This window comes from Mesoplodon bidens, assembly GCF_964165515.1.
Source record: "Mesoplodon bidens genome assembly, chromosome: 14".
Classification (NCBI taxonomy): Eukaryota; Metazoa; Chordata; class Mammalia; order Artiodactyla; family Ziphiidae; genus Mesoplodon; species Mesoplodon bidens.
In genome coordinates, this window is record NC_138170.1 from 81,554,273 (window position 1) to 81,698,451 (window position 144,179).

Genomic DNA, 144,179 nt, shown 5'->3' on the forward strand with positions numbered 1-144,179 from the left:
AACCATTGTGCCACCAGGGAAGCCCTGGCAATTTCTTAAATGTTAAACAGAGTTCCCAGGTGACCCAGCAATTCCACTCCCAGGTATATACTGAAGAAATTAAAACTATATACACACAAAAACTTGGACACAAATGTGAATAACAGCATTATTCATAACAGCCAAAATGTGGAAACAACCCAAATGCCCTTCAGCTGATGAGTAGATAAATAAAATGAGGCACATCCACACAATGGAATATTATTTGGCCATGAAAAGGAGTGGGGGAGTTCCCTGGTGGCCTAGTGGTTAGGATTCTGGGCTTTCACTGCCATGGCCCGGGTTCAATCGCAGGTCAGGGAACTGAGATCCCGCAAGCCACCCAGCACAGCCAAAAAAAAAAAAAACTAAACAAACAAACAAAAAGAAGTGGAGCAGTGATGCATGCTTCAATATGGATGAACCTTGAAAACATTGAAGCCAGTCACTGAAGACCATATATTATATGATTCACTTTATGTGAAATATCCAAAACAGGGCAATCCATGGAGGCAGAAAGCAGATTAGTAGTTTCCTAGGGTTTGGGAGAGAGCAGGGAATGGGGAAGAATTGGAGGAAAATAGAAAGTGGTTACTAGTGGGTATGGAGTTGCCTTGAGGGATGATGAAAGTGTAAGATTGACTGTGGTGATGATCGTACAACCCTGTGAATATACTACAAAACAAGGAATTGTAATTTAATGAGTGAATTGTATGGTATGTGAATTATTTCTCAATAAAGTTGTTAAAAAATAGAAATCAGGGCTTCCCTGGTGGCACAGTGGTTGAGAGTCCGCCTGCCGATGCAGGGGACACGGGTTTGTGCCCCGGTCCGGGAAGATCCCACATGCCGTGGAGCGGCTGGGCCCCTAAGCCATGGCCGCTGAGTCTGTGCGTCTGGAGCCTGTGCTCCACAATGGGAGAGGCCACAACAGTGAGAGGCCCGCGTACCGAAAAAAAAAAAAATAGAAATCAGCCACAAATACCATTTACCAAAAAGGTAACCGAAAACAAACAAGGCTGCTCAAGCATGACCTGCTGGTGAAACCTTTCCAGATCCTTGTTTGGATTCCCACACGGCCTGACAACTCCCATCCCTCTCTTACGGCTTTCAGTGTGGGAGCCTGCAGTCCATCAGTCCTCATTGCTGGGCTGGGGCTACTAGAGGCCAAGGGTCATACTTCACTCTTCTCTGTATCACCACGTGCCCGGCACAGGGAAGGTTGCCGGTAAATGTTTGTTTAACGAGTGAATTCTCATAATCGTCTTGATAAACATTGTGACATTTAATAAATATGTCAATTAGATATTTAATTGTTTGATAAATATTCATAGCCATGAACCTTTGATTCATCAACATCTGATAAACATTGTTGAATCTGTGGTTCTGAGAACCGTGCTGCACTTAATAACTTCAGAGGTCAAGTATGTCAGATTCTCCGAATACTTGACCTCTATTATGACCTCAGCACTGGGCAGCCAGCATTTTCGGGAGCAAGCCACTGGGTAGGTGGCTGGAGTGGCCGGGCACTTCCCTGAACCCACCAGCCCAGCTGCCCATCCCCTCTCTCATCCTCAGCCTGCAGCCAGGCCCTCTAGACCCTGCCTCTGAATCATCTCTGGGCCCCTGTTGCAAACATAGTGTCCCACACGGACGGGGTCCTCAGGAAGGCTTGCTCTGTGGGCTATCCTACCTGAACGGGTCCTAGAGATCTGCGCTTAGCCAGCAGGCCAGCAGGAAGAAGTTTGCAGGCAGAGACAGGAGAGCACAGGTGACAGTGGTGGAGGAAGTGGCCGATCCTGTCCTCCTTGTCCTTTCATTCCACTGAGAGCCTGAGGCCAGCCGAGGGGAAAGTCCACGCCCCTTGGAGGACAGCGTAGGTGGTTCCCTGGCTGCAAATGAGGCTCCTGCCCAGCATTTTCTTAAAGAGCCTTTAAAATTCCCATTTAGAACTGCTGGTAGCCCCTGTGAAAATGTATACTGATCTGTACTACATCCTTCTCTCTCTGTGGATATATTTGGCGAGAGTGACGCCATGATGGTACCCCTTTGAAAAATGAGTGCTGCAATCCTAGGGAATTTTGACTAAGGATGTTTAAAGGAACAATGGTTCTCAACACACATAACGGCCACGAGGAGCAGCATGAATTTTGAGCAAGTCTCTGATTTCTGGAAGCTGCTGACATACTAAGCAGGGCTTTCCAGGTGTTAGTGAACTCGGGGATGAAATCTCTCGGGAGAGTGCTGTGGGTCCAGGTTGGGTGTAACCCTGAGCCGTGTGTCTGTGAGTTTGGGAGCCCCTTGGGGACCCTCATTTCTTTGACCAGCTCATCCATCACACCTGAGCACTTCCTGCTTTTTTGTGCCCTGCTTTCCTCACTCCTGTTCTTCCCAGGGTGCTCTGAGTCCTCGCCCGATCTCAGAGCCTCAGGGCTCCCTGGAGACACCATCCAGGGCAAACACACTTGCTGTATGTCAACCTGCCTCCTTCCTGCTGAGCCCTCCCCTGAGGACATCCATGGGGAAACCGATGCTGCAAGACTAGATGCCTCCGTGTCCACGAAGAAGCCCCTCCTGCCAAGGGTCCAGCAGACCACCGCACTCTCCCCCTCCTAGGAAGGGACCTGCGTGCATGGTGGTAGGTCCTTGGAGATGACAAGTTCTGTCAGAGAAAGACTCCTGTCTGCCTGGTTCCCTGTGAGGGAACTCAACAATGAGTATTTCCTGAATGAATGAATGAATGGATGCATGAAGATGAATGAGGGAAATGTCATCATCTGGTCCCTCCCCCCTGCTCTGTGAGGCCAGGCACCTGACTTTGGTGCAGTATTTCTCTCCAGCTCGAATGGAATGGTTTGAGTGTCCCTATGGACAACGTCCATCCCGGCCTCTAAGCTCTTCCACTCCAAGGCCCTTCCCTTTGGTCCTCTCAGCTGCCCACTCCCGTGGACGCACCCTGCATCTTGTCACCACATGAAACTGCCCCACCTCTGAAAGCTTAGATAGCAACATCCCACTCTCATGCCCAACTCCCACTGCACTGCCCTCAGCGCGCCCACACACGTACACACACACACACGTACACACACACGTACACACACACACACACACACAGGCACACACGCACGCCTCTGCCTTCCCATGCTCTGTCACCCCCTCCCAGTCTGGCTTCGTTTCCTGCCAGGCCTGACTGTCTGAACTTCCCTCTCATCAGCACCTTGGATTCTCCCGTGCCCTACTCCTCCCGTGAATCATCCTCAGCTCATTTCAGCAAAACCCTTGATGCTGAGTCTTCCCCACCTACATCTGGGCAGCTCAGCAGCGCCACAGAGGCCCCACAGTGCTGCCCAGCACCGCTCTTGTCCTCCTTTCCCAGCTGGCCCTTCCCTTTGGTCACTCACCCGTGCATGCTTTCAGCGAATACGCTTTGATCTCCAACCACGGACCAGGGCTCTTCAAGTTTCCTGGGGCTGAGTGGTCAAAGCCAGGTCAGGTGCCTGCTCTCAGAGACCTGCCCTGCTGCTGGGGGGACACGGTAAATAGATAAATGACCGTCACGGTGATTCAGCGGGGTCAGCCTCACTGTTCTGCTGCAGTTACTACCTGGGGCTTTGCAGCCTTCATTCTGAAGATGACCTTGCCCCCTACTTCAAGAAAAGTGATACCCTTGGATGTCATAACATTTCTAATTCTGCCAAGCTATGAATTTACCACCCTACGTACCTCTCACCCCACAGCTGCTTTGTTCTTCTTGTTTAGAGAACACGACAGGTCCTCCTCTTCGAGGCCAGTCCCCCACCCCTGTGCTCATCACTGAAGCCCCCCTCTACTTCCCCTATGGGTTATCTCCTGGCTATCCTTCATCGTCACACCGTCATTCCACGATCCTTCCCCTCAGCATGTAAACAAGCTGAATCGCCTTCTTTGTTTTTTTTTTTTTTTAAATTTTGTCCCCGCCATGCGGCTTGCAGGATCTTAGTTCCCTGACTAGGAATTAAACGGGCCACCACAGTGAAAGCGCTGAGTCCTAACCACTGGACCGCCAAGGAACTCCCTCAACAGTCTTCTGTCTTTTTTTTTTTTTTTTTTTGCGGTACGCGGGCCTCTCACTGCTGTGGCCTCTCCCGTTGCGGAGCACAGGCTCCGGACGCGCAGGCTCAGAGGCCATGGCCCACGGGCCCAGCCGCTCCGCGGCATGTGGGATCTTCCCGCACCGGGGCACGAAACCCTGTTCCCTGCATCGGCAGGCGGACTCTCAACCACTGCGCCACCAGGGAAGCCCCCGTCTTCTGTCTTTAAACTGCCCTCCTTGGGCCCTGAGCCTCACTCCACACACACCCCCTCCCCAATCTCTCTCCTTCCTTCTAAACTTCCAGCACTGTGTTCGCATCCTGACCACTAGGCACACCGGAGTTCCCCTGCTGTTGAAGGACCTACTGTGTGCTTGAACCTATGCTCATTGCTGGGGTAACCACGGGAGCCATGACAGGCAAGGACCTGGCCTCAGGCAGCTTACATTCTGGTGTGGAAGGCAGGTCACATGCAAGTAAACAGGTAAATAAGAATGAGAAATGTACATTTTTTTAAAAGTTCTATGAAGAAGATAAAAAGAGGTAGTGAGATTGAGAGTAACAGGGAAAACCCACTTCAAATAGGGTTCTCCCTGGAGAAACGACAGGGCCTGAAACTTTAGAATCGCCCAGATTCGTGAGGGGTGGGGACGGACAGGAAGAGCCATGCCTGGTGGGAGGAGACTCCCGGCTCTGCTGGGGACAGTGTGTGCAGGTGGGAGCCGTTCCCACTTTGAGCCGCTACCACCTGTCCTCACTGCTTCCCCGAAAACAATCCTCCCTCCATTTTTTTTTTTTTTTTTTTTTTTTTTTTTTTTGCAGTACGCGGACCTCTCACTGTTGTGGCCTCTCCCGTTGCAGAGCACAGGCACCGGACGCGCAGGCTCAGCGGCCATGGCTCACAGGCCCAGCCGCTCCACGGCATGTGGGATCTTCCCGGGCCGGGGCACGAACCCGTGTCCCCTGCATCGGCAAGCGGACTCTCAACCACTGCACCACCAGGGAAGCCCAAAAGTAAATCTTTTTAACAGTAAAACTGTTAACTGTCTATTCCTTTCTCTTTTTTGCTCAAGTCACATAAAATGGACAAAAGGCGTAACACAAGGCTGTGTAAAAATACAGGGCAACACTGTATTTCAGGTATGCAAACTGCATTTGCATACCTGAAAATGTTAACATTATCTCATATACATTCTGAAATCTGTGTGCCAATTCAGCCCACAGAGAAAGACTTACATGGTGTTGTCTTACTTTTATATAATAATGTCATCTACAAAGCATTTTCATGTGTGTAATTTCACTTGAAATCTGCCTTCTAAAAATTTACAGCCTAAGGCAGACATATTGACAAATGTCTGAACACATAGTAGTAACTCAATAGATATTCGCTGAATGAGTGTATGAATGAATATGGTTACAGAACACATGATTAAGAGTTAAGTATTAAAATAACACAAAAACTTTATAGTAAATCCTAAAGGCATTCCAATTCAATTCAAACATGGCATTTACACATGGTAGTAGCTGAATACATGTGTGCTTAACTAAATTTAATTTCTCACATCTTTGCTGTACTCCAGGAGTCTGTCGCATGGAGGGAGGAGTGATTCTCTTTCTCCCTCTGCAGGAAAGACAACCTGTACATGATGATGGTGATGATGATGCTGATGCTGATGATGGTGATGATGATGATGATGATGATGATGATGGTGATGGTGACGACCATGCAAGTCATATGTAGTTAGGCAGAATTCTAAGATGACCCAATGTCCTTCACCTTTGCATAGTTCCCTCCTCTGTAACTATGATAGGCTATTATGTTACATCACATGGCAAAAAAGATTTTGCAGATATAATTAAGGTTACTAATCAGTTGATCTTAAGATAGGGTCACCTACTCACATGAGCCCTTTAGAAGAGTCTTCTCTGCTGGATGCAGAGGGGGAGTCACTGAGACCCACTGTGGCCAGCTTGAAAGACCACAAGCATCCATACTGTGAGCTGCCCATGGGGGTCACAGAGGAAGGACCTGAGAACAGCTTCTGGGAGCTGGGAGTGGCCCCCGGCTGACAGCCAGCAAGGAAACAAGGGATCTCAGCCCAACAACTGAAGAAAACTGAATTCTGCCAACAACAAGGATGATCTGGGGAGCTGATTTCCCCCCAGAGCCTCCAGACCAGCCAGCCTGGCCAGCACCTTAGTTTCTGCCAGAGAACCAGCCATGCCATTGCCATAATTCTGACCTACAGAACTGTGGGTCAATATTTACGCTGTTTTAAGCCACCAAGTTTGTGGTAACTTGCTATTAGCAATAGAAAACAAATCCAGTTGTTAATGGTATTTTTAAGGTGTGGAAAATTCCTCTGCAGGTTATGCGGCACCCGAAGCAATGATTCAGAGAAACAGGGAAATGGGTGAGCTAGGCATCCTGGGCTGGGAAGGGCGTGGCTAGCTATCAGGCATTTCAATATTCTGAAGTGGGGTCTGACAGGCGAGAAGAAGACCACGCGATAAGCAAGAGTCTGGAAGACAGAAACGTTATCTTTGGGGATCACTTAGAGTAACATCTTCCTCTTTCATTCATTCAACAAATATTTGTATTTGTTCTCTTCTCAGTGTTGCATATAATTACATACATGTATAGCAGTCAGATGGATAAGGTCCCTGTTCTCACGGGGCTTACATGCTAGTGAGCACGGAGGAACCAGAGTATAAAACACTTCGAGTGTTAAAGAGTAAAGTCATTTCAGGTAATAAATGCAAGAAAGACAATAAAGCACATGGATGTAATGGACGCAGCTGGGCGGGGGCAGGGCTGCTATGGGTCAGAGAAGGCATGTGGGGGTGGGGGGTGACATTTGAAATGAGATCCGGATGCTGCAAAGTAGCAGCCGTGGAAATGCTGAGGACAGAGCATTCTGGACAGAGAGAACAGCAAGTGCAAAGACCCTGAGGCCAGAAAAGCAAGAAAACAGTGTGGCCAAGTCACTGAGGAGAGAGAGGTAGGCTGAACACAGGTGGTGGAGGATCTTGTTAGGCATCAGGAAGGAGTTTGGATTTAAATGTGAGTGCACTGGATTCTAAGCAGGGGAGCGAAACCATCTGATGCACTATTTTAAAAAGGTTGCTCTGAGGGCTGAGGGTCAGGAGACGGGGGAAAGCAGGGAGACCAGCTGGCAGCTTGGGGAGCCAGGCAGTGGGTGGCAGTGGCAGTGCAGAAATCCAGAAAATCTTCTTTGGAGATAAAGCAGATAGACTTCCCGGTGGATTTGACTTGGAGAGTGAACCACCTGGTGAATATAATCCTGTTTATTGGGAGGGGGAAGGCCAGGGGTGAGGGGCATCAAGAGTTCTGGTTCTGGGGCTTCCCTGGTGGCGCAGTGGTTGAGAGTCCGCCTGCCGATGCAGGGGACACGGGTTCGTGCCCCTATCCCGGAAGATCCCACGTGCCGCGGAGCGGCTGGGCCCGCGAGCCATGGCCGCGGAGCCTGTGTGTCCGGAGCCTGTGCTCCGCAACGGGAGAGGCCACAGCAGTGAGAGGCCCGCGTACAGCAAAAAAAAAAAAAAAAAAAAAAAGAGTTCTGGTTCTGGTGGATAGTTAGGATATCTATCCACAGCCTACTGTAGTGCCTCATGGAGAGAAAACGAGGAAGCAGTTTCCAGAAGAAACAGAGACGCTCCATGGGCTTAGCACGAGGACTCTCAACACTGGCTTAATCTTAACAAAACAAACAAAAACAAAGAACAAAAAAACTTTTATTTTGAAATAATTTTAGCTGTACAGAAAAGTTGTAAATATACTACAGAGAGTTCCCATATACACTTCACTCAGCTCCCCCTAGTCTACCCATCTTAGATAACTACGGCATATTGATCAATACTAAGAAATTAACATTGGTGCAACACTGTTAACTACAGATTTTATTCAGATTTTACCAATGTTTTCACTAATAGCATCTTTCTGTTCCAGGATCCAATCCAGGACACCACCATGTTGCATTTAGGACTTAATTCTTTTTAGTGTTTTATTTAAAGATGCACAAATGTAAACCTCGTATAAGTTTATTGTGCTTTTAGCTCTTGTATTACTATACACCAAAACAAATTGATACATTATTTTCATGTAAAACTTTAAAACTTCAAACCAATAGAATTCAAATTAATTTACTATGATAATTGATATATAGATATTTTTGATGAAAACCAGTTGCTGCTTTGCTAGACGAATATAAAGCACTGCTAAGACATGAGATCTGTTGCATTCTCTATCCCCACCTGATTTAATTCTTCCCACCACCATCCTCTACGTGATCAATTGCAAAACCTTCTTTCACATAATAGGCCATGACATCACTGGGCTTCCACTTGGCTGAGACGTGTCCCTATTGTATTATTTCATGCCATCCTCTCTCCTCTAATCACTGAACCGAGACAATAAAAGTAGTGGCACGTCGAGCCAGTGAACTGTAAACTTAAATACAAACTTGGCGCTGATATGAGCAGTAGTACTTTTCAGAAGATGCCAACCAGATAATCAGATATGCTTGTATCAGTTGGTTAAAAAATTATTGTTGAAATAGAAAAAAAACCTGAAATGTTATTTTGCAAATACAACTGTAAGTAAGCCCCAGTTTAAGAAACGCTGCAGTGGGATTATATACAATGTATGATGAGAATCTAGGTATTTCAGGCCCTCTGGAGATGAAGAAGGATGAACAGGAGATACTGAGGTACAGAGGGTGCAGAAAGAGCAGGTGCAAAGGCTCGAAGGAGGTGTGAGAGAGGGTTTCATATTTTTCACGCTGTGAGTAATTCAGCTTGGAGAGTCTAGGGAGTGAGCGGGGGTGAGAGAGGAGCTGGGGAGGGGGCAGCACCAGGTACGGTGGCTGGGAAAGTCGGAAAGGGCCAGCAAAGGTGTTCTTCTAGGCTTGGGGAGAACTAAAGAATTTCGAGTTAGACTGTTGATGTGATCAGGTTTGCCCATTAGAGACATGACTTCGTCTCCTGTGAGAGACAGATTCGGGGCAGGAAGACCAGAATAAAAGGATTGTGATGGCCAGGTGGGAGAGGATGAACTTTGAGTTCCTCTGGCAGTGGGAACAGAGAAGAATGAGTCTGACATCCGAAAGGGAGAATCAAAAGGATTTGGAGTTGGATTGGCTGTGGACGTAAAGAATTGGGAGAGGAATCTTGAATGTTTACTTGAAGGTCTCTGGAATGGCAACTAGTAACACAGCAGTTAAGGTTATTTGGAGTCTACAACTTTATTTTTTTAACAGTTTTTAATGTTTTTGTTCCCAGGAGTAAATAATAATAGCTAATAAATAGTGCTTACTATGTTAGGAACAGTTCTAAGCATTTCATATGTACTGTATTTTATTGAATCTAAAAGCCCATTAACTATAAGATGCACCATTATCCCATGTACCATTAGAAGAAAAATACTGTCAATTAAATATGCATGACACACAAGACACACCTGATTTCAGGGATGATAAAAATAGGTATCCTGGACTCAGTGAATTATAACACACACTCATTTTATCTTTATAACAGCCTTCTGAGGTAGGTTCTATTATTATCCTCATGTTCAAATGAGGAAACAGAAGCAGAGAGATTATATGAACTTGTTCTATCCAGCCTCTATCCAGGTAGCTAGTGGTAGGGCCAGGATTTGGACCCATGCAGTCTGGCTTTGAAGACTGTACTCTTAGCTCCAAGCACAGGCATTGGATAAAGCACCACATTCAAGTTCCTCACAGTCTAGGCACTGAATATTTGTGTTAGAGATGAAACTAGAAACACCCGAGAAGCAGCACCTGCTTTGTAGTTCCACCCTCAGTGGAAAACAACCCTAGAATACACAGGATTGAACCCTCAGGCCAGTGACTGCGGGAAGGGCACCATCCTGGCACCGAGGGCCAAGAACACCTTGTTCTACCCGGCAGAAAACACCACGTTCCTTGCAGTGTGGTTCCTGACTCACTGACATTTCTTGTTGGAGAAGGAAGATGTATAAATGGGCATGTTTGAAACAATCATTTGGCAGAGAGCTGTGCTGTTTTCAATATTCCAAAGGCCAAAATGTATGGGACAAAGAATTAGGACTTTGGGTCAGGATGCAGAGTGATTAACTGACTTTTTTTTTTCCAGTATGTGGGCCTCTCACTGCTGTGGCCTCTCCCATTGCAGAGCACAGGCTCCGGACGCGCAGGCTCAGCGGCCACGGCTCACGGGTCCAGCCGCTCCGCGGCATGCGGGATCCTCCCGGACCAGGGCACGAACCCGTGTCCCCTGCATCGGCAGGCGGACTCTCAACCACTGTGCCACCAGGGAAGCACAACTGACTCATTTTTATCAAGAAATATTTACTGAGAGTGTGCTACTTACCAGGCAGTGGGTTAGGCCCAGGGAACCCAGAGATGAAGTAAGGCCCAGACTTTCATCAAGTCTAGGTGGAAAGGGTGGTCAGACAAGTACATTATAAACCACAAAGGTAATTGCCATGGATTTACTTCAAATCCTTCAGAATAATCCAAGGATGAGGAAGTGGTGAGGGTATAGCTGAAACATAATGGTTCATGTGTGAATTGTTGAAGCTGGGTTTTATGTACATGAGTTCAATACACTATTATACTTCTAAATATGTTTAAAAAATTTCCTAGAGTAATGAAAATGAGGGAGAAAGAAAATAACAGGGTGAAGAACAGGTTCAAAAGGAGTCCATCCCCCATGGAAGCAACCTAAGTGTCCATTAACAGATGAATGGATAAAGAAACTGTGCTATATGTATATGATGGACTACTACTCAGCCATAAAAAAGAATGAAATTTTGCCATTTGAAGCAACATAGATGGATTTGGAGGGCATAATGCTAAGTGAAATAAGTCAGACAGAGAAAGATACTGTATGATATCACTTATATGTATTATTTGTGTTCTAAAAAAGACAACAAACTTGTGAATATAACAAAAGAAGCAGGTTCACTGATACAGAGAACAAACTAGTGGTTATCAGTTGTGGGGGCAATACAGGGGTGCGGGAGTGGGAGGTACAAACTGTTGGGTGTAAGACAGGCACAAGGATGTACTGTACAACCCGGGGAATACAGCCAATATTTTGTAATAACTGTAAATGGAAAGTAACTTTTAAAAATTGTATAGAAATCAAAAATTTTTTAAATGTTAAAAAAGGAGCCCATCCCAAATTTAACAAAAAAGGAAGCTTTATGGGCTCTATTTTTAAAAATGATATTTTAATTACCCTTGAGAGGTTGTGACTTAAGGAAACCAGAGTGCCTGAAGGAAACTGCCAAGAACAGGCATCAAGTATAGCATGGCATCCATGTTCATTATTATTGTCTGTAGCATGTGTTAAATTACTGTGCATTTTAATAATAAAAATCTGCAAAAATAATAAAGGTATTTATTCAGTACAGTGAAAGCATGGGAGAATGAGAAAAATATTCAAAAGGTGAGCTTTGAGGAGATGGTGGCCTCTGGATATAAGGACAAGGGGAGGGCTTCAAGTGAGCATCAGACAAGATTCAAAAGCAGAGTAATGAAATTGATATTCATGAGGTAGATGGCAAATCTGGGGGTCAGTGGGAAATCGGATTGAATAAGGTAAAGTGAAATGGTCTAGGACTCTTTATTATCAAAGTTAGGAGGAGGCTATATCTATATATATTATACCTAACACATGTCACTTAATAAGTGACAGACATGCTTGTGGTTTACACTCAATGGGTCTTTACAATACATTCTTGAAAATAATAAAGGTAGGGACTTCCCTGGTGGCGCAGTGGTTAAGAATCCACCTGCCAGTGCAGGGGACACGGGTTTGAGCCCTGGTCCGGGAAGATCCCACATGTTGCAGAGCAACTAAGCCCGTGCGCCACAGATAATGAGCCTGTGCTCTAGAGCCTGCGAGCCACAACTACTAAGCCCGAGTGCCACAACTACTGAAGTCCGCGCGCCTAGAGCCCGTGCTCTGCAACAAGAGAAGCCAGCCAATGAGAAGCCCGGGAACCGCAACGAAGAGTAGCCCCCGCTCACCGCAACTAGAGAAAAGCCTGCGCGCAGCAACAAAGACCCAAGGCAGCCAAACATAAAAATAAATAAAAATTTATTTTAAAAAATAACAAAGGTAGTATTTTTTTGCGTGTGAAAGTATTCGAAGTGTCTTGGAAATCATCCTGCATATTTTGGAAAATAAGCATTTTCCATTTTTTAAAAAATTGAGGTATAGCTGAGTACAGTATTAGTTTCAGGTGTACAACATAGTGATTCAGTATTTTTATAATTATACTCCATTTAAAGTTATCATAAAATATTGGCTATATTCACTGTGCTGTACAATATATCCTTGTAGCTTGTTTATTTTATACACAGTAGTTTGTACCTCTGAATCCCCTACCCCTATCGTGTCCCTTCCCCCTTCCCTCTCCCCACCGGTAACCACTAGTTTGTTCTCTAGATCTGTCAGTCTGTTTCTGTTAACATTTTCTATTTTTACAATTTGCTTAAGAGGCCTATTTTATTACCACTCTGAAGCCCATGATCTTTCTCTCCCTTGGGACACCGCCTCCCCAAGGAGGATGGCAGTCCTGCATATTTTCTCAAAAAAAGCCTCAGGTGGAAAGTAGAATTTGGACTGGAACTTTAAGGTAGAATAAGGACAGTTACAATAGGAACAAAATTGTTAAGCTCAGAAGTCCTTACTCTGCCGTGAACAATATAGCTTGTACTCAAAGTGACCCACCTCAAGTTATATGAAAGTGAAGTGAGTACTACTCTCCAGTTTCAAAAGGACCCTTTGGCACAGTTAACCGACACTTTCTGCTGAAGTTTCATCTAACCACTCCAAGAATTCTCAAGTCCTCAGATCTAGGCAACAGTCTTTAAGTAACTGGATGATCAACAGAGAAAGTTTGTGAACTTTCTGAAAACCATACTTAAGTGAGGGTCTGTCTGTCAATACTGTCACACGCCCATCTCAAAAAACATCAGGTTCAAACCCATTTCTTCCCTGATCACCTCTTCTTTTACCTTTTTCCCCCTCTTCTTACTACGCTTTTTCTTTTCTTTCCTTATTTAGTGAGGTTGCCAGGAAGGAAGAAAATTTTCTCTACCTTTCTAGGTTCTTTTGGCTGGTCTAAGAATTAAATTGACATCAGATTAATATGTGAAAATCAAACAAAAGTGTAATAACATGTATACATGGGAGAGACCCAGGAAAACTGAGTAATGCACCAAAATACTGGAAACCCTCATCTTAAATACCATCTTCAGCTAAAGACAAAAAAGATTATTTGGGGCACTGGTTTGAGACTTCAAAGGCGAGGAAGGCAACTGACATGGAGATTAAAAAGCAAATATTTGGTAAACAAATGCTTGCTGGGTATCACAGAGACAATGGGACACAGAGAGGAATTTTAACAGACTTTGCTAGGTTCCTCCCTGTCTACCACACCCAGTTCACACTCTAGTTATCCATGGCGACAGCGCCCTTCCTGGAACAGGTCCTCTATCTACATTCTTCTAGACAGTGAAGGGGAAGGTCAAAGTTTCTTCCTGTGTCTTTTGGGCCTTGATTGGTTTCAGCTGGAAATAATCCGCACGCCAAAGAGACATTTTGGGATGGCAAATTTTGCTCCCCTGCAGGATGAATGTCAATTCCGGATGAAAATATTTTTTGTATCATTTTAAAAAAGCTTTTATTTCTAATGGAATATTGCAGGAACACTGGTGAGAAAAGAACTCACTTCCACTCTGAATTCGCTCCCAGGTCGCATTCTCTCCCTGGATTCCCTGACCGGGCCCCCCAAAGCCTCAGTCAGCCCAGACAGCCTCGCCCTCCCGGGTACCTCGACCCTTCGGCCTGAGCAGCGACCCTGAAAGCTTCCTGCTCCTCCCTCCTGAGAAAGAGGAAAGCAGTTCTTCGCCCTCCCCATATTAAGATCGCTCCCAGCCCCGCCGCCTCCGGGACCTCACTAGTCAGCCTTCCCTAACTCCGCCATTTTCTCACTTCCGGAACCGGCGCTTTTTTCCGGCTCCCGGAAGTGCGTCATCACCCAGCGCCAGCCCCCGGGCCCCACGCCGCCCAGGCGCCCCGGAGGCCCTGAGATTCGGGTGCTTGCGTGCACCATAGCGTCCTGGACGGGAACGGGGGTCGCTGCTGCTCGGCGCCGCGATGCAGGTCTCCAGCCTCAACGAAGTGAAGATTTACAGTCTCAGCTGCGGCAAGTCCCTTCCCGAGGTGAGTCACGTCGGGTCCTCCTCTTCGCGGGGCAGCCGCTCCTCTCCTCCTCCCTGTCCCTGGTAGTTTCAGCTGGGCCCGGGCCGGCTCCAGACTAGGGGAGGCCCAGAGTCCAGGGACGGTGCCTGGGGGAGCTGGTCGGTGCTGGGAGACGAGGACAGTGCTGTTAAGGCGCCAGAGCCTGGGCCGAGGGGTGATCGGGATTGATGAGTTGGCTTGAACTTTTGGGGGGTAAAGTTCTCTAGAACAGAGGAGCTGTCCTTTTGGGCTTGTATAATGTTCACAGCCGCTGCCACACCGAGGAGGAAAACGTGGACAGATTGGTTGACAGGTATTTCTCCCCCATTTTAATGCCCGCTCATCAGCTCTTCGTTGAATTCCTGTTATATGCCAAGTTCTAGAAATACAAGCAGTGAAGAGAAATGCAGGCTTTGCGTCAGCAGCATTTATGATGTGGACGGCAGTGTTTTTGAACCTTGCTGAACTTAACTTCGTTGAGCCTTAGGACATCAGAATTGGAAGGCGTTTGGAAAGTCAGCCATTCTCTTCCAATCTTTCCATGTTGAAAATATGCAAAAGATCTAGCGAGGGGAAGGGTGACCTGTCCAGAGTCATCCGCCTAGGCTCTGTAGCTTGGATGTTATTTCTCATAAGTGCTGGTCACGCTGCTGTCGAAGCACTGCCAGTGAGGAGAAACTTTTGGCAGAAGCTCTTCCATTTTGAGACTGCTTGTTAGACAGTTGTTTTAAAACACGCCCCCTTTCTACATGCCGCTGTTGCTCTGAGTCCTGCCCTTGGAAATCAGAATAAGTGTAACTCTTCCTTGTGTCCGACCCTAAAAGATTTGGAGCCAATGATTAGATTCTTCTCAGAATTCAGGTTAAATAACTCCTCGTTCTCCAGCTGTTTGTCACACAGCATGATCCTTGTCATTTTGTTCTTTGGTTCTGCACATTTGCTGAGACGTGAGTACCTGCAGGCAGCCTTGTTCTAAATGTTGGGATACGTGATGAACCGGTCAGATAAGGTTCCCTGTTGGGGAAAAGGATAATAAGTAAGCAAACACGACAACTTCAGATACTGAAAAGTGCTTTGAGTGCTGAGTGTCTATAAGAGAGCACTTGTGGATGAATTGTTTAGAGAAAGTGGTTTGGACTCAAGCCCTCAGGGAAGACCCCTCTACAAGGGGGTAACATTTGAACAGAAACTTGGTTGATGAAAAGGATCGAGTCTTGTGAAGATGGGGGAAAGGAAGAGTTTTCCGTACTGAGGGAACAGAAAGCGCCAGTGACCCACAATGGAAGGCACTTGGCACGTTGGAGAAACAGGAGAAGCACGGTTGTGTCTGTGGAGTGCTCAGTGGGGCAGGAGGGTGGGGACAGCTGAGGCTGGAGAGGTGGGCCTTGTAGGCCAAGGCTGGAAGTTAGGGTTTTATTCTTAGTGCTGTTGGAAGCTGTTGCTGGGAGCAGAAACCAGAGTGCCTGAAGGAAACTGCCAAGAACAGGCATCTGGTATAGCATGGCATCCATGTTCATTATTGTTGTCTGTAGGATGTGTTAAATTACTGTGCATTTTAATAATAAAATGCACAGTAGATTTTTAATAATAAAAATTATATTTAAAATTAAAAATCTAGATTTTTAATAATAAAAATCTGCAAAAAAATAAAGGTATTTATTCAGTACAGTGAAAGCATGGGAGAATGAGAAAAATATTCAAAAGGTGACAGACTGGCTGCTCTCTGGTAAATTACTGCAGCTGGGGAGGGTGTGAGTGGGGATGAGTTAGGTGGTCCAGCTGAGGGACGGGTGGCTCGGGCTAGGATGGTAGCAGAGGAGATGCTAAGACTGGGTGGGGTAAAGGAGGTGTTTTGGAGGTAAGCTAATGGGACTTGCTAATGGGTTGGGTAGTCGTAGGGAGTTGAGGTGAAGGAAAGAATCAGGGGGGAACTCTTAGGGTTTGGATCTGAGTAACTGGGCACACGGTGTTGCTGGTAACTGAAATGGAGAGCTGAGCGCATTGGGGGTCGGGGGAAGGTAGTGAGCAAAAGGCATGAAAAGTTTTATTTTTGATACGGAAGGTTTGATGTTCTAATAAACATCAGGTGGAAATGTTGAGTAAACAGGTATGTGTATCCTGTTAGGGAATCTCTCTAAATCTTCTTTTAAAGTAATTCTGACTTATCAACAAATTGCCTATTTTGCTTTACCTACTTCAAATGTAAGATCAAGCAGGGTTTTTCTTTTCTTTTGTTTTTTTTTCAACAATGGTGGGGTGCCTGTCCAGTGAGAGAATTAGGTCATCAGCATTCCCAGAGCTCTTTTGCTGGGTTTCTGGTTAAATTATTTGGCATTGGTAAAGTGACATTGCCTATCAGCTGTGATTTTCTGGAACACAAAGAGGATGCCTGGTATCAGTGACAACTTTCAGTTCTTTGGGGAACTTTTAAAACTTAGACTGACTCATTCCTGCCCCGTGCTGACTCTGTCTTGTGTGCTCTCCTGTCGTGCTGTCCGTTTGTACAGAAACTCCAGAGTGAACTGTTTTTCATCATTTTTCAACTCTTTTCCATCATCACTGTTGTAAGGAATTTCTGGCTCTTTTAGGTCCCAGGCTCCCATTTAGAAGGCAATCTCAATCCCCTCCTCTTTGCCCCAAGCTCATGATGTGTGAGACCAGCAGTTGAATGAACTGCCCCCTTCTTTAGCATAACTCCCTGAGAAGAGGAAATCGAATCCCCTATTAAAGGAGAGGCCCTTTGTTTTGCTTCTATTAGGTTGATGTAGAAGAATGTATCGAGTGCCCAGAAATATAGCTTAACATCACCTTTAATTGAAACATTTCTGCCTAAAATGAAATCAGAGCAGTGTAATCACAAAGACTAGCACAGACCTGTAAATCAATGCCCTAAAGACAAAGGCAGGAGGAGAGCTCTGGCTCAGACTCAGGCCCTTGAAAGAGCGACACCTGTTCCAGTGTCGACACTGCCTCAGGCGTCACACTTAGGGTATTCAGGAGTGGGACCACATGATCACAGTCCTAAAGATTATAATGTCCTGTCTCTAACATGGGCTGTAGGTTGGGTTTGTGCTTTTAGAAATGACATCTGTTAATTTTTCTCTTGCTTTTCTTTGATTTCCTGAGGGTATGGTTTCTTAACCTCGTCATTATTGACATTTTGGGCTGGACAGTGCTTGTTGTACAGTCTGTCCTGTGCATTGTAGGAGGTTTGGCAGCATCCCTGACCTCTACCCACTAGTTGCCAGGAGTGCCCACCCCTTCCCACTGTGGCAACCAAGTATGCTTTAAGAATTGCCAGATGCCCTTTGGAGGCAAAATTGCCCCTGGTTGTGAACCACTGCTTTAAGGTAATCGTAACTGATTAGTGCTTCATCATTGGCGCTTGTTCATGCAATGGACTTATGCTGCAAGCTAAAATAAGGTATAGGAATTACAGAACAAAATCTGGTGTCAGCGAATGTGACTTTTAAAAGTATCATTTCTTTATTATCAGGTGTCAGCTATTTGGTCAGTTATTTATCTAGGTTTATGTTTTGTAAAAAATACATTTGTTTAAGAAACTTTCTCCATTTAATGTTTGCTTTTTAAAATTTCACTTAAAGTGCCATATATTAGTTATAACCCATAGTATTTGAGGCTTACTCCTTTCCCTTAGGTTGATTAGATGAACTAGTTTTTTCTTGTGTAAAATATGGTAGTTCTAAAAATTTATTGTCTAGTATATGTAAATATATACCAGAAAAAAAATCCGTGTAACAGGATGTTAACAGTAGGGTTAGGATTACAGAGTATTTTCATTTTCTATGTTATATATTCCTATAAAGTTTCAATTTTTTAATATGGGCATGTATTTTTGTAAGCAGAGAAACAATTCAAGTAAATATGTTTTAAAATAAAGTCTCTTTGTTTTCTTTAAGTGGCTTTCTGACAGAAAAAAGAGAGCACTTCAGAAGAAAGATGTCGGTGAGTATTATTTTTTTCATCTCAGCTACATTTGTGATCCAAGTTATAATGCTTTTTTCATTTATTGTTATCATATTTAACTGAAGGTTTACAAAGACACAGTGGAATTCATGTAGTGGAAAATAAACTTCCTGCCCTTTTCCTTTTTTTTAGACAAAAATTTTATTCATTCATTCATTCATTCATTCATTCATTTTAAACTTTTATTTATTTATTTATGGCTGTGTTGGGTCTTCGTTTCTGCACGAGGGCTTTCTCCAGTTGCGGCAAGTGGGGGCCACTCCTCATCGCGGTGCTTGGGCCTCCCACTATCGCGGCCTCTCCTGCTGCGGAGCACAGGCTCCAGACACGCAGGCTCAGCAATCGTGGCTCACGGGGCCAGCTGCTCCGCGGCATGTGGGATCCCCCCAGACCAGGGCTCGAACCCGTGTCCCCTGCACTGGCAGGCAGACTCTCAACCACTGCACCACCAAGGAAGCCCCTCATTTATTTATTTATGGCTCTGTTGGGTTTTTTTGTTGCTGTGCGTGGGCTTTCTCTAGTTGCGGCGAGCGGGGGCTACCCTTCCTTGCGGTGCGCGGGCTTCTCATTGCGGTGACTTCTCTTGTTGCGGAGCACGGGCTCTATGCGTGCGGGCTTCAGTAGTTGTGGCACGCAGGCTCAGCAGTTGTGGCGCACGGGCTTAGTTGCTCCGTGGCAGGTGGGATCTTCTTGGACCAGGGCTTGAACCCGTGTCCCCTGCATTGGCAGGTGGATTCTTAACCACTGCGTCTGATTCTTTCTTTCCACTCCAGTGTTCTAGTGTGTAAGAAAACAGATTCAGATTTCTTAGAGGAAAAAATTGTTCATTGACTCCTTTCCAGCCCATCTCAAAACTATCATGTGTCTTCCAGATTTAGTGGACTCCTCCTGCTCAGTTGGTTGGTTTAGTGAACAAGGCAATAATGTGCCAGAGAGTCATACACAGTCCTTACAGTGGGCACATTGTTACAATAGCAGCCAGCAAGAATCCACACTTTCTTGTTGCAGGGAACCAGTTTTTGTGAGAGTACGTTTAAGTGTTTTGACCCAGAGATTGCTCTAAGGCTTCCTCTAGCCTAGATCTTCTTGGCCGCAGATCAGTGCTGCCACAAGGAGGCAAAAGTCAGCTTGGTAGCAGCTTCTTATATAAACTTAAGGTTTTAAAGGTTTAGACTTGTTATTATTTAGGAGAAAAAATGGTAAAGGTTTTTGTCTTAGTCATGATCCATGATTGAATAACAATGGTGGTTTAATGTTTATTCTGTTCCCCCTTTATCCCAGGCTTGAAACTGGATGTTTGATGCACTATCATGGACATTTTTTTTTCCAGTTAACAATGACACTTTTTCCTTTTTGAAAAATAAAAATAAAATACTTAGTTTAGAAAAATAAGGTATGAGCTAAGAGAAAAGCTTGCTGTGTCATGGGCGGGGCTGTGTCCGTGCGCCTTCCCGAGGCTGGGAAGCACTGGGACGTTGCCGTTGGTAGTGACCTCTCTGAATCCTGTCTTCCTGGACACAGAGTAAGCACGTGGCGGTTAAACCAGTTATTTATCTTCTTTCTTTGTAGATGTCCGTAGGAGAATTGAACTTATTCAGGATTTTGAAATGCCTACTGTTTGTACCACTATTAAGGTATCAAAAGATGGACAGTATATTTTAGCAACCGGTAAGCATCTTTTTGGTTATGATTTACATATACTTCGTAGCAGGAAATGATGTAGTGGGAAAGGTCACTTTTTAAAAATTGCCCTGACATTTTATTATTTAAAAATTGCAAACATATAGAATTATTGAAAAAACTGTATAGTGAACAGCCTGTCACCTAGATTCTTAAGTAGTTTACTGTATTTGCTTTATCACATATCTGTCTATCCATCTTTCTGCCATCCATCAATCCACCCTGTTTTTTGATGCATTTCAGAGTAAGTTGCAGGTATTAGTATACTTCACCCCTAAATACCTCAGTGTGTACATCATTAACTAGAGTTCAGTATTCGTTTATGGCTTTTTTTTAAAAGATAAATTTGTATAAGTACATTGCTGAGTTTGTACAAATGCACATGCCTGTGTAGCCCAAACCCCTACCAAGATACAAAACATTCTTTCATCCAGAGCATTCCGTCATGCCCCCCACAGTCAATCCCTGCTCCCGCTCATGTGTAGCCAGCCACTGCCGTGATTTATTTTTTCACCACAGACAAGTGTAGCCCGTTTTAAATGGACTTCATGTAAGTGCAGTCATACACTATGTATGTTTTTTGTGTAAGACTTATTTCATCTAGGACTTCATATTTCAGATTCATTCATGTCATTATATGTGTCAGTAATGTGTTCTTTTTTTATTAGCAAATGGTATTTCCTTATAGGAATATGTCACACTTTGTTAATTTATTCTTCATTTGGTGGACACCTGGGCTATTTTCATTCTTCGACTGTTATTGGTAAAGCATTATGAACCGTCTTGTACAAGTCTGTTTTGAGGACATTGCTGGGTCATAGGGTAGGTATATACTTAGTTTGATAAGAAACTGCCAGATGGTTCTCCACAGTAGTTAGATCATTTTGTACTCCCATCAACAATGAATGATAGTTCCAGGAAAGGTCATTTTTATCATAATGATTTTCTCTATCATATGCTAGTATTTTTTATGTCACTAAGATTTTATGTTAGCAGTATTCATCAGTATCAAAAAGTCAACAAATATAGGGAACTTTTAATGTATTATAAGTTAGAACAGCATTACCCAACCTTTTTTTGGTTGTGATTTGGTACATATATCCTGGGTATTGTCCACTTACATTTTTTTGTTGGCTTAACATTATGCATCTATATCTCTTTTCCAACCACTTATTTGACAGCTTTTATACATCCACGTGCTAGTCTCTTTGGTTCTGTGTCAATGGTTGTCTAATTACTAACTCTATCCACATTTTTTTTTTTTTTTTTTTTTTTTTGGTACGCGGGCCTCTCACTGTTGTGGCCTCTCCCCTTGCGGAGCACAGGCTCCGGATGCGCAGGCTCAGCGGCCATGGCTCACGGGCCCAGCCGCTCCGCGGCATATGGGATCCTCCCGGACCGGGGCACGAACCCGTATCCCCTGCATCGGCAGGCGGACTCTCAACCACTGCGCCACCAGGGAGGCCCTCTATCCACATTTTTTAGTGTCCAGTTTTATGTTCAGAATCTAGATTATAATTATAGATTATATATAACATGTATATTGTATATAGAGTATGTGTGTGTATATATACTGTACTATATACTGGTTTTAAACGAGATCTTGGGCTTTGATCCATGCCAGAAAACATAGGACTACTTCATTCCTTTCTTTTAAAAATACCCTTCGTGGTTTTAAAAGTCAGTCTTTTTCTTTTCATGATAAACTTATAAAAAAATGCAAACATTATAGAAATACATAAGATAAAATGTGAAAGGCCCTAAGATTGCACTAAAATACACAAAATATCACTGTGTTTATTCCTCCATCTTCTTTCTGTACAGAGTACTGACACTGTCATTGTTGAGTTTTACAAAAGCCGGATCGCAGTATAAGTGCCCCTCTGCAGCCCTCACTGCACCCGCTGCACTCACTCTCCCTTTCACTTTGTAATATGTTTTGGCAGCTTTCCATGTCAGGAGTTACAGGTCTGCGTCACCCTCTTTATAACCTCTATAATGATTTACCATCATTTATTGAACCGTTTCCCTATCAGTGGACATTTAATTTGCTTTCAATTTTTGGCCATCAGTAAATAATGCTGTGGTGAACATTCTTCATGTCTTCGGTACACTTACGGGTGTGTTTCTGTAGAATAAATTTGTATAAGTTGAAATACAGATATAAGGTGTATGAGCATCACATATTTTACAGATATTGCCAGATTGTCCTCCAAAGAATTTGTAACAATTTAAACTTGTCACCAAAGTATGAGAGAACTTTTTTTGAATATCAACCTCAATGCAGATACTAACCATTTTTTCATCTTTGCCATCTGATGGACAAAAACTAATTCTTTTGAATTTTTTTTTGAATTTTATTTTATTTTTTATACAGCAGGTTCTTATTATTTATCTATTTTATAAATATTGACAAAAACTAATTTTTGAAAAATCTACTTTGTTAGATTATTTGTGAAGTTGATTACATATTTGTATTTCATACACAGGTGTATACATTTTCTGTGTCTTGCTTGTTTATATCCTTTGTTCATTTTTCCCTTGGGATGTTGGAGAGGGCTGCTTTTTTTTTTTAATATCTTTATTGGTGTACAATTGCTTTACAGTGTTGTGTTGGTTTCTGCTGTACAACAAAGTGAATCAGCCATATGCATACATATATCCCCATATCCCCTCCCTCTTGAGCCTCCCTCCCACCCTCTCTATCCCACGCCTCTAGATTGTCACAAAGCATCAAGCTGATCTCCCTGTGCTATGCAACAGCTTCCCACTAGCCATCCATTTTAGGAGAGGGCTGCTTTTAAATTCTTTTTGTTTGATATGCTTATAATGAATCTTACTTACCTCTAAACAAAAAGTATACTCAACATATCTGCAGGATATTGATAATGAAAAGTATGGCCTTTAGGTTTTACATCACATTAAATTTTTTTATAGGAACATATAAACCTCGAGTTCGATGTTATGACACCTATCAATTATCCTTGAAGTTTGAAAGGTGTTTAGATTCAGAAGGTAAGAGGTTATATTTGAAATCACAAAAATAGTTTTTATATTTGGCTGCTTTTCTGCTTTTTAAAATGGGCATGGGTTGTATATCAGTTTTCTGTGCTGTGTAACAAATTGCAATAAACGTGGCAGCTTAAAAAAGATTCATTAGCTCATAGCTCTGTACGTAAAGTCCGTCCAGGCTTTTCTGTGTTCTGTGCTCAGGGCTGACCTCAAGGTGTCAGCCAGGTGGGACTCTTCCAGAGGCCCTAGGCAAGACCCCTTTTCAAACTTACAGGATGTTGGCAGAATGCAGTTTGTTTTGGTTGTAGGGCTAGGGACGCCTTTGCTGCTGGCTGTCAGCCTGGGGCCATGCTCAGCTCCTAGAGACCCCTGCATTCCTCCTCACCTGGTCCCCTCCTCCTTCAAGCCAGCAGCAGCTCATTGGATCCTTCTTGTGCTCTGATTCTCTCTGACTACCCCCTTCTGCCGCCAGCTGGAGAAAGCTCTGCTTTGAAAGGGCTCGTGTGATTATAAATCTCTCCTTTGCCGTAGAAGGTGATGTAATCACAAGAGCGGTGTCTCCTCACGTTGACAGCGTCCACCCACACTCTCCAGAGGAGGGGACTGCCCTGGGGGGAAGGTCAGTGGGGTCATTCTTAGAATTCTGCCTGGCACAGGGTGCAGGTTGAAATGGGAGAGTTCAGGTATTTTTGTCAGGTGGCCCCGTGTTTGAGATTGAGGGAAAAGAAGTTAATGGGATATGAATTCTCTTAACTTGTTTCACTGTCTTCTTTTTAAAAAACAGTACAAACTCCATGTGCCGCTAATAATAACTGTTTTCATTCTTTATTTTCATTTAGCAGGTATACCATGAATGAGTAAAAAGTTACTGTTACCTTTTTAAAGCAAAAAGTTTCGAGTTTTTCATGTTTGTTGTTTTACTTTGACCATCTCAGAAAAACTGTGACAAAATTTAGAAGTCATTATGTTTTGTAAATTTATTATTTAATTTGCTTCAGTTCTGTAGAAAATCTAGCTGATCTGTATAAAACTATAAAGCTTTTAATTTTTCATTTGGTGTTTTGGGGGGCAATATAGCATGGAAACTTTGTTCTTGTGTTATGTAGGTGCAAAAAAGGAAGAAAAACCCAGCATTTGTATATAGTATTTGTGTTGAGTTAGAATCTTTGCATCAAATTTGTATTTTTATTAAAAAAGTGGACTGATAATTGTACTTTTCCTATTTCTTATTTTTCAGTTGTCACCTTTGAAACTTTGTCTGATGACTATTCAAAGGTATGCTTTATAGCATTGGTTTATACTGCCTGTCCTCAAGAAATGAATGAGTGGGATTTGTTTTTATGATAAGTGTTTTTATGATGTTTCCATTGTTAAATTTAAAATGGCTGTATAGTAAAATAAAACCTATTGTTTTCTATTAATATATATTTTGTTTGTCACGTGTCTGTGACAACCGGGATAGAGAGAGCCTTTGGCCAATCTAATATTGAAATAAGTTTTCCATAGCATGTATGAATGAAACCTTATCTATATTTTTAAGAATTGGTAGCAGTCATCTTTTTAGACCATCCTATGTTCTAGATGTGTGATTTTCATTATTGCATTTATTATTTTCGTTTTCTTATTCATATGTGAAAAGTACAGTAGCAGTGTTGTATGTTTAATTTTCTTAACCCTGCAAATTAGTGGTTGTGCATATACTGAAACAGTTCAAGACACAGCTAATATATTTATGTTTCCTTTTCTTTCTTTTTTGGTGCCATTAGTGCATCTTTCAACTCTTGTAGTAATTTTCAACAGTTATAAGATTGTCAATAAAAGTGCCTTATTCAATTTAAAATGAAAAACTTTTAGAGATGTCATCATGAAGGAAAATTGAATTTTCAGAGCTGACATGCTTTCTATGTTGTCTTCAGTTCTGGAAACTATGGGGTACAGTTTATCCTTTTGCCTGTGGTAGCCGTTTATCATATGTTTTGGGACTTGTAATTTTATAGTATATTTTCTCTAGATATTGATAAATTTGCTTTTAAATACCATCTGCAGATTTTTAAGATACCTTTGTAATACGTTAAAGTTAAATTTATACAAGGAGCCTATCAAACTCCGTGTGATAATAGTGAGATTATTAAAATGTGTTCTTAAGTAAAATAGGAACTGACTCACTGAGGCTACTGAGCAGTGCTCTACATGACAAAGTGCTGGCGCCAGATAAATGAAGGGCATTTGTATTAAGTCTTTCAGTTAGAAGGTAAAGTTTGCCAAAAAACCTATCTAAGATGCAGGAAGGCATTAAGTAGCTAATGGAGAGGTTTGATTCTTAAACACATTTCTTAACCATCATGGCGAGTTGTGTTTATACACATGCGTTTAGGAGGATGAGAGAGATCAGAGATTTTCTTCCTTTGCCGGTTTCAGTGATGATGATGAAATAAATACTTTCACCTAAGCAAACTAATTTTCTTGTTTCATTTTCAGATTGTCTTCCTGCATAATGATAGATACATCGAATTTCATTCACAATCAGGTTTCTACTACAAAACCAGAATACCAAAGTTCGGGAGAGATTTTTCTTACCATTATCCATCTTGTGACTTGTACTTTGTTGGCGCAAGGTATTGGGGTCTAATCACCCTTTGTTTTCTCCTTTCCACCTCCCCAAGCAACTTCTGTTCTTAAAATTGAGGAGAGGGATTAAAAGAAGGATAAGGCATTATCCCTGCCTTATGGTTGCTCAGAGAGTGTGACTGGCTCGTTTAGGAATTACATCCTTGACTTCTGTTAGCATGGTGCTCTAAATCTAGAGAGACGTGGGTGACCCAGTAGTGTAGCAGTGGTGTGAAGTCAGTATCTTAGCCCCATTGCATGCATTTTAAAACTTTTATTCTTAAATGCTACCTTCTTTATGATTATAAAAATAATACATATCCATTTTAGAAAATTGGGGAAATATAAAAAAGAATAAAGAAGAAAAAAAATCACCCATAATTATGCCACTCAGAGGAAACCCTATTAGTATTTTATTGTTATTTCATTGTAGTCTTGTATACATACACTTATAGATACATTTTGGATCTTGTATTCTCTGTGTTATTTGTAAATAATATCCTACTTAATGACCTCATAATATTTCCTTGGCACATGGGTCGTTTAAATCACTTTTATGCATGAACAGACTTACAAGTAAGGTGGTTATCTTTCAGGTTTAGAATGCATTTTTGTATCAGTTTTACAAAGGGAAGTGATGCTTTATGACAGATACATGTTTCTAAAAATTATATTTACTTGAAGAAACGTTCATTTTAGTTTACTGGATTTTTCACTTTATTCATTGTTTGGCAGCTCTGAAGTTTATAGATTGAACTTGGAACAGGGACGGTTCCTGAATCCTCTACAGACTGATGCTGCGTGAGTGTTTTGTTATAAGAATCCTGCTGTATTTATTTTGGCCAGGAGATGAAGCCAGACGCCCAATTTGTTGTCAAATGACATGTGTTGCATTTAAGCAGAGCTCTGGGCAACTTAGGTAAAAGAGTAACATTAAATTTTTTCTCACACAAAAAATTCACTAGAAGACCTGGTGATGTCGTAAAATTAAAAAAAAATTTTTTAATATATGTGAAGAGTTTTTAACTCACTCCAGAAATTCAGTTACTGTTTTTTGCTGTGTTCTTTAAATTTTCATTCATGATTTAGTTTTGTGATATTTTCTTTTATAGAGAAATTTTGAAAAAACTTGGAGTACTGTTTTTTAATTTTATTTTTTTATGCTTTTGCTGGCAGACATTTAAGATTTTTTCACGTTTTCTTTTCATCATATGTTATGGTCTGTACTTTTGTTTTATTCATAGAGAAATCCTTTAGGAATGAATCTGTCATAATAGTATTAATACTGAGTAATAGTAACAACAGCAGTACTGAAAGCACTTACTATGTGCCAAGCATTATTCAGGATTTTATATATACTCACTCATTTGAAACTTATAACAAATTTTTACAGTATAGGTACTATTGTTATCTCCATTTTACAGATAGGGCAGCTGAGACTCAGAGAGGGTAAGTAGCTTGTTTAAGTTCACACAGCTAGTACAGAGTGGAAGCTGGATTACTTCTCACCTATGTATATAATGAGCTTGTTGGATTTTCCTTATTGCTTTGAAAGGGATTTTTAAAGGTTGGAAGAACAGGTAGTGATAAAAACCAGGTAAACTCTGGGTTTGTTTTCCACATTGATTTGAAATACTCTTATTTTCTTTAAAAAGAAATTATAGTAATGTCACGATGCATCCTTGAATAATAAAAAGTTACATGCTCTTTAGTTGCAGAATTTCCTGTTTATAATAACAACTTTTATTTATTGTCTTGTAAACTCTAGTCGCTGTGCTGAACATGTAGTTTTTTCATTTAATCCTCACAGCAACCATATGAGATTGGTGAATACCATTTTTCAGAAAAAGAAAACGAGCCTAGATCAGTGTACTCAACAAGCTGGTCAAGTCTCAGGATTGGTGTAGTGATAGCCTGTGTTCTTTTTGCTTTGGGAGAAAATACATTGATTGGGAAATGTGTTCTCGCGATGGTGGAATAGTGTTTTTGAAGAAAGCCCTTCCTTGTCTCGTTCCCTGGCAGATAGAGTGTCACCCTGGGGTCTGAAACTGCGGGGACCGTCCCGTGTACAGTGCACTGGCCCCTTTGATGGGTGCTTCGCATATGCAGATGAGCGCGAGAATCTGCTGCCTCCTTAGGCACAGCATTGGGTTTACTGTTTGTTTAGAAAGTTTAGTGAGTGTCTGTCGTCTCCGCGCCCTGCAAAAGTAGATGCTAAAACTCTCTCCCTTATCACTTTACTATTTTAGGGAGAATAATGTTTGTGACGTAAATTCAGTGCATGGCTTATTTGCCACAGGAACAATAGAGGTAAGCATACATTGACTTTAGTTTTTTGAACATTTGCTCTATATTTGATAATGAATGGAGTTTTATTTAAAGACAGCATTGCTTGGTTCCTAAGAGCAGCGTGCTAATGAAGCCACAGGCCACTGATTTGCTTTTCGTATGGACTGTGGGTCACGTTCCACAGAGATACAGCTGTATCTCTGTATTGCTGCACACTGTGCCCCTTGTGCATTGATTTGGTCTGCGAGGGCCGTCATTGTCGGGGGTGAGACTTGAAGTTGCTGCTTGCTGCTGGATTGCCAGCTCCAGTATGATGGCCACTCTTGTTCTTAACAGGAGGCAGTCCCAGATCTCTGCTGCTTGTCAGTTTTATGACTGACTTTCCCTGAGGCTTGTTTTTGTCATCAGTGAAATGGAGATGATAATACTTACCTTGGCAACTGTATAGAGGTGCTGTGCTGGTGAGAATCACATGAAAGAACCTATTTGAAAACATTATAAACTGGAAAGATATATAGGGTTGTGATTTGGACATCCTCTGTAGTAGCATTCAATAAATGCACAACATTTTCATTTTAAACTACAGCACCTTTGAATCAGTGTCCTTCATGCTTACCAGAAGTTTTTCTAGATTTGCGTTTTTTAATTACAATATTGTTAAATACTCATAATAAAAAAAAGGTAAAAATGTCAAAAACATATTATTAAAAAAGTACCCTTCTGTGCCTTCCAGTTACCAAATCCTCATACACCCGAGGTAACTCTATAATGGCTTGCAGTATTCTCCTTTTCTTTTTTGTTTTTCTGTGTATGTGCAGGTATGCGTATGTGTTAGTAATATGGTTTTAAAAGTTTTTCACAAAATTGAAATTATACCATGTTTCTTCATTTGCTTTTTTTTTAATGTAATGGTATATAATGTACGTCTTTATACATTGGTACTTGTAATTACTTATAAAGCTAAAGTAATTTTTAAAAAATTAATTAATCAATTTATTTTTGGCTGCATTGGGTCTTTGTTGCTGCGCGCGGGCTTTCTCTAGTTGCGGCGAGCAGGGGCTACTCTTTGTCGCGGTGCGCAGGCTTCTCATTTCAGTGGCTTCTCTTATTGTGAAGCACGGGCTCTAGGCACATGGGCTTCAGTAGTTGTGGCTCACGGGCTCTAGAGCGCAGGCTCAGTAGTTGTGGCGTATGGGCTTGGTTGTTCCGCGGCATGTGGGATCTTCCCGGACCAGGGCTCGAACCCGTGTCTCCTGCATTGGCAGGCGGATTCTTAATCACTGCGCCACCAGGGAGGTCCTAATTTTTTATTATATGTTGGATTTTGATTTCTTCTGTGATAGTTATTGTAGTACATATATTAAACATTTATCATTGATACAGTGATATTTACAAATTTATATTTTCCCAGTTATACCAAAATGTCTTTCATAACTCCTCTCCCCTCTACCACACCAACCAAATCAAGGTCCATTCAAGGATCATGCATCACATTTTGCACTTGTTTTTCTTAACCATCCTTCTTTTCTTCTTTTAAATTATAAAAGAAATGCAGCTAATGATAAAACATTTAACAGTACTAAAAAGGGTGGGTATAGGTAAAAAGTTTGAAAAAGTTAAATTCTTATTCTCCACGAGATAATCAGTGTTAATGAGGCTTTTTTTTTTTTTTGTATTTGTATTTGTCTAAAAACTTTCTAGTATTTAAAATGACTGTGTTTTATTTGTTTAGGGCCGAGTGGAGTGCTGGGACCCGAGGACGCGTGGCAGAGTTGGCCTGTTAGATTGCGCCTTAAGTAGCGTCACGGCTGATTCAGAGTAAGTGGGAGTGAAGTCGCAGTTTAAATACTCATCAGCTTCTGATTTAAACAAACGTATCAACACTAAATTAAAATCAGTTGCTAAAGGATGACACTCTTAAAACATGTTTATCTGAGGTTGTGGTTTTGTGATTGTTTTATGTAGAAATCCTCTCCTGTGAAAGCTCACTAAGTGGGGAAGCCAGATGGAATTCCTTGTTTATATAGTTGCCGTGGAATTTTGTTAAAATAAATACACTGCAGGAATTTGTATTTCCCATTCTGTAGGATATGGCAGTGGAACCAGGAGTCCACCACTCCATTTAACAAACAAAAATATGTGCTTTGAATTCTAAGGTAGAGGGAAGCAATGTTTTTGATATTTTCTTGTTCCTATTTGGCCATTCCTACGCTTAAAATAATTGGAAAAGTAAATCATAGTTGGGGGATGAAAACCTCTAAAGCTTGAATTAAGTAATACCTATAAGCCCCCTGTCCTTTTCCCACTCACAAGAGTACTTACTGTTACACTGCTTGGTACACATGTTTTCAGACTTTTTTTTTTTTTTTTTGGCCTTGACGCATGGCTTGCGGGATCTTACTGCACCAACCAGGGATCGAACCCGGGCCCCCGGCAGTGAAAGTTCCGAGTCCTAACCACTGGACCGCCAGGGAATTCCCTTCAGACATTTTTCTGTGCTCATATTAACACATGCAGATTATCACTCTCTTTGTCAGATCCTTGACATGGGATTAGTTGCTGTAATCAGCTCGGGAATGCCCTTTCTCTGGGGTCTTGTTATTCATGGAAATGTCATTTTACTTTGTCTTTTCAGTTGATCAGACATTTATCTACAGTCATGTCACATAGGAGGTGGAGTGTTAGATGGGTGGGCTAAGAGAGACTAACTCTAAATTTATTGTAGAATTTTGTGTGATTTGCATTTTTCTGGGGGAGAGAAGAAATATAGTTCTTTCTTTTGAAAAAATCAGCTTTGTAAAAAAGCATTCTTGACCTAGAAAAAAAAGCTAAGAATCACTGAATGGAAAGATGTCTGTTTCTAATGTATATATTTTTCACTCTGTCATAAGTAAAGAAAAAATTTTTCTCATCTTTTAATTATGACATTGAAAGTGAGTATAGGAAATTTTTTTCCTGAGTATTGTTACTGAGTTTTATTAAAGTAATACTAATGAATAACTTCATTAGTCATGGTATGGAGTATAGTGTATTAAACAATCTAAAAATGGAAAACTCATGCTACATTTGATTTTTCGTTTTGTTTTGGAATTACTTAGACATTTTTATTGTGAAATGTACACATACAGAAAAACTCATTAAACATTAATGTGCAGATTACTGAATTATGAGTCTCTACATTTGTTAATAGAACAAAGCAATGGAAATGATTATTAGTATTCATCAAATAGGTATGAAAGAAAATGAATCAGAAACTTGTTTATTTTTAGAAAGTAGAAAATCAGGTTTAAGTGAAAGGTATTTACTCACTCTATAGGAAACAAAGAGGTTAATTTTCTCTTACCCTTAAGCATTAACTTGTGTTTGAATTAGAATAAAGAGACTTGTGTACAAACTCTGTCATTAATTGTTTCATCTTGAAAAGTCATTTAAGGAAACAGGCCAGCAGGAGTTAGTTGCAGTATGTCTTAAGGTTATTTCTACTTTAATGACTACAATAGAAGTACCATTATACAAAATTTAAGGAAGGGATGTTAAAAAATAATCTTAACAGTGGTCTCTAGAAACATGGGAATATTTTTTCTTTTTTTAATAGAATATTGATTCACAAACATTTTTGGTGGCCTCTTTTGTCCTTAGGGGTGAGGCATTTTTCAGCTGTCATGATGGAGGTTATTTTATTTATTAAAATTTTTTTTTATTTTGTAAAGATGATTTGTACTTAATGTAAGAAGATACTAAGCAGTTTCAAAGATGCACAGAAGAAAGTAAAAATGACTTCTGCATATATACAGGCAGGTTGAATTTAAGTAACAGACCACTCTTGGTTCGTGAAGGATGCTTGTAGTTTTTCACTAGTGCATGTCTATTTACACTTTTATGATTATTTCCTGAGGGAAAAATATCAAGAGCTTGAACAGTATACATGTTCTTAAGGCTTTTGGTGCCCATTGCTAAATTGCCTGACAGAAAAGGTAACATCAATTTAAAGGTCTACCTACATGTACAGAGTGCACATTCTCCCACCTCCATAGCCCAAGGTGTTAATCCCATTATGATAATACTAAGATGTCAGAAAGCGCCCAGGATATCAAATCAAAATACAGCTTGGTAGAAATAATAGCTAACAGTACTTTCTATTTGCCAAGTAGTGTTCTAAGTTCTCTACATATATTAACTTATTTAATAAAACAACAACAGTCTTTGATGCAGGTACTGTTTTGTATTTATTTTACAGATGAGGAAGTGTTGCCCAATAGCCTACGTAAGCCTTTAAGAATTATGTGGCAGAAGCATATTTATTTCTAGGGAAAGATGTTCCAAATACGCAGTTCCCTATAGAATTTTATCACATTTTCATAAGAAAAACAGTGAACTTATGTGTACAGTCATAGGGACGAAATCTGGATATGTTACAAAGTGTTAAAAGTAGCTCTGCCTGCTGATTCAGCTTCAGGTGATTTTATTTATTAATTTTTTTATGCTTAGCTTTATATTTTTCCTACACAAACATTATAAGCCGTCACCTCTGTTATTTGACATAGGTAGAGTTCTGGGAGCTGGAGCCGATACAGTCAGAGAAAGAAATACGTGTTAAGTTTTGGCTGGCGGAGGACAGGCTTTTGTTCTTTGCAGGTGATTGTGTGCCTAGGAAACCCAGTAGAACTAACTGGAAAACTATAAACACTAATATGAGAGTTAAGTAAATTGGTTACAAAACAAATGTACAAAATCAGTGGCGTTGATGCTTATCAGCCATATCCAGTTAGAAAGATACAGTGAAAAGCAGTTCTCATTTATAACAAAATAATTTATAACAAACAGTTGTAAAATACTGAGGGATAAGCTTAATAAGTGACTATCTGAAGAAAGGGACAAAATTTTATTAAGAAACAAAAAAGTTTGAATAGGGCTTCCCTGGTGGCACAGTGGTTAAGAATCCGCCTGCCAATGCAGGGGACACGGGTTCGAGCCCTGTTCCAGGAAGATCCCACATGCGGCAGAGCACCTCAGCCCGTGCACCACAACTACTGAGCCTGCGCTCTAGAGCCCGCGAGCCACAACTGCTGAGCCCGTGAGCCACAACTACTGAAGCCCACGCGCCTAGAACGCGTGCTCCACAAGAGAAGCCACTGCAGTGAGAAGCCTGCGCACTGCAATGAAGAGTAGCCCCCGCTAGCCGCAACTAGAGAAAGCCCGCGTGCAACAACGAAGACCCAATACGGCCAAAAATAAATAAATTAAATAAATTTTTTTAAAAAGAAATACAAAAAAAAAGAGTTTGAATAAATGAGGAAAAATAATGTCACCGCACTGAGAAATGATTCCAGCATTCATTTTGAAGAGTAAATGACTGAAAGTGTTGCAGACAAGAGACCTCCAGGTTCCCATGGATGCTTCAGTGTAGTTGCAGGCTGAGGCTTTAGGTGGCATAAGAGACCTGAGGATGCCAAGAGTCAGCAGCCTGGACTGAAGGTCCTGGTCCAAGGTCGTGGAGACAATAGGTATTGAAATCAGGACTGTGACCCGCTTCTGACTCATCATCTAGGACCCTTTCCCCCTCAGAGCGTTATTCTTGGTTACTGAGTGAGACGCATACTCCAGATTCAGAGCCATAAACATCCATCATTTTGTTACGTTTACAGGTTCTGGGTCCCCGTTTGGGGACTAGTCTTTATTTTAGCTTGACATCACTAACTTTAAAAATGAAAATGGGGGGCTTCCCTGGTGGCGCAGTGGTTGAGAGTCCGCCTGCTGATGCAAGGGACTTGGGTTCGTGCCCTGGTCCGGGAAGATCCCACATGCCGCGGAGCGGCTGGGCCCGTGAGCCATGGCCGCTGGGCCTGCGCGTCCAGAGCCTGTGCTCCGCGGCGGGAGAGGCCACAACAGTGAGAGGCCCGCGTACTGCAAAAAATGAATAAATTAAAAAAAAATGAAAATGGGTATACCCATGCCCGAATATAAAACTGTTTTCTCTTAAGCAAAAAAGGGCATGTTTCTGTAAATACCTTATCCTGGCTTAAACAAAATGAGAGATATTGTCATACTGATCTTTTTCCATTGGTTTTATATTTTCAGAAACTTTTTTTGCTTGTAGCTAGTTTGAAAATATTTCTTACATTTTTAAAGAGCATAATCTACAGACTTTTAAAGGTAGATTACATTTATATGTAAAGGTTATTTTTCATTTTGATTAAGAAAGTTTGGCTACAGTCACCTTTTAAACAGAAGACTAAGAAATGTGATTGTCCCCATTAGAATTGAAGTGAAGATTAATAATGAATTTGTTACTTGGAAGGAGATTTGGCCAAATATGCACGAAACACAAATGTTTTGCCTTTCAGGATAAACAGTTTACCAACGATCTCTGCTTTGAAATTTAATGGTGCCTTGACCATGGCAGTTGGAACATCCACAGGGCAGGTAAATATGTTTAAGTTGGAAACCTCACACTTCAGTTACTACTTCAGGGGCGTGTATGTCTCATGGGAAACATCCACATGTCTGTTCACTGTGGGAACAGAAAATGAAGCATTATTGTTTTGGCCAGAGTGGAGAGGGTACTCAGAATGCTGTGTCCCTTCGGTACCTTTAGAAATTCTGGTTCTGGCCTGATTGGTTGGTGTGAGAGGCTCTCGAGCTGAAGCTGCAGTGGGGTGTGCCTCAGGTGTCCTGACTGTGGTTTAGAAGAGCATTTTCTAGAGAGTGTGGAGTAGAGTTCCGTGGTCATACAAGTTTGGAATTCTCCAGATTTCTACTCTTTGAGGTTTATAGTGCATTTAAATATACACTGAAAGCTCGGAGAATTCCTATAGACAAAAAACGCGTTGAGTAAGTATTTCCAAAATGTATTTGCCCAAGGAACCTTTTTTTTCACCCAGCACTATCACCCACACATCCGGTGCAGTCAGTGGTCAGTGGGACATACCTCAGCAAACGCTAGTCTGAGGAGTACAAATGAAATAGCTTCAGGGATTTAATTTCATCTTTTCTCTCTTTCCTTCACGGCAGAGCCCACACACTTGTAAGTCTGTTCTGACCTCAGCACAGGTGTGAGCCCTGCTTCCAGTAGAGTTACTGCCTCTCATCTGTCACCTAGGACTAAGATCCAGCTTCACCAGGCCCCTTGCCTATCAAGACAGGGCTCAGGAGAGACCCCCCCTCCCCCCGAAAGTCATAACCCTGCCACCGCCATCTGTCTGGAATCCACCAGGACTGTCTTCATTATGCTTCTTTTTTTTTTTTTTTTTTTTTTTAATTCATTATGCTTCTTGTTCTTGTTTCTGTCAGCCACTGTGACAGTGCCTGGTACACAGTAGGCCCTCAGTGTATATATATTTGTTGAATTCATAAATGACACAAATTCTTGTGGACTTTCCTTTTGGTTCCTTCCTAAATATAGCTAAGTAGTTCTCAATCTTAGTGTGCCTAAAAACTACTCTCAGGGTTGAATTCATAAAACCATATACTGGAAGGGTAATTTAAGAGATTTTTCTGGAGTATTTTTGCCGGCTGACTTTAGAATCTTTGTACCCTGAGTGAGGGGTGTTCATTGTGGTGATAAAAAAGGTAATGAAGCAAATGGCAGCCATTATTCTAAGTTTTAAAAGTTTCAAGATAAAATATTTAGTTCGTTTAAACAGAAATAACTTTTGTTTTTTAGGTTTTGTTGTATGATCTTCGGTCTGATAAGCCACTGCTAGTTAAGGATCACCAGTATGGGCTGCCCATTAAATCAGTTCATTTCCAGGATTCATTAGATTTGATTTTGTCTGCTGACTCTCGAATTATCAAAATGTGGAATAAGAACTCAGTACGTATTTTTTGTTGTTAACATTACTTACTTATTTGCCTATTTTCCATGTAATGTTTCTTTTCTTTCTGTTGCCTTTTTTGAGCAATGTGCGTTCTTGAGAAAGAAATACCAATACTAAGCATCCGTTTGGGCACTTCATTGGAAGTCAGTTACTTCGGGATAGATAATATTCATATTCAGAGTAGTCAAGATTGTTTTCTTCTGTTGAGAAGTTTTCCTCATTTGCTAGAACGGGCATGCATTTTTACATGTTCAGTTAGGTAGAGAGTAAATCACTGTTTAAAAAAAAGATTGATCCATGAGAAACCCCCTAGATTTTGAGGCTGTCTTACAACCTTAGGAAGGTTTTTATGAGCTACTACTAATCTTTCCATATCAGTATTATACATCTCAATTTCATAGCCTTTCCCCATGTCAAACAATTGGATTTTAGATATGATACCTTTACAATAATTTCTTACAGTGTTTTTCTTAAAAACAGTATTTTCTTCAGAATATTTGATGTTCTCTGCCCTTCTGAGTGTCCTTTAAAAGGTAACAAAACCCTGTGTCGCTGGTTTTATTCTGCTTTCTGCTTTTGTTTTTTCATTTTAAAACCTAAGTATTTTGAGAGAGTAGTAAAAGATTAGTTCATCAACTGGGAAAAAATTCATTCAGTGTAGCAGTTGCTTTTAAGAGTCTTTGCGTTTATTCATTTCAAACTTAGCATCTTTAGTCAAAGAGTGTTACTTCAAAAAAAACTCTCATTCTTGAGATGAAGTGGGTGGAGGGCCCAGCAGCCTCAGCATCAGTTACCAGAGGGCAAACGTCAGTCTTTCCTGTGAGGGCTGCCCGAGTTCAGGGCAGAGATGCTACCAGCGGGTCTGTCATGGTTCAGCTACTGATCAGAATCCCTGCCTGCTTGGACCATTACTTTTGCTTTTCATTTTCATGTTGTCAACTCTCAAAGTATTGACCTTACTTAGCTCCCTTTCTTTTTCTCTCTGGCTCTGCTGTGGAGGTTCAGAGTTATCCTTGGGGTGTGTCCTGTCTCTCAAGCCCTGTTACCTTTGCAGCTCCTGAGACTCTGTTAGGGAGAAGAGGAAGGGCTTCCGACCTTTCTCAATTCCTGGAAGAATTACCCTGACGATGGCCCGGGAACCGACTGTGCCGCTTTGAGTTGGAGGGTTTTGAGGGCTTTCTTAGGAAGATACGTGGTGTCTTAGGCTGGAATTTTCTCTGCCCTTTTCTGATAATCCAAACTAGTTTACTTTGAAACAGTTACTTCTTTTTAATACTCCAAATGCAGACATTTTATTTTTGAAGGGTCATGTAGCATACTGGTAAAGTAGAAGTTTTCCTTGACCTGGCTTCCATCCTACCTAATGGTAAACGTACCAATTTGGATGCATCCTCCCAGGCCCTGTAACTGCTGCATAGTTTTCCCCAACATGGATTTCTGTGAACTGTGGCCCCTTTTCTTTTTTGTTCCATGCTATTATTATTCCCATTTCACCTTCCTTTTTCCTTCCCTCTTTCCATTTGTTGTTCCAGTGGGCACTTGAGACGAAAGGGAGGTAGCTGTGTGAGTTCCATTGTCTGTCTTGAATTAGAACCTGGCTGCTGTTTTTCACTGAGTGCAAAATTAGTTTTTTAACTACTGCCCCCACTTTGCCATGGAGCCTCTAATAATGGGTTAATAAATGCAAGAGCTGGCAGACATTTTCAGCAGCAGTTCTTGAAATCACGTTGTAGTTGCTACAGTAAGTTTTATTTTGGCGTTGTTGCAATGACTAAATACGTCTTCTTGACCAACACCCAAGTTACTTGGTTCTGCTTGACTTGCTTTCCTTGTTTATCTTTCTCATCACCTTTTTCCACTCCCACCTACTTAACTTTCTGTCTCTTTTCTTTTAACTTCTTTTAATTTTTAAAACTATAGTATATTTCCCCCCACATTAAAAAAACTTTTACGCTTTGCTGTGTCATAGCTAACACTTTATGTATTTATAGGATTTTGTTTTATAAGTTACTTTACATTCATCATCTTACTTGATCCCCCTCAAGCCCTCGTGACGCAGGTGTGGCAGATACCATCCTCATGCTGCCTTGTTGACCGTCTCTTCATCTTTGGTTTCTTTGAGGACAAGTTTACCTAGGGTGTGTTTCCCAGGTTATGAGAATTTTTTAAAGTTGATGTACAACTTTATTTTAGACTTTACCCTTTCCTGTTTAGACATTATCTTTAAAAGTTTGTACTTATTTTCCCAAGAAAGTCACCTCTCCCCCTGAGCCTCAGTTTCTTCCTCTCTAAAATGAGAGGGTTTGATAAATTGATAAAACAAATTGTCAGATTTTTTTGTACTTAAATTCTGTGACTTCAGTTAGGTGATTTTATTTTTTCACATCAGCAGAGTGTAGTGGAGTTACGTCTCCAGGTTATTCTCTATATATCACATTGCCAAAAGTTGTCTTCCTTTAACTATTTTAATAATTCCTTTTTGCTTACTCTTTTAGGGAAAAATATTTACTTCCTTGGAGCCAGAACATGACATTAATGATGTTTGCCTCTATCCCAACTCAGGTATGCAGTATGTAGCAACGGGCCATTCTGCGAGATGAATCTAGGTTATGCTCTATAGGGTTTTAAACTCATTTTATTTCTTAAGACAGGGTTTGGCTTGGTGGGGACAATTCTTGGATATTGTATTTACTAGAAAAATTAAGAGCAGGAAGTGGCGTGGATGATTGCGAAAATGACCCTCTCAGTGACTTAGTCCTCAGCCAGCCTAGCTATTAGTAGAAACTGGTAGCAGTCCGTAGGTCGGTGGCAGGTGAGGTGCTATTTAGTGTGCGCTTTAGCTGTTTTATGTGGTTGGTAATCGTGTGTAGGGATTTGGAGGAGGCTGGAGCTCCCTGATGATGATACACAGGCTCATAAAGCCACGGGTTTCGTATATTCTGTGTTGCAGGCTGTTCAGTAAATTACCTGGCAGATTTCAAGATTTAACAATCCCTTCAAGGCAAATCTGTGAAGAACTCTGGAAAATGAGAACACTTCCCACTCTCAAGCAGGGTTGTATTCTGAGGACGGATGTACACAGATAATTTTGACGGAGGGATACAAGGCAAAGCAGGAAGAGTTCTGTTATGTATGTACAGATGGCAGGAGAGGGAGAGAGATATCAGCAGAAGCAATGAGAGGAGAACGTAGAGGAGATCTTTGTCTGCATTGAGCCTGGGGGTGCTGGGTGGAGTTGGGAGGTGAGGTCATCCCCACGAGGGGACAGTGTAAGAGGGGCAGGAAGGATGGGCGGGGGCACAGCACAGTGCACGGAGGAGCTCTGGGAGGAATGGGGTGGGAAGCAGGTGGTGCCCGGGTGGTGCGGACCCAGGAGTGACCTGCTGAGTGGCTGGTGCTGTTTGTAGTCAGGACCTACTCAGACCCTGCTTCCAGAGGTGGTTCTGTCCACCAGGTAACAGGTAGATCAGTTTTGAACTAAGATGAGTAGGAAGTGATGCTCGGAGCCGAGATTGGGAGCACAGGAGAGAGAGCAAATTTGGAGAGAAAGATTGTTTCCTTCTTTGAGCCTTTGAATATGAGGAGGCAGGGGGCAGTGGCAGTGTCTGGCAGAGGGTCTCCAGCCTGGCCACCCCTAGGATCGCCTGGGAGCGTCTTAGAAATACGGCTTGCTTGGCCCTACACACATCAGGGGTACTGACTCGGCGTCTGGGGGAGAGCCCCGAAATGAGTTACTTTTCACATGCTTCCCAAGTGGCTGTGAAGCCCCACCCTGATCCACAGCCTCACCCTGGGAGCCACGTCCCGTGCACAGTGAATAGTGTGGTCTCGAGAAAAGCAGGTCTGCAGACGCTAAATTCTTTATGTTTTTAATTGATTAATTAATTAATTTATTTATTTTTGGCTGTGTTGGGTCTTCGTTGCTGCGCACGGGCTTTCTCTAGTTGCAGCGAGCGGAGGCTACTCTTCGTTGCGGTGTGCGGGTTTCTCATTGCGGTGGCTTCTCTTGTTGCAGAGCACGGGCTCTAGGCACAGGGGCTTCAGTAGTTGCAGCACGTGGGCTCAGTAGTTGGGGCACGGGGGCACTAGAGCGCGCAGGCTTCAGGAGTTGCGGCGCATGGGTTCAGTAGTTGCAATGCGCAAGCTCTAGGGTGCGTGGGCTTAGTTGCTCCGCAGCATGTGGGATCTTCCCGGACCAGGGCTCGAACCCGTGTCCCCTGCATTGGCAGGTGGATTCTTTTTTTTTTTTTTTTTTTGCTGTACGCGGGCCTCTCACTACTGTGGCCTCTCCCGTTGCGGAGCACAGGCTCCGGACACACAGGCTCCGTGGCCATGGCTCGCGGGCCCAGCCGCTGCGCGGCATGTGGGATCTTCCGGGATAGGGGCACGAACCCGTGTCCCCTGCATCGGCAGGCGGACTCTCAACCACTGCGCCACCAGGGAAGCCCGGCAGGTGGATTCTTAACCACTGCGCCACCAGGGAAGTCCTAGGCTGTTAGATTCTGTATGGGTCTTTTCTAGTGTAGCTACACATAGCATTCCCTGTAAGCCATTTTGTTTTCTATTAAGGTGTAAAGTTTAATTCAAACATTAGGAACTACTTTGCTGTGCCATTTGGTGGGAAATACTTTACCTTGGTTCTTTGGTTCCTGATTAACAGAGAGAAACCTTTCTTCTTGACTTCCTTATTATTATTATAATAAATAGTGCATCAGAACTACATTTTATCTATGTGTCTGAAGCTTAAAACTTTCCCCCTTAAAAATGATGGCGAACTTTGTATAGACCTGAGCACTTCATGGTGGGAACTGCTCAGTCACTTAGCTAGTACAGACAGCCTAAGTGTTTTGCAGATGGGGAAGCTGGTCTTTCTGATACTTAATGTGCCCCGTCTGGGAGGGTCAGGGACCACAGGCCACAAGCTGACTCCGAGGGTGCCTGGCTGCCGGTCTGGCTCTTCTGCTGTTCGCTGTGTTCTGAGCACCTCACCCATTTCAAAACGTAAAACAAGTAGAAAAGGGAGCTTTTCTTTTCCCCATGTGTTTACCTTTTTCATTGTGTTTATTTTTAGGAATGCTTCTTACTGCCAATGAAACCCCCAAGATGGGCATCTATTACATTCCGGTAAGTGATACAGAAAGGAGTTATGATAAAAATAGGACAAGAAAAGATACTGTATTTTTAAGCTGGCTGTGTCGAGGGACTTTGGGTCTGCATGTGGCTGTGTAAATTAGACACAGTGGCTCACTTGTCAATTCCCTGTGCTTCCTAGAACCGGTAGAATAATGCTTAACCATTGTTTATGGGAAACTACTTAATATCCCATTAAAATCGTAGAAATTCGTCTTTATTCTTCAGATCTACATTTGTTTTTTGTTTCAAAGTGTTCCAGAATCTTAAACTTTCACCTGTTATTGATGAGGAGATCTAATCCTCTAAAATAAAAGTCTGGTTCTCTTCCAGTCATCTCTTTGTAGTTTGTGTCTTTTAAAAATGAGTTTAATGAAGGACCTAGGGGCAAAACGGGAATAAAGACACAGACCTACTTGAGAATGGACTTGAGGATATGGGGAGGGGGAAGGGTAAGCTGTGACAAAGCGAAAGAGAGGCATGGACATATATACACTACCAAACGTAAGGTAGATAGATAGTGGGAAGCAGCCACAGAGCACAGGGAGATCAGCTCGGTGCTCTGTGACCGCCTGGAGGGGTGGGATGGGGAGGGTGGGAGGGAGGGAGATGCATGAGGGAAGGGATGTGGGAACAGATGTATATGTATGACTGATTCACTTTGTTGTAAAGCAGAAACTAATTAAAAAAATTAAAAAAAAATGAGTTTATATAAAAGAAACTATCTTAGATTACCATGATCAGTGATGACATGCAGTTTGCAATCTTGTGCCGTTTTTTCTTCCTTAAAGAATTCTTCTGGTACGTTTGCCAGAAGCTTCCCTACCTTTACCTAAACAGAAAAGCATATAGTACAAAGTTGGCATTAGATTACGGTTAGCAAACATCTCCTTCTCTGAGATTTGGGGAGGAGCATGAGGGGTGTTGAAGATCAGATCTTTAGGGCGGTGAACTCTCTGTAATCCCTGTTAGCCTCCAGTTATGAAAGTTCTTTATATTGATGATGGTTTTTTGAAATAGCTCAACCATGTGTGTATTTCAAAAAAAAAAAAGTACTCTGTTGATGTTGCCTTCCTGTGGTTTCAGGAACCTGATATGTTGTTGAAAGCACTTTGAGTTGTTTCTTTTGATTGATAGTGAAATGAAGACTATTCAAACAGCAGCTTTTCCGTTTTCCTAAATTGTCATTTGTTCCTTTTCTCCCCGGAGTCTCACAAGTACTGCTTCCATATTCCTGTTAGTTTATATATCTTTATCTTCATCTGATCAATAAGTGATTGTATCAGCTGTGTGGCAGGCACAGTGCTGTAGGTTGGCAGTGTAACAGTGTAGAGGGTACTGCCCCTCTCTTCAAGGAGTTCATTATCAGGGAATAAAACAAGAGAGTAGACAATTTCCAGTCAGTGTGAAGAATGCTATAACAGAAGTAAGGAACCCATCATGGGGCTGGAAACTGGTGGGAAATGTGGAGGATACTCGGAGAAACCTTCCCAGAGGAATTGATTTCCAGGGAGAGACCAGAAGGCTGGTTCTGTCTCCTGGATGAAGAGGGTGGGGTGCAGAATGGGAGAAGGATCTTGGAAGTAAAGGGAGCATTGTGTGCTAAGATCAGGGAGAAGATAACACACGTGGCCGAGCATTACGCTTAAGGACTGGCAGTAGCTCAGGCTGAAAAGGTGCTCCGCAGCCAGGCTCTGATGGTCTTGTAGGCCAGGTGTGCCAGTGCAGGGCAGGCAATCCTGGAAAAGTTGTAAGCGGGAGAGTGCTATGGTCAGATTTGCATCGTTGAAGGATTATTTTGGCTGCCATCAGGAGAATGGATTAGGTAGGATCCAGTCCGGAAGCAGCACGAACAGGCTGCAGCAGTCCACAGGAGAGATCATGGTCCCTGTGTTACCTTGGCCAGGCCTCCCTTTTTAGTAGTTGGAGCTTTGGGGGTCCTGGGGTAATTTGAAAGAAGTCTGATCCGGTGGGCAGTGATTTCAGGGTTTGTTACCCATGCATAGCCAGGTGGTGTGTCCGGAGGTGTCCACTGATGAAGACTGGTGTCGATCACGAGAAGAGCCTTCCCTTGGTCCAGTGTTAATAGTCTTCTCACAGCGTCAGCCCCTGTGGGAACGTCAGGAGAGGCAGAATAAATCAGCTTGCCCCTCCCTTTACTTCTCCTGGTGGAGGTCTCTTTCCGTCTTCCTCTCAGGAGTGCTTACTGTGTTTTGATCGTCAGCAGCTGCTTATAAGGCATCGATGTCCTGAATGGAAGAGCCCTTCCTCCCGTCAGAAGTGTGTAGAATCCACCAGAATCTGAGATAGAGCGTGGAGGCCGCATTGGGGGTCTGCTCAACTGGTGAGCAGCCATGGGCTGAGAGGCCCTTGGTGTGGAGCCGGGGAGGGCAGTTCCGAGTACTTCTGCGGGAAGGCTGTCTTACCGGCTTGTGCTAAGGTGATGGCAGTGGGGGCAGAATTGGAAAGATTGTCCAGGTTGTAAGACAGGCTTGGTCATTGGTTGGACGTGAGGAGGAAAGGAGAGGAAGGAACCAAAGGTGACGGCTGCTTTCTGCTTGGTGAACATGCAGACGAGGAGGTCCCTCCCTGAATCCAGGAGGAGAAAGGGGGTGATAGACTCTTAGAACTGGAGGAGACCCTTATTCCCTTCTGCTTCTCTGGGTCTGTTTCTCACAGTGGGCTTTTTTGTTCCAAGTTCTGGGAACTTTCATTTGCACGTGTGAGAGGGGCTAGATGCTGGCCAGGTCGTGAGAAACTGCCTTCTTGACAAACGTTAGCTTATCTTATAAGGTCTTTGTAGTTTCAACTCTGTAGCTCAGATTTAACTTGAGCGCTGTGAGAAAGCATCCAGAGGCTGCCCCCAGGTGACCGCACGTGCGGACAGTGAGAGCAGGGTTGTTCTTGCGCAGCTAAGCATTGTGCTGCAGCTGGTAGGTAAGTGTTCCTTCCTGACCTGCCTTTCTGCCCTGCTGCCGCGCACGGAGTGAGGTTTTCGAGAGCCGCTTGTCTTTACTTGGAACCTGTTCTTTGTGACACTCCTTCAAAGCAGAGAGAGCCCAGGAGTCTGAAAGCCTGCCATCTTTCATAAGATTTTATCAAACTCGCCAAGCTGATATTTGGCAGAAAGGTTTATTTGAGGCCTAAAGAAACAGAGAAGTGTGTGTTTAGTACATACTTCACGCCAAATATGGGAGGTTGGGACTGGGATTTGTATCAACATCTTATAAACCAGGTATGAAAACTCTTTTTCCCTGCTTTGGGGCTGTGCTAAAAATGAAGACAGCTTAATGTTCTTTTAGCTTATTAATTTTTGCCTTTCTACCTGATACCATCTTTCTTGAATACTTGAAGTCTTTTTAGATTAAATGCAAATACTGATTTATATACTCTCTGCTACTTACCTATCCCAATAGCTAACTAGTCTTTTATGACCAAATGGATTTTCTCCAGCCCTTTCCCCATTTTCTCAGTACTCTCTTTTTTTTCCCTCTCGGAGACCAGGATCTGTTATTTTGTTTGTTTGTTTTTTAAATTCCAGGGCCTAATTCAGCTGCAGCTTTCAGGACTAATGCCAGAAATAGTCTTTCAAGTTGGGTTTCCTCTGAAATGTAATGTAATCGTAGGTTAGTTCTTCATAATTAACACCTTTGGCAACTGTATAGACTCCAGAGGGAATCCAGGTCCTGTGGCACCCAGCCCCAAACCTGCCAGTGTGCTGCGTACTGTTTCTGTTGGAAATGCTCCTTGGGCTCCAAGCCCCCGTGGGTCAGTGAGCTCCAGAGACCACTCATGACGGGATAGTTGATGGCTTGCATGTTTGATAATGTGTATGGATGTGTAAACTTGGGAAAAAGAGGATTATTATTTGTTTAGGAAGCTATTTGAATTAGAAGAATAAAAGTCAGTTGATTAAGGATGTATGGGTTTTTTTTTTCCTGAACATGTAAATTTAAGCCACTATAATGATTATATGCAATGTCACTGAACCCATCTTTCAGTATTGGCAGTTAGGTGTTTTATTTTAAAACATTTAAAACAGGGGAAAAAAATACTTGTTTTTATTTATTTATTTATTTATTTATTTATTTTGGCTGTGTTGGGTCTTTGTTTCTGTGCAAGGGCTTTCTCTAGTTGCGGCGAGCGGGGGCCACTCTTCATCGCCGTGCGCGGGCCTCTCACTGTCGCGGCCTCTCTTGTTGTGGAACGCAGGCTCAGTAGTTGTGGCTCACGGGCCTAGTTGCTCCGCGGCATGTGGGATCTTCCCAGACTAGGGCTCGAACCCGTGTCCCCTGCATTGGCAGGCAGATTCTCAACCACTGCGCCACCAGGGAAGCCCGAAATACTTGTTTTTATTGAGATGTTTTTATTCTTTATAAAGCATCAAAAAACTGTATTAAATATTTTAACATTTACTATTTAATTTAAAATTATATTTTAAATTTGGAAAGTACTTTTGGAGCCAGAGTACCTGCAAATAGGGCAGAGTTAAAAACATAAAGGGTTATATTTAACTTGCACCAGTGCTTCTGTTTCTTTTAAGAAAATAGCACTTGAACTTATCCAGCATAATGCATGAAACCTCCGGAACTCTGTCTTTGCAAAGAGAGATGACTACACATTAAGAAGCATAAAATCTCAAGAACGCTTGCTTCACTTAGTCGTAACACATATGCACATGTCCTCCCAAAGGCATGTAAAGCCAAAGGAAGTGCAAAAAAAATTAGTGAAGTTTAGTCAAATTTTGTGAAATGTAATAAAAGATTCAGTCTAGTGAATGTCTTTAAGTCTCTTCACTTCAGTGAGTTATCACTCACCAACCCAAAAGGTCTTCAAAAGAGCCATGGCCTCCAGATACCATCGCTGGGTTCACTTGCTCCTGTTCAGAGGGGTTTAGTCTGATTTAGATCAAACACCTGTGCTTCAGCCCTCCAGGAGACGAGGTCAGCGAGTGCCGCCTGGTTTGGGGGTGGTCAGAGAGGTTCTTTTGAAATACATTTGTAATGTTTGGAAGTCAGTTTTAGAGAAGTGCAATGAAAAATTTTGTAGTAGGTATATGGATATTTGCATTTGGGCAGATTTTGTTGTTGTTGCTCAGTAAAGAGTTAAAAATGGGTATCATAACCTTTTCACTGGTGTTTTTTTCTCTATGGGCTTTTGTGACTGAAACAAAGAAATTTAGATATGAACAAAGAAATTTAGATATGAACAATTTTGACTGTTCTGTCTGTGGTGAATTGAACTTGTTAGCCTACTTCTAAACTCAGCCACTATATTAGATTGTCCATTATCGAGGTATTTCTGTGGCCTCCCTCAGAGATGGCCTCTTTTTTCAAGGCCAGTATTTCAAATATTGCTGCTTGGGTATGTTTTGGCATAATTTTCCAGAAGGCTTAAGAACATAGTTATATAGTGCTTTCTAACAATTATTCCTTACCTTCACCATAGATACCATATTTTTATCAGCTGTTCAAATTGTAAATATGTTATTTTAGCTTAACATTAGATTTGACAGTGTCTTACAGATATTTTATGTCTCCTTTTTATATAACTATTATCTTCTCCATTTTAATTTTAAAGTTTAGGGTTAGAGACTTGGTCTTCTTTTTTTTTTCTTTTTTTTTTTTTGTGGTACGCGGGTCTCTCACTGTTGTGGCCTCTCCCGTTGCGGAGCACAGGCTCCGGACGTACAGGCTCAGCGGCCATGGCTCACGGGCCCAGCCACTCCGCGGCATGTGGGATCTTCCCGGACCGGGGCACGAACCCGCATCCCCTGCAACGGCAGGCGGACTCTCAATCACTGCACCACCAGGGAAGCCCTTCTTTTTTTTTTTTTTAATGTTTATTTATTTAATTTATTTATTTTGGTTGCACAGGGTCTTAGTTGCAGCACACGAGATCTTTAGTTGTGGCATGTTGCCTTCTTAGTTGCAGCATGCAAACTCTTGGTTGCGGCACGTGTGTGAGATCTAATTCCCCGACCAGGGATTCAACCCCGACCCCCTGCATTGGGAGTGTGGAGCCTTACCCACTGGACCACCAGGGAAGTCCCTTGGTCCTCTTTTTGTCTGATGATCACATCACACACCTGGGGGCAAAATGGTGAATGACAAGTTTGTCCCACAATCTCTAGAAACAACGCAAACAGCAGAGAGAATTTTGGCCAACAGAGAAGGTTCTGCTTCTCCTGGAGAGTTGGACGCGCTTTCTCCTTTAAAGTACATCTCGTATGCAGATCACTTAACCTTATCTCTAGTTAACCTTGGACACAGTTGACCAGGCTGTGCCTAGCTTCTAGAACACCACATTCTCTTGGTTCTCCTCCCGTCGCCCAGTTGGCCCTTCCAGTTGGTCTTCTTTGGTGGCTTCTCCTGCTGGCATAGCCCAGTGCTCGGGCCTCAGCTCTCTCCCCTTGACCAAAATGTTAGTGAGCCCTGGGGCTTAGTGCTTGTCTCTTTGTTTATTCTCCCCCAGGGAGCTCATCTGTCCCTAGGCTCTGTAAGGCACCTGCGTGCTGCTGACTTCCAAACTTCTGTCTGCAGCCTTTCCTTCCTCTCGGAGCTGCAGAGTTACATATCCACTGGGCTACTGGGCTTCTCCACCTGGACGTCTACTTGGTGCACTGTATTAAGGTGCCTGCGGCAGAAGTCTGGATCCCAGCTCTCCACCCGCCCCGCCCCTGCCTGTCTCCCATTCCAGCAGAGGCACTGTTGTCTCCTCAGTTTCCAGGCCCAGAGCGAGTGCAGGCAGCACCGTGTTTCCTCCCCCTCTCTTCACGCCTCCTCGTCCAGTCCATCCGAATGTCACATCAACTCTTTTTCCAATATTGGTTCAAATCCAGCCATTTTTCAGTACTTCCGCTCCTTCCACTCATCTGGATTACCTTAGTGACCTCTTAACTGATCTTTCTTCTTTTACTTTTGTCTCTCTTGCATTCTGTTTTCCATACAACAGCCAGGTTGATTTAAAATATAAAAATAAAAACAAAAATCAGAGTCTGTCATTCTTCCTAAACCTTCCAAAGGCTTATCATTTTGCATAGCGTAGCATCTTAACTCCTATTGTAACTTAAAATGTCCCACAAACAGGAAAAGACTAAAACACCAGAGTCTCCATTTTCTCTCACCCATTAGAGACTAGATCTCTGTAATCCATTTATCCATTTACAGGGATCACCAGATGGTTAGAGCATAAGACCAAATCCCCAGTCATTGCTGCCAGCAAGGGGGAATAACTTATAGACCATAAATTAACCAAAACCCAAACACAAAATTAGTAGAGAGGAAAATTAAAGTTAGAAAAACAGAGTTACCGAAGTTCTGTTGCCCCTTTGGATTCATATGGAGCCAAGAAGAAAAGCTGTGCTTGGCTGTGCTTCTCTGGTGATGAAGTTTCCCTGACACCGTCAGGTGAATCCATTGTGCATCTTGGTGAGACCTCTAAAACTGTCAAAGGATAATTTTCAGAAAAATGTGAAGTCATGACTTTCACATAGATATCAGATGAATATGTGTTGAAAATTTCATTTAACTTATTAATTAAATAAGGGAATCAGGCACATGTCATCAAAGGTGAAGTCTAAAATAGCACAGATTTACGTGGAATAAAGTGATACTGAATTGGGAATGTGCAAATAAATAGATAGGCCTTTCTGAAGTTATGGAGGGTTATCTGTCCAGGACAGAATGCATTTGCATGACTGTAGACAATGATCTTCCATTGCTGTCAGTTACTTGCAATTTACAGAGTTGTAAAATATATCCCATGGAATCAGAATCAGATCATCTCTAGACCAGGAGTTTGGCAAACTAAACACCTAAGCACCAGCTGCCTGTTTTTGTAAATAAAGTTTTACTGGAACACAGTGCACGCATTCATTTATTACGTGTTGTCTATGGCAGCTTTCTGACTAAAAAGGCATAGTTGTGTAGTTACGACAGAAGGACCCTGTGGTCTGCAAGCCCTAAAATCTCTACCTGGTCGTTTAAGGAAAAGTTTGTGGCCCCCACTCTAGAGTATGCGTAGCTTTCCATTGAACACAAAATCTTCCTATATTTATTTACTTATTTATAAATTTATATAAATAATAAATATATGAATACATTTATAAATAATAAATATATGAATACACTTATAAATAATAAATGTATATCTTTCCTCATTATAATGTAAAACATGGACACAGGGATATTGTTTTGCTCTTTTCCCTGTTATATTCCCAGGACCTAAAGCAGTGTCTACTATACTATAGACATTGAATTAATATGTGCTGAAGATTAATAAAACAAATACATATGAGAGTAATATGATGACCGTAATTTGAAGAATCTTGGATAACATTTGCATGTTTTGACAAGGGCTGGTTTGCAATGATTTTTAGCTGTTATACCAAATTCAAATTGAACATCTGCCCTTTTCTCCTACCATTAGTGAAATTAAAAAGTGGAGAACATGACTCATAAGTGTTAGACATAATTTTTATACAGTAGGGTGAGGATCAGTTCCTTTGGTCTGACAGTGTGTTCTGCAGCAGAATCAGAGAACCTTGGGACGATGCAATCATTGTGTTTGGGAATGCGGACAGACTTCTAAAAGAAATGCCTTGTCCGGATGTGGGGGCGATCTGGCTGCGACATCTGTCACCCCATTGATCGCCACGGTTGGTTCGGCTGGTCTGGCTGGCTGGGCGGGTGTCCCCTTCCTCCCTCACCGCTCCACGTGCGTCCCTCCCGAAGCTGCGCGCTCGGTCGGGGAGGACGACCTTCCCCCATAGAGGAGGACCGTTCTTCGGTCAAGGGTGTACGAGTAGCTGCGCTCCCCTGCTGGAACCTCCAGACGGGCTCTCAAGGTCCATTTGTGGGAGAACGTGGGGTGGTCAGGCTTCCAGGACTCCAGACACATCCAAATGAGGCGCTGCACGTGGCAGTCTGCCTTTCTTTAAAAAAAAAAAAAAAAAAAAAAAAGAAATGCCTTGTCCAAAAGATTTAACGGTGCTGTTAAGATGAACTCTTTCCTAGAAAAATACAAAAGGAGAATGTGAAAGTAAGGGCATTTAGCTTTTGTTGTACCTTTTTTGAAATTTGTGGAAAAGTTGGCTTCAGGATGGACTTAACGTGTTTTAAAGATTGGAAACAATGCCATTGTTTTTCTTCCTGTGCTTTAGCTGGAGCTGGTGGAAGTCCTGTGCGTGCTGCTCCCTAAGATTTGGCTTTGAATCTGGACCATTGATCTATTTCGATTTGAAGCCAAGGCTGAAGGCATTTATGTTTACTAATTTGATACCAGAGATTCCCCAGATGTGAGATCTCTTCAGACCACTAGTGTATATTGAAATGGCCCTGAATATATTAGTGTCCATGTAGAGTCCTAAAAGTGATGGATCACGTTTTCCTCTAAGATGCTTATTTAAGCAGAGAGCTGTTGGATGTAGTGACAGAAGTAATTTTGTTAGAAATTCCTTTTTTGTTGTTGTTTTGTTTTTTTAGATTTAGAAATTCCTATTTTCTAGTGCCAGTTGCAACGTATTCTCTTGGTTTAGGGAGGTAGTACCAGATGCAAAGAAAACTGCCCTCGGGGGAGTTTGCCAACATACAAGGGATGTACAAAACAGAACATAAACTGGACAAATAATTGCTGAAATGGCTTTCCACGATAAAGGGTTTCCAACGTGCTGCGAAGGAACAGGGGAAGCTTTTGAAGTACAGAACACTAGAGCAGGAAGGGAACTTTGAGGTCATCTAGTCTAGCCCCTTAATTTATAGGCGGAATCAAGTCATTTGTTCAAGGTCAAATGACAAGTTGGTCACAGAGCTGGATCTAGAAGGCATTTCTTTTTTTTTTTTAAACATCTTTATTGGAGTATAATTGCTTTACAATGGTGTGTTAGTTTCTGCTTTATAACAAAGTGAATCATAGAAGGCATTTCTTCATTCCATATTACTTATGGAAGGAATTTCAAAATTAGTCTGACCTGAGTTGGAATACCAGCTTTGCTACTTGTAAATATGGTGACTTTGAATAAGTTACTTATCTTGTCTCAGCCTTGGTTTCTTGAGCTACAAAGGAAGAATGATGTTGTAAGGCAGCTACGTACAGTAGCTACTTAGTCATTTATCATGGTGCTTGGTGACTGATAGATGTTCAGCGGATTGTTACTGTTAGACTTTTTTTGCAATGAGTAAAATTTGATGGGTCCAGTGTCAAAGACTATTTATATTTAGCATTACATGGACATGGGCTTTTATGTAGCTTTTAGGAGGAATGTGATACTGAGCAAAATAAAGATACACTGAAAAGGTTGTGACAGAATCATAGGTGTGAGTGAGGAAAATGACTTCAGAAATATGATTTGAGATTGTTCGGTCAGTTACAGATCATATAAAATAGAGGTTGAGAAAGAACTATTGAATGCCATTGGTTTTGCCGTTAGCTATTGAAACAGAAAGCAGTGATGAAATCTGGTTGCTCAAATTAAAAATCTGATTTTTAAAAGTGAAGTCCATTTCTCCACATTATATAAACAGAGCACACTCTTTATAGAAAGCATCAAATAAAGACGAGTAGAAACGTCACTCTTCCATCATCCAAAGGCAAACACATTTTAACATTTGGCTCTATTTTTTCCATTGTTTTAATCTGAAACGTTGATATGGTTTAACCTCTTGCCTTTTTCCCACTTAATTAATGTTTCCCCAAATTATCATAAGCTCTTGGAGATCATTAAAAAGTGGGTTTTGTGTGTGAATATAAAAATAACATATAGTTTTTAAAAAAGTTTAAATAGATGAAAAAACCAACTATAGTCTCACCAAGTCAGAGGCATTCTTGCTAATATTTCTGTTACATTTTCTTTGCATTTGGGAACATCTTGGTGGCTATTGATTACATTTTCACTTAAATCCTATAATTACGCTCACTTAGCTTACGTAAATTTAAATAGAGGTCTTTCAAGGTGTGGGTGCTGGGGGGCGATGTGGCTCCATCCATCTCACGCTGCAGGCCTGTGTCTAGGACTGAATTTAAGCTGGAAGATCGTTTCTCAGCTAACAGAAATCAGCCCTAATTCTCTAAAGCATCCACTGAATGTAGTCGGTCACCTTCTCATCTGTGCATTTAGGAAGGTACTAGTTACGTATCATTCTTGGGAGACTTGAGAAAACAGTCGTTTTCTGCGTTATGTGGTTGAGATGAGGAACGCCACTCAAAAAAGGCTGCTTGAATGTTTTCTTCAAAAGATTTTTGTTCCCAGTACCTCTCATAGCATTGCCACACTGAGTGTGATTCTGGTAATTTAAGGTAAGGGGTTTTGGTATGACAAGGCTCCTGGCTATAGGTCACTGTATCTGGTCCTGGTCCAACACCTGAGGCATAGATGCTCTTTTAGACATACTGAAGGACATCCCGAAGGGATTTTTCAAGTTTGATTACTCTTTATTTAGTCTTAGCTGCTTGGCTTTAGAACCTGGTCTCTATGTAAGAGGTTAAACCAATGAAATTCAGAAATTTTCAATGCAATGGACAGAGTAGGAGAAAGGGAAAGATTTAAAAAATATAGTTAATAGCAAGTTCAGAATGAGTGAGATAGGGCTTAGCAGCAGCATTTGTGAAAAAGGGATCCAGGGGTTTTGTTCACCTCTAAATCAAAGGCATAAATTAAGCAGAATGTTGGCAGTGACTCCACAGGTGAGTGGGGGTGGGGAAGGACGAGGGGGTACAATGAAAGGGCCATCGTGAGGCTGTTAACATGAATGTTCATTGAGAAATATTTCACAGATTGAGGATTAGAGAAAGCTCAGAAAGGGTTCAGGAATTGTGTTATCAGGCAGCATCTAGAGAAGGCATGTTTTTAGGATTTAGGAAAAGAATAAGTTCATAAAAGAAAGTCACCCTTTGTGAGGTAAAAAAAAAAAAATGATGGGGCATTAGACTAAGGAAGAAAATTTTCATTATTGAGAGTGTGGGAAGAGCAATCAGAATACAGGAGGGACTGAAGGACTGACCTTTCAGAGCTTCTAAAATGAAGAAAAAGACAAATTTGAATGAAAAACATGATCCATCTTAATTTGAGTTCAAAGATGCGTATTTTTTAGATGTCTTGATTCATAATAATGCAGATGGGACATATGCTTTATTTTGTTCTCTAAAAAAAGCATTTAAAAGATACAGCCAAGCCCATAAGAAAGATCTGGAGGGATAAGACATCTTATGGAAGGTGATAGACCTACTTTTATGGAGAAAAAAATGTGAGGCACTTAAAGTCAGAACAGCAAGTTAGTGGAAAAGTTAGATTCCAAACTCCATGTATTTTCATTACCTTCTTCTAATTAACAAAAAAGGAGAGGGATGAAAAGCAGATGCATTTCTTTTTAGTGAGCTTCCTTTCTAACCCAAGCTCACAGCAGATCTACTGTAACTGAATTTTATCTTATGCATGAAATCGCTTTATAAAGTGTTGCGTTCTGTTTGTAATTTTTCAGTTGTATATTCATAATTGTGAAATGGGAAGTAGGGCATAAATGTCAGGTGGCTAATAAAGTATTCTGATCTAATACAAACAAGTTGTTTGTGTCTTTACAAAGGGGAAATGGGGACTTCCTATTTTAATCTAAACACTTTCAGGCAGTAACATAGTATCTGTGGCATCTTTCTCAACAAAGGAAATCCTCCATTTCCCATCACATTTTATTGGGTCACAAGAATAGCAGACATACAGAAAGCGTTAATGTGTGACACTCAGGAAGTAATTTTCTGAGCATCCTGTCACATTTTCAAAAGTTAATTTCAGTTCCAGCGAGGTAAAAATGAATGTAATTTCCATATGGAAACATTTGACGCACGTATGACATTTATTTTATTATGTTAATATGTTAGATGATATTTATTTCTGCATAAATGTTTACACATCTGGCATGCCCATTTTCTTGAAAGTAAATAACAACTTCCTATTCGGATGCTAGGTTTTCAGTTCTGAATCAAATATTGACCAAAGATCTTATCTCCCAGCCCTGGTGATTACATGCTTACCAGGTTGATCTCTTTACCATTCTTGTTTTGGACAAGATAGAGTTGGAAGTACATCTAGTATTCTTTTGTCCTGTTGGTGTGGTCACCTAGTTGGTGGTGGTAGAATGTAGTGCTCACAACCAGGGATTGATTTTAGTTTCTGAGTTTACCTGACTGCTTGAATCCTCTGGCACTTTCTTTGATTAATATGCCCATTACCTACTATGTTTTTTGTTGTTGTTGTGTTTTGGTTTTTTTTCCTTAAAAGTAGAAGGCAGGGGCTTCCCTGGTGGTGCAGTGGTTGAGAGTCCGCCTGCCGATGCAGGGGACACAGGTTCGTGCCCCGGTCCGGGAAGATCCCACATGCCGCGGAGCGGCTGGGCCCGTGAGCCGTGGCCGCGGAGCCTGCGTGTCCGGAGCCTGTGTTCCGCAACGGGAGAGGCCACAGCAGTGAGGGGCCCACGTACCGCAAAAAAAAAACACAAAAAAATTTATTCTGGAAATTTTCAAATATACATAAAAGTAAAGAGAAATATAAAGAGCCCCCATCTATCCATCTCCTTGCTTCAGTATCATGTGCTTTCCCCCCATGCTTTTTTGGGGGGTGGTGGCGGGTTTGACTCGTATTATTAGCAGTTTAAATTGCTGTAGAAAGAAGTTGTTGAAAATTGTTAAATGGAAATGAATAATTGACCTGCACATTGGCACAAATCTTTAGTTAGGCTGTGTATTTACCTTCTTGAGGAACAGAACATTATTCTTGGTTGGAAACAAATAATGGGTAAATGATAATAGTGAGACGTATTGAAAGGAAGTTTAGATCTGTTTATGCTTCTTTCATATTTGCACATGGTTGTATCATTCATTCAGTCATTTATTTGTATGACTATTTTTTTAGAGCAGTTTTCAAAACGTTCACAGCAAAATCGCGTGGAAAGTACAGAGTTTCCACATACCCCCTCTCTCTCACACCCGCCCCCCCACACACACAATGTACACCGCCTTCTCCACTGTCAGCATCCTGCACCAGAGGGTACATTTGTTGTAGTCGATGAACTGACATTGACACATCATTATCACCCAAAGTCATTAGGGCTCACCCTTGGAGTTGTCCATTCTGTGGGTTTTGACAAATGTATAATGACATGTATCCACCATTATATATCACACAGAATGGTTTCACTGCCCAAAAAATCCTCTGTGCTCCACCTATTACTCCCTCCCTCTTCCCCCAAGCCCCTGCCAACCACTCGTCTTTTTACTATCTGTGTGGTTTTGCCTTTTCCAGATGTCACATAGTTGGAATCATACAGTATTTAGCCTTTTTAGATTGGCTTCTTTCACTTAGTAATATGCCTTTAAGATCCCTCCGTGTCTTTCTGTGGCTTGATAGCTCATTTCTTTTTATTGCTGAATACTCGTCCATTGTATGGATGTACCACGGTCTGTTTATTCATTCACCTGTTGAACTTGTTGCTTCAGGTTTTGGCAGTTATAAATAAAGATGCTCTAAGCCTTCATGTGCATGTTTTTGTGTGGACATAAGTTTTCAACTCTTTTGGGTAAATAGCAAGGAGTGTGATTGCTGCATTGTCCGATAAAAGTATGTTTAGTTTTGTAAGAAACTGCCAGACTATTCCAAAGTGTCTGTACCATTTTGCATTCCCACCAGCAATGAAAGAGAATTGCTGTTGCTCCATATCCTTGTCAGCTTTTGGTGCTATCAGTGTTTTGGATTTTAGCTCTTCTAATGGTGTGCAGTGGTATCTCATTGTTTTAATTTGTAAGTACATTAATTTTTATATTGGTCACTGAAGGAAATCCAACCCTTTGTTTTTTGCCTTTGTGGGCTTGACTAGATAGTCTCTGTTGACTAGCTTCTAGTTTGAGTTTTTGGGGGAGTAAGGATCATTGGACAAATCCTTAGTAGGCACCTTTCACGCACCTGCACTAAGGCCTGGGATATTAAAGACATTTTATTTGTTGCCTTGGAGCTTATAGTTTTGTAAAGGAACAAACATTACAGTTGTAGGAGCACACTAGGAAGCCATCTTCCCATAGGTGGGATAGTCAGGGGGAGTACAGACATTTGAATTGAATCTTGAAGAACATGCAGGAGTTAACCAACAAAGAGGTAGAAAGAAAGGTGGTGGAATCAGGGAGATCTTTCTACACACAGGGAGTTGAAACTAGATGCTAGAGCCTCAGATCTGTTCTGTGCGCCTGGGAGGAGCTTAGGTTTTCCAGAGGCAGGGAGGGGCAAGAAATAAATAAAACTGGAGAGATGTAATAAGGGCCTTAAATCTAAACCTTTTGTACTGTGTTAGCGTTTTTGCTTTTGATTTGAAGTGGAGCGGCATGCCTTTGAGGGGGTTTATTCAGGGGAGTGCGATCAGATATGGGTGTAAGATTATTCTGCCCATAGGGAGTGGGTGGCTTTGGAAGCAGGAGCTGGGACAGAGCGTAACTGATAAGGAAAGGTCCTGAGAGCGCCCTCTGAGGTAGTGGCCGCGGCTGGTGAAGGAAGAGACAGAAGAGGCAGTGAGGAGGTAATGCCTGCTTAGGGCTTGGTGCTCATTGGGAGTGGAGGCTAGGAGGCAGATGGGAACTGAATGAACCATGGTGCCGTTCACAGAGGTAAAAGCTGCAGAGGGTGGGGTAGGTGCTAAGCTGAGCCTTGGAAGTGTTGAGGTGACTTGAAATTTTCTCTCCCAGGTGTATGATTTAAAACTCCAAAGCTTCAGAGAATGGCAAGCTACTTCCTGGGAGGGAGTTGTGTTTTTTTTGCGGTACGCGGGCCTCTCTCTCACTGTTGTGGCCTCTCCCGTTGCGGAGCACAGGCTCCGGACGCGCAGGCTCAGCGGCCATGGCTCACGGGCCCAGCCGCTCTGCGGCATGTGGGATCTTCCCGGACCGGGGCACGAACCCGTGTCCCCTGCATCGGCAGGCGGACTCTCAACCACTGCGCCACCAGGAAAGCCCTGGGAGGGAGTTTTGATCTTTTGGTTTTTTGGTTTATCTCTATGGAAAGGATCAAAAGTTGTGAGTGAGTTAAGTTCTTGAATTTTCTAGAGAGAAAAAGGATCTTTTGTCTTTCTTAAAGGTCTCTTCTCAGTCAGTATCACAAATACCAATCCAGATGTTCACTAAGGGTCTCAATCGTGAATTATAGGCTCTGAAACAATTGATGTTTCAGTTTGATGTTGTAGGGGGCTTGTCAATCATTTGGTAACTCTGTCTGTGTCTGTGCCTCTGTCCTTTTGGAGATGTTGTTTATTACTTTAGGAAAAATGCTCTTTTTTTTTTTAATCAAACATTGTAAAGATATATAACCAAGGAAGAAAAAGTCCTTCATAACCGCCCCTCCTCCCACTACCATTCTTAACAGGACGGTGCATACTCTTTGCAGAGTCAAGTCAGTTCTCTCTCCCTCCATGCCTCCCCGCAAACCCCCCAAACACTAGCATGTGCATTTTAGCAGAATTGGGGTCTCATGATGCATACAATTTCGAAAGGGGTTTTTGTCACTTAACGATGTGTTGTTCTGATCAGATCAGATAAATATAAAGCATACCCATTCTTTTTAATAGTTGCACAATATTTCATTATATAGATATGTCATAATTTATTTGTCTAGTTTCCTATTAATGGATATTCACCACTCATTTCTTTCAGTTCCCTAACCAGTGCTGTTTAGTAGAACTTCTCTGATGGAAATATTCTAAGATCTGCTCTGTCCAACATGGCAGCCGCTAGCCATGTGTGATTATTAAGCATTTGAAATGTGCTTGGTGTGCCTAAGGAACTGAATTTTAAATTTTACTCCATCTTAGTTAATTTAAGTAGTCACATGTGGCTAGTGGCTACTCTATTGGACAGCACAGCTCTAAACTATGTCAGAGTCAAGTTAGGTCATCAAGGTGCTTGCTTGGATCACGTTACTTGGACCTTCATAAATTACAGTTTAATGGTGTTTCTTTGATGTTTAACAGTCATATAAAGTTTCTCTTGTAAACCTCTTTTAAAGAAGTATTGTTCAGGGTTAGAGTTCCTTAGAGGGAGATCTATGAAATGCTTCTCGAGTTTAGTTCCAAAAGAGAGTTTCTCTTTCCAGACATATCAGTATGCTTCCTTTATCAAGTAAATGATCTCTTTCTACCTCATTATGCATCTCTTTTGCCTTGGTTGCCATGGAGTCCAAAGTTCAGTTTTTGATTCTGCTACAGCAGGTAATCTTTTCCCTTTCATCACTCCTCCCACCAAACTATATAGCTTTCCTTTCATTCTGACTTTAAAGATTTCATTATGTGTATGGTTTTCCTTGTAAAGCACTTCTCTTTTTGAAAATGATTAGATTTACATGAAGTTTTTGGAATCTATCCTAAGACTTCACTAAAAAAAAGATAAATACAATATATGCACTACTTCCCTCCCACAACCCTGCACACACATACATCATATATCTTAATAGGGCCATTAATATTGTCATGTGTATGAATGCTATTTATCATCACAGTGGGAAATATATGTATTTAAAATCTGAAATAGACATTCTACCTGGGTTGTAGAAAATTACTTATGTGCTTTATGGTTGGTTACATTTTATTCAATTATGAGTCAAAATTGGGTTCTTTTACCCCCTTGTTTTGCCAGTATAATGCTCTACTTTGGCTTTCTTTGGGAATATATGGAAATCTTCTTTTGCTTGAATTTAAAATGTATTCTTCAGGATTTCCTAGTTCCATGTGTGGCCCCCTGTAGATAAACATTAACTGCTAAATGGTGGCAAAATATTTTTCGACCCTTCTAGAGTAGCACTGTTGAAGTATATAACCTTCATTTAAAAACATTTTACTCTTCCTTTGTTCCTGCCAAGTTTCCATCCCTAGATATTTTTAAATATTAGGATACCCTTAGTTTTTACAAAGACTTAAGAATATGCCGAAAAATTATTAATAAATTCCTTTGCCTGTGAGGAAGTAGGATAGAACCAGGAAACTGCTGATGTGGTAACCAGGATAACACACTAAAACCATCTGTGTAACTCTTGGCAGGAATAAAATGACCAAACAAGATCTTGGAGAGTGCACATTACCAGATGTGTGATCAAAAAGATAAATACATTCTCAAATGATAAAATTGGCCTAGTGCCTTTAGCACCCCTGGAACTGTTGTGTGTACGCATATGTGCAGACATAGCTGTCAAGGTTGAGCATTTTTAGTGTAGTTAGGAAACTGGGACAGGAAAAGGCTGGAAGCAGAGGACTTTAGCGCTGCTTGGAGTCATTGGAACTGGAAACTCTGGATGTGAACTTGGGGAGACTGCATGGGATTTCAAGTGTAACATGATGATAAACATCCAATGGTGATGTGCAGCAGAGGTGCAGAGCCAGGCTCTTCAGGAGAGAATAAAGGGGAGACCTTAGAAGAACCATGTTTGTCCTGTCTAACTAACAGTGGACTTTGAAAAAGACAGGGACCATATCAAGATATTTTTTTTCTTTTTTCTTGAGAGTTGAATGAAGATGGAAGCGGAGGACTTTTTCATGCTATTTAATGCACTGTTTGTAATTTTCAGGAAAAGCAGACAAATGTAAAGCTTTTCATTCTAACTCAAATTAGAATTACTTAGGTTAAGTATAATACAGCTTTGAATACTTACAAGAGAACTTTAAGAGATTTGGTTTATGAGGGAATTTCATGGTTTTGAACAAGATTTTTGCTCTCTTAAGTTGCACTGGTTTGAGAGTAATTCTCTTTCCCCTTTTCCTCGATTTAGCAGGACTATTTGGTGTAAGCTTGCATGTCCTGAATGTTGCCAAGCTCACAGTCAGTAGATCTCCAGTGGATGTATGTGTTTAGTTTTCAGTACATTGTTACTTTGGTTTCCCAGAAGCTTTCTTGACATTACAATACCTCAAATGTAAAAGTTTAAAAAAGGAAAGGAGTGGTATGAATATCTGTTTTCAGATACATTTGTCTTTTCACAGTTTGACAATGATGTGCCTAAGGTGTGGATCTCTTTGAATTTGTCCTACTTGGAGTTGAGCTTCTTGGATGTGCAGTGTAATACTTTTTACCAAATTTGAGAAGTTTTTGGCCATTATTTCTTCAGATACTGTTTCTGCCCCTTTGTTTCTTTTCCTCTGGGACTCCCATTATGTGTATGTTGGTCTGTTTGATGTCCCACAGGTGTCTGAGGCTCTGTTCAGTTTTCTTTCTATTTCTCAAACTGGATAATCTCAATTTACCTGTCTTCAAATTGGCTGATTCTTCCTTCTGCTGATTTATAACTGTTGAGCCCCTCTAGTGAATTTTTTATTTCAATCATTGTATTATTCAACTCCAAGACTTTTATTTCGTTCTTTTCTATAATTTCCCTCTCCTTATTGATATTCTCTATTTCATGAGACATGTGTTCTCATACATTTCATTAGTTCTTAGGCATGGGTCTGTTTGTTTAGTTCTTTGTGCATATCTATAATAGCTGATTTAAAGTCTTTGTCTGGTAAGTCTAAAGTATGAGCTTCCTCAAAAGATAGGTTCTGTTGACTGCTTTTTATCCCCTGTATATGGGCCGTGCTTTCTTTGCACGTCTTGTAATTTTTTGTTGAAAACTAGATGTTTTAGATAATATAATTTGGGAGTTATGGAACTCAGATGACCCCCACCCTGAATTCATTGTTGTTGCCGTTTTGGTTGTTTAGTGTCTCTGCTGGATTAAGTCTGTAAAATCTGATAGCTTTGTTCTGTGTGGTCACCAAAGTCTGCTTAGTTGACTTAATTCAGCTAATGACAGAGCTTTCCTGGAACTAGTAAGTCTCCCATCCTTTTTAAAGGGATCCTTGTAAACATAAGTCAGATCATGTCACACCTCTGCTCACACCCTCCAGTGACTTCCATCTCACTCAAGGAAAAGGTAAAGTCCTGCAGTGGCCTGCAAGACCCTACCTGATGTAGCCCTTTCCTGTCTCCCTCTGTTGAGACCATACTGGGTTGGTCTCTCTGCTGATCCCCAAACATGCCAAGCAGTTCTGATCTCAGGACCTTTGCATATGCCAGATATTCTTATGGTTTATTCTCTCCTCTCCTCTAGGTCTGTATTCAGTTGTCACTTCAACATGGGCTTCCCTGTCCACCCCTGCTCCTGCTCCCCTGTGTTCTCCATCACCCTTCACTGCTTTATTTTCCCCATAGCTCTTATCACTGTCTGTCATACTCTATACTCTTTCCTTTGTTTGTTTATTGTTTCCCTTTCCAGAATGAAAGCTCTTTAAAGGTAGAGATTCTTGATTGTTTTGTTCACTGCTGTATCTACAGTGAAGAGAAAAATGCTTGACAATAACTATTTGTTGAATAAATGAATGGTGATCTTTGGCAATCTATTCTTATTTAAGAATGAGACACTAGGGACTTCCCTGGTGGTGCAGTGGTTAAGAATCTGCCTGCCAATGCAGGGGACTCGGGTTTGATCCCTGGTCTGGGAAGATCCCTCATTCTGCAGAGCAGCTAAGCCTGTGTGCCACAACTACTGAGCCTGTGCTCTAGAGCCCGTGAGCCACAACTGCTGAAGCCCACGCGCCCTAGAGCCCATGTGCAGCAACTACTGAAGCCTGCGTGCTCTAGGGTGCCCGCATGCCGCAACTCCTGAGCCCGCGTGCCACAGCTACTGAAGCCTGTGCACCTAGAGCCCGTGCTCCACAACAAGAGAAGCCACTGCAATGAGAAGCCCGCGCACCACAATGAAGAGTAGCCCCCTCTCGCTGCAACTAGAGAAAGCCCGTGCGCAGCAATAAAGACCCCACGCAGCCAAAAAAAAAAAAAAAAAAAAAAGAATGAAATACTAAATGCTGATTGGAAACTCTTTGTATGCCGTGGTCTTGTCTTCTGGTAATTTTCATGGTAACTCTTCAGCTAATGACCAAAGGCATACCTTGGAGAAATCACAGGTTTGGCTCCAGACCACTACAATAAAGCAAATGTCGCAATAAAGTTAGTCACATATTTTTTGGTTTCCCAGTGCATATAAAAGTTATGTTTACACTATACTGTAGTCTATTAAGTGTGCAATCGCATTATGTCTAAAAAACTATGTACATATCTTAATTTAAAATTACTTTATTGCTAAAAAATGCTAACCGTCATCCATCTGACAACACAGCGTTGCCACACACCTTCAATTTGTAAGGAACACAATATCTGTGAAGTGCAATAAAATGAGGTCTGTGCCTGTATTGGAGGATTCCCAGATATCAGCATCTGGAAGTCTGTCTTTGGGGATCTTTCGTTTTCTATAGAGAATCCCCCAGTTCCTCACCAGGAGTGTTAGGGGTTTAGGCTGGCAGGAATGGAAGCACAGCAACATGTGTTTGGCTTCTGGCATTCTGGGAGCTGCGAAAGGAGCTGAGGGTCACACACTGATATGGAGGCTGCCAGTTAGTTTGCTAATTTCAGCCCCCGCAGCTCAAGTCACCTCTGCCAGGTATCCACTCACGTGGAGCAGCTTTCCTCGCAGCTCAAGTCACCTCTGCCAGGTATCCACTCACGTGGAGCAGCTTTCCTTCACTTTCTCCAAAAAATCATCCTCTGGTTTCCTAAGGGGTGGTGGGACTTTAGATATTCATCAACTCCATCATCTCCCCTCTGTTTTGGCCCATCTTCCCACATACATGGAGCCTGGAAGTGCTGGGTCTCAAGGACTCTAAGGAAAGAATCTAGTCTCGTCTTTGATACTTACCTCTGTAAGCACCCAACATTTTTTTTTTTTTTTTTTTTTTTTTGGCTGCGTTGGGTCTTCATTGCTGTGCCCGGGCTTTCTCTAGTTGCGGCGAGCAGGGGCTACTCTTCATTGTGGTGCGCGGGCTTCTCATTGCGGTGGCTTCTCTTGTTGTGGAACACGGGCTTCAGTAGTTGTGGCACATGGGCTCAGTAGCTGTGGCTAGCAGGCTCTAGTGTGCAGGCTCAGTAGTTGTGGCGCACGGGCTTAGTCGCTCTGCAGCATGTGGGATCTTCCCGGACCAGGGCTCGAACCCATGTCCCCTGCATTAGCAGGCGGATTCTTAACCACTGCACCAGCACGGAAGCCCGTACCCAACATTTATACTGTGTTAAATCCTTTAACCACTATATTTTCTTCTTTTGTTCTTTTTGTCCTTGAAGGTAATACCTTTTATACTAGTTTACTATCATTTTAAGTAGGCTTGGGAGGGAAAGGAGATAAAAATATATAGTTAGTGTGCCATTTAATTGTTTGCTTGGGGTGTCCTATCTCCCCTAACCCTTGAGTATAGGTGCTCCATCTCATGCTTATTTGTACTCACAGGGCATTGCATAGATTAACTATTGGTTTGTCAGCTGATACGGATAGAATGGCATAGGTGATCTTCTTCTTTATCACCTGGCCTTATTTTGTTATCATTTTATTTCAGTGCCTAAACTGCTTTTCAAAAAGTGAATTGAAAAAAATTGAAATCATAGCAGATAATAACTTTTCTCCTTTTTAAAATAAATATTTTAAAATGTTGAAATTAAATTGCTCTTTTGCTGATCTGATTTTTAGGAATGAGAGAACAAAGCACTACAAGTAGAATACCTTTAAATGACTCATAATTACTCACGCAAATACATGTAAACTTGGATACACAATTAGGCAGCTCATTATGTTGCAAATGCAGTTACATGCTTAAATTCGTGGCCACTCCCTTGGCTCACCCAGCTGTCTCTCCTCTCTTAGGCTTATTTATGACCGGTTATTAATAAGCCCCAGCTGTCAGAATTTGAAAATACATGCTGGTACTAGTGGTGCTGTTCAACTAATAATAGAGGGAAAGTTTGAAAAGGATTGCCTTTGAGTTTATGTATTGCAGAGTTGGTCATCTTAGTTGGCAAAATCCTGTTCTCCTTCTGGAGATACAGGCTATACATTTAGAAAAATTGTGATTAATTGTAATAGTGGTTAACGATAGTTACATTATAGTATAGTCCCATCATCTCTGATCTGCAATTCTGAAATCCAAAAAGCCCTGAATTTTTTTTTTTATAACTGATCAGTGGCAAAACCTGAATTGCTTCATTAGGACTCAAATCTGACATGTACTGGTGAGGCTCTTTCTAGTCTATTTATCCGGATCACCGGTATGAAGATGTGTAGATTTTGCCGCAGAGAACTATTAATGTGTTTGATTATGGATCACTGACCCAGACCTCACTGAAGATTTTACATAAAAGCAGTATACATACTGTGTTACCTTTTGAAAATGCAGACGATTCTAAGGTTTCAAATGCTTTTTGGCCCCAGTAGTTTCTTCTTCTTCTTCTTCTTCTTCTTTAAAAAATATTTATTTATTTATTTATTTATTTGGCTGCGTTGGGTCTTAGTTGCGGCACCGCGGGATCTTCATTGCGGCATGCGGGATCTTTTGTTGCAGCACACGGGCTTCTCTCTAGTTGTGGAGTGCCGGGTTCCAGCGCGTGTGGGCTCAGTAGTTGCAGTGCTTAGGCTTAGTTGCCCCATGGCATGCGGGATCTTAGTTCCCCGATCAGGGATCAAACCCGCATCCCCTGCACTGGAAGGTGGATTCTTAACCACTGGACAACCAGGGAAGTCCCTGGCCCCGGTAATTTCTGATAAAGGGTTATGGCCTTATAGTGAGAGTAACATATTTCAGATTAGATGTGGGTTAAAATTCTAATGGGGAAACTTTAACTGATACATGTTAGAACACTTGGATATATTACATACAGTTAAAGTTTCCCATTTTTGCTCAAAGTTATTGTGAAAAAAGAAGTTATTTATTGTGTGTTGATACAGTACTACCAAATGGAGTAATTAAGAATTTTCTTAGTTACTAAGGTTTTTAAAATTGTTTTTAAATCATTAGTTTAAAAGTGAAGGGACTTCCCTGGTGGCGCAGTGGTTGAGAATCCGCCTGCCAGTTCAGGGGACATGGGTTCAATCCCTGGTCCGGGAAGATCCCATGTGCCGCGGGGCAACTAAGCCCGTGTGCCGCAACTACTGAGCCTGCACTGTAGTGCCCACGAGCCACAACTGCTGAGCCCATATGCCACAACTGCTGAAGCCTGTGCACCTAGAGCCCGTGCTCCGCAACAAGAGAAGCCACCACAAGGAGAAGCCCGCGCACCGCAACAAAGAGCAGCCCCCGCTCATCACAAATAGAGAAAGCCTGTGAACAGCAACGAAGACCCAACGCAGCCAAAAAATAAATAAATTTATTTTAAAAAGTCAGGGTAACAATTTCATATTTAATTGCTGTGCGATATTATCAGTGATTTTCATATAAATAGGAAATACTAAGTAGCATTATAAGTAAATGGGAAAAATTATGGCATCTATATTGAATTAGTGCAGTTTGGTTCTTTGTGTCTAATGATATTAATAATGCTTTGTTGTTATTTTAGTCACCCTTGATCTGTTAAAACCATCCATCCAGTAATCCTCAATCCTTATTTCTGCCTTAACCCAGCTTTAGGATGTGGCACAGTGGTTTTTCCAAAGAATGGGGGAGGGGATACCCTCTTCTGTCAACTCCGTAAGGATCTTAATATTCATTGTCTGCCCTCCCCACTCTTAGTCATTGTTGTCCATTACCAGAATATATGAGAATTTTGAGGTTTTAAATTAAACATATGTAATTAACATCTTAAAGGTAGATTGTAATCGTACAGGCAGATGAGTCTGGGCACGTGGCATGTATTTTCATGTATCTTAAGATTGGTTCTTTTGCCCAAACGGATTAGAGCAAGTAGATACTCGGCTGCATTTCAGTCAAGGCCTTCCCAAAGCACACTGATAAAGATTCTTTCCTATTTTGGAGGACCAAGTATTTCTGTTTAAATTGATTGATACGATTGTCATTAAAGTTGCTCAGGGACCCACGGTATCCCTTTATAGCAGTTTGATGAGTCCGTTTCCAATTCTCTACTTTTACTGACCTGTGACTTTAGGAAATTCTTATAAATAAAAAGTGGAAAGTCATTAACAGATAACTGAAGTTTAAAATAGAACAGTCTTCACCAAGTTTCTGAAACAAAACTCTTCTGGTGCATAAAAATGTAGATAATCAAGCAATAATCAGTTTTGACTGCAGTATAGAATATAGCAATATGATGACACTACGGAAAACCTAGAAACTTTTGACGTAGTAGTAATAGTACACCAATTGTTAAAAAAGATGTTTTCTTCAAGTTGTAAAGCCTGAAATTTAAGAATAAATTAATATATTTTTACATATTAGTTGAAGGATTAACATATTTTATGAATAAAGACAGTGAGGAATTTTTACACATGAATTAATATCATGGTCATTTTAGGTACATCAGAGCTGTGCACGTGGTTAAACCCTTATTAGTTAAGCCAACCACTGTTTCTGCAAATTAGTGGTAGACCTTTGAGGAAAGCTCTAATGTGGATAAAACCTTCAGTGAATACCAGTTAAATCAGTAATTTGAACTTTGTTATGGTTATTCTGATATTTTTTTCCTCTGAGTAGGAAGTAGGGAAACGTGATTAATAATCAGCCCATTAGACTTAGTTTTGTTTTTGATGGAACTATTTCCTCCTGTAAAATTTAATGGCCGTGAATTTGATTGCAGAGATTATTTTTCATAACCAGAGCTGTCCCTGGAGAGGCAATTTGAAACAGTTTCATTAGAATCCAGATAACTATCAAAAAGAGTGTTGTGGAACATTATAAGAAAGGACCATGTGAAAGTAAGTTCAGATCTGGTCTGATATTTTAATATCCCTACCCCTCATCCCCCAAGAAAAGTCAGTAAACACAGTGTAATCTTTTCATTGTCTTTGAAGCCCATGTTTATGACTGATTTAAGGTTTAACGGTGAAACTACTTTATTATGAAGTCCTTTGGTACCAGTGCCCCCTTGCATAGGAGGCAAAATAAATCTGACTTTCACTGAAAAGTGTTCTTATATCCAGTAATTTTATGGTGAGGTATTTGAATGTTTTTATCTGAGTAAGGACAACTAGACGATTTAAAAAGTAGTTTTGCCAAACTAGACCCTTTAAGTCTTCATGCCTTGTGCAGTGGGATTCATGAATGCCTTCATACATATTTTATGTGTGACTAGATTTATTTATGAAACACTTACTGAACACCTACTACTTGGCAGGCAATGTTCTAGGTACTGGAAATTAAGCACTTAAAACAGATGAAGTTTAAACCCTCCCATGAGAACAATTTCTTGAGGATCTTATATTCTAGAAAAGCGCTAAGAGTTAGTGTACTTTCTTCCTCTCTAAAAGAGCAGACGATTGCTGTCCTGGGTCGTACACCAGTACGTGGTCGAGCTTTGCTTTTGCATATTTGTGACTGATGGGAAGCAGATACCCTGTAGTTGCAGGTGCCTGAACTCTCACTCTCAGAAGGTGCCCCCCGGGGTTTTCCTAGCTTGCTCACGTGTTCATTCTAACCAGAAGTCCTTTCAAATATACTTACTGAGTATCCCAACCCGGCCTGTTTCATCTAGCCCTCACCCGTCTTCCATGTGGATTCAGCACAATCTCAGTTCATTGCTTTAAACGGCTGAGTGTGTGCTCATGTGCACGTGTGTGTGCATGCACAAACCATCTGCTGCAGTTAGGTTTCTAACTCCTTGGGGAATAAGCATAGTCGGGGACTTCGGTTTAGCACAGTGCTTTATATATAGTAGCAATTACTATCAATATTTGTCGACTTCAAGCTACTGTCCTAAAATTGCTTAAAATCACAGCAGTTTCTTTAAAGTAGTCTACATTGAATTTTTTAAAAAATACCTTTCATTTCTTGAAGGTTTGTCTTTTATGGTTAGTCAAACCACTTAGCGTATCAAGACCTTTACCTCTGTTTTTAAAATTGTACAGATTATGCAAGTAAGAAAATTCTCCATGGGACTTTTTTTTTTTTTCGCGGTATGCGGGCCTCTCACCGTTGTGGCTTCTCCCATTGCGGAGCACAGGCTCCGGATGCGCAGGCTCAGCGGCCATGGCTCACGGGCCCAGCCGCTCCACGGCATGTGGGATCTTCCCGGACCGGGGCATGAACCCATGTCCCCTGCATCGGCAGGTGGACTCTCAACCACTGTGCCACCAGGGAAGCCTTCCATGGGACTTTTTAATGCTCATTTAGAGTTGTTTTTCATGTTCATGAGCCCCATAGCCTTTGGCAGGAGTAGTGGGATCACCCTCTCTAATCAGGCAAAATAATAGAATTAATTAGTATGGCCGTATCTTACATTAACTTTTTTTTTTTTAATGGTTGAAGAGGGGTATTGGGGGCTGTCTTCCTTTGTTATAACTCTCTTCCTCCTACCTTCCCTTCTCCAAAAAGTTTAAGCTAGATTTAATAATTTCCATTATGAGTTTTGTTTTTTTTTCCTCTGTATGATTGATTACTGTCAAAATACACAGGCAAGAAGTCATTGGAAGTTCCATTTTGTAAGAGCCCAGAGTTCTCTCTTCTGAAAGCCTCCACCACGAGAGAGGGTTTCAGTAGCTTGGCTGTCCCGCTGAATGTTATTTCCTTTGGGATAAGCGTTGACCTCAGTGCGTGAGGCGTGTGCTGGGAAAGATTTGTACCAAGGGCAAAAGAGTAAGAAGCAATCACGGTGTTTTATGGAAGTGATTGGGTTACAAATTGAAATATTCCTATTTTATTACTTGGTTATAAATTCTGTTCAATCCTTTGTTCCTCAGCCTTTTATTGGGACTGATTGTGGATCCTGGCAGCCCATTTTAGGTTAAATCTAAAGAATTCTGTATACAGAATTTTAATTTTTAATCAATTAAATGAAGTGGACCATACAAGGTAGAATGTAATTATCAAGTAATTAGTCGAAAACCCTTAAAAAGGGTAATTCTCATTTTGGACTTCTGTCATGAGTGGCAAACAAAAAGTCTGGTATGCCAAGGATGCTTTTGTAGATTCTAGTACTTTTTTTTTGTGTGTGTGTGCCTAGGATGCGGGCCTCTCACTGCTGTGGCCTCTCCCGTTGCGGAGCACAGGCTCTGGACGCGCAGGCCCAGCGGCCATGGCTCACGGGCCCAGCCGCTCCGCGGCATATGGGATCCTCCCAGACCGGGGCACGAACCCGTATCCCCTGCATCGGCAGGCGGACTCTCAACCACTGCGCCACCAGGGAGGCCCTCTAGTACTGTTTTGAATGAAAGAGATAATAGAATTATAGATGGATGTTACTATTACTACCTGAATTATTAATTATATTTTCATAGTTCTCATGTAAGAATATTCATTAATATGTTGTGTCCCAGACTGAGATTTTTCCCTTATAGGCCTAAGTTCTCCCTACTCTGTTTTTTTCTCTTCCATTATAGACTTGATCATGCAGATTGCAGTTGTTTCTCAGTACTTCTGATAGAATCAAGGATTTTTAAATTATATAAATATAATATGAAATCTGGTTGTAAAATAACTCTTAGTTGACATGATTAGAATGTACATTTGCTAACCTTCTAATCAACGCCGGCAGGTTTTGGGTCCTGCTCCCAGGTGGTGCTCCTTCTTAGACAACTTGACAGAAGAATTGGAAGAGAATCCAGAAAGCACAGTTTATGATGATTACAAATTTGTCACCAAGAAAGACCTTGAAAATTTAGGTAAAAAAAATTATGATGAAATGTTTATAAGATTATTTCTACTTGTCTTTGTTTTGAGTTTTGAACATTAGAAGTGATGGAGTCACATTTATCTGATTTTCCAAATCTCTTTCTGACAAATCAGGCATTAAACTTAGTATATATAATCTCTGCTTAGAAAAAGATTCAGATAAACTCAACCTACTGAGACTTTTTTGTATCTTAAATGAGGAATAATATTTTTAACCTACCACCTATGTATAGGAAAAATATCAGTCAAGGGAGCAGTGACTTTCAAGTAGTATTTGAATATAATAAAATTTTGAGAAATCTCAGAGACTGCACGGAAATGATTTTTGTCCCCCTGTAGGTTTGCTTATTAAAAGACCTAATCCAAAACTGAGAACCCATAGATTGAATCCTCAAATATGTAGAACCTTAACAGTTACTTAGGTTTAAAGAATACAAACCAAGAAATGCTTCTTAATAATGGCCAACATTTAAAATAGGGCTTACATGTGCCAGGCGGTATTCTGAATGTTTTTTGTGTGTGTGGTACATGGGCATCTCACTGTTGCGGCCTCTCCTGTTGCGGAGCACAGGCTCCGGACGCACAGGCTCGGCGGCCATGGCTCACGGGCCCAGCCGCTCCGCGGCACGTGGGATCTTCCCGGACCGCGGCACGAACCCGTGTCCCCTGCATCGGCAGGCGGATTCTCAACCACTGCACCACCAGGGAAGCCCCTGAATGTTTTATATACAACTCATTTAATCCTCACAGCTATGGAGTGGATACTATTATGATTTCATTTTATAAGTAAAGAAACTGAGGCATAGAAAGATTTTTTTTTCCCCAGAAAGATTAAAGCAACTTCCCAAAGGCTTCAGTGCTTGCTAAATGTGAGGGTTAGAGTTTAAACTTAGAGTCCGTGCTCTTAACCTCAGCCATACTGACCCCTCTGAAGAACATATTTATCTTAGTTGACTAGTACTGGTTTGTAGGATAACAAGAGTAGGTTTTGCTAATCTTGTTCTATTGTTGGGAAAAGGCTACATAGCAAATTACTGAGAGTGGGAAAACTTAGAAGATCCATTCTCCACAAGCCTAGGCAGCTTAGTTGTCTTTAAAACAAATAGAGGTACTATAGCAGTTAAATGCTAAAAGAAAATACAATCATATAACAAATAGATTAGAAGAGAGATTCTTAAACTCTATTTTTAAACTATATCTTTTAGCACAGTTAATCCAGGCAGAATTATTTTCTGCCAGCTACCACCAAAATAATTCTTTAAATTTTAATGTTTTAAAAAGAAAAGAGTTGTATTTAGCCTTTTAAAAATATGACTTATGGATGAAATAGGGTGAACTAAGTCTTCCTACTGAAGTGCCTCCTTAAATATCTCCAACGTAATTTTTACAGTATGCTTGTGTCATACTCACCTACCTTCTTAAATTGGAGACTAAAAAGTCATTGCTATTTTGTGGATTTTTTAAAACTACTGTGTTTAGTATATTTTGGGTGTTTTTTCAGTCTCTTCACTGTGTTTATTTTGGGTGAGGAAGGCAGTGATAAAGGTTTAGATACGTTTTGTTAAAATGCATTCATACTGCCTATTTTTAAAACTATGGAAATAGATATAATATTCAACAAAATAAGTTATACTAGAAATCATCTTCATGTAAATTAGTAATATCTTTTAATATTAAATGAGCCATTGGTTATAATTTTTCAACAGATTTAACGATCATATATAAAACCTTTTAAAATAATTTATGGGGGCTTCCCTGGTGGCGCAGTGGTTGAGAGTCCGCCTGCCGATGCAGGGGACACGGGTTCGTGCCCCGGTCTGGGAAGATCCCACATGCCGCAGAGCGGCTGGGCCCGTGAGCCATGGCTGCTGAGCCTGCGCATCCGGAGCCTGTGCTCTGCAAGGGGAGAGGCCACAGCAGTGAGAGGCCCGCCTACCGCAAAAAAAAAAAAAAAAAAAAAAAAAAAAAATAATTTATGTTAAAGTAAAAGTAAGGCCATGTAACTAATTTCCCTTACTTCTTAAGATTATAGCATTGAATACTTGCAAGTTCTGACATTTCCCAATTATGGCCGTTAGGAGGTCCTATACCATAGTGTTTCCCAAAACGTGTATCATGGGCCACTGTGTATGCAGTGCTGGATGGGTAGCATTGTGGCTGATATCATGGACATTAGAGATGGGCTGACATGGGCTCACATCCCACCTCTACCACGTTATAGCTCTATGACTTGGCTAATTTATGTAACCTCATTGTGCCTTGGTTTCCTCATCTATAAAATGGCAATAGTAATGCTACCTACCCTACCCATAGGGTTGCTTGGAGAATGAATCAGATTATGCTTGAAAAGTACTCAGCACAGTTTTGAAACATAATACATAAATGTTACCTATCATTTTAAGAGATTTGTGGCAAATAAGTTTGAGAAATGTTAGGTTAAGCCAAGATAAATCAGTTCCTCTACTTATGGACTTCTTTGAGCCTTTAATGCCATCATACACTATAAATATCCAGGAGTGGGAGGAAAATATGAAACAGTTCCCAAACTTAACTTGATCATAGAACCTCTTCTTCCTCAAAGATCTCTTGGGACTAGTGCTCTGTGGAGCTAATGATGAGAAAAGCTGCTGCTCCTGCCAGATTCTCTGTAGAATTGTTTTAATATGAAAAGCTTTCTCCTGGAATGGGAGTAATGCTGGGCCATAAATATAAAATTTGTATACCTAATAGAGGAAACAAAAAATTAGGAACACACATGTGCAGTTACCTAAATGCAGATTGTTATGCATTGGACATTTCATTAAGGTTCAGCCCTCCCTCCCCCCCACTCCCCTACCACCTTTTGAGTTTCTCCTGTGCAAATCCAAACCCTGTGGTTTTATTAACCTAATGAATTCTAGGAAAGTATTTTTCTGACCAAGTCTTATTACTTTATGAGATTATCCTAAATTTAATTTTGCCTTTTGATGTTGTTCTGTAATGTATACTGTTTTGTACATCTATGTGATTTTCCTAGTAAGTGATTTTTAGGTCTGGAGGGAAGTTTATTTCTAAAATTTGGAAATCAGGGTAATGTTTTCCTTGGAAACATAGTCACTTAGTATTATACCAACTAAAGCTGCCGTTTATGTGAGTATATCATAGCTGGTCTTATTCTGAAGATAAATATTCTCATAACCTTTCTCTGTGTAAATATTTGCAATTAATAAACAATTTCTGTGACATAGGCAGAGCATCCTTATGTGACCACCAGCACCACTAATTGTAAATGAAATCTAAATCTAGGAAACCCTGTGAAAGATACTGTTTAAAGCTTCCAAACACTGATTGGCATTGAACTTTTAATTCATCCATGATGAAATATGTCTGTATATAATATATATGTTGGTCCAAATTTGCCAAAAGCTGTTCTTTTTGGGGAAAAACATGCCCTTTCTACCTTATTGTTGTGACAGTGTCCTTTGTTTTTGGAAATTATGTGCCATAACAATGGTCTCCCCCCAACCCCAGCACTGTTCCTACTTGGCAGTTTGAAAGTTGACAACCTAGTTGATCAACCTAGTGTTGATCTCAGCATTTTCTGTTTGTTTGGGCTTTTTTTGGGGGGGTCACGCTGCACGGCATGCAGGATCTTAGTTCCCCGATCAGGGATCGAACCTGTGCCCCTTCAGTGGAAGCGTGGAGTCTTAACCAGTGGACTGCCAGGGAAGTGCCCTCAGTATTATTTTTAAAGTTAAACTAGCTCATGAAATCCAAAATTCTGAGAACCACTTGTATAGGGAACCCTTCTTTACTTATCTGTCATAGTTCATAAAGACCTTGCCATCATTTTTATGCTTAGTATTGCATTAAAAATAAGTAAGGATGACGTTGCTGAAGCAGAGTCAAATTTTCTTTGCAATTATTGAAGAAGATCAGTAATTCTGATCCTTAAATTTTTACTCAGAAGTGAACTTATAATCAAATTGTTGTCATGAAAGATCATTGAATTTTAATCAAGATTTCATAAAGATCTGCCCTCTTCTGATTAACTTTCCCCAGGGCTCACCCATCTCATTGGGTCACCTTTTCTCCGGGCATATATGCATGGATTTTTCATGGATATAAGACTCTACCACAAGGTACGTACAAAACTACAGTTATTTTAGGTGATAAATAAAAGCACTCTGTAGCCATTTCTTCTCTACTTACTTTCATTTTTATAAAACATACTTAAGATTTGTAAGCGATCTGTCTGTTCTTTGGCATGATAGTCATGCTGTATATGAGACATGCTGCTAAATACACTTCTCTTATTTTTAATTTTTTCCACTTTGAAAAGGTGAAATTGATGGTAAATCCATTTGCTTTTGAAGAATATAGGAAAGATAAGCTCCGACAGAAGATAGAAGAAACACGAGCACAGAGAGTCCGATTAAAGGTAGGCATTGTAGTCATCATGGAATCTACTAGAGAAAGTTACTTCATTTTTTATTTTTTCATTTTTATTTTATTCATTATTCAGAGAAACCTGCCATCCATTTCTTAGTTTTTCCATCCTTAGTTTACATCTTTTACTAATATTTTTGGTATATTTTATTTGTTGTGAGGGTGGATACTCTTTACAGTTTTATCATTATAGACTACGGTAATGGTATTGTGGAAAATAATGCCAGGTGAGCTGAGAGTGTCAGTCCTACCAGGAAAACATGATGCTGTTTTCAAATAGGGATTTAGGTTTTGGAGTGTTGGCGCTTTGCTCATCCCCATTTCTTCCTGACATTTGGGAGTGTCTTAGGCTACCTGCTTGGATCATGGGAAATGGTCATTAGACTGTGCCAGGGCCCAGACAGGAATCAGGCCACACTAGTTCTATTAACAGAGGGAATTTAATGTAAAGAATTGTTACCCAGGTATTAGAGAACTGAAAAGGCAAAAATACTGAGGTATTGATAAGAGAGGCCGTGGCTTCAGGGAGCAGCTGACACTCCAGGGCTGGGCGGCAGGAGAGAGGCAGGCCTGAGAGCTGGGACTCAGACCTCCGTGGAGGGCTGACAGCTGGCGGTGGGGTTCTCGAGGTGGGATGAGGCTGTTCCCAGGAGCGTGGGAGAACCACAAAGTGGACTCCCTGCTCTGCTGGAGCCCCCTGTTGCTGCCAGGACAAAGAGGCGTTGATGGGTGACATCACGCCAACGCCAACGGCAAGCAGAGGGGAAGCGCAAACCCCATCTCCTTCTGCCTTCCCGACTGAGATCAGCCACCAAGTGATACAATGATTTCTAACTGGACATTGTTTAAAACACATGCACACACTTTCAGTGCAAAAGACTAGTGACAGGTTTTTCCTTTTTCCAGGTTCTTTGTGAAGTTTTTAAAAGAAGTGCGTGTGTGTGTATGTTGGCCGGGTCAGACTCGGACACGGAGTCCTGTCCCTGCTCTTCGCTTTAACCTTTAAAGCTAAATTGTAGGTATTTCACTACAGTTTTTTTTTTTTCCACCTCTACTAGAAATTGCCAAAAGTTAACAAAGAGCTGGCACTTAAATTAATTGAGGAAGAGGAGGAAAAGCAAAATTCTACATGGAAAAAGAAGGTTAAGGTAAGATTTTATAAGGCAGAGAAAATACTGATAACTTGTTTCTCCATTTTCTTGACAGTAACTTGTATCTTTTTTCTTTTTACTTTAAAAATGCATTCAGTTTTCTATTTTCCCTGCTTTTAAGATAGTATGTGCTCAATATGGGAAGTTTGTAAAATAGAAAAGAATATAAAGAAGAAAGTCACCCATATAATTCTATCCAAAGGCATCATTAATATTTTAGTGAATTTCCTTCCTGTCTTATTTCTCTTAAAATTATAAGCTATAATAGCAGGATACTATTGTATATATAAAATATTTATCCTGGTTCTATAAAATAACACACATAGCTTCCCATTTTTATTAAAAATTCTTTCGTAAATATTTATTTTTGAGAGCTGCATATTTTATCTTGTGCATGTATTTTATAATCCTTTTATTGTTAAATATTGAGTTTGTTTATTGTTTTTCTCTGTACTAACTAGGTTTGTTTCTAACTTCACAAGTAACCAGTTTTCATGTAGACTTGGCATCACTGGGGCTGTGCACTCCTATGAATACTGCTGTCTACATTCCATTCCTAATGTAAAATAGAGAAAGATCGGTTGTAAACTAAATAAGGGTCAGTGCTTCATTTAGCTGATGTTGTCAAGACAGGAGGAGATTTCTCTAATTTTCCCGGATACGCGAAGGCTTCCTCGTTCCTCCTCGGTGCTGTTTTCTCACCTGCTTAGATCAGGCAGGCAGATGGCCAAGCTGGGCTGTTCTCTGGAATGAGGTGTAAAGATCCGATCTCTGCTGCAAGCCTGCAGGACCTGCCTGGTAGATAGGTGGCCGAACCTCGTATCTGGGCCAGCTGTGTTGAGCTCTCGGGAGGGGATTGTTTGCTTGTTTATTCTTTCTCGGTTCTCTCTCTAGTTTTGAGCCAGGTTAAGTGAACGGGAGATAAGTGAGCTCTTCGTGTGTTTATTTTTGTACCACTCTCTTCAGTGACATCAAGGGACTGCAACTAAAGGGTCTTGTGTGTGGCCCCCTTGCTAACTAGTTGTGTCATCGTGGGTGACCCTCAGCTTCACTGGGTCATAGCTTGTTCTTCTATGAGATGCAAGAATAGGACCAGCGAGGAGCGTTCTTGGTGCTGTGAATGGGTTCACTCTCACTGTTCCCTCTGTCATCCTTGGCCTCCTCATCCTTTCTGCATCCTCTTATCCTGATCTGTTAGCTTCTTTTAATATGCTGGGTTTTTCCCTTCTTTTTCCAATTCTTTTTAATTTATTTTTTATTGGGGTATAGTTGTTTTACAGCGCTGTGTTAGTTTCTACTGTACATCGAAGTGGAGTTCCCTGTGCTATACAGCAGGTTCTCATTAGTTATCTATTTTATACATATTAGTGTCTATGAATCCATCCCAATCTCCCAGTTCATCCCATCCACACACACACAAGTAAGTACATAGATGGCTTTTACGTTTCTATTTTCATTACATGAATAGTATACCAATGTTGAAACAATGACTTAAACTTGTTATTATATGAATTTATACATCTATATGCTATGGCTGTGCACCTTCCTAATTTACATCAATGTATTAAGTATATATGTATATCTTAAAATGTTTAAAATGTAAGTGCTTCCTGCTACCTTGACTTTCTCCTTAGAGTATTCACATTTATTTTCTTTCTTCCTTTCTTTCTTCCTTCCTTCCTTTCTTTCTCTTTCTTTCTTTCTTTAATAAATTTATTTATTTTTATTTATATATGTGTTGGATCTTCGTTGCTGCACACGGGCTTTTCCTAGTTGTAGCAAGCGGGGGCTACTCTTCACTGCAGCATTTAGGTTTCTCATTGCAGTGGCTTCTCTTGTTATGGAGCATGGGCTCTAGGCATGAGGGCTTCAGTAGTTGCGGCACACAAGCTCAGTAGTTGTGGCTCACGGGCTCTAGAGCACAGGCTTAGTAGTTGTGGCGCATGGGCTTAGTTGCCCTGCGGCATGTGGGATCTTCCCGGACCAGGGATCCAACCCCGTGTCCCCTGTATTGGCAGGTGGATTCTTAACCACTGCGCCACCAGGGAAGTCCCCACATTGATTGTCTTGTTAGCCCAGCCTGAGGATGGTTAGGGAGGTAACCTTTCAGCTTTATATGTCCTTCTGCAAGCTTAATGGAAGTGATCTTTGGATTTACATGCCCTAAAGTTTCAGTAGGGAGGGAGTGAAGCTAATTTAGGCTGCAGATATATTCTTTTCTATGTTTTATGCTTATGAGTCTTTATTACATTTAATGTTATAGAGAGTAGGACACTTAAAATTTAATTTTGATACTTTGTGCAGCACGGTATACACAGTTCAGGATCCTTTTTAAAGGCCTTATGATTGTGGAGATGTGGGGGAAGTGCCCTTTTCTCACCATCCCCCCTCTGCCTCACAGACTTTCACTGAGGTTAGGGACGGCTGGAAGAGATGGAGAACACAGGTGGCCCTTGCTGTGCACGTTAGTGCAGGATGGTAACAACGACCCTGGGAGCTGAAAACATGCAAAGTGACCTGTAGAGTCAATGGGAACATCATGGTTGTCTGTGCCTTTAAAACAGTTTTAGTCAAAACATTTATAGGGTTATCTTATAAAGAATCATCAGACTATGTGCTATTTCTACTGCAAGTGCAAAGAGGAAGAACCTTGGAAGTTCTTATCTTCTTCCACCAAGCAGTTTCCCTTCAGCTGTTGGAAGCTGGAAGCACGGTGTTTGTAGCTGTGTGAACTATAGAACCCTGCCAGAGAGCAGCATTTGTACAGTGTGCTCCTCATCTGCTCTTAGTGGCTTGTTGACCCAAGTCAGGCTCCATTACCAGAGCTCAGTTTCTTTCCAGAAATACTTAAATATAGTCATCTAAAAATCTTAGACTGTTATTAGACAGTTTGTATGATTTGTTTAACAGTTTTATCTAATTAAAATGACCTGGGGAATTCCCTGGCGGTCCAGTGGTTAGGATTTCGCGCTTTCACTGCCAGGGCCTGGGTTCGACCCCTGGTCGGGGAACTAAGATCCCACAGGTTGCGTGGTGTGGTGCCCCCGCCCCCCCCCACAAAAAAAGACCTTAAAAACCATTCCTGAATTAAGGAAAGACTTCTTCATTGTAATTGTAAAGAATACTTGAAAGAATTGTTGAATCCATCAGCAGTTCATTAGTCTTGTCTTTGAATTCAGCTCTTTAAACCCTCAGGAACTTTAATAGCTCTGATAACTTCTGATTTGAAAGTCAGTATCGTGCAGTTATGTTCTGCTTTGGCTCCAGCTGAAATTTCATGGAGGCCAACGGTGAAATATGTTCCCAGATACCGCTCCCACTGAGAACGTAATTAAAGTCTAATAAGATGTTTACCTTTCAGTTGATGTTGGATCTGCAATGGCGAGTGACCCACCGCATAATGTTGAGAAACATTATCTGGATCTTATCCAAACTTAGAAATTTGGTAGTATTAATTGGTGGTATTTGGTATTAGAAATTTGGTATTAATTAATTTGGTGGTATTAATTCTAATTAAGAATTAATTCATTTATTCTTTCAGCTTTATTCTTTCAATCCAGGAACTTAGGTTCTACAGTACTGGGAAATTTTTCTTAAAAAATTTTTTTAATTAGTCTTTCCCTGCTGTGATTCATGGTCATTTGTTCAAATTTAAGAGTGGAAGATTTGAAAAGCTGACGGGAGGCTCTGAGGTGGAGACAGGGCTCATCAGTCCTGTGTGCTGACCTGGCCAAACGGTTTATTTGGGGAAGCGCCAAATGTCAGGGCCTTTCAGCCTTTCTCTCCACCGCTCCGAGTCTCCTGATTGGAGGGTGGTGGCCTGGCTACCAACGTTCTGAGGACTGAGAACTACCATCAGGAGGGCTTGGGGTGTCGGGGTGGGTGGCACCTTGGCCCTTCACCTGCACCCCCTTGGTGCCAGGTGCTCCCCTTGCCTCCCCGTGCTGTGGCCCCAGCTGGCCACGTCCTCCCCTCCAGCGAAGCCTCCCTCCAGTTGGAGACCGCAGGTGCTACTCCTTCCTTTCTTGCTTCTGCAACCTCATCGCTCCTGTTTCCTTTACTATCCTTCTCATCCTTAAGGATTTGTGTCTTTTTAAAGCCCCTTTTCTATTGTGTTAGTGGGGTTTTAGCAGAGATTAGAAGATGCTCATGTTCAAACCACCATCTTTACTCAGAAGTGTGCATCACCTTAATTTCATAGATATCATAGCATTGAAAGAATTAATCTGTTTTAAATGTTAAGTATTTCTCATATATGTCACTGTGTTGGGACAAAATATTGATAATAAGCATCCTACTCAGATCTACACATAGTATACTTCTTTGAGGCAGGGCTGTGGTATGAACAGTACGTTAAGATGTTTCCTAAATTCCAGTGGCAAGTGTTCGGCATGTGTACGTGTGTATTTATAGGGCAGATCGCTAGCCAGACGCTCGTGAACTACTATAGAACATCACTAACTACATCTCATCCTACTTTTTTTTTTCTTGTAAGACAGCTGTGAAAACAAACAATTAGACTAGGAAACTCTCTGATGGAAATATTTTTACAGCTGGGTTAGAAGAGTTTTTATTTTATATTTGTTCTTCTGAGGCATACTTGTCTTTAGGCAATGCAACTTATTTGTTTTAAATTAAGGGAAAAAAAGAATACTAGCCAACGTATCCTTTTTTAACACGTTTCTCAGTTATTTGTTAAATGTGATTATTTAATAATACAGTAAGATGAAAAAGAAAAGATTTCCCTTGGGATTTATATATACATACATGAAACCTGAAAATGTATAACAGGCCAGTAGCTATTCATGTGGTCTTTGGCAGTATTATGTATCCTGTGTTTACAGGTAACTCCAAAATTTATCCAGTTTATACCCCTCTTCTCTCCTGAGTCCTGGTGCCTTGACTTCAGGCACCTAATGGTGTCCATCAGAATCCAGATGTTGTTCTCCTTGAGCCATAGACTGAGTTAACCAGTCTTAAATGGAACATAATTTCTTTTTTTTTTTTTGATCTTTAAACAGTTGGACTTTATTTTTTATTTATTTATTTTTTAACATCTTTATTGGAGTATAATTGCTTTACAATGGTGTGTTAGTTTCTGCTTTATAACAAAGTGAATCAGTTATACATATACATATGGAACGTAATTTCTCTGTTTAACTTTTCTCATGCACTGGATGTTTTTTTAAGACAATTTTTACTTTAGAACAGTTTTACGTTCACAGCAAAACCAGGAGGAGGGTACAGAGATTTCCCATATACCCCTGCCCCGACACATGCATAATCCCCCCTCCCACCATTAATATCTCCCACCAGAGGGAACATTTGTTACAATCGATAGACCTACATTGATACATCATGATCACCTGAAGCCCACAGTTTACATTAGGCTTTACTCTTAGTGGTATTCATTCCATGGTTTTGGACAAATGTATAATGACATGTATCCACTATTAGAACATCAGAATATTTTCACGTCCCCTCACATCTTCGGTGCTCCACCTATTCATCCCTTCCTACTGAGCCCTGGCAACCACTGATCTTTATACTGTCTGCATTGTTTTACCTTTTCTACAGTGTCATATAGTTGGGATCGTAGCCTTTTCAGATTGGCTTCTTTCTGCTTAGTAATATGCATTTAGGGTCCCTCCATGTCTTTTTGTAGCTGAAAACCGTATTTCTTTTTAGCACTAAATAATACTCAGTTGTCTGAATGTACCACGGTGTACTTACTATTTAGCTACTGGGGGATGTCTTGGTTTCTTGGTACATAATTTCTTGTCCTTTATTCCATCCTATGCCTCTTTTTCTGATCATCTCCAGTGATGGATCCTGATTTACTGTATCACCAGCTTTCTAGTCACTTAAGCTAGACACTTGAGAAAAATTTTTAACCCTCTTTTTCAGTCTTCCTCCTCCCATGTCATCTGTAGCTGTATCTATCAGTTCGAACTTAGACGTGTATCTCACTATCATCCTTTCCTAAAACACCCTTAGATTCCAGTTGCCCTAATTCAGGCCCTGTCTCTTTTCCCAGTTTCCTCAAGAGGCCTCTTCATCTTCCTCATGACTCTGGTTTCTCCCTCAACAGCCCATCATGTAGCACGCCACTGTGGAATCGCAAAGCAGGTTTCTTTCTGTCTTTTTTTTTTAATTTATTTATTTTTTCAATTTATTATTTTTGGCTGCGTTTGGTCTTCGTTGCTGCGTGTGGGCTTTCTCTAGTTGCGGCGAGCGGGGGCTACTCTTTGTTGCGGTGCGTGGGCTTCTCATTGCGGTGGCTTCTCTTGTTGTGGAGCACGGGCTCTAGGCGCATAGGCTTCAGTAGTTGTGGCACGCGGGCTCAGTAGTTGTGGCTCGTGGGCTCTAGAGCACAGGCTCAGTAGGTGTGGCGCACGGGCTTAGTTGCTCTGCGGCATTTGGGACCTTCCCAGATCAGGGCTCCAACCCGTGTCCCCTGCATTGGCAGGCGGATTCTTAACCACTGTGCCACCAGGGAAGCCCTGTCATCTGAGATTCTTGACACACTCTTCTGTCTGTATCTTTCGCCTCCTTACCCTCTTCTTCCCTAGTAGTTTCCCCTTACCTGCAGAATAATGTCACGGTATTTAAAATCCTTTACGGTCTGGCCTGATCAAGAATTGCTTTTTCAAATTTTGCCATTATCCTTGCATTATCAGACTGTTCACCACTCCTCAGTGTTCTGGAAGTGTTCTTCCCAAATTTCTGTCTGTTGAAAACTACCCATCTTTTAAGCTTCCTCCCCGATGCAAATCCCCTGTGAACCCTTCTGAGGTGTACCTTGTTGGAATTACTTTTTACCTCTCTGCTCCTAGAGCACTTTCAACTCTGTTTAGCATCCTTTTTAAGGTGCCTTGTAGCATAGAGGTTTGTTTGTTTTTTGCTCATTAGGTTGTGAATGCCTTGGGATCAGGAACTAGAACTTACCTATCTTTGTTTCTTCCTTGAACCTAAATCTGTCTTGGAAATGATACTTAGGGAAGACTTCGATATATCTCAAATATATATTCAGTATATCATAGAATTTTAGTAAGGGTTTGTCAGATTTTAGGTACATACAGTTAATAAACAGCCCAAGTTCCTTAATGCCTCATGGTTTACCAATTTTTTGTGTAGCTCGGCTATACAACATTCTGAGCTCAGCTACTTACTACCTTATTTACTCCCCATAGTGGAGAAGCAGCCAGTAAAACAAAGTCTGTTAAGTAGAGCCATAGTTTACCACAAACAGGTTCATTTTTTCCAGCCTGTGCTTAGGCTGTTTACTTTACAAACCATGTTAAGTAGGTTAATTTATCTGGTTTCCAAGCCTATTGCAGATAAGGAACAATAGGAGAGCCCTGGGTGTATAAGATTATCATCTGTTTAAGTGAACAGATAAGTTTACAGTACAGTCTAGAAAATGTTTCTGTTCAGAGTGGTATAAATAAAAGGGAATGCAGCGTCAGTCCTGAGCTATCCAAAATGGGTCTCAATAGTAAAGTTTTATTATGTCAAAATCGTAGAGTCTCACATTATATCCTTTGAGAACAATTAAATGGCCTAGGATCGATGAGGCTGTCCTGTGAGGGATAGAAATATCCCTCAGGTTTCCGAATAACTCAGAGTCAGTAAACTTACACCACCAGCTCCCCATCTTGTTAATTCTTGACTTACGATTGATGCAACTTCCTCTCCCAGTTTTAGAATATGAAGTTGAAAGTCTCACTAATTTTCATTCAGTATAGTAGCTATGCTTAAAAAGCCATGTTTCAAAAACATGTATTTTCTTGAAAAATGTTTTTGTATCAAAAAATGTTAATTGAAGAAAATTCTTTCTAATGTATTAAGCATAAAGTTAGGCCAAAAGACTCAGTCTTAGCTCATTGTGTGCAACGGCCAACTAATACATATTTTCTGTGAAATAGGTGAATAGAATTTGATTGTGGGTAAGAGATAAGCAATTAGAAAGTTCTGGAAACTGATTCTTTTAACAATTTCATAATAATTTAATAAGTTGTGCTTTATGTAGCTTATTAATTTATTATTGCGTAAAATGTTTTTAAGCCACCTTTCTGGTCAGATTTTATTCCAATATTAACTGTAAATTTTGACGTTCTCTTTCTTATAGAGCCTTCCTAATATTCTCACCGATGATCGATTTAAAGTTATGTTTGAGAACCCTGACTTCCAAGTAGACGAAGAGAGTGAAGAATTTAGGCTTTTGAATCCACTTGTTTCCAAAATTAGTGAAAAAAGGAAGAAGAAACTAAGACTCCTAGAGCAACAGGAACTTCATGAAAAAGTAATGTACTCTTTATCATTTAGAATTTGCTCCTGTTTGTTTAAAATAAAGTTTTCTGTGTAAGTTGAAAGAGTCTTTGAACAAACTTGAGCTGTAATTTGTTTGACCTTCAGCTTAGGAATATATCTTACTTAATTAAAGATGTTTTTTCTGATGCATGCAATGTCACGTACTCCGATGGGCTAATGCTATTTAAAAGAAAATAGTGGGTCTGTGTTTTTGGTTGGGGGAGAGGAGCTGCTTCTTACTATTTTTATTTTCAGGAAGAGGAGGAAGAACCGGAAGGAAAACCAAGTGATGCAGAAAGTTCCGAGAGTTCGGATGATGAAAAAGACTGGGTTGCAGAGGTCAGGAAACAGCGCCGACTTCTCCAACAGGAGGAAAAAGTGAAGCGGCAGGAACGGCTCAGGGAGGACCGGCAGACGGTCCTCAAGCCCCAGTTTTATGAGATCAAAGCAGGCGAAGAATTCAGAAGCTTCAGAGATTCTGCCACAAAGCAGAAGCTGATGAAGTGAGTAGCACAGCCTTCAGTGATGGTTCATCGAGTTGTCCCAGCCTTGCTTTTCTCCTTGCCCTAAAGGTGGCATTTGGATCTTTGGAGTTAATGTGAGGGAAGCACCACAAGGCCTGAGGGGAAATACACTGGTCTTTACTGTGATTATTTTTAACAATTTTTTGAGGTATAGTTTACATACAATAAGGTGCAAGGTGTGGCCCCATGAGTATTGGTAAATATATACGTTGGAGCACTTTTATACTACAGAAGCCACACTCTTAAATTATGGTGGTAATTAAGAGGTAGCAACCCAAGCCAGGTGAGGCATTAGGTCAGGGGCTATACCAGCTCTGTACCCTGTACTTCTCTAGCCCCCACCTTCCTGTTTTGAAAAAGATGGTTTTTCAGATGGAAGAAGGGGGAAAAGGTGGAGAGGATATTGAGAGACAGGCTGACTTGTTTCTGGAATGGAGATATGCCTATTCATCTTTATTTCAGCAGTTTCTGGCAAATATCTGGGAAACCAAATGTTGAACAAACCCTTCAACTTAGATCCAGGAGCACCTAGAAATTCTGGTTCTAACAAAAGAGACGTTGGTAGACAGAATCTAGTAATAGGCTTAATATCTTTTGAAGAAATTTTCCTTACCTACCAACCTCACTTTTTTTTTTCATAACAACTTTCTTGAAGTATAGTTTGTATAACATACAGGTCACGTACTTAAAGTGTGTAAGTCGTTGGTTTTTAGCCTATCCACAGGGTTCTGCGACCACCACCGCAGTCAGTTTTAAAACATTTTCATCGCCCCCAAACAAAATTCCTCACCCCATTGGTATTCACCCCCATTTACCCCACCCCATCCCCGGGCATCCACTAATCTATTCTCTACCTCTATAGATTTGCCTATTCTGACATTTCTTTTTTTCCTTAATGTTTATTTATTTATTATTTGGCTGCGTCTGGTCTTAGTTGAGGCACATGGGCTTCTCTCCAGTCAAGGTGCACGGGCTCCAGAGCACGGGGGCTCAGTAGTTGCGGCACACAGGCTTAGTTGCCCTGCGGCATGTGGGATCTTAGTTCCCCGACCAGGGATTGAACCCACGTCCCCTGCATTGGAAGGCAGATTCTTAACCCCTGGACCGCCAGGGAAGTCCCTGACATTTCATACAAATGGAATCATATAGTATGTGGCGTTTTGTCCAGCTACTTTTACTTGGCATAATGTTTTACGTGTTCATCCATGTTGTAGTATGTGTCAGTACTTCATTAGTTTTTATTGCCGACTAATATTCCAGGGTATGGATATACCACATTTTATTTATCCATTTATCAGTTGAAGGATATTTGTGTTGTTTGCAGTTTTTGCCTGTCACAAATAATGGTACTATGAACATTTGTGTATGTGTTTGCATGGACATATGTTTTCATTTCTCCTGGCTGCATACCTAGGAGTGGGATCATTGGTCCCATGGTAACGTCATGTCTAACCTTCTGAGAAACTGCCAAAGAGGCTTCTTCATTTTACGTTCCATCAGCACTATGTGCAACCTCGCTTTTTATGTAGCTGTCATTCTTAGATTTTTATTTGGAGTCCTACTCAGAAGCAGAGGGAAGACTGCTTGTTTTCAGTATTCTGATTCCGTGGAGTGAATTTCTTTTTAGATTAACTGCTGTTTTTGTCTTGCATTATTTACCCCTAGCTCCTGGATCAGTACCTAGACCCGAGTAGGCACTTGATAAATCCTTGTGAGAGTGTGAATCTTCTATGCCTTGCCTACATGTCAGGCAACTCTGGAAGTTACCCTTTCAAGATCTGCTGAAAAAGAACTCATTTACCTGAAACCCAGGAAAATCTGGGAGCAGTTGTTTTCAGGGTAACCATGGTAACAGGAAGCCACAATTTGGGGGTGGGAGACATGACTAAACTCACTGACATTCTTGTTTTGCCTGTGGGTTGTAGTAGGATATTAATGTAAAGAACAAAAGGGATGAAAATTTAGTATTTAATGATAAATAATAGGTAAGTTAATGCACTGCAGTTAAACGTTCTTACTAAGTTAAACGTCAATAAGTTAAACAATTGTTTTGAGAAGAGGAGCTATGTGAGTGATAATACTTAACACAAGCTTAAAAGCCAAATCCAGTTGCTTAAAGTAATAACCTTTTGGTATGAATAGCCTGCAGTTTGCTGGCATTTTGGCACATACTGCTTATTGAATTCTGGTCTTGACTGGATTATTCTGGCCAATTCTGAACTTGTCATATTTTAATGTTATTTAATGAAGTATTGAACCATTTATCCTTCAGACAGCTGTAGTGATTCCTTATGTTTATTCTGTGACTTACCACAAGGCAGTCAACAAAACACAACATCAGAAGCGAGTGTATTATGTTTAAAAGTTCACTTGGACTTGCCCAACCTTAAAACCATTTCTATAAAGGGAAAAGTGAAGAGTGAATCCTGACTGGGTGCTTGAGTGAGTCCTTTGCTTGACGTAGTAACAAGGCTTTAGATAAATGCATATGTCTGTCAGCACCTTTTCATACGCCTTCCAGTCTGCTGCGCTTTGTTTGTGTGTCTGTTCATCCACCTGTCAGCCTCTCCACCCACCCATTCATCAGTCAGACATTCATCGGGTGCCTCATGTGAGCAAAGTGCTGTTTTAGGCCCGGGGGATGGAAAGGAAAAGCACAGCTCACATACCCGTAGCGTTCCCATTCTCGCTGACACTGTGAGCTGTTCAGAGGCCTGGGGAGCGTGTACAAGGAAGAAAGAGGGTCAGTTTTTAGAGATTTGAGGCCGTCTTTATTAGAGGTCATATTAAAACTGGTCTCTTGAAAGAAAAAGATGAGCACAGAAAGCAGGGTGGGAAAGCTGGCATTCTAGGCCGAGGGGAGGGAGCGGCGTGGAGAGAGGACTGCTGTGTGCAAGTGCAGCAAGGGCGCAGAGTGAGTGGCAGGGGCGCAGCTGGTGAGCCGGAGAGGCTGTTAGGCCCGACCCAGGGCCTGGCGGGCCAGGGAAGGGTTTGGGCTGAGGTGGACGTGATCAGATCTGCCCCGCCCCTCCTCCCAACGATGGAAATACTTACACAGTAAAAGCAGCACGTTTGTTGTAGAAAATAAAAATAAAAACATAAGCGGAAAAGTCCCTATTTCCCAGAGACTGTTATGAAATACCACAGTTTAAGAGAGAAAATGCAGGGAGAAACTGGGCCTGTGAGGTGAGCTCACACACGGCACAGCAGTTCCAGCAGGAAGTGACCGAAGCCTGCAGTGTGGGGTGGAGAGGAGCATGAGTATTCGTAAGCGTGTCTAAGAATAAGACACACACTGCAGCGTTGTTTGGTTACTAATTTAATGTCAAAGGAGTCAGGGGTGGTGTTGAAATGTCTAGCAGTGTTGCCACCGAGATAAGGGCTACAGAATGAAAAACAAAGTTAAGGCTGAAGTATTGAGCTGGGTGTTCAGCACATCACGTCTGCAAGACCCAGATGTCTTCTTGGTAACGTCCAGCTGACAGATGGAAATGTAGGAGGGGGGCTAGAGACATTGCTGTTAGAGATCCCAGCTTCATTGTGGGACAAAAACTTCCCACAATTATGTAGAGCGAGATGAGGCCTAAGAGTGGAGCCCTTCGGAACAACAAGTATTTTTCTTGTGTCTATGATGAAAACCGTACACCTCTCTGACAACATACAAGTGCATGCAAAGTAACACATATGATTTTAGAGGTGTCGGGAATATATCGCTAGGCTGGGGCTGAGAATTCTGATTTAGAGGGCTGGTAAAGGAGAATACGGGCAGTAAACATTACTCTAAGGAGCTGCTCAGGAGGCGGGAGGAAAACGAAGGAGCCAAGCATGGACAGAATCTCACCGAGAGGGGCGGGCACAAATGTCGGGCAGAGAACGGGAGTCCCCGGGATGGAGGTTGGAAAAAGGCCGCAGGAAGCGTGTCTTATTGTGATGAATTCCTCAGGATTGATGAATGAATGGGAGATAAAAGAATATTGTGAACAATTAGCATAGATGGTTCTCTCAAGACATTCGCAGTGAAAGGAAGGAATTCAGAGCCAGTAACTTGATAGGAAAAGGTTTTTAGGCTTGAGAGATGTGACTTATCAGTACGCAGAGAGGAAGGGGAGGGTGAAGAAATGAGAGACTGGACTGAATTGGCAGAGCTGAAATAGGTGAGCAGTCAGGAGTGAATGGGGCCAGGAGCAACGGTACATCTTCAGAGACAAGGGGGAGAAGTCAGGATGGGTGAAGATGATTGTGTTTCTAGGTACAAAGACGGAGTTCACGCCGGCTGGCCTCTGTCAGGAATCTGGGCACATCAGCCTCTTCAGTTACCTGGGGCAGCCTTGGTCTATGGCGTATGATGTAAATATTGGAGGTGTCTGTTGGTAAACCCCAGAGAAAGAGTCCTTGGGATAACTTGCTAAATTTCAGTAGTTGAGGATAGCTCCTCTTCTTGGGTAATAAATACTACATGCTAGGTGGCCCTTTCAGCCCAATTCATGAAAGCATTCTTTGAAGCACCTACCCTCTGGTAGGTCCTGGAAATTCAAAGATTTTTAAGACATTTTTTACCTTTGACGACCTCATCTTCTTCACCAGCTACTTTAGTAGCTCTTGGTGAGCTGCTTATCATGTCTGCAACCTTATCCACTTTAAATTAAATAACTATGGCCAGTTTTTACTCTTCAGCTAATTTTCTTCACTGATTGTGGATAAGAACTAAAAGAATGCAGTCTCGTTTTTAATATAAACATTTTTAAAATCTAATTTTGAAAGCCGTTTAATTCCAAACTTTCACTTTAAAAAAAAGAGAATCTTTTTATTACTCCAGTAATATGTGCTCCAGTAATACACGAGCATATTATCATTGTAGTACTTAGGAACATAGGATGAAAGGTTAAAGTCTCTTCCTACCCACACTCCCTTCCTGAGGTCCTGCTCTGGGCACCTTCTTAGATTTCAGTCACTCCCATATATGCACACACTCACGTGTACAGTTGTAGCTTTTCTGCCTTTGACATGAAAGGATCACACTAACCTTGTTACTGTTTCACGTGCTCTTTTCACTGAACAATAGGTTTCGAAATTTTTTCATGGTAAATACATGGAGGTCTGCCTTATGGCTGCATAAATATTTCATAAAGGGCTTCCCTGGTGGTGCAGTGGTTGAGAGTCTGCCTGCCGATGCAGGGGAGGCGGGTTCGTGCCCCGGTCCGGGAAGATCCCACGTGCAGCGGAGCGGCTGGGCCCGTGAGCCATGGCCGCCGAGCCTGCGTGTCCGGAGCCTTTGCTCCGCAGCAGGAGAGGCCGCAATAGTAGAGGCCTGCGTACCACAAAAAAAGAAAAAAAAAAATATATATATATATATATATATATTTCATAAGATGGATGGGCCATGCTATCTAATTTTGGATGTTTAGGTTGTTTCTTGTTTTTCTCTTCCTTTTTCACAGTTATAAATACATACACATGTGCAAGAATTTCTTTAGACTGTCTTACCTAGTGATGGAATTTGCTGGACCAAAAGAGGTGTGCGATCAATTTGGCCAGATCGGCCTCCAGAAGGGCTTTGGGCCCTTTGCCCTCTTGCCAGGGTGCCTGTTTCCCCACACTTGCAACAACAGTGGATGTTAGGGATCTTCTAAAATTTTAACTGAGCTGCAAGTGGAGATCACCGATTCCATGGTTGCTTGAACTTATATCTGCTGAGATAGAGGCTTTGAAGCCACGAATACAAACTGAAGGCACTGAAATAGTTTCCAATAACCTTGACAGTGTATGTAAATATTTGTCAAAGTTATGTATTTAAAACGTAGTACTTAAATTTTAAATACTTCTGTTTCTCCATTCTCTTCTTACTCCCTTTGATGTAGACTGTGTGGGGTGATTCCTTTCTGTTAAGCTCATTTCGCTCTTCTCAATGCTGTACTAAAGCAGGCGCCTTTAGGTATGTCTTCCACTCCCCTACCTCCCTTTCCTCACAGAGTGATTTAAAAACTCTGTGAAGGGGCATTATTTTTAATTAGTTTTAATTAAGGAAATAGATACTAGTGTGTGTGTGTTTTGTTTTGTTTTTTCTTTTTTTTTTTTGCGGTACGCGGGCCTCTCACTGTTGTGGCCTCTCCCGTCGCGGAGCACAGGCTCAGGCTCCGGACGCGCAGGCTCAGCGGCCATGGCTCACGGGCCCAGCCGCTCTGCAGCATGTGGGATCTTCCCGGACCGGGGCACGAACCCGCGTCCCCTGCATCGGCAGGCAGACTCAACCACTGCGCCACCAGGGAAGCCCAGTGTGTGTGTGTTTTAAAGCCTCAGAGAAGTAAATCATTCGGCTGTCCTGGGGCATCTAATAAATATCTAATTTGATTTTTTTCCCCTCGTAGTTTATGCCTGTTTTTCTTCATTCTTTTAATGCAGCCGTACTGATCGTTTAGGTTCTTCCTCCCATACCCTCTCCATCCCATACTGAGCCATTCCTGTCACTTTCCACCTTCTGCAGCCCATGTCTGTCTTCTTAGCAGTCCCCGCAGATGTGGGGGAGTTTTGATCGTCTTGTGACTGGCAGGGGGGTACTTTCTCCCTAAACCTCTTAACTTTACCATCAGTTACAAAGCAGCCAGAGGCCCGCGACCCGAAGCCTAGACAGGAAGAGGAGCAGGACAGGGAGGGCCAGCCAGTGCTGGGCGAACGTGAGGAGGACGGGCATTGGGGGTTCTGCGTTTTCTTCTTCGGTTACAGGAGACAGTTTTCAGGGGCCTAACTGCATCTTCAAACACCTCTGAGCGAATTCACACTTCAGGAATTCAGGCTTCGGGACTGGTGATTCACAGCCGCTTTCCGCGAGCCGACTTAAAGGGAGGGAAGTGGGACCTGCTTTACTGCAGGAGCCTCTGCCCTCGGCCCCTGCGTCTGATCCTCTGCCAGGGCTCCTCCTAAAGCTCAGGTCTCTCCAAGTCTCTCCAAGCTGCCGAGGCAGAACAAGTTTCTGCAGGTGCCCAGCCAGGTACACGGAGAGGAGACCGGAGCTTCTCTGCCCTATCTGCAGGAAATAGGTCACCCTGAAAAGAGTAGTCATTTCCCACAATTTACTTGAAAAGTCTTTTTCTTCCCAAATTAGTGTTCTCTGTGTACCACCTTGTCTCAGTGGCCCCATACTTATTCAGAATTCCTGTTACCTTTAAAATCTCAGCATTTACAGCTCTGAAAGGAAAGAACAAAAGTGCAGTGAAGGGTTGGAGGAATTTGCAGAGCTGACATGAGTCACAGGCGCGCTGGAGTCAGTTTACACGTCACCTTTGAGTTCTGCTCAAGTGAAAAAAAGGCGAAACCAAACCTTAATTTCTCTTTCAGTTTGTCATGTGGAAGCTTGTCATTTAGAATACTTAGTGGACACATTTCCTGAACAAACCTTTATAAATCAGGCATGGTCTGACACACGCCTGGAAACCAGAAATTCTTCAGGTGGAATCCTGGTTTTAGGCTTGAATCCTTCTGTGGCCTGGGGCAAGTCCTAGAACATCTTGCCTCCCTTTGTGCCATCTATAAGAGGATAAACGCTTCTGTCTCAGGGATGTTGAAAGGATTAATTAGTTAGTCTGTTAAGAACTTTGAAGATGAAAAGTACTTTAAAAGTGCTTCTTAATAACATTATTGCTTAGAAAACAGTGCCACTTTTATGCTAACCACGTTTATGTCTCAAATCATGTATGTTTAGTACTAACTAGTAGTCATAAACTAGAGGTAGGGCTTTCAAAGGTGTAAACATCAAACATTGGCTTCAGAATTTCAAAGGAGCATCACTTTGTCTAATGGATCATTTAGGAGCTGTGTTCTACTCAGTAATTAGTTACAAAGATCATATTTCAGGAAAAAGAAGACCCTTTCACACAGTGCGCACACACCCTTTTAAATTCAACCACGTTTTTTCATATTAACTTTTAAAAAGGGTGCAGTTTTAAGTTGGTGCAAGGAGGATTGGAAAGGGAAGTATATTTACTTTTTTTTTTTTTTTTTTTTTTTGCGTTACGTGGGCCTCTCACTGCTGTGGCCTCTCCTGTTGCGGAGCACAGGCTCCGGACACGCAGGCTCAGCGGCCATGGCTCACGGGCCCAGCCGCTCCGCGGCATGTGGGATCTTCCCAGACCAGGGCACGAACCCGTGTCCCCTGCATCGGCAGGCGGACTCTCAACCAATGCGCCACCAGGAAAGCCTATATTTACTTTTTTTTGAGGAAGGAACCAAATAGAAGAGAAAACCATATTCTTGTTTTTTGTTCCCTCTCTTTTCCCCTCCTAGTTTCATCCCAGGGATATGAGGGTGTTGCTTTTAGCCTTTTCTAGGAGGGCTAGAGCTAACTTTAAAACTTACTCAAAATGTCTGTCTTTAGGCTTAATTCTGTTTTTTTTTCCCTCTAAACCAGCTTAACAATTATCTGATTTTATAATAATACATTATTATAAGAACATTCAGTGAAGTGTTATATAACTGGTACAAAATTCAAATTTAACGTCTTGATTGTTGTAGATGGCAGTCAGTTGCCGGGCACAGCAAACCATAACAGGGACAAAGATTATAAAAAGAGACCTTAGAAACATGATCAAGAAATGAAATGAAATTGAAATTTGGGCAAACTGTGTCAGAAAGGGTAATTCAGGTAAGAAATTGAAAGGAAAACACTTGGAGAAGTAGCAGTGAATAGGGCTGGATCAGATAGAATTTACCCTCAGTGTAACTGCTTTCGTTTTCTCTGTGTAATCAGCCGAGTATTCATGTTTCAGGTTGGTCATACTGTGGTTGATGAGTGTGGTCCATGAGCTAAGACCGAGTGAAGGACAAATCAGAATTCTCACAGCACTTCTCTGTGGCTTGACCTGGAGAGCTTCCTTTGTGTTCAGTCCTTTGTAGAAGGTGAATGGGTTGCTGAGATGCTCACATACCTAACTCATGCCTGGATCACATATAAAATGCTTTAGCAGCGTAAGTGCCACTGACCATTACAGTAAATTACAGGCTTCAGAAATATTGCTCCTTTGCATTTTGGCTTCAGAAATGTGATTTAGTAAGATAAGTAGCAACCATTGAAGTATGTGGAACCACCACTTAAAATATTAAATTAGCGGGTGTTTGGGGCAGCCATTGTTTCTACTAGGGATCTGCTGAGTCTGAATAATGACGGTTTGAGTGCCCGCAATTCTCTCCATGGATTGTATTAAACGAGTGCCATTTTCTGTCTTTACCAAATTTGTGAAAGATCATTCTTCGTGTGATCAATTCTAATTAAAACTTGTTTCAAATGGTAAATCAAAATGAAATGCTAATTAATATGTCATTCTCTTAAATTTCCTGCAGTAAAACCCTTGAAGACCGGTTGAAACTCGAAGCGAAAAATGGGACACTGAGTGTATCGGACACCACGGTTGGCAGCAAACAATTGACATTTACATTAAAGAAGGTAGGTTGCTTTTTAATGTTCTTTTTTAATTTACAGAAGAAAAATAGGCCTCCAGTAGTGTTGTGTGTGTGTGACCTCAGAGCTGCCTTCCCAGGCTTTTCCCCTGTTGAGGAGCTGTGTTCTCTTCAGGCATTTTTCCCGCAGCCAGGACGCGTCCTGGGCCGCAAGCACACTGCTTGGCCTCGGCAGAGCTGGCGTGTTTCTGGTGTCCTGAGGAAGACAGGGCCTCAGGGACCTCAGGCTTGGTACTGTTGGTAGGAGCTGCCATGTGGTTTCTGGGTGGCTGGACCACCTGAATGGGCCCTTCTAATAGAAGCACAAGTCGTGACCTCCTGCGGTGTAATGGAATAGTTCAGGCTCACGTGGACTTAAAGGAGATCAAGAACTGGTGAGTTCTGATATGTTCATGGCAGTAAGATCAGCTTGTCCAGGGTACATAGTTTCTGCCGGTAGTAGGTTATTCTAAACTGACTTATAACAGTCATTTCTTTAGCCGGCTTTGATGATGCCTGGCACCCATTGAAGGATGAATAAACTGCTGTAAATATTTGCCAGTAACTCACGGGTGAAGCTCTTGCCAAATCTTGGTTCCCTGTGCACCGGTGCCGAATACAAATACAGAGACAGATTTGGAAGATAAGAAGTAGAGAGGCTTTTTATTTTCTTTGCCAGGCAGAGGGAAGACACAATAGGCTAGCGCCTCAAGAACCGTGCCCCCCCTTCCTGGGGAGTTAACAGGGATTCTTATAGGGGAGTTCGCAGTCCGAAGGGAGTGATAAGGATCAAAATGGTGAAGGTCTCACATTCTTCTTCTTCTTGCATTATTTCAAAACAGTCCCCACTGGAGTCAGGCAACCAGGTAATTGGGTCCCTTAGTCTCTGGGTTATCAGTCTGTGACCTCCTTTCTGAAGTGCAAACGGCTACAAGGGGTGATTTGCTACAAGAGGTTACAGGGGGAGCAAATACCAGGTGCAGAATGTAAATTACACAGGATAGGGGTGACAGGTTAGCTTTGTGAAGGACAGATCTAACTACAGACACTACAGATTAGTAACAGTTAAAATAAAACTAGGATTGATGAACTCTTTCAGGCCAGGTTATGTTTCTTCTCTAGCCTGTTCACTGTTCCCTTTATTTTTCTTTGTTCTTAGGAGAGGGAAAACTTCACTTCTGTTTTTGCTACATGGTTTTATTTTTCAGATTTTTTTTTCTCATTTAGTCAATCTTCCTTAATATACATTGTCTCCAAGAGGGAAAGAGTGACAAAGACTCCGCCTCTGGTTCTTCTTTAAGATTGACTTCTAACTCACGTATCATAAAACTCATCCTTTTAAAGTGTACAGTTCAGAGCTTTTAGTATATTCGCCAAGTTGGGTGTTCATTACCACTGTCTAAATCTGGAACATCCTCATCGCCCCAAAAGGAGACCCCTTGTGCAGTCACCCCCTACTCACATCTCCCCTGCCTATGGATTTGCCTGTTCTAAAACACTGTATATAAATAGAATCATTCAACATGTTTTCTTTTGCGACGAGCTTCTTTCACCTTAGCATGTTTTAAAGATTAATCCATGTTGTAGCATGTGTAAGAACTTTATTCCTTTTTATGACTGATATTTCATTGTGTGGATATACGACATTTTGCTTATCCTTTAATCTGTTGATGGACATTTGGGGTGGGTTTTTTGTTGTTGTTATTATGAATAATGCTGTTGTGAAAATTCAGGCATGTGTTTTTGCACGGACTCATGTTTTTGTTGCTCCTGGGTATATACCTAGGAATGGCGTTGCTGAGCCATATGATAAGTGTTGAACTTTTTGAGGAACGGCTAGACTGTTTTCCAAAGCGATGGCACCATTCTACATTCCCACCAGTGGTGTGTGAGGGTTCCATTTTATCCCCATCCTTGCCAACACTTGTTATTCTCTTTTTTATTGTTGTCATCCTAGTGGTTGTGAAGTGGTATCTCATTGTGGTTTTGACTTACATTTTCCTGGTGACTAATGAGGGTAGAGCATCTTTTCATGTGCTTATTGGCCATTTGTATATTTTCTTTGGAGAAATGTCTGTTCACATCCTCTCCCATTCATCTCTGATTCTTTGACAGTTCTCTTGGTGTCATCAGGTGGCTTGGCAAACGATAAGGACATTTTTTTTCTTAGTTACCATCCATTATCTCATATAGATACAATAAAAAGAAAAAGCAAAAAAAAAAAGGAGAAAAATTGTTTTTTCCTTGTGATGAGAACTCTTAGGATTTACTGTCTTAACAGCTTTCATGTGTATAATATAATACAGCAGTGTTAGCGGTAGTCATCACGCTGTACGTTACATCCCTAGGACTTAGTTATCTTGTAACTGGAAGTTTATATCTTTTGACCACCTTTCTCCAAGTCCCCCCTCCTCCCACCACCCCCCCCAGAACGTCTTTATTCTAAGTGTAAGAAGCTTTTCAGTTAAATCTGCCTCTATTTAGAGCAAATTTGCACTCTTACATTTCTCATTTAAATAAGCCAAAGCTGGCTGTGTGTTCAGATGAACTAATTGTGCCTGTACCTAGTTTCTTAGAAATTCTCTGTGTACCGTCAAACGTTTCCCGATTCCCTCTGAAGTCCAAGAGGCCGAGGGGGCGTCAGGCGCGCCGCAGCTGTGGGAGGACCTCAGGCCCGCGGCTGCCCTGGCCCTGTGCTCCCTCTGTGGCACGGAGTGAGCTTAAGGAGGATGCATGCACACTCCTTTCCCACTTTTTCCCCTTAATTGGAAGGTACTGAGTTGAATATCAGTTTGTATTCGTGGTAAAGTGAAAATAAGATGGTTCTGATTTTCTTGGGGTTTCTTCCCCCTGAAAACAAAAGAAGCACTAAGTAAAAAATACTTAAAACAGCCTCGTGGTTGAGTCTAGCAGAGGCTTGGAAACTTATTTTGGGGAATGCATCAGTTGGTGTTTGGCTTATGCCTGTTTTATCATTTGACTAACAAAATTTTAACTATTAAGTCTTAGTTTTACTTCAGAGTATTTAGGGAATTGTTTGTGTATTTGTTTATACAGATCTTTTTATACTAGGGGTACGATATAGCCAGGTAAGATCTCGAGTTTTCCCAGTATTTTCATATGTGAATCAAATTGAGGGGGAAAGCTTATGCTAGAATATTATTTAAAATTGTGAGGTGGCAAAACTGGGATTAGGTCCCAAATCCTGTTTCAAATGTCCTGTAGTTCAGTCCCTCAGGGGCCCTGGGTCGCTGCTAGTGCGAGGGTGTGGCTCTGTGTTCCTCGTCCCCCGTCTCTGTGACAGGGCTGCTGTGGCTGTAGGGGGAGGAGTCGGGGCGGGAACAGGGAGGGGAGTGAGCTAGCGGCTCTGCACTTATAGCAAATGGGTCACATGACGGCGACGTCTTCCAGATACAGCCTCTTTTCAGAAGGGGGCTGATGAGAGGTTTTTCTGGACAGGAGTTTGTCTGCAGGACGATCGCCCTTGCATACGAGCTCCTGCGTAGGCTCCTGCCTTGTGGGGACCAGTGGAAAGGGGCTTTGCCACCGGACACATAAGGGAAATCTACTACTGATGTCTGTATTAGAGACGCATAACAGCACCTGACTTACAAGCCCCAACCAGAACACCCTGTTCATCTTTATTTTATTTTCCCAAAGTTATTTGGACAGGAAGCACTTTTTTTAGGGATACTTTTTTGAAAAAAATTAATAAATTTATTTATTTATTTTTGGCTGCGTTGGGTCTTTGTTGCTGCGCGCGGGCTTTCTCTAGTTGCAGCGAGCGGGGCTACTCTTTGTTGCTGTGCGCGGGCTTCTCGTCGCGGTGGCTTCTCTTGTTGTGCGGAGCCGGGCTCTAGGTGCACAGGCTTCGGTAGTTGCGGCACGCAGGCTCACTGTTTGTGACTCGCAGGCTCTAGAGCGCAGGCTCAGTAGTCGTGGCGCACGGGCTTAGTTGCTCCACGGCATGTGGGATCTTCCTGGACCAGGGCTCGCACCTGTGTCCCCTGCACTGTCAGGTGGATTCTTAACCACTGCGCCATCAGGGAAGCCCTGGGGATACTTTTTAACATGAAAAAACAAATTCACTGACTTTACAGGGGTCTTGGTGACACCGTTCTTTGGTCTGCTAGGGAGTATGCAGTTTCCCTCGGGGTTTCTGACTTTTCCGTTAATAAATATGTATCAAATACCTGCTCTGTGCCACATGCTGGGGATACACAGAACAGGACAGACTTGGTCTTTGCCACCGCAGTCCTCAGGCTATAGAGGGGCTACACCTACAGCCACATCACTGTAATGTGGGGCGTGCCCCCAGGGAGGCCCGGGGCTGTGAGTGTCAGGGGCCTGGCCTGGACCTTGGAGTGCGGGGCAGTTGAGTGAGGGACAGGCTGGATCTTAGAGTCAAGTCAGAGCCTGGGTGGGGCAGGCGGGGTTCCAGGCACGCTCGGGGATCTGAAGGCGCCTGTGCGTGTGGAACAGCCATCTTGGGGAGGGGAGCTGTGGCTTCGGGTGTAACTAGAAAGACGTGTAGAGCTGTCCTGTGGAGCCTGGTGAGTAGGTCGTGTTCAATTTTAACCTCAGTCCTAAGAGCCGTGGAAAGTGATTGAAACGTTCTAGTTAGCAGAAGACTACACACTGTTGTTATTTTTTAAAAGTCCTGTGGCTGGAGGCTCCTCCCCTGCAGTGAGGGGCCCGTGGGGTGCGGATAGCACCCCGGGCTGGGACGGGGCCGAGGCAGAGGCAAGGGGAGGAGTACACAGGGCAGGCTTTATTCTTTGCAAAAATGGTAATAATCAGAAAAAGAACTTAAATGATTATTCGGAATCTCTAAGAGTCTCCTAGAGTAGGGGCGATTCATCCCTTTTTGGTCTTATAAATTGCTTTCCTTTCTCACGATTCCCTCACCTTCCAACTCTTTAAAATATTGAATCATACCAGCTGGAGGTGAACACAGGGACTTTCTCTTCAAGACTAAAATACAAAGGAGTATTTTCAGGTGCCTGGAAAATACAGGTCACCGGCAGGCAGGCTGCGTACGTAAGTGTCTATAAGGCAGTGTTTTTCAACCTTTAAAAACTTGTCCCTGCCACTGCTTTCACAGTTACCTCCTGTCAGTTCCACCGGCTAAGAATATTTTTTTGAGCTTCATGGTTAAGGGTTTGTATTATCCAAACCACCAAAAGTGTTTTTAAAACTATATCACTTGTACCTTCATCGCGGATTCTGCGTTGAAACTCCTCTCTTTTAAGAATTTCTGCTAAACATAGTGAAAATGTTTGGAGAAGGTCTGGCTCTCACCCGAGTGTTGAGAACGGTGCCTTTCAAGCAGCCTGCCTGGAGCCCATGCACCCATTCCAGCCATGAACTTGTGACTGATGTGTCTGCCGAGCCTTTATCAGCATTTAATGGTAGATCTCTGCCTTTCAAGGGGAGTCTGACTTTTTGGAAATAGCCAAAAACTCTTTGGAACCAACTCTGGAGACTGAACGCTTAATCATGGGTGGGTTATTATACGCTTTCAGGGCACAGAAGTATTTTTCTGTCTTTAAGACAGTGTGAGTAAACTAACGAATGGCTCTGGCTTGTAAACGAAAGACAGTTCTACACGAGAAGTCGTGGACATCTTGAAAGCAATAGCGTCCTCTTAAAATTGGCTCTCCTGGGAGGGGCCGTGTTGTGTGGGGAGTTGGAAAGCCAGCCTCAGACCGTGTGGTTTAGGCCCGTGTGTCAAGGCCGTTCTCTTCCCCAGGGGTTTAGGACTTCAGGTTTCACAGTGACCGTAAAGGTTGGCCCTCGTCCTGCTGTTCCTGCCGGAGCAGGGCAGTAATTGGTGGTTGTGCTGTTGGCGTTCTGATGGTCACAAAAAAGGGGTGTTGGCCTCTCCTTTCTCTTTCCCTCTCCTCACTTAATTTCCTCTTTTAGTCGGAACAGCAGAAGAAGCAGCAGGAGGCTGCGAAACTGCACCGACAAGAGAGGAAGACCCTCCGCCGTTCAGCCGGTCACCTGAAGTCCAGGCCCAGGAGAGGACGGCCGTTCCACTGAGTCTGGAACCGATCCCACGTGTGGTTCGGAGGAGCTCGTCTCCCCTACTTGACCATCGTTAGAGGGTGTTGTCTGCGCCGGGGACGCGCGCTCCCGGAGCCCCGCGGAAACCCTTGCTGCGTCTGCAGGGGTTGACATCTGGCAGCCGGTCCCAGGCCTCTGGTCAGACTGCGGGGCTGCGCCCACTGGCCGTGTGGTGCCCCCAGGGCGCTTCTGTGCCTTGTGGCTCCCCAAGAACATTGTCCCTTTCCCCGGTTTTAATCACGTAAACGAGGTGGTTGTCTTTGAATATTGTGAAACGTGCACCGTGACACGAGAGGTTCTCTTGTGCTGAAAACCAGGACTGACGGTCTTCCAGAAACTTCCTGGCACTGCCTGCCGCCCTCCATGAATCAACCACCCCGAGGTGCCATTCCTGTCTTGCCTGACTTGTGAGCGTTGGTCGTGTTTATGTTTATAAGGATATGCTGGTAGCTGTGTTGTTTGTCTATGTGTTAGTTTGGGATTTTTTAAAACATATTTTTATACCAAGAGAATATAAAGTAATGGTAATAACAGCCTAAAACAAGAAGTGGAAGCTACTGGATATTCTTTTAACTTGGCATAAGATGAAATACAGATTTTTTTTTTATTATTCTGTTTCTTAAGTGTAATTAGAGACATACTGGCTGGAGAAAATGTTTATAAAAATAAATGCTTTCATTTAACAGCTTCTTGGAGAGAGACCCATTCCTTGAGTTAATTTGAGAAATAACTTTGGTTTCCTTAGTTTTTTGTGTATGAATGTGATTTTGGAGATGCGTTTCTTTATGTACAACTGGGATAGTGACTCTTTGGATTGTAAATGATAGAATCTAACTTGAAATGCTGTGAGCAAAAAGGCAAAGGCGTCAATTAACACAGCCAGGCTGTCGAGCCTTAACTGCCTCGGGACACCTGGATCCAGGCCTTCCAAACCCAGGCCGGTCTGCCGCCCTTTCTTTTCTCCCTCCTGTTTCAACATTACTCCTGTTTCCTCAGGTCTCCCCTCTTCTCTTCTACACCCCCTCCCCATTGTATCCCTGCTCCCCCAGGCAGGGAATGGCGTGGCTCACACTGTTACCTCTGTGGTCTGAGAGAGTACATTTCCAGAAAAAAGGCGTGTGTGTGTGTGTGTGTGTGTGTGTGTGTGTGTGTGTGTGTACACAGACACGGTCACCAGAAAGAGACTCTGGTTACATGGGCAGCCAACCCAACTTGTGTTGTGATACCAGAGGGTTCCCCACCTGTTCGGTGCGTTCCTTTCTCACCTCGTCCCCTGAGCTCTTCACAGGGCTTCAGCTTTCTGTGGCTCGCGTTTCTGTCTCCCACGCTGCTGTCTTCAGGAGCTGGGAGTTTGAGAAGAACTTAAAGAAGGACACTGCCAGCTGGAGTTTTTCCCCAGGGGTTGAGGGTTGTGCTCCAGACCTGTTTCCTGGGGTCAGGCTCTTCCGTACATACACCTGGCCTTCCCGGGCCCCCCTTTTCCTTCTTTCTTCGGGGTCCTCCGTGTGATGTGGGGAGCCAGTACACCACGTGCCAGATTCCAGAAGCAGTGCTGCAGCTGGCAGAGGGGCCTCATTCGCCCTGTGAAGCTAGGGCTCGTCTGAGTCCGGAGCATCGCCAGGGCCGGGAGGATGGTGTGGACCCATTCTGGACGCTTGGGACGCTGGCAGCGGGGCCGGCCTGACCCAGGGTGGAGTCCCAGGCCTGTTGCTACCAGTTCCGTACCCACTGACCGTAACGTCTCTGAGTCTCGTTTGCTCCTATAAGTGGGCCTGATACTGTATCTCGGTGAGGAGTGAACGCGGCCCGTACGTGCACGAGCGCCTCACACGGGTTCAGGAAGGGCTCGCCCAGCAGCCACGCCCCCTCCCCTCTGCACACGTGCCCCTCTGAACGCAACATATTCTTTTTTTTTTTTTTTTACTATTTTATGTATGTATGTATGTATGGCTGCGTCGGGTCTTAGTTGTGGCATGTGGGCTTCTCTCTAGTTGTGGTGTGCGGGCTCCAGAGCGCATGGTCTCCGTAGTTGTGGCACGCGGGCTTAGTTGCTCCACAGCACGTGGGATCTTAGTTCCCTGGCCAGGGATTCAACCCGCGTCCCCTGCATTGGAAGGTGGATTCTTAACCACTGGACCGCCAGGGAAGTCCCTCAATATATTCTTTAATATCAAGATGTTCCTAGAGCGAGGTGCCCCTCAGCTTTTGTTCTGGGGGATTCCTGAAAGGGCAGATGGAGGGCCTGAGCTGAAGCTGTGAGGGACATTCGAGTAAAACTTGCTGGATAGATAGAAAGCTGCAGAGCGCATCCTCCAGGCCCTGCTGTTCCCCTAGCGACCCCTTAAACAGCCCCACCTCTTCAGAGTGGCGATTCCTGAAGCACCTGCTACAATCCCCCCATTTCTTTGAAGTCTTCTGTTCTAAAAATGTTAAACACGGGTTTCGTGCTCCATAATTTCCCTGTGTTTCTGATAGCTTCCTCAGCAGCCCGATGATGTGGCCGTGCTTCTCCAGGGCAGGGGGTTCCTGAGCCAGTAGGAGAGGCCCAGCCTAAAGCTGGGGGTGTGGGTTTTACCTCCGGACCACCCTGCGGTTACTGAGTCACGACTTCTCTAAGCCTGCCTGTACCAGATCCCCTTTGTTCTCTGACACCCTCGATCTGATGCCTAATACATATTTTTTTTTGGTCCAACTATTAAAAAAAAGTTGCTTCCAGCAGCTGGGGCAGTGGTTCCTTTTGGAGAGAGGGGAAAGTGGTCGAAGAGGGACATGATGGGGCGTCTATAGCACCTGGTTGATTCCAGTCCTTCACCCGGGTGCTGAGCTGCTCTCATGACTTGCACACTTTTCTGCGTCATGTTATACTTCACTTAAAGTCATAAGAAACAGAATTATTTCATCAAAGTCACATGTACCCATGATAACAAATTCCCAACTAATCCGTAACTACTAACAGTAGAAGGTGTATCTTTTCAAATATTTTTCTGTTCTATGAACAACTGTATACTCTCACCATACCTACCATGATACCAACGAATCGTGCTATTTGCGATGTCCTCATACTATAACGTGCTGTTCAAGCGCCATTCATGGACGTCTTATTATGCCTGCAACTGAAATGATTGAAGTTCCTAAGACAGTTGTACGGGTTTCCACCTCATGGAAGACCTGCCTCACTTATCCTCCAGCTGCCGTGAGAAGACTGGGCAGAAGCGCCGAGGCCCTCGGGTGAGTCGGGCGGGCCTGGACGGGCGGAGGCGGTGGTGGGACCTGGTTTGTTTTGAAGGTGCGTTGGCAGGATGTGGGCTGGGCTGGCGGCGGGGCATGAGGGGGAGAGGAGGCTGCGGCCCCAGCCCCGGCGGGGATGGAGCTGTCGCTGACTCACCCAGAGGACGGAGCCAGTGAGGGACTGTGGGGGTGAGGACGGGTTCCACTCGGACCAGACCCGGTCAGGTCCCTTCTCCTCTCAGAACCCTGCAGGGGCTACGCTGGGAGCAAACACCCAGATCCTCAGAGCCTCCATGGCGTGACGTGGTCAGGCCCTCCTGTGCCCCCTTCAGTTACTCCCCGTCACCATGGGATGCTGTTTCTGGAACACGCAGAGCGTTCTCTTAAGCCAGGGCCCCCGCAGCTGCCCTTTCCTCTGCCTGGAGTGCTCTCTCCTCGGCCCACGACATGTCTGTCTCACCTTTCAGGTCACGACCACCCTGTGTAGAATTGTCCCACCCCTGCTCCCAGCACCGATACCCACCACAATGTGCTTTAAGAGAAGAAAAACAAACAAACGTATTACTATGGAAAATGTCAAACACAAAGTGGAGAACAGTTTAATGAGCTTCCCTGTTCGCAGTCATCATCCAGCTTCAGTAATTAACCACAGAAGCTCATCCTGTTTCCTCTTTACTCCTGTCCATTGGCCCTTTGTTTTGAAGTGTTTTGATCCCAGACATCGTATCATTTTACAAGAAATATTCATAGCGCTTTACTTGTTTATTGTTTATGCCATCCTCCACCCCACACCAGAATGTGACTTCCATAAGGATAGGGAGATTGTTTTTTCTTTTCTTTTCTGGTCTGTTTTGTTTACTGCTGTATGTCCAACACCTAGTACAATGCCTGGTTACATAGTAGCTACTTAATAAGTATTTATCAAATGAATAGTTGAGTCAAGTTAGATGTGGAAGGAAGACCATCAGATTTGGGCTGAATAGCAGAGGGGTGATTCTCACTTGACAAGAGCTTTTACAGAGCTGAAAGGCCCAGTTGAATAGTTCAAGAAGGAAGAGGAAAAAAGGAGTCAGAAGAAGTGACTGTAGACAGCGGTTGGCAGGCGTTTGGGAATACAGGAGAACAGAAAATGTGAGATCAAGAGAGAGGTTTCTTTAAAGCGGGAGAAATCCAGCATGACTGCACACCACTGGGAATGAGCCAGGAAAAAGAAACAGTGATGTCAGAGAGACGGGACAGTTATTGGAGTGATATCCATTAGTAGGTGTAACAGGTGCTATTGCCGTGTAATTGCCCCAAAACATAGTGGCTTAAAATAACAGTTATCCAGCAGCCTCAGTGGATCAGGAATTCAGGAGCAGCTTTGCTGGGTGGTTCTGACTCCTGGTCTCTCGTGAAGATACAATCAAGATGTCCGCCAAGGCCACAGTCATCTAAAGTCTTGACTGGGCCCAGAGGATCCCTCTTCCAAGCTCACACGCATGGCTGTGGGCAGGAGGCCTCAGTTCTGTGCCCCATGGGCCTCTCCATAGGGCTGCTCGAGTGTCCTCCCTCCCCCAGAGCAAGGGATCCCAGACAGCAAGAGAGACCAAGACAGAAGCCACTATGCTTTTTATGACCTGGTGTCAGGGGTGGCACGTCATCACTTACCCTTCCTTTGATTTGTTACAAGTGAGTCACTAAGTACAGCCCACTCACAGTGGGAGAGGAATTGGGTACCATCTTTTGAGTGGAGGGAGTATCCTGTAGGGTTGCCAGATAAAATACAGGGCACCCAATTTCAGATAAACATATAGATATGTCCCAGATATTACATGGGGCATACTTACATTAAAAAAATCATTCATCTGAAAATCAAATGTGATGGATGATCTATCTATATATATATATTTTTTGCTAGATTTGGCAACCCTAGAAAGAACCTGTAGACAAATTTTAGCACCCACACACTAGCCTGAGAGGGAATGGGATAGAGTGCACAGAGACACCGACCTCACACAGACACACAGGCAGAGGCCACTGGGGTTCAGACAGGCGACAGGGAGGCAGGTGGATGTTCTCTTCTAATAGCTTCTGTTTTCTCGCTGGGCCAAGGTGAGCTTCTTCCCCTGCTCACCGTGTCTTGAACGTCTGTGCTTACACACCAAGCTCACCCTTGATTCAGAACCCTTTGTTCTGGCTGAATCTCTTAATCCCCAGGGACTGTCCATCCCGTCCTTTCTCTCCTTCCTGCCCCTCCACCCACCGTGAGCATCTTTGTAGAACACCAATTGCTTCCTCAGAGTAATAAAACACAGGACATAAGACTTGAGAAGTCTGGATTCTGCTTTTGCTTTTCCTCGGATTTTATTGCCTCTCTCAGTTTCCAGAATCCTACCTCAGTGTTTTTCAAATGTTTTTTTTTTACCGTGTCCCACAGTAAGAAATACATTTGACCCAGAACATGTGTATCAAAAGTGTTACAAACTGTACCTCCCAGTATATAAAGCAGGCTGGCATTTTTCTGTTCTGTCCTATTACGTTTCCTTTACCCCACCATCCTCCCCCAAATAAGTTCACACCTGTTAAATTGATTACATGACCCAGTAATGATGGCTCCAGCGCTGAGTTGGAAATTGCCACCTCCCCTAACAGGTGGGATTGTTTTCTTGCTCCAGGAGCATGTTGGCAAAACCCCCTAAAATTTGTCCCCCAAACCTGTAATTGTTGCTATAACTTCTAATAGTGATAAATTGTGTAGTGAGACATTTTGCTGGAGCTTCCATGAGAATTTTTTTTTGACAGAATGCACAAGATGAGTATTTCAGTGACTTTTCTTTTTTTTTTTTTTTTGCAGTACGTGGGCCTCTCACTGTTGTGGCCTCTCCCGTTGCGGAGCACAGGCTCCGGACGCGCAGGCCCAGCAGCCATGACTCACGGGCCCAGCCGCTCCGCGGCATGTGGGATCCTCCCGGACCGGGGCACGAACCCGTGTCCCCTGCATTGGCAGGCAGACTCAACCACTGCGCCACCAGGGAAGCCCCAGTGACTTTTCTTTTTTTCAAAGCTCTATCTTCAGCATAAATTAAATGCAAAATAGATTTTATAGAAGAACAGTTTGGGTGGTTTTATAAGAAAATTTAAAAGATATTATGGTTCTTAGGTAAACTTTCGATGCATTAAAAATCTGATTGTTTTTTGGTTGATTGGGGTTTTGGAATGATTTTTAAACCTCACATTACCTATATAGCCATGAAGTTGAAACAAAATCCTGGAGTTTATGGTGTCATTGTTTTTAAGCAAATGTAGATGATGGTAGTTACACAACCACTCTACTCTTTGTAAAAGACCTGCCTCCATATTTCTTATCTGATAGAAAACTCATCTCTCATTTGCACTGAGAATACTAAAAGTAATGTATTTTAATCCAAGGAAAGTCCAAAGTAAATTAACCTGTTGGGTCTTGACGTGACTGAATTCTACTCAAAACTGTGAAAGAGGACAGCAAAATATTAGAAAAAGTATATGTATAAATAAATACTATAAGTAGATACTTGATTATTTCCTCGACATCCCTGTCCAAGTTGGCATAAATTTTTTTCTTCTTTTTGGGAAAATAGGGAGTTGCCTTATATTTGGAGTGTCCTTATAGTTAGGCCTATCTAAGTGGCTTGATTTAGGATACCGCACACCTTTTTGAACACGTAGGGGAAATTCCAGTCCTAATGATTTTTATTCCTGAAATTCATGTTTTATCCGCATGTAAATTTTCCAAAATTATGCAATAAAAAGTCTGTGACATTTGAATGAATTCTCCTGGGAATTAGGGTGCCGCCTCCTACTCAGGACATGTAACCTTTATCATGAGCACATCCTGGGGGAATGGAACTGTATTAGAAGACGTTCTGTTCTTGCCCGTAAAGATATGATGGGCCTGGAGCCAGGTTTCAGGAAGGACACAGCTCAGGGTGTTTGTGGGGTGTCCTGCTGCCCAGCTGCCCTGCAGGGGCTGGAAATCACCCATACACTTCCAGTCTTCCTGTCTACGCACGTGCACACACACACACACACACACACACACACACATACACACATCTTAATTGAGAAGGAAGTTGTTATTCTCTGACGGTGCTGGCTTCCAGACTCTGAGACTATTTTGTAAACCCAGATGGAACTTCAAAGTTATAGGGCCACAAGCTTTCCTGTTGGGTGGGAGGGAGGCCAAGTGTATTTTTCTAGTAGCCTTGGGTTCTTTCAGACTCAGGACAGCATCATGAATCCTAGACTCTCGGGATTTGATGGCACGACCTTCCAGTTCAGCTGGCCACACACCTGCCTGATTGGATTTCCCGTGTCCTGTCCCTTTGAACTCACCATCCAGTTTCTGCTGACATACCCAGCTGACAAATGGCCTTCCTCCTGGTTCAGATGCTCCAATTGTGAGTGAAAACTGGGGGAGTTGAAACCTCCCTCCCCCCACCCTTCCTCCCATCCCTGCTGGGTCTGCCTCCTGGGTCTCTGCAGGGCAAGTTGAATGTCTCCGGGTGGCCCCGCCCCGCCCTCCTGCCCTCCCCCCATTCCTGTACTGAAGCCCTGTAGATGGGGAGGCTCACCTCCTGAGTCTGCCGGATCTGAGACCCGCTTCTCCCGCCCTGCTTGGCTCCTTTGCGCTTGGGGCGCTGTCTGGTCCTTGGCTGATCCTCGTGTACCTGCACAGGTGTGGACGTGCCCCGGGATTTCCTCCTCCTCTCACAAGACCGCCTCTTGCATCTTTCATCCGTGTGCTCTCTGGTGCCTCTGGTCACCTCGCCCAAAACACAGCATCGACCCCTTGCCCCCACCAACCCTCAGCCTAAGTACTTGTTCCTCTTCCTCGTTGCTCATCCAGTCCCTTGAGTCAAAAATCATGGTTCGTATCAGTATCGATGGATTACACTGTGCAAGTGACCAAGCAAAGGGCTGTGTTCTCATGGGGCTTCCATTTTCATGGGGGGGCCGGACACTATCTCACAAACGTCATGAGGCTGAAGAGGGCCATGGGGGCTGGGTCAGCGGGAGGTGGGACAGGGGACAAAGCCCACCTCTGAGCCAACTAGGCTGGGTCAGGATAGGCCTTGCTAAGAAGGTGAGATGTGAGAAAAGGCTTGAAGGAGAGGAGGAAGGGTGGCCAGGATGCTGGGGGAGGAACATTTTAGGCAGAGATACTGAAAAGCCCCCGGAAATCTTGAGAAACAGAGTTTCTGATTCAGCGGGTCTGAGATGGGGCCAGAAACTTCGGGTTTCTAACATAGCAGGGTTCCCTTTGAGAGCCACCGAGCAGAGGCCCCAGGGCAGGCTTTTGCCTGGAGGTTGAAGGAAGAGCCTGTTGGCCAGTGTGGCTGGCCTGTTGGCCAGTGTGGTGTCAGACTCTTGGCATGGAGGCAGGAGCAGCCTAGTGTCAGCTGTGTGCCCCTGCCACCCCACCAGCCCTGGGAACATCTGGCCAAGTGTGCGGGATGATGCGGGCTCTGCAGGCTGTGAGCCCACGCCGTGCGATGCTGGAGGAACAGCACCTCTGGCCCCCAGACCCCTGAAGGGCCGGCCTCCTCTCTTCCCTCCCTGTGCCCCTAAGTCCCCTGGCTGGGCAGCCTTTTCTGCACAAGGATGGCAGCAGAATCTGGGGTCCCCCAGCCACACTGTGGGAAACTCTGAGCCTTTCATGATGAAGGGCTTCAAAACCCAGAATGGAGCCTGATGAGTAGAGAAGACAGACAGAAACAAGAGAAGACCTGGGTCTGGCCCAGACTTGCTCGTGGTTAAGCTGCCAGTCAGCGGCCAAGTCACTTAACCCGTCCGTGCCTTGGTGTCTGCGTCTATAAAATGGGTTTAATAGTGTCTGTCCCCTAAAGACTTCAGAGGATGGAGCTTAATGAATGAGGTCCATTAAACTCCTCAGAAGAAAGGTGTAACTAAATATTGTACTATTGTAATTATCTCTGGTTCTTTAAACCAGGTCACATCTTGTTTAAAGAGGGTTACCATGACAACAGATTTGTTTGAAAAACACACATAAAAAAGGCGTGGCTGTGGGCTTCCCTGGTGGCGCAGTGGTTGAGAGTCCACCTGCCGATGCAGGGGACGCGGGTTCGTGCCCCGGTCCGGGAGGATCCCACATGCCGTGGAGCGGCTGGGCCCGTGAGCCATGGCCACTGAGCCTGCGCGTCCGGAGCCTGTGCTCCGCAATGGGAGAGGCCACATCAGTGAGAGGCCTGCGTACCGCAAAAAAAAAAAAAAAAAAAAGCCCCTGGATTTCTTTCTCTGTCAAGTGGGCATAATTCCTTCTACCTCACAAGGCTGCAGGGCCATTTAATGAGATAAAGTGTGTAAAGAACCAGACAGTGCTTAGAAAATTTAGAAAATGGTAGGTTCCTTTTTCCTTGTTCAACATCTGACCCCCCTTCCCTGCCCAGTCTTGTCAGCACGTTTGGTCCAGTGTGGACCCAGCTTGGCACATAGGTGTGGTGCTGCAGGAACACCCTTCCGGTGGGTTCTGCCCACAGGACAGTCATCTGACTGTGTGACAAGGTGGCACCACGGTGGAGACTCAGCCCCAAATGAGGTCCCAGCCCCCATCAGCGAAGTGGGCTCCACACTTGGGTCACAGGCTCCGTTACCATGGAAACAGTTGATGCAGTCCTACTCTCCGCTCCCCACTGCCTGACCCCATTTGCGCCACAAGTTTCATCAATAGAAGCCAAATCTCCACCAGATGGTCACTCCCCCTTCCCGATACAACCTGCCAGACAGCTTCTGTCTTTGAAGGGCCATCTCAGAGGATGCTGGGGACAAAGACCAGAGGACTCACCTCCTGCTTCTCCCCGCTCCTTTGTCCCGCTGCCTGGTGGTTGCCATGGCCTCTCCTCCCTTGCCTGGGACGTTGCCAAGACCCCTAATGGAAACATCCCTGCTGCTCCTTGCCCTGCAGTCTTCTGGATGAGAACAAGCCCTGAGCTTTGGGTGAACTTTGAACATTCGAATCCTGCACCCATTCACCCCTGTCCTTTCTGCCTTTGATTTCAGAATCCTAATTTCTTGGGTACCAAATATTTGACTTCTTCCCAAAGCAAATCTGCAGTTTACGTAACAACACACAACATATAAATCTGACTTATAGCTCAGCAGTTTTAGAAAATATTTCCATCATTTCTAGGCTGCAGAATGTCTGGTGGAAAAACCTCATTGTTTGCCCATTTCTCCCCCAGGGCCCTTGCTGGGCAGATGGTCACCAGGTCAGGGCAAATGCGGGAAGGCAGCCAAGCGGGCATGGCTGTGACAGGGTGGAGGCCCCAGAGCTGGGGGCAGTCAGGCCCTGGAGACCTGACTTGGCTCGTCTGCCTGAATTCCCAGCTTCCCTTATTAGGATATGGTCTCAAAACAGGGCTTGAGGCTTCAGGGTTTATGTCAATTATACTTGAAAATACTTGGTCGATCAGTTTGCTCTTCAAACCCTTTAGCAAGATGTGTTCTGAGCCCCCAGTGTGTGCCTGGCATTGTCCCAGACAGTGGATGGTAGGTGGGGACATATAAGAGACAGATGAGACTGGGTCCCTCCTTGCATGGGGACACAATTCAGCCAAGAAAAGCGTGACAGGGCAAGGCAATGCAGGGTGGGAGTAGCGGATGGGGAGTGCAGGGGGAACGTGGGAGCTGGGGGAGTGGAGTCTGAACCTCCAGGCACAGGGCTGGGCCAGGGAATGAGTGACAACCCGCAGATGTGCCAGGAGGTGAAAGGGCTCAGGGGGGGCGGGGCGCGGGAGCCAGAGGGGCGGGGCCTCGATTCCAGAGCAAGGGTACCCCGGCAGCTTCTTGCGCCCAAGGGTGACTTGGCCACCTTGAGCCCCTGTTTCCTCCATCCCCACATCGCCTTGCTCATTCCAACAATGGTTCTTTTCAGAAGTGGGACCTGGGTGTCCAAAATGCCTTAGGAGGAGACTGGGGGTCATGGGCATGTGTCGGATGTCATTTATACCAAATGGCTTTGAAGCCCTTGTCTTTTCTGGCACCCTGGGTGGGTGGGTGAGGGCTGGAAGGAGCCATTACACCGTGCTCTGGGCACATCTTGTACCCGATGGTCACCCCAGGCGGCCACCCCGTATCTCAGGGCACCAGCCTCTTCGTGTGTTGAGGGGGTGATGTCCGGACACCTCCAGTGCTGCGCGAACCCGCCCAGGCTGTGTTCTTAAACTGTCAGGCCCCAACTCGCAACTCGATTTTCCCTTATTCTTTCTAATTAGAAGAGAAATACATGCTGATTATTTAAAATGATTTAAACATTATAGAAATGTAACAAGGAAAGCGAATTTCCCCCAGAACCCCGTCTCTACAGGGACAACCACTAGTTTTTCTTGCTTGATCTTACTGGTGTTTGGGTATTTGCTGGGAGAAAACAGCTACACGCCGATGCTTCCTCATTTATGGGGCACTCGATGGGCAAAGCACGTTCAGGGCACAGTGAGGGGCTGGGAGTGCTTTCTGTCCTTAAGGAGCTTCCAGTCTAAGGAGGGAGACAAAAATCCATGAGAAACATAGGCCAAGAGGAACCTAAAGAGACATAATACTAAATGTAACATGGTGTCCTGGCTGGGGTCCTGGGACAGAGAAAGGACGTTAGGTTAAAACCAAGGAAATGTGAGTAAACTCGACTTAAGTTAATGATAACGTATCCGCATTGATTCATGAGCTGTAACAAATGTGCCACACGAATCTGAGATGCTCGCAAGAGTGGAAACCGGTGTGGGTACCTGGGAACACCCTGTACCATATTCTCAATTTTTCTGTAAACCTAAAGCTGTTCAAAAACATTAAGTGTATTTTAAAAAAATAATAAAAGACAAACCCGAAACATAGATCAGGCAAAATGGTAAGCGGTGTGTGGAGGTAGAAGAAGCTCAAGGCTTTCGGCTCCGGGGGTGGAAGCGCGAGGGGCTCTCACCCGGGGACCACCTCCCAGCCACACGGGGGGCGAAGGAAGCAAGACGGATGTTCCAGGGGAGAGCAATCCGAGGCCCCATCCGGAGACCGGTCCTCAAGCTCCCTCTGAGAGCCCTGGAAAAGCCACAAGAGAAAGGGGACTATTAACCCATATCGGGAGGGCAGAGGCCGGCGTTACTGCACCAGCTCAGGCCTCCTCTGCCAGCCAGGCAGAGGGCTCTGTAGGAGCCAGTAAATAGATGCTCAGTAAGTCTTCTGACTCCCGTTGCTGTTTACAGTTGTTTCATGGCTGGAGGTCAAATCCAGAAAGCTTCTCTGAGAGTCTTCCTGCCCCTCGGTTGGCTCCACCACCGTGTTCCTGTTCAAACCCTCAAGGCACGCTGGGGCCGAGGGATTGACCAGCAGCCCCAGAGGAGCCCGGTTCCTTCTGGTTCCTTCCCCTGGATGTCTGTTTATGAAGGTCTCTGCGAACACAACTGTATGGAAAAGTCTTGACATAGGAAACAGAGTCCCAGCTGAATGTCTAGGTTATATGAGAGTCCAGACAAAATGAAACTCATTTCCTCCACAGCCGCCAAGTTTGGAGACCCTCCCCGGGTCTACACATCCTGCAGATGACTCAACTCGACTTGTGCCCTCCGTCCCCCATGCTTGCTGGGCCTGCACCGTGGAGCAAGCGGCGCAGTGGGAGCCCCGGGCCAGGCCCCTGCTGTGTCATAGCACCAGCCCTTCCCCAGGCCCGGCTCAGGCCCCAGTGCCCAGCGAGCCTCACCCCGCGACCTGGGGCGTCTGCTCACTGAAAATGCCATTCTTCATACAAGTAACAGTGGCCTGCGCCATTCACGGGGGAGAATCATTCTGCTATTTTAACCCTTTGTAAGAGAACACTTCAGCGGCATTAGGCACATCCACACTGTCGTGCAACCATCACCACCATCCATCTCCAGAGCTTTTCATCATCCCAAAGAGAAACGCTATACCCACTGACCTGGTAACCGCTCCTCGACCTTCCATCTCTATGAATTTACAATCCTAGGTACCTCATATAACTGAAATCATACAATACCTGTCCTTTCGCATCTGGCTTATTTCACTAACCATGTGTTTTCAAGATTCGTCTTTGTGGCAGTAACATGTATCCAAATTTTATTCTTTTCTATGGCTGCATAATATTCCATTGTATGTATATACCACCTTTGGCTTATCCATTTATCTGTGGATGGACACTGGGTTGCTTCCACCTTTTGGCTGCTGTGAATTATGCTGCTGTGAACCTTGGTGCCCAAGTATCTATTTTGAGTCCCTGCTTTCAATTCTTCTGGGTATTGGCCTTGGAGTGTAATTACTGAGTCATATGGTAAGTCTATGTTTAACTTTTTGAGGAACTGCCAAACTATTTTCCACAGTGGCTGTGCCATTTTACATTCTTACCAGCAATGCACCAGGGTTCCAGGTTCTCCGTATCCTTGCCAATACTTGTTATTTTCTGTTTTTATTCCTTACTTTAAAAATTTATTTAGTTTTTACAATAGCCATCCTAGTGGATGTGAAGTGGTGTCTCACTGTGGCTTTGATTTGCATTTCCCAGCTGACTGCTAATGTTGACCATCTCTTCGTGTGCCTGTTGGCCATTTGTATATCTTCTTTGGAGAAATATCTATTTAAGTCCTTTGCCCATTTTTTAAATTGGGTTGTTTGGGGTTTTTTTGTTGTCGTTAAGTTGTAGGAGTTCTTTATATATACTGGATATCCACCCCTTATTCTATTTGATTTGTATCTGTCTGTGCACACATACCTGGGAGCAGAAATTCAAGGTGCGCACATACCTGGGTGGTCTAGGAAGGGCTATTCTTAGGCATTTCATGCTCCAGGAAAGCATGTCTGGGTTAACCAGGTGTCTCAAGGTGCCAGACTGGGAATGGACGGAAAGGAGAGAAAATCAGAGACAAGAGGTGGGGAGGTCTCCATCCAGGCTGGCTTACAGCTCTGGCCTCCAACTGCTGATGTCTGCAAAGCAGTATCTGGAGGACTCTTCAGACACAGATGAGTCTACAGGGCCTCACCTGGAGCGGACCCCAGTCAGCACAGTAACCAGCCCCCCAGTCCTGCTGAAGGTAACTGCATGTCCAGTAAAACCAGTACACCCTTGGGCTGTCTGGTCCACACCTCCTTCACTCCAGCCAAGGGAACTCTGCTCACAGGGCTTTTCTTGTTACCCCAGTTATTTCAGAAGAATTGATGGTAAAAAAGAGAGGCACCCCCAGTAAATATGAAGCCCGCCTCTCCCACTGTGGCCTCTGGCTGGTTCCAGGAAGATCACCTGCCCTCTATTCCACAGCCACATGCATTGGCCCAGGCTACGGCAGCTTTTCATACCGCAGGACCAAGGCTACTAAGTCGGGCAGTGGTCCCCAATCTTTGTGACACCAGGGACTGGTTTCGTGGAAGACAATCTTTCCACAGACCAGGGGGTGGGGGGGATGGTTCAGGCAGTAATGCGAGCAATAGGGAGCCATGGGGAGCCATGGGGAACCATGGGGAGGGATGGGGAGAAGTGGGGAGCGATGGGGAGAGATGGGGAGCGGTGGGGAGCGGTGGGGAACGATGGGGAGAGATGGGGAGCGATGCGGAGAGATGGGGAGCGATGGGGAGCGGTGGGGAGAGATGGGGAGCGATGGGGAGAGATGGGGAGCGATGCGGAGAGATGGGGAGCGATGCGGAGAGATGGGGAGCGATGGGGAAGGGTGGGGAGCCATGGGGAGAGATGGGGAGCGATGGGGAGCGATGGGGAGCGATGGGGAAGGATGAGGAGCGATGGGGAGCCGTGGGGAGCTATGGGGAGCCGTCGGAAGCGATGGGGAGCTGTGGGGAGCCGTGGGGAGCGATGGGGAGCTGTGGGGAGCCGTGGGGAGCAGCAGATGAAGCTTTGCTCGCTTGCCCGCCGCTCACCTCCTGCTGTGCGGCCAGATTCCCAACAGGGACCCCTGGTCTAGAGGACCCAAAATTCTCAGGGTGGAGAGGGTCCCCTCGGGTGGGAAGCGTTGTCTGGATCTGGTTTGGAAGGAGGAGGCGGCCGTGGTGGAGAAAGAGCCCTGGACTTGGAATCAAGGGTCAGCTCTGTGACCCGGGGCAGGTCACACAAGCTCGGAGCCTGTTTCCTCCCTCCCAAAAGAGGATAACGCGGGGTGAATGGTAATGTGTATAAAGGAACTGTAACCACGTGAGCACAGATCTATCTGACTGCCGCCGCGGGGTTGTCTTTCTAGCTCTGGTTCAGGCTTGCAGATGATCCTCAGATTCCGAGCACCTAGGTTTTCATGCATTAATATGCATGTAATAAATCTTTTAAAAATATTTATTTACTTATTATTTATTTGGCTGCATCGGGTCTTAGTTGCGGCACACGGGATCTTTATTTGTGGCATGTGGACTCTTAGTTGCGGCATGCAGGATCTAGTTCCCTGACCAGGGATAGAATCCGGGACCCCAGCATTGGGAGCACGGAGCCTTAGCCACTGGACCACCAGGGAAGTCCCTGCACATAATAAATCTTAATTCAGTGTAACCGCCCAGACCAGTTGGGAGGTTGTGAGCATAAGTAACAGGCTTGATGACAAGGCCTGCCACTGGCGGGGCACCTAGAATATTTCAGACACTGTGCCAGTGCTTTTCCACTTGTGGAAACCCCAGGGGCAGATTCCACCCCGTTTTGCAGAAGTGGAAGCCCAGAGGCTGCTTGTCCGGGTGTCAGTTAGGACCAGAGCTGGGCCAGTGACCCAGGCTGCGGTGGGTTCCACCCCTGTCCAGCCCCATGCATCACTGCTGGCTGTGCAGGTGACTGCTAACTCTCCCCCTCACTCCTTTAGTCACGGGACACTCCCAGATTTAGTTGGGCGCACAGTCTAGCCCAAGGCTGCATCCTCGAGCCCCCGGGAGTGGATGTGAGCAGAAGTCACACGTGTTACTTCTACGTCACCAGATGGAAGGGAAATGTCTTCTCCTGCACCTCCTCTCTTTCTCTTCCTGAGAGGTGGGGATGTGTCAGATGAGCTGCTGGCCAGCTCTGACCACGTACATGGGGAGATGGCAGAGCCACAGGAGGGAGGGAACCTGGGCCCCTCAGTGACTTCTTGCAGCTGGGCTGCCCCATCGGCTCAGACGACTTCCTTACCGACCATGACATGAGAGAAATACAAGGCTCTTTCCTAAGGCCTCTGTCATCTCCAGTCTTCTGGCCATCGTGGTTTTGCCCAAAGCCTCACTAATGGGTGTAAATGCTAAGGTGACATTCTTGCAGCATTGCCAGTAAGGACCAGCCAGGCCCACGTCACGCCAGCCCCAGGCTCCATCTCGAGATGTGAGAGCAAGTGTCTGGGGCAGCAGAGTCTCATGGCTGGGCAGTTAAGTCCATTCTCTAGCCAGCTAAGGGGAAAGTTACCCATTCTAGCAAAACCTTCTAAGAAGTGGTGATTTCCTTTGCTGCCGTGGTAAGCCCTGTCTTAGAATAGAAATGGACTGGATGTGGCTGGTCTCTCGTTCTGAAACTCAGGTACCACTGGACAGGACTCCAAGGGGATACTGAGGACAGCAGCTCCCTCAGTGCCCAGAACCGCCCTCCCGTGTTCACTAAGGGCTGCACTGGGGGGTTATATTTCCCCACAGGAGCGAACTGAGTCCTCAAGGCCAGGACTGGATCTTACTCAGCCGTGAACCCCTGGTGGGTCCCCAGGCCCAGGGCCTGGCAGTAAGAGGCACTGACTTGAGGGCAGGTAGGAAGAATTAGGGGCTAGGGCACCTCTTGCAAAGATGCGGCTTTGACTGCAGCAGGTCGCCCTTTGAACACAAGCTCTCCTAGTTGTCTTGGGCCATTTTCTACTAAGACCTGAGTGCAGAAGCCAAATTCCTATTATCTGGAAGTTCTGAGTACTTGGGGCCAATGTCTTCAGTCCTAAAGTTGACCTGAAGTTGACAAGTTGACCTTACTTTGTTGGAATAACACGAGCCTTTCTTTGCAGCACTACATAAATAGCTTGAAAACAAAACATAACAAAACCAGACTCTGAAGAGTCCCTTCCATTCCCGAGGAACATTCCAGAAGACTCCCGTCTGTCTCCATTTCTGTCTTAGTTCACTCCTTATCAAATGGTCGCTGGCCACACCCTTAGTGTTCTCTTCCAAACACACTGTTTTATTTTTCACAATATGGGTAGGCTGAGAATTTTCCAAATCTTTAAGTTCTGGTTCCTTTTTGCTTAACAGTTCTGCGTTCAAATCATTCCTCTCTTCTTGCATTTTAGCAGAAGCCATCGGGAGGACCCAGGCAGCTCCTTCAACCCTTTGCCTAGAGATCTCCTAAATGTCCAATCCCCTCACTCGCAAGTTCTGCCCTCTACAAAACACTAGAACATGAACACAGTTCCATCAAGTTCTTTGCCACTTCGTAGCAAGGATCACCTTTTCTCTAGGTTCGGATAACATGCTCCTTGCTTCCATCTGCGGCCTCATCAGAATGGCCTTTACCATCCACATTTCTTGTTTTGTGTGTGTGTGTTTTGTTTGTTGTTTATTTTTATTGGAGTGTAGTTGATTTATGATGTTGTGTTAGTTTCAGGTGCACAGCAGAGTGTATCGGTTGTACTTGTACATATAGCCGCTCTTTTTTAGATTCTTTTCCCGTATACGTCCTTACGGAGTGTTGAGTAGAGTTCCCTATGCCACACAGTGGGTCCTTCTGACACCGTCCACATTTCTGCTCACGTTCTGCTCGTGGCCGCTTGGATGTTCCCCAAGAAGACTGGGCCTTCCTCCCAGCTCTCCTCCCTTCCTTCTGCGTCCTCACCGGAATCACCCTTCGCTTCCGTACTCCCAGCCCGCCCCTCACAACGCCTGAAGCCTCTACCCATCACCCAGTTCCAAGGCCACTTCCACATTTTTTAGGCATTTGTTACAGCAACACCCCACTTCTTCTTTTTTTTTTTTTTTTTTTTTTCGGTACGCGGACCTCTCACTGCTATGGCCTCTCCCGTTGTGGAGCACAGGCTCCGGACACGCAGACTCAGCGGCCATGGCTCACGGGCCCAGCCGCTCCGCGGCATGTGGGATCCTCCCGGACCGGGGCACGAGCTCGTGTCCCCTGCATCGGCAGGCGAACTCTCAACCACTGCGCCACCAGGGAAGCCCAACACCCCACTTCTTGGTATCCCATTTGGGGGCTGGGACTCTCGGTCTTTTCTCTGCGGCTTGACTGAAGTGCCTGAACCCTGATACGTGGAGCTGTCACGTGGTTGCCAAGGTGACGTGAGAGAGGACAGCCACGGCCCCTCCCGCCCAGGACGGTCTGTCCTTACCTCCCACTGCCCACTGGGCGAGTCAGGGTCGCCCCTCGTGACCCCCAGCCGCCACCTGCAGACGCACGGCACCTGCCTCCCCTCCTGTACCTCGTGCGTCTCCCTGCGCCCGTCAGCACCCATCCACTCTGGGGGAGGAATTGTGTCTGCAATGCTTGATGGCTCTCTGTGGATGCAGTTTCATCATTCAGGGAAACGATGAGTGTGGATATTAAATAATAGTTATGGAAAAAGAGAACAAAACCCATGCCAGTATTATTACACAAGGTATGATGCATTCGGAGGAGGTGGTAGACTTACCCATCTGAGTCATACCCAATCTATTTTTCAGATTCCTCAAATTGTGCAAATAGACCAATTCCTCCTCTCATGGATGTTTGCCACCCACAGTCAGGCTCCAAGGATTAGGCCCTCCTTGTCACCACTTGGATTTGAGCTTTTCCGGGAGTGAACACCTGAGACTCCATAGGACCTGGGAAGAGGTAGTGAGCGGCCCGTCTGAGGGAAGATGCAAGCCAAATGTGACGGATCCGGGTCCTAGACTGGAATGGGGCACGCTCAGTGCGGCTCGAGGGGACGATGGGGCCTCCGTGGCTGCCGGGAGCGAACGCCAGCTCTGTCCCTCGGCTCAGCTCTGCTGTGCCAGCCAGATGGGGCTGAGGCAGCCCTGAGCCACTAGGCAGAGGTTCCAGGACCCTGTTCTCCTGAAGGTTCTGCCTGGCACAGCTAATTGCCCCTTGTCTAGTTGCTGGTGACTCGTGCGCCCAACGCCCCGTAGATGGACCCTGTGATTTTACTGCCACCTCAGCTACGGTGGAGCTCAGCTCCTCGGCACACGAGAGCTCCAGGTGAATTCTAACCACATCTGATCCCATCTGTCTGAGTGATTTTCCTGCCATTACCTCTGGGGAGCTGCTCACCACAGTGGAAAATCTGGATTTCTGGAACCCTGGAGAGAGTGATGGGCTTCGGCTCCCCTCAGACCTTCTCTTGGTGGAAAAAGCTCCCAACACCAGCAGCCCACGGCCAGACCGGCCACATCTTCTCGACTGAGCAGCTGACTGTGTGGGGAGGGCCTGGCGGCCCAGGGGGTGCAGGCCAAGGGCACTTCCCTTGAAGCGAGCCTCCAGCCTGCCAGCCTCGCATGGGTGGGCTCAGGCTCTCAGCCTCTCGCCTTCAGGACAGAGGAGTTCACGTCCCCGAGGGGACCCAGACCCCTGGACGTGGGGGCTTCAGCACCTGCCCCTGCCCTGAGCATCCCTTACCTCACTTACCCGCCTCTCATGTCCCTTGGTGTCCTCGTTGTCACCTGGCCTTGGAGTTTGGCATGTTTGTTCCCCCTCGTGCTCTACCTGGAGAACTGTCCAAAGCCCAGGACTGAAGGCACGGCCCTGTGCCCTGGGGGGCCTGTGCGGGGAGCTGCCACAGGGGCTGTGAAGACGGGGAGGAAGAGACCGGTGTGCGGGAGAGGAGACCAAGGCTCAGAGTCTGGTGGACGACCGCGCCAAGATGGTCCTGGGCCCCAGGCCCAGGGGAGGGTCACCCACCTGGCTCACCCCTGACACCCTCACGCATCTGGGAGCCCAAATCCAGAAGGGCTCCATCTCCCCAAGCTGACCCTCCCTACCCCAGCCCTAGAGGCAGGACAGACAGGGGGGCTCTGCCTTAGCCTGCGCAGATGTCGGTCTTTACTCCGATGGCCTTAACGCCTCCAGAGGAATTTGCTGTTTAAAGGCATCCTATGATTAATCTTTTCATAAAACGACGAATCATCCCATTTTTCTGTTGAGAATATCTCAGTTTTCATAGGTGGGGTTTACTCATAGTAACGTTGTCAGTGGAAAGGAAAAAAGAAAAAGTCCAGGATGCCTAGTTAAATCTGAATTTCAGATAAACAACCAATAATTTTTTAGTATAAGTACATCCCATCTCCTGCATTGGACACACTGATATTCACATATGACCAGGGGTCCTGTAGTTTATCTGCTACTGTGGATTGAATTGTGTCCCCCGCAAATCTACATGTTGGAGTCCTAAACTCCAGTACCCATGAGTGTGGCCTTATTTGGAGATAGGGTCTTTCAGATGATCAAGTTAAAATGAGCTCATTAGGGGGGGCCCTCATCCAAAGTGACTGTGTTCTTATAAAGAGGGAAATTTGGACCCATACGCAAACAAGGAGAAGGCCATGTGAAGATGAAGGCAGAATCCCCGTGATGCTTCTACCAGCCAAGGAATGCCAGAAATTGCCAGCAAACCACCAGCACCTGGGGGAAACGCCTGGCACAGATTCTCCCTCACGGCCTCCGAAGGAACCAACCCTGCTAACACTTTGATCTTGGACTCCCAGCCCTAGAACCATGAGCTGATGAATTTCTGTTGTTGAAGGCATTCAGTTTGTGGTGCTTTGTTATGGCAGCCCTAGTGAACCAAACAGCTGACACAGAGTCACTGGGTTTGAAAAAGTAGGGCTTGGGGGCCGAGAGGGTGGTGCTGAACCCATCTCCCTCTCCCACCTGGGCCCGGGTCCTCGACAGGGATGGACTGCATGTTCAGGTTGTATTTTCGATCTTTCCCGTGGTCCTCAGGGATAGCGGACAGAAAGATCATGAGTGGCTGATAGAGGCTTGCCTTGTATTTCATGCCAGAAGGTAGGGTCCCGGGCTAGAGGGACCCCAAACCTCTCAAAGTGGGGCTTAAGCCAGGCTGCGTGTGTGTAGGAGGGGAGTCTTGCGTGGCCCGGCGTGCAGACCTCCGTGGCATCTTGTTTTCTGGTGGAGCACGGTGGCAGCCCCAGGGACCACTGCAAACCCGACATTTGGGGAGGGATGCGTGCAATGCCTCTTTCACGGCCTGGAGAAGGCAGTGGCCGAGAAATCAGCGATGCCACAGTATTGCTTCCTGCGGGCTGGGCTTCCTTCCTGTGAGCAGCAGCTCCCTCCCTGGAAAAAGGCTGCAGACACGTGTATCCTGGACAGCTGGGGTTGACAGTATTTCCTCTCGATTGTTTAGAGGAATTCTCAGGGGTAAATATGGAAAAAGCCAGCAGCCTGGGCAGGCCACCCGCCTGACCCTTGAGGTGTGGCCGGCCCCTGGGAACGTGGCCATGATATTGGGGGTGTCTCACGCCTCCGGGCCTTTTTGTCAGGATGACCTGCAGGGCTGTTGGGCCTGACAGGACAAGGGCAGCCTCATTTCAGGGGTGCTTGGGGGCTCCCCACTGCCTGCAGCAATATGGGGGCCTGGGAATCCCAGCAGGGGGTGCCCTGCCCGTCTAGCCTCCCTCAGCGGAGCTGCCCTTGGGGTTTGCACACAGGTTTACGCAGGGGCTGGGGAAAGGATGCTATTGCTAAAGGTGCTCTCAGACCAGCGGCCCCGGGTTCAAGCCCAGCCCTGAGCCTGTGTCTGGCCCCTCATCTGGGGCAGCCCGCTCCTTGCCTGCTCTCACTTTTGGGTAGGAGGTCCCTTCCTGCCCACCCACAGGGCACACACTCGTGCCCTGAGTGCCCTGAGGTCTGTGTGCACATCGGGGGTTCCCCTCTCAGTGGCTTTCGCGTCTCCTGGCCTGGCAAGGGACCCACACCTCATTCGCGTTTTAATTTAATCTAATTACTCCTGGGTAGAAATCGTGAGCTGGTTTAAGATCAAGCTACAGAGGGACCGTCTAAGTCCAAGAAATGAGAACTGCCTTGGAAGGAAATGACTGCGTGTCGACGGGTCTGTTCAAACAGAAGAGGGTCAGCCCGTGAGGGGCCTCCAAAGTCAGCACGGGGTTTGAAGCGGGAACAAGTGTCCTCCAGGACTTTCAACCTGAGTGTCTCAGAATCTATATAGCTAACCGGAGCAAACAGGCCCAGTGGTCTGCATACTCTAGGCGTGGTGTCGAGAGGCCTGTCCGCCCAGCTTCTCCGCGAGGCCACAGCCCTCCAAAGCCCAACACTTCCTTTATGTTTCCTGCATAGTAGTAAAAACACCCCCAGTACCGTCTCTCCCCATCTTCCAATAGAAATCCCAAATGTTAGCACATGCCCTTCTGGAATAAAGACTGCACTTCCCAGCCTCCCTGGAGCTAGGTGTGACCATGTCACCAAGTTCTAGACAAGGGAGAATGGCAGTGATAAGTGCCACTCTGGGAGCCAATGTTTCTTATGGAGGGAGCATCCTTTCCAATCTCCAGCCTTCTCCACAATGCCTGGAATTTCAGCACAATGGCCAGGTTCCAGCAGCCGTGTTGGGCCATGAGGACAAGGCACGCACCCCAGGACGAGGCTCTGAGAGTTGGGAAGAGCCCAGATCCTGGTGATTTTGTGGAGCTCCTGTACCAGCACCAGCAAGGCTATGGGCTGAACTTCTGGAAGATGAAAGGATGGAGCTTTGGATCTTTGCCTCACAGTGCAAAATCAAATGACTAATATATCCAAATGACAGCAATATCCATGACTTTAAATCTCCCTGAAGGGAGAGACCAGGGTTTATGTGTCTTTATTCTTTTCACCATCTAGCACGTAATAAGTGTTTTAATTTGATTTCATCCAACCTTTTAAAATCCTGTTACTTAAGGAGTAACAAAATCTATACCGTGACTTCCTGCTGTGCCTATAATACTTCTCTTTTTTCACTCTAAAAACGACCTATTTTAAGTTCCAGACAGGCCCTTTTTGAGGGATGCCAAGCTCACTTTTGACCTAATTTATGTGGATGACAGGTCTGGATGACATCACTTCTTAGCACCAATCTCTCCAGATGGGAAGTTCCCTCCAGAGGCTGCTGAATGAAGCCTTTGGCCCAGGCCATGTGCGGGTCAGCGTCCCAGAGAGGAAGGGCCTCCAGGAAGGAAGTACTGGGGTCAGCTGTTCGAGGCTGGGCAGCTCCCGGAGGGTGGAGCAGGTCTTCTGGTGTGGGGCCTGCGGCGCCCTGGGAATGGGAGCCATCCCAGCAGAAGTGAGCACACGCTGCAAACGCAGGAGAACAGCTGGAGCTGGGTAGCGGGCCAGCCCGACGCCAGCCTTGTTGAGGAAACGTCTGTGCAGGCCTGAAAGAGGAAAAAGTGTCGGGGCCACGAGGCCAGCTTCCTTTGGGTGGAAAAGCAGAGGCTCTTTTTCTAACACTGACAGTTTCCTCCTAGCTTGGGGTGGGGAGAGGGGAGGAACTTTTATATTTTCCTCTGTACACATTTGTATCATTTCTAGTTCTTCAAAGCCTATTTGCCTACTTCTGTCATTGAAAAAGAAACATTTTAAACAGATTCTTAAAAAAGAAACCGTTGTATTCAATATCCTGAGATAAACCATAATGGAACAGAATATTAAAAAGAATGTATATATGTGTATAACTGAGTCACTTTGCTGTACAGCAAAAGTTAGCACAATATTATATATCAACTATACTTCAATAGAAAGAAAGAAAGAAAGAAAGAAAATGAAACCTATTATATTTAGAATGGATAAACAACAAGGTCCTACTGTATAGCACAGGGGAACTATATTCAATATCCTGGGATAAATCATAATGGAAAAGAATATTAAAAAGAAAGTATATATGTGTATAACTGAGTCACTTTGCTCTACAGCAGAAATTAAGACAACATTGTAAATCAAATATACTTCAATATAAACAAACAAATAAATAAATATGAACTCGTTAACAATTAAATATAAAATCCCAGGAATGTCTTTCGCAGCCTTCTCTGACAGTGAGACTTGTTTCCAACCAGACAAGGGGTCACTGGTGAGAAAAGCTTTGGGAATTCCACTTGCTATGAGAACTTGGCTTTGGGGGGAAATGTCAGAATGGAAGCCAGTAGCCGCAGGCTCAGACTGGAGGGGCATCAGCGTCCCTGTCCTCTGGGCTCCAGGAGGGTCCCGGGTCCCAACACCTCCCTGTCGTCCCTTGACCCAGAGCCCAGCCTCACACTCAGTTTTGTTTCCAGTTCTTTTCTTCTTGTGAAATAAAGAGCCAGATGGCAGTGGTGGGCACATGGCTTGGGTTGGGGTGAAGCCAGGGGGGTCATGACCATCACGTGGCCGTCCACAGTGAAAGGACCCCACGGAATCTCTTTCTTTCCACCCTCAGTTTATTCCTGTAGCCACTAAGTGGGGTTCCCGTCAGAAAAGGCCAATGACGGCAGAGCTTTGGGGTGAGTGTCGTGTTCCCTACCCACCCAGGTTAAGGTGGGTAGGGAAGGCATGCCCTCAGCATGGACGGTGTCCAGGTCCCTCAGCCACTGTGGACCTCACACCTTTAAGTGCTGGATACTGTGGGCGATATGCTTTGCACGTGGGATCCAACTGTTGTGCACACTGACCCCAGGAAGCCCACAGTGTCTGCCCATTTTGTAGATGAAGAAGTCGAAACTGACCAACCAAGGTCCCCCAGCCACTGATGGGCCCAGCTGGAGTGTGAGCTGAGGCCTGTCGGTCTTCAAAGCTGAGCCACGCCTGCTCCAGGCCGGGGCGGTCCTGACTGCTGACTGGGCTGGCAGACACAGAAAGTGGCTCCTGAATTGACCTACAGGTGCAGAGGGTACTTAGGAAAATGTATCGCGGTCCATACATTTTTGCAGTTACTTATCAGGCACCTGCTGTGCAAGTGGCCTGGTGTGGAGCTCATAGGGGTACCAAGGACACACAAGGCCAACTCTTCCTTCAAGAACCGCCTGTGAGGCTGGGAAGCAGGGTACACACAGAGGGGACAGCCTAGTGTGCTGGGTGCAGTTGTAAGTGCTGAGGGACCCCAGGAGAAAGCCTCCTCTGAGGATAAATGGGTCATTCAGAAAGCTTCGTAAAGACAGTTAGGTTGGAGCTGAGCTCCAAGCATGAGCAGGGCTTGAGTTGGTGAGAACAAAGGATGAACATTCCAGAAGGGAGAAATAGGATGAGCTATGGGTCAGAGACAGACATGTGGAAGGTGTATTGGAGAACAATAGATAAGCCTGGCTGGAACAGCAGAGGTCGTGGCGGGGTCTAGAGGGAGATAAGTTTGGAAGGTACAGTTCTGACACATGGTACAACGTGGATGAACCTGGAAGGTATTATGCTAAGTGAAATAAATAAATAAATAATAATAAAGGACAAACAAACAAATAAGGGCCTTGTCACCTGTCTACTCTGACTAAATCACGCTTCTCTTCTAAATCCACCAGTTACAGGGAGTTCCCTGGTGGTCTAGTGGTTAGGACTTTGCACGTTCACTGCCGAGGGCACGGGTTCTATCCCTGGTCAGGGAACTAAGGTCCCACAAGCCGTGCAGGCAAAATAAATAAATAAATGAATGAATAAATAAATAAATCCACCAATTACACAAAGATCTTCTTTCTGTCATTAAAATCTGGCTAATAACTTTCCATCTTCCCTGTTGTTTTAGCAAACTAATCAGAGGTTTTTATGATATTTTTAATAAAGGTATTCAAAACCCACCAAGACTTTTTATTGAGATGAACTGGAAACAGCGAATTATGTTCCCAAGTGTCTTTGCTGTTGTTCCCAAGTTTTTGGAGTGTGCAGATATGGAAGTTTTTTATTGACACCTTGATTACCAGTGGTCCCCCTCAAAAAATCACACGACAATGGGAACATTTTCAAATATATTTTTCAAATGCTCCATTGCACAAACTAAAGCAAGTACTGTCTTAGAATGATCAGAATGTCATTTTTTTTTCTGAAGAGACAGATCGTGTGCGGGCCGGTGTCTATGTTTAAAGTATCTGCTAGGTGATGGTCACGTGATCCGAGAAAGGCTCCCTGCGTTTGGAGCACTTGTTTTTTGTTTGTTCTCAGCTCAGTGGGTCTTTTAAGTGTCCTGTCACGAGGTCACCTTTGGACCTCTGTGGAATGAGAGATTTTCTTCACTCCTATCTTATTGCAAAGTATTGAAAAGATCCTACTGTGTTTAAAAGTGTTGTTTTTCTAAAATTAACCACTTCTGGTCTCATTGCTCTTTGGCATCACATTCTGCCTTCCTCAGCGACGGAGGCAATGAGTTCCCGCTTTGTAACCTGATTCTGAATTCCCTTTTTTTTTTTTTAATTCCAAGGAAAATGAAGCTCCAGTTGCTCACAGAGGTTTTCAATAACACATTGTTTTGAAGAGGTCACTTAGAGTTGAGAAAATGCCTTCTTTTGGTGGCTCATGAAAAAAATAGTAGTCCTTTGTGCACTGCGATCTTGAAACATAATCTTTTCCAGACACAGTAACAATATCCGTAGTTTTATCCAACTGTATATAGCAAACTCCCCACTGAATAATGTGTTCTAATGATTGTCTGTTCAGATTTTCACTTGCGTTTTCTAGGCATTTTCCAACAGTATGTGTTGACAAAGGAATGTGTTTTGGTTTGTTACCCTCTTATATATCACTATTTCATCCATTTAAGTGTTTGCACACTGGTAATGCCTCTTAGGCTTTTTCTCTTAAAATAAAGCTCAAAAGAAGCTTCTAGACACTTTTCACTACAAGAGTGGAAAGAGTTCATTTGCAAGAGTTTGTGAAGAACCGGATTGACTAAAGTTTATAGAGAAAAGTATTGAGATGTGTCTTGGGCTCTGGGGGCTTAGTTTTTAAATGTGCTGCTGAGGGACTTCCCTGGTGGCACAGTGGTTAAGAGCCCGCCTGCCAATGCAGGGGACACGGGTTTGAACCCTGGTCCGGGATGATCCCACATGCTGAGGAACAACTAAGCCTGTGCACCACAACTACTGAGCCTGCGCTCTAGAGCCCGCGAGCCACAACTACTGAACCCGTGCATCACAACTACTGAGCCTGTGCTCTAGAGCCTGCAAGCCACAACTACTGACCCCATGCACCTAGAGCCCATGCTCCGCAACAAAGGAAGCCACCCCAATGAGAAGCCCGCGCACCGCAACGAAGACCCAACGTGGCCATAAATAAATAAATGTGCTGCTGACTGAAGCGGCATGGCACAATGCAATGCATGAACGCAAACTTGGAGGGAGGCTTCCTGTCAGTAAGAGCAATCAGTATAAATCTACATTTCGAATGGTCTTGGTAGCTTTAAAGAATGGCTGACTTCTTGTCACAGGCCACTAGATCCGCACTGTTTTTACTAGATGCTTGTGAGCTCGGTACCTATTGTGCAGTGTTTTCTGCCATCGCTGGTGGCACCAAATGCGTGTTGTTTTTCCACACCAATAACTAATTCTCCAATTCTCTGATGCCAACTCTGAGGGACCAAGAATTCAACCCAATTCTGACACAACCTACCTGGAGTTAATGTCAGACCCCGCAAGTTAAAGGCTCAGTCCTATATGATGGCCCCCATTTAATTTAATTTAATTTTTTTTTTTGGCCGTGCGGCACAGCTTGGAGGACCTTAGTTCCCCGACCAGGGATTGAACCCACGTCCTTGGCAGTGAAAGCCCAGAGTCCTAACCACCGGGCCGCCAGGGAATTCCCAGATGGCTCCCATCTCAGATGCCAGCCACACTTGAGGTCCCCAGGTGGCCCATGATTTGACCCCATTGCCTACAAATTCAGGCGTTCCCACAACTCTGCCCCCGGCCCCCATCCCCACGCCCACCCCTGCCCCCAATTCTTGTTTGATAATTCACTAGAAAGGCTCAGAACTCGGGAAATGCTTTACTGACTGTCACAGTTTATTATAAAAGTTCATTACAAATGAACAGCAAGCATAGGACCAAGTCTGCAAGGGCCTGAAGCATAGGAGCCTCATCCCCATGGAATTGGGGTGCATCACCCTCTGGCACACGGATGTGTTCACCAAACCCAGTGGTTAGGGGTTTTTAATGGGGTCCCATTACATAGGCACAATTGATTAAATCATTGGCCATTGGTGACTGAACTCAATCTCCAGCCCCCTCCCCTCCCTGGAGATCAGGGGTTGGCGCTGAAATTTCCAACTCCCTGATCACGACTTGGTCTCTCTGGTGAGCAACTCCCATCCTGAGGTTATCTAGCTGGTCCCCCAGGGGTCATCCCATCAGCATTCAAAAGACACTCATCACACAGGAAGATGCAAGGATTCTAGGAGCTCTATGCCAGGAACTGGGGTAGAGACCAAATCTTTATTTTTTTATACCATATCTATTATTCACTTGGGTCTGCATATTAGGATTATTTCCACTCTTAGGTTTTTTGGGTTTGGTTTTTTTTTTTTTTGGTTTTTTGCTGAATATTTCAAAACCACTTCTCCATTTTAACACACTTTAGCTAATATCAGATGATGTAATCCAAATATCCATAGGAATCCCCTGGGTACAAGTGATGTGCAAATGTCACACAAATCTAAAAAGGGACAAAATATGGGACAAAATGTGGTTGAGAGCTCTCTGTATACTGTGTGCAGGACAACTTTCTGACATACAGGCTACGTGGGACCAGTGTCCAATGGAATGATAAATATTTGTAAATCTTGCTTTCTTCAGATGACAGAGTCAGTGAAGATTGTCAAATTTGAGTGATTCATTCACCCATTCATCCCACAAACATGTGCTAGGAGCCTCCTGGGTTTCAAATGGCTAGAAGCCACGAGGTTGAATGGCACGGTCCTTGCTTTTGAGAAGTGCACAGTGTAGCCACCAATTCAGAAAGACAGACAGTTGCGCTGCCGGGTGTAAGTACCATGGGGTGATGGTGAGTGCTGGGACCAGTACAGGGGCACCTACATCAGTCATGCGTCTTAGGAAAAGAGTCGAAGATAAACTTCCAGGAGGAGGTGACGTTCCAGCTGAGTTTAGAAGATTAAAGCAGAGTTATGACCTATGTCGTGACAATAAGATTCAGGAAACTACAAGGAAGGCAGTGAAGCCAGAGGGAAATTTCCTGAGGTTGAGTTGAGCAAAAGAGAGGTCAGCAAGAGCCCTGGGCCAAGGAGTTTAGATCTTACCCAGAAAGTAACGGCGGGCAGTGAAGAGCAGAAGGCGGGGATCAAGGTAAGATGCGAGTTTCAGGAAGGTCTTTCTGGCAGCAAGTTGAAGGATGATGCAGAGAAAAAGAGCCAGGAGTCAGGGACCCCGTGAGAGGGATGTTGTACTTGGGGGGTGGTGTGGACAGGATGAAGCCTCAGGAAGGGGCGCTCCCGGGGGTCAGCCAAGCTCAAGGTTAAGGGCCCCATCCTCCCCGAGACAGACCTCATTTTAGACCACCTGCGTGCTCAGACCAGCTGGCAACAAATCCAGGGGTTCCCATAGACTCCCTCAGGTCTGATCATTCCCTAAAGTGACTGGGAGAACTCAGGAAAGTGCTAGACTCAATAGTTACACTTGTATTACAGCAAGATAATGAATTAGAACCGCCCAGAGGAAGAACCGCCCAGAGGACCTCCCCCTGCGTAGCGTGAGGTCAGGAACAAGACACCTCACCATGTGGAAATCCCACGGATTCAGATGCTCTTCCAAGGAGCGGACACAGGCCAGTCGGAGTGTCTATTGCACAGGACCCTGTGGGAACGTGAGGCCTACAGGAAATGCTGGAAAGGGAGGGCTTCGGAGTGATGGTGGTGGGATGGACCGCTGGAGGGGCATCAGTGAGGGGAGACAGGGAAGGGCTTGGGAAACAGAATCTGTTTTTCTTAGCCCATCACTGGCTGTGGGCTGGTGTCTCCGAGCCAGCGCGACCTTGCAGACCTGCGGGGAGGGGGTGGGGCGGGGGGAGAGTGGGAGAGAATTCTGAGCCCTGTCCTCGAGGTAACCTCCCCCATCCCTGCCACCTCCGCTGAGGGCCCCCAGCCCCTCCTTCCAGGCCAGAGGCCTGGGGTGACTGTGAGACTTCCCGTGCTAGAAGAGTCCTGGGCAAACCAGGACAGCTTGGCCCCTGCATCAGCACCAACTCACTCCCGAGAAATGAAGGAAGGAGGCTGCTCCCGTTCTGGAGATCACCATCCCCAGCTCCAGTTTGCCCGCACAGCCTCTCTGCTCCAAACATGCTACTCGAGCTAGCATAACCTTCACCAGGCCAAGAAAGAAAGGTTTTCCAGACACAAGATCAAAGCAAAAAGCCAAAGGAATATTAGGTTCCAAGGCAAGGAATTTCCAAACTGGGCTCAATTGTTTTTGCATCTCACAGGTCTTGGTAGGAAAAAGCCCTTTCTTTTCTTGCTGGACCACCAGTCATGACAGAGCTAAGCAAACAGCAGAAAGCAGCAGCTAGCAAGCGAGGCTTGGTTAAAGAACCACCGCTGGGGCTTGACTGGGGCAGCAAGGGGAAAGCCGGCTGCATCTTTAATAGCTGAGGAGCAGTCAGACAGGAGGCACCTGTCAAGTTCCAGGGCCGAGAGGTGCCAAATCTGAAACGGCAGCCCAAGAAGTTGATGACGGGACTCGGGGGTATGCTGGGAGGCCTGGCCGCTGCAGCTCAGCTGGGCTCAGCCAGTGCCTGTTCTGGGAGCTCGCCAGCTTCCCACAGCAGGAAGAGCACCTGGGAGAGGCGAGGCCTCCTGTCTGTGAACCGGGCCAGGGCAGGTGGCGCTGCCTGTGCTCAGGAGACCCCATCATCGTCATACCTCCCTCTGGGTGCTGGATGGTGGTTTCTCCATCACCAGGTGGCTCACGGCCTTCAACTGAGGTTCAGGGTCCAGGAAGGCTGTTCCAGGTATCAGATCCAGGACCCAGGTCTCACTCACAACATCCCCTGCATCTGCCTGCCAGGTGTCCCCCCCTCTGGTGCGAAGCCCTTGCAGCTTTGAGCCCTGCAGCACCTTCCTCCCCACCCCGGCTCCGGCCACCGGCCTCGGCTCCATCCTCCAGGGCTACTTGGAGGAAGCCGGATCCTTCTTTTCTCTGCCGGGCGCTCCAGGTATATGAACACGACCTTCCTCTCCGTGAGTCTTCCCCGTTCTCCCAGTTGACAGGCCTGGCCCTGCGAGGGGTCCGCCTTTGACCAGGCCCCTCGCCACTGTGCTCAGGCCCAGCTGCAGAATCTGCAGAAAAATGTCATAATTTCATAATTTAAGAAAAACTCATTCTCCCCGCTGGACACCAGTTGTGAGTCCAGGTTGTCATGTGTGCTTCTGACCGACCGGCTCTAAAGGGGAATTTCCCACGACCCTCTCCTCTGATTAATTTGTGAGAGCGGCTCACAGAAATCAGGAAAACAGTTTCCTTGATGTTTACTGGTGTATGATAAAGGGACAGGATACAAGATACAGATGAGCATCCAGATGGAAGACACGCGTGGGGCGAGGTGTGTGGGAAGGGGCGTGGAGCTGCCCTGCCCCTCCCAGCATCCACGTGTCCACCAGACCGTACGCTCTCTGAACCCTGTACTTTTGAGATCTTTATGGAGATTTTATCATGCAGACACGATTGATCGTTAACACCATCTTCCCTCTCCCCTCTCTGGGAGACGGGGGGTGAGGGGTGGAGGGAGGCGGGGATGAAAATTCCAAGCTTCTCACTGTGGCTTGGCCTTTGTGGTGACTAGGAACCACCCAGGAGTCGTCCAGAGTCACCTCATTAGAACAAAACACACCTGCTATCACCCAGGAAATTCCAAGGGATTTAAGAACTCGTGCCAGGAACCGGGATCAAAGGCCAAATATTAGAACAGGAGACTCTTCCAGAGCTCTTATCACAGAGGTCTCGGGAGCCGCGTGCCAGGAGCCAGACTACCTCACACCAGTGCAAACCTTATTCAGAAATTATTACGAATTTCAGGAACAGAGCGTTAAACCAGAGCAGGGTCCGGTGTGACTGCAGGGTCGCACGGCTCCCCACCTGGCCGCTCCCTCGTGGATGCCCTCTGGAGTGTCCATGTCCTGCTCGGGCCCATTTGGCCGGTCTGGGTGGGCACTGGACCTGGTCCGGCCTCACTCCCTTGCCCGGTGTTGCGGCCTGTAGTCGGAGAACCGACCTCTGTGCTCTGAAGCCCTGCAGGGCTGGTCGACTGTCCACTAAACCTCCCGTTCTGTTCCTGAGACCGCTGCTCAGCTCGGCGCCCATCCTTGGTATGAACAGGTTCTTTCTGACCTTCTTGGGAGAGCAGAGCCTGAACTCTCATCCCCTGCCCGGGAGAGAAGCAGAGGTGGCCTGCAGGAACGCCACCCAGTTGCCCCAGACAGAAGTACACCTGGGGACTCGGGTCTGTTCAGAGCTCCTGACATGTGCCCAGGAGACCAGACATAGCAGCAGGATCACCAGGGCCTGGGACATTTGCGAAGGAGGTGTGGATGTTGGAAAACACTTGGGTTGGCCTGGAGGGAGGGACGGACTACAGGGACGCTTGTTTGCAGCCATGAAGACTTGCTTGGCCCCTAGAGGACCTGGACCCTGGCCTCTGAATATGTTGTCATCTGGCTTCCTGCCAGGTCCTTCTCTTTCTCCAATCTCCTATCCTGGTTTTACTTCTTAGTCCCCAGACATCCTTTTTAAAAAAAATTTATTTATTTTATTTATGTGTTTTGGCTGCATTGGGTCTTCGTTGCTGTGCACGGGCCTTCTCTAGTTGTGGCGAGCAGGGGCTGCTCTTTGTTGCGGTGCACGGGCTTCTCATTGCTGTGGCTTCTCTTGTTGCGGAGCACCGGCTCTAGGCACGTGGGCTTCAGTAGTTGTGGCACGCAGGCTCAGTAGTTGTGGCTTGTGGGCTCTAGAGCTCAGGCTCAGTAGTTGTGGCTCACAGGCTCTAGACCGCAGGCTCAGTAGTTGTGGCTCACAGGCTCTAGACCGCAGGCTCAGTAGTTGTGGCACATGGGCTTAGTTGTTCCGCGGCCTGTGGGGTCTTCCCGGACTGGGGCTCGAGCACATGTCCCCTGCATTTGCAGGCAGATTCTTAATCACTGCACCACCAGGGAAGCCCTATCCCCAAACATACTTTTCCCATCAGGTCTACACAACTCAGAGCATGAAGTCTGCCTCCTGGGAACTCCTGATGTGTTCAGACCTCCTGGCCAGTCAGAGCCCATGGCTCTCTGAGAGAGACCCCAGGGACAACACTGAGGTGCCTGGAACAGCTGGGAGGTAAGGGACAAGGACAAGAAGGATGGCTCCTACCCTCACTCCTGCTTTGCTCCGAAAGCCCCAATTTTGACTATCAGCCTGCCAGGGAGTGCATTGGAAGAAAGGTTTCCATGGCTACGAGTAAGAGGGTGAGGCCCCCTGAGGTGGTCCAGCCCTATCACTGCACAGGTGAAGAGATGGGGGCCCAGAAGGCCAGGGGTGTGCCCGTGGTTCAGCCCACGGCTGACCAGATCCCTGACCCCATGGTCAGGGCTCTCCCCTCTCCTGTGCTCTCTGGCCCCTTCCAGTCCAGAAGCCTGGCAATGACCTCCCTCCAGAGACCACACTGCTGGGTTCCCTCCTTTACCTGGAGTCCCAGTGGGTGGACTTCCAGGGCCCCACTCATGTGCCTTGGTTTACTCTTTTCTCTAAGCAAGGACCCCTGGAAATAATTCTGAAGCTCCTGCACCCCTGCACACGCAGTGGCTGAGCACACAGCCCTGGAATAGCCTCTTCTGAATCCTTTAGTAAAAGAGAGAATATCTTTTAAAATAAGCCAGCAGTCCCAGAGTTTTCATATCTGCTTCTCTGGATTCTCGTGTCACTAACTTAAAGAGCATTGTGTGGCCATCGTACAAATAAACCCCGGAGAGAATTTTGTCCACTGCAGATGGAAGGGTTTTCAATATTAAGAGAAACCTCATTTTAAACAATAAACAGTAAGTAAACCACTTTTTTGGTTATTAGGCGTGATGCTGCTGTGAAGATCCGTGTATGGATTTCTGTGCAGACGTGTGTTTTCATTTCTCTGGGGTCCAGACTCAGCGGTGGCGCTCTGGTGCCTTTCCAGACCCTGGCCCCGCTCCTCCTGGGGGCACATCGGTGTCCCTCCACCCATCAGGGCCTTTATGCACAATGAAAACTGACCACAAGTTTTTTTTTGTTTTTTTTTTTAACATGTAAGGAGTCGGTTTACTAATGGGGTCTCCGTGGAGTTTCCTGGGTCCTTCCCTTGCTCGCTCATTAGCAGGAAGCCTGGAGAGGGGGCCCGGAAGCAGGAGAAGGGGTCCGGGGGCTGCCTGGAGAGGCCCTGGCTGTGCCACATGGGCAAAGCTCTGTCTCCTGCACAGACACGCCATGCGGACCCTGCACACACACACCGATGGAAGCGCGGCTGGGAATCATTTTCTCATCGTGCCCCTTCCAGGGGCAGTTTACGGCCCCTTGAGAGGATTGTCCTCCTACCGTCAGGCCCCCAGATTTGGATCCTGCCCAGCGCAAATGCCGGTGTACCTCACCAGACTCGTTTTGGGTATTTCCACATTAGAGGCACCTTCTGCAAAGAGCGAAGATTCCTGGGGCTGCAGCTATTCAGGAGAACTGACCGATGGTGCTACAGGCAACTCTAAGCCAACCAGAGGAGGGCAGGAGCCTTGGAGCCAGCGCCACTCTGGGGCTGCTCACCTGGGGATGCCGTTTTCTTTTTCCTTTTTTTTTTTTTTTTTTTTTTTACGGTACACGGACCTCTCACTGCTGTGGCCTCTCCCATTGCGGAGCACAGGCTCCGGACGCGCAGGCTCAGCGGCCATGGCTCACGGGCCCAGCCGCTCCGTGGCATGTGGGATCTTCCCGGACCGGGGCACGAACCCGTGTCCCCTGCATCGGCAGGCGGACTCTCAACCACTGCGCCACCAGGGAAGCCCCGGGGATGCCGTTTTCTGCGTTGAGTTTTTGCAAGGCGTTGTACACCCACTGTCTTGTCTGCTCTTTGCAGTAAGCCTCTGAGCTGGAGATTATTGTCCCAGTTCTACTGACAAGGAGGTGAAGGCTCAGAGGGGATGGGGGACTTTCTAAAGTCACATAATGACTGAGCTTACAACCAGGGGTTGAGCCGAGGTTGGTCTTGGACCAAAATCCAGAGTCAGAGCAGATAGAGGTGTCTCGTGTTTGCCCCCAGTGCTGGGCTGGGCCCAAGTCCTGGCCTCTGTCTGCCTTGTTGGGAAGGGCTTTGCAGAAAGGAAACTGGTGGCCTCCTCATCTTCCCCATTGCCATTCCTTCCTGTGGAAGACGTTTGCACACCCATGACCTCATCGTACCCCCGAAACCTCGGGCGTGTCGGTTCCATATATCAGGAGCAGAAAGTGAGACATCACGTTGTGGCCGGAAAGAGATCAGGTGAGTTTAAGCTGCAGTAGGTGGCAACACCCAAAGCCCTAGGAGGGATGTCACAGGTGTCACCCTCTGAACGGCTGCAGACCAAACTTTTAGGGATGGAAGTTCTTGCACTGTTGGTGGGAATGTAAATTGATACAGCCACTATGGAGAACAGTATGCGGGTTCCTTAAAAAACTAAAAACAGGGCTTCCCTGGTGGCGCAGTGGTTGAGAGTCCGCCTGCCGATGCAGGGGACACGGGTTCGTGCCCCAGTCCGGGAAGATCCCACATGCCGCGGAGCGACTGGGCCCGTGAGCCATGGCCGCTGAGCCTGCACGTCCAGAGCCTGTGCTCTGCAACGGGAGAGGCCACAACAGTGAGAGGCCCGCGTACCGCAAAAAAAAAAAACAAGAAAACTGAAAACAGAACTACCATACGACCCAGCAATCCCACTACTGGGCATATACCGTGAGAAAACCATAGTTCAAAAAGAGTCATGTACCACAATGTTCATTGCAGCACTATTTACAATAGCCAGGACATGGAAGCAACCCAAGTGTCCATTGACAGATGAATGGATAAAGAAGATGTGGCACATATATACAATGGAATATTCCTCAGCCATAAAAAGAAATGAAATTGAGTTATTTGCAGTGAGGTGGATGGACCTAGAGTGTGTCCTACAGAGTGCAGTAAGTCAGAAAGAGAAAAACAAATACTGTATGCTAACACATATATATGGAATCTAAAAAAAAAAAAAGTTCTGAAGAACCTAGGGGCAGGACAGGAATAAAGACACAGATGTAGAGAATGGACTTGAGGACATGGGGAGGGGGAAGGGTAAGCTGGGACGAAGTTAGAGAGTAGCATGGACATATATATACCACCAAATGTAAAATAGATAGCTAGTGGGAAGCAGCTGCATAGCACAGGGAGATCAGCTTGGTGCTTTGTGACCACCTAGAGGGGTGGGATAGGGATGGTGGGACGGAGACGCAAGAGGGAGGAGGTATGGGGATATATGTATACGTATAGCTGATTCACTTTGTTATAAAGCAGAAAGTAACACACCATTGTAAAGCAATTATACTCCAATAAAGATGTTAAAAAAAAAAGAAAAAGAAAAAAGCCCTGAGTACTTATGTGTCTTGTCTTGCTCGTTTCTGTCTGATTAGACAGAGCCCCGTGTCCCCAGGTCAACTCAGGGTTCCCCGGCCCCAATTTGCCCCCAGTCCTTCCAAAGGCATCCTCCACACACACAATATGTTCCTAAATCATCACAATTGTGGGTGATTCGAAATAAAACCTCATTTACCCCTCTCCTCCCTGTGGGGACAGCAGAGCCCATGACCGTGGCCGCCCACAGGAGAATCACCTCCTGGGAGCTTGAAGGATTAACACCAGTGCGTGGGCCCCACCTAGGTCCTGATCTGCCCGCTGAGAGGTCCCAAAATGAGGCCCCAGGCAAGAACCTCGGGTCCAGGGAAACAGGCTCGCAGCACAAGAGGCCAGGTGACCGGTGCTGGGCAGGATGGGCCCTCGCTTCTCACCAGTCGTGTGATTGGCGAAGGACCGGAGCTCTCTGGGCCTTGGGTTCCCCGACGTGAGTCAGAGAGCAGCCCGCGTTCTGTGGCTCCCAGGACCAGGGAGAATGACCCATGAACGAAAGGAGGAGCCAACTGCAGGCCAGCAACCAAGAAAGGGTCTGCGCTTCAAGGTGCAGGTGCCTGGGAGTGAGGGTGGGAGAGGGGTGCAGGATGTGAGCCTAAATGACCTTGGGAATGAGACCAAGCCCACTGGGCTGGAGATGCCAGGCGCAGTGTAAAGCCCTTGAGCTCTGCCCTCGGGGTATCTTCATCCTGTTCAGCAGGTCTGCCAGGGGGAGGGGGAGGGGTGTTCTCTCCAGGGCTTCCCCAGTGTGTGATGGACCTGGTGGGACAGGAGCTGGGGAAGATTTGCAGATGTCAGTGGCACAGAGTCAGAGCTTCTCTAACTGGAGGTTTCTCCTGGACGTGGAAAGAAAAGAAGTTACAGTGCAGTAGTTTAAACGGAGGTCCTGGGGCCGCAGGACTCCTCTCTGGGGGCCAAGGCCTCTGGTCGGACCAGCAGCCCCTTGCCCTGCTCCCAGCTGCCTGGGCCGCTCTTTTCCTCTGAGTCCAACAGCTCCCAGCGTGGCGGTGGGGAGGGGGACGGGGGTCTGCGGCCTGCAAGGAATTCAGTACTGTGTGCCGCAGGGCCGGTAACACGTCTGTGGAAGCCTGCATCCTCACCCGCGGTGTGGTTATCCATTAGTTGATCCACTATCCGTGGAGACAGTGACCATGGGGGAGACGGTGACTGGCCGCTGTACCATCACAGCAGAAGGACAGAGGCTCGTGTAGACAGAAGGCTGAGGAGGACCCGCAGGGGACGCCTGGAGAGTGCCCGGCACTCCCCCCCACCAAAAAAAATTAAAATCACTTGTAGTCACACAATTCAGAATTAATTAAGGTTAACATTTTGCTGTATTTATTTCCATTTTGCTCCCAGTATTTTCCTATAGGCATTTCCCCCAAAATGGTTTCACATTATAGATACAATTTCATGCCCCTTCATTCACTGGTGTGATTATTATTATTTTTTTAATAAAGTTATTTATTTATTTATTTATGGCTGTGTTGGGTCTTTGTTGCGGTGTACGGGTTTCTCATTGCAGTGGCTTCTCCTTGTTGTGGAGCATGGGCTCTAGGCACACGGGTTTCAGTAGTTGCGGCACGTGGGCTCTGTAGCTGTGGCTCGCGGGCTCTAGAGCACAGGCTCAGTAGTTGTGGCGCGTGGGCTTAGCTGCTCTGCGACATGTGGGATCTTCCCGGACCAGGGCTGGAACCCGTGTCCTCTGCATTGGTAGGCGGATTCTTATCCACTGTGCCACCAGGGAAGTCCTCGTGTGATTGTTTAGCTTAACATTGTATCATGAGTATCTTTAACGTGTCAGTAACTATTTTTCCATTTGTGGATTTTGATTTTTCATTCTTTCATTCATTCAGCAAATGCAGATTCCGGGCCAGCTGTGCATGTGCCGGACACTGATAACACAGAAGCCATAAAACAGATGTGGTTCCTGCCCCTGAGCAGGTTCCCATCCAGTGGGAAAGCCGGGTGGTAAATGGTCATTTGAAGGGTGACAAGCATTATGAAGGAGAAGTGTGATTGCTCTGGGTGCCAACGAGAGGAGTGTCCACCTGGTCAGGCGATTCCGTCAGGAGCTGGTGTTGAAACTAAGATCTGAAGGCTGTGGGGAAGTATTTAAATCAGGGTGTGGCTGGGAGGTAACATTTTAGGCAGGTAGCCCAAGGTCTGGGAAGTACGTGGCATATAGGAGGAATGAGAAGAAAAGCATGTGGCCAGCATGGAGAAAGCCACCCCCCCTTCTCCCTAAAACATCCTCACAGGGATGGGTTTCTTCTCATCCACACACCCTGCCACCCCCCACCCCAACTCACCAACTTTGGGAAGTCCTGACTGTCACTCACCAGACCCCCAGGACTGAAGACCAGAGATGTTTTGTCCATGTTGGGATGTGGAAAGGGGGTTGGGGGTGGATTGCTGCACAATCGCCAGTGGGTTCCCAGATTGAGGTCTCCAAGGACAGGCCCAGCTATAAATCCTGTAAAAGACAGGTACTGTATCTACCCAGCAGGGGAAGACAACCACTGATGCCCATCAGACTTCATCTTCAAAGGGCTACACACCCAGGATGAGTGTGACCAGAAGCAAATCTTCCCTTCTTCTCCCACTTTAGAGACTACAAGGACCAGTTTCTTGACACTGAGGAGGTCAGGGGAAAAGTTCATCTCTGGGAAGTTGTAACCACATGCTAACCCTTGTGCAGACTGGTAGCCTACATTCACATCATCTGAAGGGGCCAAAAAACTTCAAGAAGCAAGTTTAGAATAAAGTGATCCTGGAGGGGACATGATCCAAGGTACATGGCAGAAGCAAGTGCAAATCCTTTCTGGAAGAAGTCACATTCATCCCGGTCCTCAAAAAAATTCCTACTAAGTAATTTTTCAGGAATAGTAAGCAGCACTCAGTGAAATATAATGAAACACACAAGGAAATGAGGCAATAAGAGCAAGAATAAGCAGAAGAAAACACAGCTAAGCTGACCCTCAAATACTTCATATAACAGAATGATAGAAAAAAATTATAAAACTGCTTATTATGTTAAATAAAATGTAAGATTAAAAATCAGCAGGAAATAGAGAACTATAAAAAACTGATCTGGCAGATTTTTTTAAAGAATCAAATAGATCTTTTAAAAATATAAATGAAAACTACAATGACTCAAATTTAAAACTCGATAGATGGGTTTACTAGGAAATTAGATGTAGACAAAGAGAGAATCAGTGAACTGGAAGGTAGGTCAGAAGAAATTATCCAAATGACAGCACAGAGAGACAAAAAGATAAAAATCATGAAACAGAGACACAGGGACCAGACAGATAGCGTGAGGATGGCCAAATACATCTAACTGAAGTTCTTCAAGGAGAAGTAACAGAGAAGGGGCAAGGGTATTGTTTGAAGAGGTCATGCCTGAGAATTTTTTGGAACTGTTGAAAGATGCCAATCCATAGGTTTAAGAAGCCCAACAAATGCTAAAGATGAGAAAAAAAGTAAAAAAGGAAATTTAGATTTTGAGGGCCCAGGACAGCCCTGTCTCTTACTGGCAGGGTAGCCCAATGATGTGTCCAAGGGGCTTATATTACTTGGCCAGTCCTAAGACATGGAGCTCCTGCCAGGGAATGAGCAAAGCAAGTACAGTGACTGCCTCTGCAAAGCCCTTCACTTCTTTCTTGGCCTAGGTCTGCTGAGGGCCATGATCAGCATGGCAGCTGAGGTGTCAGTACAGCAGATCCTCTCCCGTTTATTATTTATAACACAGGAGAGATGGGAAAAATTGTGGGGCCCCCATTCCTCCAAGGCTAGAATAATTTACTATTAAGACATCTAGCATGAATCCATTGTTTCCCACACCCTGCCCTTTAACTTAATTGCCATGTCCACCTCTGTAGTGCCATGCACCTAGGATTTCATAGCAAACACCCTGAGAACTCTTGCCTAGCAAGAAGACTCATTGAGAAAAGTTTAATATTGTAAACTCTTTGAATGTCAAAGCTTAGGTTTGACGTAGTCCAACATCTCACTTTAAGGTGGAGAAACTGAGGCCAGAGAAGGTAAGCAACATGGGGGAATCTGTGTCAAGGCCAGCCTGGGCCGGGATCTCCTGAGTCCCAGTCCAGGGTGCCATCCACCATTCAGCTGCTCCCTTCTCAGAGAACAAGGAGGCAGGTGATTTCATTCTCAGGGATGGCATTTCAACAATGGTTTGTTATAGCATGTACCAGGGTGTGTGAAAAAGAATATTCCCCAAAGCTTCCCGGGGTGACATCGAAATACAGATATAGACACCCCAGATCAAAACAGCCCCAGTTACATAACTGCAACAGCAAATGGTGAATCATTGCCATGTAATGGAAAAATCAGATTGGTCACTAGGAAAAGTAAAAGGATCACTATGGTGAGTCACTGGGCTCACCCTCCTGTGGAGTCTCTGAAACACTACACCTACTGGTTGATTCAGAGTCTGGGCTTTGTCTTCCTTTCTTCCACATCGGTGTTTCGATATTTCACAATGGAACTTCACAAGTGAAGTAAATTTCCAAAGAAGTTTGGGCCAAAGCTCTACAATGTGTCTCTGGACTATTCTGATGGGTGGGCTCTGCACCTACACCCAAGGGAGATGGTAGTTTAAAATGTAATAATAATAGCTAATGTTATTGGGTGCCTACTGTGTTCCAAAAAGATACACAGGCTCTTGAGATTCATCATCCTGATTAGTCCTCATAACAACTCTATGGGATAGGCATTGTCCCCATTTCACAGATGGGACAACTGAGGCTAAGAAGGATTAAGAACCTGCCCAGAATCTCACAGTTAATAGGAAGTGATGGAGGTGGGATTCATCCCAGGCAAATCTATCTTAAGGCCTACGCTTTTTCTACCAGAACAGAAGGACTCCTCCAGTCTTATGACTGCCTTTGTCATGCAGAGAAAGGCAGACCCCCAGGGTGTCATAGGAAAGAAGAGAGAGAGAGCAAGTGGAGAGGGCCCTGCCTTCCCCCAACCCTGTACTCCCAAAGGCTATGCAAGAGGGATAGGCTTCCCCTTTGGTAGCTTGGAAGAGTTGAGGTGGGGGAAGAAAACCAGGTGCGTCTCTTGGAGGAGGACTTTTTGTTCAGTGGAGAGCAAGGCTTAAACTGATCTGTCAGTCCTTTGGTAGACCGTGTTTTAACTTAGCCATCCGAGACCATGTGGAAAGTTCTGGAAGGCAACCTTCAATTCAACACTGATGAGAAGCACTTAGAGGGAGGTCTCCTGGCAATCCCCTGCTCTGGCCTATGCCACGTAGTGGAAACTCACCCAGAATAACATTTTTCAAAGCAGCTGTTCCATTGGTGGGCCTGGTGTGGAGAATTACCTCTTCCTCAGGAATTGCCAGCTGGGCCACATCAAAAACCAACTATTTTGATGGCTTGAAGGGTGATTCACTTATTTATATACATTACTGTGTGACCCAATTCCTCAGGCATATCTCTCTTTTTTTTTTTTTTTTTTTGCGGTACGCGGGCCTCTCACTGTTGTGGCCTCTCCCGTTGCGGAGCACAGGCGCTCCGGACGCGCAGGCTCAGCGGCCATGGCTCACGGGCCCAGCCGCTCCGCGGCATGTGGGATCTTCCCAGACTGGGGCACGAACCCGTGTCCCCTGCATCGGCAGGCGGACTCTCAACAGCTGCGCCACCAGGGAAGCCCCCTCTTTTTAATATTCAAATTAGTCAACTGAGCATGCATCTAACCAATTTCCCAAGAGCCTCAGAGACTCAGTCTGAAAGGGCTGGACACTCTGCTTCCAGCTGTAGAGAAGTGAGGAGCTGACCCAGTTTCCCTCTACAGTGGTTTCATCATGGCCTTGAAGGATCATTGCCAAGCACAGGTCTCACACAGTCCAATGGTTTTCCCTCAGCTGGCCTGGAGGTGGTTCCATAGGGTACAGGAGGGAGGAGGGGTCTTTGCCTGCATCCATTCAACTGTGACCGCCCCTCGCCTCTCTGCTGACATGGGCACCCTGGCCTCCCTCAGCAGTGTGCCAGACCAAGGCCACCTGTGCCAATGCTTACCTGAGTATCTGGCTCCCAGCCCCTCCCACCTCTTCATAGCCTCCATCACATTGGGTAGTGGCCAGGTCAACAGCGTAGTCTAGTCAGAGACCCACGCAGAGCTGAAAGAGCTCACCCTGCCCGGCCACACCAGGCCGAGTCCACTCCCTCCTGGTGGGGCCTTGTCTCTCCCACCCTCAGAGGCTCCAGTGATGTTGAACTTCACCTGCCTCACTCCATACATTCACAGAGATCAATTCCAAATGGACAGCAGATCTAGATGTGAAAGGTGAAACAGTAAAGTCTTCAGAAGAAAAAAATAGGAAAACATCCTCACAGTCTTGGGATTAGCAAGGATTTCTTAAACAAAACACAAAAAGCGGGCTTCCCTGGTGGCACACTGGTTGAGAGTTCGCCTGCCGATGCAGGGGATGCGGGTTCGTGCCCCGGTCCAGGAGGATCCCACATGCCGCGGAGCAGCTGGGCCCGTGAGCCATGGCTGCTGAGCCTGTGCATCCGGAGCCTGTGCTCCGCAACGGGAGAGGCCACAACAGTGAGAGGCCCGCATACCGCAAAAAAAAAACACAAAAAGCACTCACCATAAGGGAAGAAACCAATAAATTGGACTTTACTAAAAGGAAAAACCACTCTTCATCGAACAGCACCATTAAGAGAATGAAAAGGTCAGCCACAGAGTAGCAGTTACCTGCCATACATATTTCTTTTTTTTAAATTAATTAATTTATTTATGGCTGTGTTGGGTCTTCGCTTCTGTGCAAGGGCTTTCCCCAGTTGTGGCAAGCGGGGGCCACTCTTCATTGCGGTGCGCGGGCCTCTCACTATCGCGGCCTCTCTTGTTGCGGAGCACAGGCTCCAGACACGCAGGCTCAGTAATTGTGGCTCATGGGCCCAGTTGCTCCGCGGCATGTGGGATCTTCCCAGACCAGGGCTCGAACCCGTGTCCCCTGCATTGGCAGGCAGATTCTCAACCACTGCGCCACCAGGAAAGCCCCCTGCCATACATATTTCTGACAAAGGACATGTCCTCAGAATATATATATTTTAATTCCCACAAACCAATAACAATCAGACAAGCCAATAGATAAATAAGCAAAGGACTTGAACAGGCTCTCCACCAAAGAATAAAGCCAATGGTGAGTAAGCAAAAGAAAATGTGCTTTATCAGCCATCGGGGACATGCAAGTAAAACCACAATGTGGTTCTACTATACCCACCAAAGGGGCTAAAATGAAGACAGACAAAACCATGAGTTGACAAGGACCCTTGTCAATACACACACACGCACACACACACACACACACACATATCTGAATCACTTTGCTGTATGCCTGAACTAACACAACATCTTAAATCAACCATACTTCAATTAAAAAAATAAATAAATTGAGGTATATTCATACAGTGGAACAGGACACAGCAACGAGAATGAACAGCGTGTACAAGACACCAACATAAGGCTGAATAAAAGAAGCAGATGCAGAAGAGAATGTACTGCATGCTTTTATACACATAATGTTCAAACACGGTAAAACAGTGTTCTGTATAAGAAGGGTGTTTTCCCTTGGAGAGTTAGCGACTGGGAGGGGGCGTGAGTTGGCTGTAGAAATATTCTGTATCTTGCTCTGAATGGTAGTTGTACCTTTGGAAAGTTCATGGACTTGTTCACTCAGAATTTATGCACTTCCTGATGTAGTTTATAGTCAACAAAATTTTTCTTAACAAATATGAAAGGGAAGGAGTCAAGGTCTCCAACTCCTTTCTTCCAGGAGGTTTCTCACTGTTTATGAATTTGCCCACCTTCTCACCCTGCTGTGACCTTGAACTCTGTGTTTCAAGGATTATTTTCCGGAATGGCCTTTGTCCAGACGATGAACACCTGTGACTCTTCCGGTGCATTGCTATGGAGGCTGCCCCTGAGGCCTCTGCCCAGAATAGA

General features: G+C 44.6%; 1 protein-coding gene across 1 annotated transcript; it reads left to right on the forward strand.

The window, feature by feature from the left end:
- The first annotated feature begins 14,175 nt into the window (after positions 1-14,175).
- Positions 14,176-100,130, forward strand: NOL10 (nucleolar protein 10). The gene is made up of 21 exons (XM_081254174.1): positions 14,176-14,348; positions 18,287-18,332; positions 19,923-20,021; positions 22,971-23,048; positions 24,283-24,320; positions 25,524-25,660; positions 26,388-26,453; positions 27,902-27,962; positions 29,674-29,759; positions 34,286-34,364; positions 35,605-35,754; positions 38,254-38,320; positions 40,830-40,882; positions 69,395-69,521; positions 73,573-73,652; positions 73,853-73,951; positions 75,018-75,107; positions 83,242-83,415; positions 83,679-83,926; positions 93,278-93,380; positions 99,299-100,130. Exons 1-21 carry the CDS (start codon positions 14,283-14,285, stop codon positions 99,416-99,418), a joined length of 2,067 nt encoding a protein of 688 aa, XP_081110300.1. The 5' UTR covers positions 14,176-14,282; the 3' UTR covers positions 99,419-100,130.
- Positions 100,131-144,179: the final 44,049 nt, after the last annotated feature.

Bases quoted from the DNA above. Each gene is read 5' to 3' on its own strand.
- NOL10 (XM_081254174.1), top strand. From the start codon at position 14,283: ATGCAGGTCTCCAGCCTCAACGAAGTGAAGATTTACAGTCTCAGCTGC. The intron at 18,333-19,922 runs GTGAGTATTATT...CTTTCTTTGTAG, and splicing joins ACTTCAGAAGAAAGATGTCG to ATGTCCGTAGGAGAATTGAA. The intron at 38,321-40,829 runs GTATGCAGTATG...GTTTATTTTTAG, and splicing joins TTGCCTCTATCCCAACTCAG to GAATGCTTCTTACTGCCAAT.